We start from the raw sequence: 132195 nt of genomic DNA, 5'->3' as shown, positions 1-132195 counted from the left end.
ACAGTAGCCGCCCTCCATCTCCAATCATCCTCCCCATCTCCGTTCAACAAAGCGGCACTTAAGTCTTGTACTCTCCTCTTGTTTCTCTGGTCTTTGAACTTTGATGGTAGTAGTGAAGCAAATGAATCTGGTGTGATATTGGCGAGAACGGCTCAATCTCTATTTTATTTTATTCTTGTTTTTCTGTCTCTTGTAGCTAATGTGTACAGTGGAGATCCATATCTGGAACTCTCCCTCTTGTCTTGTGTTGGTTAATTAGTGGGAACCCATCCCCCTTCACAAGAACACATCTGGTTAAAAATATGTGTTTATCTCATTGTAAATAATAAGAAATGTAATGTTGAAAAAATGATTTAATGATAAGGTAATCAATTTGCTCATCTCATTTTCAGACTATCTACATTCATTTCTTATAGATTATTGATATTTTGGTATGTTAAATGATAATCTTGGAGATGTTATATAGCATATTATATTATTGTGTTTATTTTAGTTTATAAAATCATGATATTATTTTGTTTATTAGGTGATGAATGCATGTTATAAAATGAATATATGTCCATTTTTTTAAAAATATTATTATCGTCTATGTCGTATTATACCCGTATTAAATGCATACCATATTATTACTGTATGTGTTTTATGAAATCGAATTTTTGAAAAATATTATTATCGTCTAGTCCATTTAATTGCCGTACGTATCCGTTTCCGTTCAATTGCCGTTCCCCAAGTTACTAAGTAAGGTTGTGACAAGATCAAGATCCAAGATTCTAAAAAGGTAGGCGTATCTAGGTTCATTCTTGAATCTTGAATGGACAAATACACAAGCCATCGGAAAACGTAGCCTCGGCTTGCCAGCTAGGCGTGGATGAATCCGAACCTAGGTTTTGATCCCCAAATCAAGAGGCTCGGAAAAACACAGCTGGAGACAGCCTGTCAGCAACCAAGTCCCCTTCCCTTTTTCTCTTTCTCCAGTTTTGATTTGCACCTTTCTCTCTCTCCTCTGCTGAATCTTTCTCATCTCGTTCTTCTTTTCGTTAAGGTTTTGATCATCTTTTGCAAGTTTTGGAATTCTCTTTGGAGCTCATTGGATCGAGATTCGCCTCTCAGAGAGCTATCGTTTGGTAGTTTTTGCAACTTTTTTCGTCCAAAAATCCTTCAACTCAGAGTTTTTTTTTTGGTGTTCTCTGTAGCTGTAGTGGATCGATTTTTCGGACTGAAATGCTGGCGACAGTAGAGGCTTTGTCACAGGTATTTACCACTTTCTTTAGATTTCTGTTTGATTTGTATCGTGCGTTTGATTGGTAGAAGATGATCTTTTGGATAGGGTTTTATTTTTTATTTTTTTTTGGTTGTAGGATTAGAGTGATGTATATATTTTCTCCCCATTTTCTGTTTATTTTGTGGCTGAAAGTTAAGAGGTTACTTGAATAAAATCTGTTTTGTGTCAATTCTGCAATTTTTTTTTAGATTATGTGGTGTAAATGTGTAATGCAAGTGTTTGATTATTTTTCGGAAGGTGTCAAAGTTACATTGAAGCTTCTTTGAAGAATTTCCATTAATTAACAAGTAGAAGATGTTTATAATTAATTTTTTTTGTTAGGAGTATTAACGGTTTTTTTTATGCCTTTTGATAGAGATTCTAGACGGAATATTAATCGTTTTGCGGTTTTAGATTTTTGTTCTTGCTCTCATTTGAATTGAGACGTTCGTGTAGGTCAAGTGTGTTAGTATTTTTTATCGTGAAATTTTATTTGCTGGAAAACTGGGAGCACATTAATTGATGACCAGAGAGAGAGAGAGAGAGAGAGAGAGAGCATTTTCAATGGGGAAAAGGATAGGCTAGTGAAAATTTATGTTTGCCGAGATATTGTAGTTCTCTTTATATTGAGTTCCTTTTGTTTCAAGCCCTAATTGTTTCAATTTGGTGTATTAACGGTATTGCACTTTGATTCTCTGCCTTCTGGACTACCTGATAATATGTTTCCATAAAAAACATAGGTGGTTGAAAATGGATGGCTGACCTCAAACTCATAAGTGGAGTGCTTCAGACTCATAAAGGGACACCATTGTGATTGGACCTGAATCTTAATTACTTGCGGTTTCGTAGCATATAACATTTGTGCACTAGAAGAAAAGTTTTATTTGAGATAACTGGTGGTTATAGTAGGTGGTTAGAAGGGTCGAAAAGTTGCAGCCTAGTAAGCTGGAGGTACTCTGTTCTGGCTGTTTGATTGTGGGGAGGATATCTGCCATTGTTTCTGTTGAATCACATTGTATGTGGTTGTTCAGGGTGGCACATCAGGCTTCAGCATTACTTGGGGGGATCGTTGAGTTGTTCTTATTTATTTGAGGATACTTTGACATTATTGGTCGAACCTTTCTGTATCCATGCTGGTGGAGAGCATGCGTGGAATCTGTGCTTCGGGTAATGCCCCTGACCAGACTCGTCACCGAGGCATTCGGTGTGGTGACAATCTCTCTAGTATTTGTATTGGTACTTTTCGGTGTTGTCTGCATACTTTACTCAGTTTACTTTAGAACTTGGATCAGGGGGCAAGGCTTCGCCCGACTTCAATATTTTAACGGACCGTGGATTATCCGAATCGCCCTAATCTGTTTTGCAATTTGGTGGGGTTTTGGTGAGATTGTTCGGTTGAGTTTCTTGAGACAGGGAAGAGTGTTGCACTTCCTTACCTTAAAATGGCAGGAGATTGCCTGCAAATTCTACATTCTTTCAAATCTTGGGTTTTCAGAACCATGCTTGCTCCTCACCCTTATGTTTCTACTTCGGGCCTCCTTGCAGAAGAGGGATTCAGGAACTTTAAGCCAGCAATGGAATGGAAAGACAGCCAGTTATGTGCTTCTATATTGTCTTCCTCTGTTTGTCCTTCAGCTCATTGTCATATTGATTGGGCTTGGGTTCAACAGTGAAAACTTTGTGCAGAAGATACCCCATTCATTTTTAACAACAGTTGTGCACCATGACGATGTTGCCCTTTGCACATACCCTTTACTGAGTACTATTTTCCTTGGGCTTTTTGCCATTCTAGTAACTATCTATTTGTTGTGTCTTGGAAGGCAAATGGTATATCAGGTGATCAACAAGGGGTTGCGCAGGAGAGTTTATTGGTTGATCTTCTCTGTTTCCGGTTTCCTCCCATTAAGGGTTCTTTTGCTTGGTTTATCTGTTCTATCTCGGCCAGAGCATGTTTTGTTTGAAGCTCTAGTCTTTCTAGCTTTTCTTGTTCTTTTATCTTGTGCCGGGTTGGGTATCACCATGCTTGTCTACTGCCCAGTTGCGGATTCCTTAGCCTTGAGGGTCATGAGGGATTTGGAAGCCAGAGGAAGGTCAGATTACAACAATGAAATCAATCTTATTGCTAGCCAGAGCCTTCTTGAAACTAGTTCAGCTACTATTGTTGGGAGAAACTCAGATGCTTCAACGAAGCGTGGGTCAATATCCTTCAGGGCTATGGTGAAGGATGATGCTTCAATAGAGGTGTTTGAGGAATTGTGCCTCTACTCTCCTGATTCACAACGGCTTGTGCCCCCACCTGGCTCCCCACCGCCTGCTGGCTGACCCATGCTCCCCCTTAAACAAGTTTCTGAACAATAGGAATCAAGAGGGTGGGCCTGTTGTTGTTATATCGGTTTCGTGGTGAAGAAAGGTTGTATGTAAAGGTTTGTTCATAGGAAGTGGCAGTTGTATTCTCAAATTTTTTATTTTTATGAGAGAACGGTTCTACCTGGCAGGGTTTTTTCATCATTCACCTTTCATGACCCTTTTTACAGGTTCCTCAATTGAAGAAAACACTTTGATATTGCACAAGGACTTGTGGACATACTTGAGAGGGTGTGACATTACATCAAGGGTATATTATTGAATTTTAGTATGAAATGTTTCATTCATCTGGTCGATTCAGAATCTCAGATCATACTCTAGATGTAGGAAATCAGTGTTTTACCCATTAAGAAGGAGATTCCATCTTAAAAGCTCTTGCATGAAACTCTTGTATCCATTATTTCATGGCCAAATTTTGTAGAATAATATGGGAAAAGTAAAATATTTATCTAGTTATTGGCATGTTAACGACAACAAATGGAGCTTAAAGTGAAAAAGATCCCAAGTGAGGTTTGGGTGATGACCTTTCATCATAACGTTGCTAGATGGTTTTGTGCTCACCTTGGAAGGCCATCTGTTAATTTGGTTACAAGGTGTAACCATGTGGTCCATCTTGTTTGGATTTTTCCTCTTGTTTTTTATACAGTTCATTAATTTCATCTGGAGTTGAGAGGAACTAGGTTCTTAGGTGGGCAATCTGGGAAAGATTTCATGGGCGGACACTGCTTTAATGTTGTGAAGTTTGTGGATAAATAAACTCCATGAGGCGGGAGGGGGGGGGGGGATAGATATACATGGGAGGGTATATGGTTGAGTTTTAAGGCCGAAATTTGTATTGTGTCTAGTGTAGATCATTCTCCTAATATCTAAAGGTTGGAATTATCAAATCATTTTTTATTGTTGCAAAATTAAGGGTGCTTGAGAGTTTCTTCAGGCTCCAAGAGGGACCGGACCGACCTTTCCCGGTCAAGAGATGCCTCAATGACAAGCTTGATCCTAGGGTTGCTAGTTCAACACAATTTCTCTACTACCAGAGAGCAATGTATTATGAAAAAACAAAAAGAAAATAAAACACCCAAATGAAAGCTCTGGTTGCATAAACAAAGCCAAGAACCATTGTCAATGAACTAATATTTGCGGTTAAAAAAAGAAGATATGTTTGACATATAAAAAGAGTACTGTGAAGAATTGAAGAAGTGGGTAGGAGAAAAGAACACACAGAAGACAGACCTGAAAATCAGAGCTCCGGCCAGACGAGTTGGAGTGGGTGAGAGTCATAGAATCCATTTTGGATTGGAAATCTCTCTGATGATTATCGTTAAGGCTCTGCTTGATGTCGAGGAGAATTTGGATATGGCGATTTGATACCATGACGGTAATATGATGCTATGGTGGCGATTTTTTCTGATACAATACTCGTCACGACCATAACACTGTAGTGTCATAGCACCATGACGCTACCTCGTGATGATAACAATTTGACTAACATATAATTATTTTTATTTTTATTTTTATCGGTATAGATTGAGACTAAATAAAAAATAAATGTTGAATAAAAAATTAAATAAATAATAAAAAAATAAAAAATTGAAAAACCATGAGAGAGAGAGAAGGGAAGGGAAGGGAAGGGAAGGGGGGGGGGGGAAGTGGGGAAGGAAGAGGTAATCTGTTAAGTGAAGATTCGTTGGACTCATCTTAAATTTTAATTTACTTTGCATCAAAATCCCATAGGTTCCGTTTGGTTGCAAGGGGAATTAAAGGAAAGGGAAGGAAAAATTTTCAAATGTACAAAAAAAACTTTTATAATCATTATCCCATGCGATTGTATAAACTATTTAAATTTCTTATCATATTTAGTAATGATATATTTTACATGTAACATTTATTTTACATTTTAAACCAAAAGGAATTAGATGCAAAGTAAAATGAAATTTAATAACCAAATAAAGAATAATTTGGAGTTAGTGATATTGTCACATGGCCTAATGATTACATAATTTTTTTTTTTAAGTATGAAAATTTCATTTCCCTTCCCTTTAATTCTCCTTGCAATCAAACGGAGCCATAGATTTGAAAGTAAAATAAAAAACACATCTAACAAAATATCTTTTTTATTTTCTTTTAATTTCCCTTGTAAGAATGTTGCCAAACATGTTCTGGACATGTGTTCTCAGTAATTTTGTTCCAAAAACTTCAGAGAACATACCCAAAGGGCCACGAAGCTGGTGAAGAAACTCAGTTTGTTTATAAAACCTTAAGGGCAACAGGTCTACACGGCCCTGAATACCCACTGAAATGAATGTAAAAGCTTGTATAGCCATAAATTTTTTAGCTCTGGAGTTTCGACCTCGAAATTGCATAATTTAGAAAAACCTGAGCAATCATTTGTCAGATCTTATGCAATTTCGAAAAACCTGAGCAATCATTTGTCAGATCTTCAAATTATAATACCTGCTGCACCATCAAGCAACAATTCCCCATCAAATCATTAATCGTTAGTTCTTAATATTGTAAGTTAGCTGCTGCTTCCTGCAAAGGACATAAGAATTTGTTCCAGTGCTCAGGTTCAGATCTAAAGGATCATCCACTTTCGGCTCGGTGAAAGCCCCTATTACTCGGGATGTGGGTACGGAAATTCCAACTCCCACAGAGCACATTCTGGACCTGTTGCTTCCATTATTAGTTTAATCATCTCCTTCAGAAATTCTTGAAACCTTTTAATCTTTCCTTCCAGCTCTGGGTCCCAATCCTCATCATTGCTCGGATTGGAGAGCTCATCCGGGAAAAGAGTTTCTTCATTGACTTTTAGGAGATTCATAAAAGCTACTGCCAGTTTATTCATTGACTTATAGGAGATTCATTTACAAAGACAATAATACAATCTTATGGAAAAATCAGTAGTACATCAACTCCAAATCCAACTATACCCAGTTTCTTTCTTCACTTTCATATCCTTCATTCTCCTCCTCATCTCTGCCTTCTCCTCCATCTTTTCTACTGAAGCATAGATGTTGGAAAGGAGAATATAAGCAGATGTATCAAGTGGTTCCAACTGCATTATTTTCTCTGCAACTTCCTTCCCGAGCTGAATATTTTCATTGTTCCTACAAGCGCTGAGCAATGTCCGCCAAATTAATGAGCAAGGTCTGAATGGCATGCTTTCGATCAAATCTTTGGCCTCTCTTAAGTTCCCAGCCCGGCATAAAATGTCAACCATACACGCATAATGCTCCTCACATGGGACAATGCCATAGTCGCTGTACATAGATTTGAATATGGCCTCTGCTTCTGTTACAAGGCCGGCATGACTACACGCAGAAAGAACACCAATAAAGGTTACATAATTCGGTCTTTTGCCTGAGGTTTTCATGTCTGATAATGTATCCAGTGCTTCTCTTCCACACCCATGATATGCATAACCACAAATCATGGAGTTCCATGTGATCACATCTCTATAGTTTATGGTATTCTGGAAAATCCTGGACGAATCATTGATGTCTCCACACTTTGCATACAAGTTGATAAATGAATTAGAGACCAAAATATAAGATTCAAATCCTCTGATGATTACTTGGGCATGAAATTGCAACCCTACCTTCAGGTCTGTGCATGTGGCACAGGACTTGAAAATACTTGCAAATGTCATGTGGTTAGGTCTTAAGCCATTCTCATTCATTAACATGTAAAATCTGAGGGATTCTTCAGTGAAGCCATTCTGTGCATAGCCACAAACAATGGCATTCCATGAAACAGAGTCAGTCCAAGGGATCTCTTTGAAGATTTTGGATGCCTTATCCATCAATCCACAACTAGCATACATGGTCAGTAAAGAATTCATCAAGCTTGTATCAGAAAAAAGGCCCAACTTTTGGATCTGAGCTTGGATATGCTCTCCAGTCACTGAATCCTCAAGGTAGCCACATATATCTAGCATTGTGCAGTAAGAGAATTCATTTAACTCTATACTCAACTCTATCATCTTTTCCCAAATTTTGATTGCTTGGTCAAAACACCCAAAACAGGCATATCCCATAATCATTGTATTCCATGTGAAGATATCTGGTCCATCAATTTCACTGAATATTTTTTCCATGCTCTTTAACTTGCTACATTGTGAATACATCTCTAGGAGGGAGTTTCTAAGGAGCAAGACCTTCTCAAAACCAGTCTTGATGATACAACTATGAATCGGTTCTCCAATCTCTAAAGCAGCCAACTTTGAGCAGCTAGAAATGAGACTTGAATACATTAGTTCATCCATGTTGAATCCCTCCAACCGACACTGCCAGAAAAGTCTAATGGCTTCTCCATGCTGACCAAGATCTCGGAATAATCCGGTTAAAAGATTGAACGATATCATATCCCTCTCCATCACTTCAAATACTTTACTAGCATAGCTTAAACTTTTACATCTACAGTACATAGTAAGTATTATATTAATGATTACTTGATCTATAGATTCACTCAACTTCAGTATTAGAACGTGTGCCTTCTTTGCACTTTCAAGAACAGTTAATGTCGTAGAAGAAGAGAGAAAACTTGAGAAAGTAGATTCATTCATCCTCATTCCAGTAGATAAAAGCCTTCCAACAAGACCCATCCCTATGTCTCCTTCACTGTTCAATGCATAACCTGCAATAAGGGAGTTCCATGTAACAATATCACGACAGCTTAGCCCCTCAAACAAATATGTAGCTTCCTCTAAGAGGTATGATCTTGCATACATTGCAATAAGAGAATTCACTACAGAAACATCGGAGTCCAACCTGACCTTAACAATGTACCCATGAATTTGCATTCCATTATCAATAAGCTCACTGCTTCCACAGAAGCTTATAAGACTAGTGAGTGCAAAACAACTAACGGGTATTCCTACTAAATGAGAACTTCGGAATATATCAAAAGCATCACTGAAACTACCTAGTTGAAGATAACCTCTTAATAAGATTTCACATGAAGCTTCATCAAAAATTTTCATTCCATCAAACATGTCTCTTGCTCCCTTGATGTCACCACACTTGACATAAGCTGTCAAAAGGGCATTTCCCACAAGGAGATTAGAAAAAAACCCATACTTGAAACACTCTCCGTGTATTTGTCTGCAATTAACCAGACTACCCATCTCAGTCAAAGCAACTAGAACAGAAGCAAAACTCGACTGACTGGGAATGATTCCAACCCTTCTCATTTCACGGTAAATTGAAAACCCCTCATAAATAAAACCTGAACCAACAAGTCCCGAAATCATGGTATTCCAAGAGACAACATCTCTTTCAGGCATTTTGTAGAACAATTTCAGTGCTTCCAAAATAAGACCATCTGTGATATAAACATGAAGAAGATTGTTGAAAACCAACAAATCTGATTTGAACCCAGTTCGCAAAATGTACGCATGAACCATCTTCGCAACCTGAAAGGATCCAGAACTAGCAGAATTTCGTAGAATTGAGATGAGGAAGAAGGGTTTGGTGATATGGGTACCCTTTGGTTGGGGTCTTGCGACGACCATGGAACACATAAAGGGGCAGTTGCTTGTAGTTTTGCCATGGAGAAACAGATTGCTAGAAGAGAAAGCTCGTGTGGTTTCCCTCGGAATGACCAAAACTTTCAAAATGTTGCGACACCGTTTCATATATTTGTCCTGCAACAGCTATAGGCCCATTTGAAAATTGACATAACCGTTTCAGCTCAACTGCTACAGAATTACCGAATGGAAGATATACTAAATGCGATTACAAGGAAAAGCGTGTTCGCTTATTTCCATTAAGAAATGGGAAAAAATTCCCTGAGCCACTGGGGCTGGGAGCACTTATGTATGATCCCTCTCCCTTAAAAAACATAGGATCAGTTTTCCTCCACCCACGGTGAATGAGACTACATTAACCGTGGGGATCTTTATCACCTCCTGTTACTTACTGCACGGTGCAATACTGCATCGTGCGGCGCTGCAGAGACCATGTGGCACAGTGGGCCCGACATGGTGCACATGGCATCTGCAGCCGCCGCACGATGCATTATTGCACCGTGCAGTAATAGGAGAGGATAAAAACTTGGGTGTTGGATGGGCGGGAGGGGGCATTGTGAGGGTGTTTAAGGAAAATACAAAAAATCCTATAGGGGTTTGTAAACCCTAAGATGGTGGGGAACCATCCTCTACGGATGGAGGAAAACCTTGTCCTAAAAAATAAATGAAAAAGATTTTCTAGACATGGTTTGAGGTATCTGTATCGGATTGCTTGATAACCCATATTAGGTGATTTGTATCGATACCGCTATCCACCAATCCCGATACTATGTCTCTACCATATTGGAGAAATGGTACAGACTAGGGGTAAAACAGTCAAAACCTGATTTTTAAGGAAAACCATGGGCAAACTTGTCTGATACAGGCCAATCCATGTCGATCCGTATCGATATTCTATCAGTTTTGAAAGTGCCCGATACCTGATCCTATACCGTGCACTAAAACCATTATCGCAGCAAGGTATGCTAGTAATCTATCTCTCCCCTCCTCATATGAAATGACTTTGCTGCCCTCCTATATATGATATCATTTTGTTGCACCGCTCCCTACGTCGCTTGCTCAGAGAACCCTCTAATGTTTACCCACTCATCTAATCATCTAGATTATCCAATTAGCATGTAAGATTGAGTGGACTATAGGCTTAGCACAAATGGCCATTAGGCATTAGCCAAGCAGCTCTTTTTTCTACCCAAAAAAAAAACCAGCTCCATGTCACATGGGACCATGCAAAAAGGCTTCTTTTTGGTCACAACTAAAATCTTATTCACAACCACTCATTTCTTTAATCATTATCCTATCTTATAACTGATCCTTCTCCCATAGTCCCATGCTCATTGCTCAAAGAACAAACCAGAAGTCTAAATAGAAAAGCATTTTCCAGTGACTTGAAACTCTTGCAGTGGAAATTCATGACCCGACCCGACAACCCCCCCTAAAATATGGCTCATTTGACTGCAAGTACCTACAATTCCTTTCTTCTGAAAACATCTTCCAACTTCACTTACAGTAAGAGAAGTAGTAGATGTCATAAAGTAGAAGTTGAGAACTTGGGGGAAAATTGCAGGTATGTGATTTTTTCTGAGAGTAGTACTGAGCAGGGAAGAAATTCCAGGGAGAGACAAAGGGGAGCTGTGGTGTCCTTTTGTACTTCTTCAACCTCTGTGGGTTTGGAGGGGGAGGGCATGGATAGGAAATTTCTGGTTAGTAAGGAACAATTTGGTTATTTGGTTAGTGAGTTTGGATGGAAAGTTAGAAGATTGGTTGAGGAGGAAGATGAGATGAGAAGAGTAACCCAAGTACAGGCTGAAGCATTTCATGTTCCAGTTGTTCTCTTCAATGATTTGTTCTTTGAATTCTTCAAGGTCACCCTATCCTTTTGCCTTCTCTCTCTCCCATTACAATGGGAAGCTAATATGTTTTTCCTGTGTTATTATTTCTGTTTATTTATTTATTTATTTATTTTTCTATTTTTTGGGTTTGAAAATTTTGCTCTGTACTGCTTCCTGCAGATCATTTGCTCTTTTATGTCCTATTTCTTGTTCTGCTTGTAACGTATTTGCATCAATTTCTCTTCATAATACAGGCTGAAGTGTTCTCTGGCCTTGTCTACAAGTTAAGAAACTCACCACCAGATAGGTATGGTAGTTGTTCGTGTGTCCATGGTGAAAACAATATATATAGTAGCTTTGAAATTGTAGTGCTAGATTAGGAAGGAAAATGCAGCACCGTTATCAGTGAATCAACCATTTTTAAAGAATCGAAAGGTCCAGATTATTGAAAATTTGTCAGCAGTTTAACCATTTTCATAAGCAAGAAGAACAATGCCTGTTTGGGAGTGCAATTTTGGATTTATTGAAAACTTGCTTCTTGAGAACAGACACATCAATTACAAGAATCTGTTGTGCAGGTATGCTTGTTTGGTGGCCGTGCCAGCAGATGCTTTAAATACAAAGTTGGAATCTCCACAAGGGCTTGTGGGGGTTGCAGATGTAACAGTCTTGAGAGATGAAGTTGTCCTCAGGCATCTTGAAGGAGCAGGAGAATATCTTTATGTTTCTGGAATAGCAGTTTCAAAAGATTTCAGGTATGGACTTCACTCTGTCAATGGGAATATAGGATCAAATTGGTAGCAAATCATTTTATGTTATCCTGATATATTTGGTACCTCGTATGACAGAGGATCATGTTAAGATTATTGATTCCTCTATTTGCAACAAAATATATTTGGGTTGGCATTTCTTAATCTATTCTTTCTTGTCTAAATTTAGTTTATTGGTCCCTGGGGGTTGAGGGAGGTTGTTCTCTTAAATGTGCTTCGTGTTCTACCTTTCTCATAATTTTTTTTTTTGTGGATTTCATATGCTACATAATTAATACATGTTTCCACTTAAATATGTGAGAGAGCATTGTTTCATTGGATACCCAAAAGATATCTAGTAAGAATCCTTTTTCAAGTTTTGGACAGTTAATCTATAGCAGTGTCAGGCTCTAAAAAGGGCGTACCCAGTGCAGGAAGCTCCCACCACTACGGCTTCTGGGGAGGGTTAATGACAGTCTTACCCCTGCTTTCTCTGAGAGGCTGTTTACAGATTCAAACCTGTGACCTCTTGGTTACAATGGAGCAACCTTATTGTAGCACCAAGGCCCACCCTCTAATTTCACTGAAAATGCTGGCTCAAACAATTTTTGGTTCATGATCCTTCGAGTACCCCAGTGGGCAGGAGGGGGCGAGGGAATGAACCATTACTTGTGTGCGATAAGTAACAATAAGATTCATCTAATGTTTCATGGTTGTGTGTTTCTTCAGTGCTAGGGAAAAACTTGTTTTCAAGGAGGCAAAGATACTCTCCTCATTTGATAGGAAAGAAGATTTCTTTTCAAAATCCCAACACACAAGCTTCAAATCCAACTGATAATGGTGCTTGAGTTTGCATGTTATGTCTTCAATCAGGCTTGAACAGTTGCTCTATAGCAGTGTCAGGCTCTAATTTCAATGTAAATGCTGGCTCAAACAATTTCTGGTTCATAATACTTTGAGTCCCCCAGTGGGCAGGGGGAGGGGGAGGGGGGAGGGGATGAACAATTAATTGGTGTGTGATAACTAACAACAAGATTCATCTAATGGTTTATGGTTGTTATGTGTTTCTTCAGTGCTAGCGAAAAACTTGTTTTCAAGGAGGCAATGATACTCCTCATTTGATAGGAAAGAAGATTTCTTTTCAAAATCCCAACACACAAGCTTCAAATCCAACTGATAATGGTGCTTATTGATTTTACTTGTTATGTCTTCAATCAGGCATTCTTTTCAGCTATTCTTTATCTTGGGGGAGGGGGGGGGGGGTGGTGGTGTTTATGATTTCTCAGACTTTAATGTAAGACTGCATATAACTTACAGGAGGCGGAAGGTAGCATCTGTGTTGCTTAAAGCCTGCGACATGCTCTCACTTCTTTGGGGTTTTGACTACCTTTCTCTGTGGGCCTATGAAGATGACTTCGCAGCACAGAAATTGTATACTAATGCAGGTTACAGAGTTGTTTCAGGAGATTCACCATGGATAACTTCTTGGATAGGAAGGAAGCGAAGGGTTCTAATGATCAAAAGGTCAACCTCAGGTACGTCTGATAAATCTTCTTATAAAAAATTTCCTTGTCCTATACATTTAAACTTGAATCATATCCAATAGCTTAGCTGCAGGAAACTTAAACTTTGGTGACTCTTCTAATTGGTTAGATTTAGGACCTAAAGAGGGGAGGGTTCTCTAAGTAGGCGCCTGAATATTTGCCATATGGCAGTTCAGGTGGGACCAAAATTTGTAGACAGGTAGACCCCAAAGTCCCCTGCTCACATGCAAAGTTTCAGCCTGATCGGAATTTTTTAGATGGCCAAGTACAAGTTTTGAAAAATATAAAACTATGAGAGACTGCATGATGCAAATCCTAGCCTCCTCGAATTGAAGAAGCCACCCTAAGCCTAGAGTTTTTGTAGGAGCCTTAGTTTAGTTTATTTCTATACTTAGTTTTTATTTTGTGTTTTTAATTGAACCGGTTTAAATTGGTTGCATCCAATTGGTTCAATTGATCTAATTTAAGTGAAGTGATCCTATTGGCTAAGAGGTTCTTATATCCTATTGGTTAGTAGGTAATCTTCTTTTATTTAAGTTGTTTGAAGTTGTTTTTAAGTCATTAGGGGTAGATAAGTCCTTTCCTTTTGTAACCTTTGTTGGATTGGCCGAGAAGACACCTCCCACCTCTTCTTTGACTGCCCCTTCACCTCCACCATCTGGAAAAAAGCCTTGTCATCCATTTGGCCGCGAAACAGAAGGGCCCGGAGTTTTGACTTTGAATGGCTCTGGTTGCTCAAGACTTTCCAGGGGAACTCTATATGCGACACTATTGGGAAGCTAGTTTTTAGCGCTGCAATTCACCATATCTGGTTGGAAAGAAATATCAGGAGATGGACTTCCAAATCTAGATCCTTTGATGTGATTTGGAAAACCATCTCCTCTGATGTATCTTCCAAGATCAGTTGTATCCATCAGAGACACTGCCGTGACAATTGTCGAAACAGACATATTTTGACTTCTTGGGGCCTTGATATTGCCCTCTTGCGGCCTCCCAACTCTGCGTAGGCTGGCTGGCCGCTCCATCCCCCTTCCCCTCTCCTCCCCGTTTCTTTTCTTTATTGTAATTTGGTTCCCCTTTCCCTTCCCCCTCTTGGGGTTCGTTAATATATTCATTTACCAAAAAAAAAAAAGTCCTTTCCTTTTAAGTTTTTAAGTTATTTTTAAATTGGTCCACCTCTCCACGATTTAAGTGAGAGATTTGATTTGTAATAGATTTAGGAATAAGGCCTTTGGCCCCTTATTTAATAAGAAACCGTGGGAGAAAATCGTGCCTTTGTTACTGCTGCTTCTCTTTTCTGAGAATTGCCTTGTGAGTAATATTAAGGTGAGGGTTGGTGGACTCCGGCGACTCCTTGCATCTTGTAGATCGGGAGGTCCTTCTTATTCTTCAATCAAGTTTCTCCAAGCTGCCATTGAAGAACTTGCAATTCAGTAAGTTATTTTACTGTTTTAGTATTCCCCTCCTTCTTCTAACCTTCCAACCTAACCCTAATCGATCCCCCTTACACCTTAATTGTTTTAAACCCTAATTATCCTGTCCAGCCCCTTCCCTCCATCAGATCTATTCCAACTTTACACCATAGTTCCAGCAGGCCATCTCCTTCACTCGATCCCTATTCTGCCCCCATTCCAACAGCTAAACCCTAATCCCCCTCTTTCCCAATAAAACCTAAAACCTCTAAAAACTGCCTAGACCTAACCTCCCATCCAAACCACACCAAACTTCAACCGAACCACCCTCGCCATACCAGTGATACTCGGCCAGAACCCCTTGACCTAATTCCCCTTAAAAACCCTAAATCCCATCATCCCCTTCATTCCCAAAACCCTAAACCTAGAATTTCTGAAATTTAAAAAACTTATTCAACCCTAACCAAACCTAGTTTATTAAGACCTTTAAAACCTGCATATTAAAACCCTATAAACCCCATTACTATTAGTTAACCCTAACCCTAATTTCTGCCCTATGTAGCCTAAACTACCCCAATCGGCCAGCCTTGTTAGGTGAACCCATTACCCTGGCTCCTAGTGGGATTACCCCTACCTAGAACTACATCACTGCATATTAGTTACCAAAGTAACAATAGGTGTGCATGGAAAATTATGTGGATACATGTCAATACATGAGAGGATATTTGACTGAATTAGGTTTTGAAATTTGACACACGCCGGCCAATCAATCCATTCTCTGGATATTCAACGGTCAGAATGGTCGTATCATATTCATCCACGTGGTAGATATTTAGGTGCCTGCTTGAAGATGCCTTTCCATTGGACGGTGGTTAACGGTCAGGATTCCATGGCTTGGGATCATCTAGGCAGTAGAGGATCACTCGGTGTCAGAGATCTACTGGTTGAGATGGTCAAGAGGTTTGTATGACAGTCCCCAATTTAAAATACTAGCTCCGACTCAACATCAATTCAGTGAATTTGTGAGATTGTTTTGCTAATTCGTTGTTCAATAAGTTAATTTTCAGAAGGTTAATTTGATAAAGTGATATTTAATCGGTTTACCGGTTCACAACCAAATTGAACCGACTTAAGTAATTTCCCACAGTAGCCCAAACTGATATTTCATTCCCTTCAGTCTAATTTTCATCGATTGGTTCTGGTTCGGTTAAAAAATGACACCCCTAACAGACACCTTCAAATTTGATACTTATACAAGTAAATTTAAGATCAGATCTGACAGTTAAAAGACCAAATTAATGATTCAACCCAGTCCAGTAAATTGATCAAATTTTACAGTTATCAGAATTTTTTGTTGTAAGAAAAAGGAGAGTTTCCTTATTACTGCATTTAAGCTAGATCATGAATTCATGATTGTCTGTTGTTTGCAGGAGATTGGTGTTGACAACTTAATTGCCAAAAGAAGTTGGTGCAACAACAAGAAGGAGATTCCAGGCTTTCTTCCTACTCCAACAGCATAGGGCAAAAAGTGGACTATCCATAAATCCTATTTTTCCCCTCTTTATGATATATTTTAGCCCTCTAGATTTTGCCTTTGGAAAGAAATGTTTTGGCCCCAAATATGGAGCCTTGGAAGACATAAGCTTAACCCCTAACAAATCACTAAGATACTACCTATTATCCAACGAGACATTTTTGCTGAAATGAACCTCCCTTTTATTGAAATTTATGTACTGACCCGACAAATCAGAAAAAAGATCTAAAATGGGTACCTTTAGTACCTTCTTTAGTACCTCGATGGAAAGTAAAGGTGCTATGGTGCATTCCTTGCAATTTTGACTCCTTTAAATAGGTTTATGATCCCTATAAAACCTAGGAAACTAGATAAAACTCTCATAGCTACAATAAACAGAAAGAGGCTTAAAGAGAACCTTGTCTAATTGCTCTTGAAGCCTCTATATTCTCTAAGAAAATTCTCCTCTAATTTGATTAAGATACATAAGATGTTAACTGTCCAACAACATCACAGCATGTATTATTAAAACCCTCAAACTCAAACACTACCCGAATCAATTCCCATTTCAGCCTATCATAGGCTTTTGAAATATCTAATTTGATTGCCATATATCCACCTTTCCCTTTCTTCTTGAAAAAAATGAAAGATCTCTTGGGCAATAATGATATGATTTCCTTCTAAGAATGAAGGCAGCCTAAAAGGAAGAGATGAAAAGATTCAGGAAGCTCCTTAATCTCGCAATAATCTTATACGATAAGATACATACCTCAAAAGGAAGCACATGATTAAGGAAAAAATCCTCAACATAAAAACAAACATCATTCTTCAAAATGATCTAGCACCGATGATAGAAATAAGTTTGAAATCCATCAATCCCAAGGGCCTTATAAGCCCCAATACTTAAGATAACTTCTTTAATTTCATCCTTCGCAGGAAGACAACAAAGAGAAGGATTGAGATCCTTCGAAATAATTGGACAAAACAGAGACTCAACAAAAGAGGGATCTAGAGGGTTAGATGTAGAGAATATTCCCCTTAAATGTTTGGCAAAGGCTTTAGCTATTTCCGAGGGAGAAACCAATTTTTTATTGTCCTCATCGATAAGGTTAATTTTATGATGTTTACTGTTATGCTTAGTGATAGCATGGCAAAATCTAGTATTGTGATCCCTATATTTAATACAACTCTATCTTGATTTTTGCAACCAAAATAGTTCTTTAGCTTCCAAAATCCAGTGAAGCATTTTCTCATTTTCGACAATAAGCTCAAAAGAGGATTGATCATCTTCCATATTCTCCAAAGCAACATGATTTCGGAACATCAATTCTTTTGAGCTATTCATGTCTAAAAGTTGATATATTCCAACCCCTATGAAGTCTACTAAGAGCAAGAATTTTGATTATTAAATTGGAGTCTCCAATCAAGTTCTATTTTTCAGAGACCAAGTGAGAAAAGGAGGGATGACAAAACCAGTCTGATTGAAAGTGAAAAAGCTTCTTGTAAGAGACCAAACCGGTGATGGTACAAAGTTGAATTGGATTATGATAAGATCCTAAGGCTCCCAGCTTCAAGAGGGAAGATAAAGGATAAAGTTGCAATTAAAGACTAGAAGCAAAACACCAATCCAAACATTCCTTAATCAGGTTGGGTGGTTTTTGCTTATTACTCCAAGTGAATGGAGATCAGGAAAGTTTAATTTGCTCCAAGGAAAAATGAGAAATAATCTGTCTTAAGACCTTGGGCTGAAGAGGATTCCCGAGAAGCAGACTTTCCTCCAAAATTATTTGTAATATCCAAGATTTTATTAAAATCCCCAATCAAAACAAAAGGAACTAAGAGAGAAAGCAGGAAAGAAAACAGAAGATCCCAACAAGAGGTTCTATTTGGGATATGAGGGATGCATAGAGACGGATTAACACCCAGGTACTACCTGCTATCCAAACATTAAGAAAAATGGGAATAAAAAAAGCCCCAATTTCAATATAAGAAGACTTGATCTGCTTTGAGATCAAAAGGCATAAGAGAACCCTTAAACCTCTAGAACCCTCACTATTGATGTGAGCAACTAAAGCATAGTTTTGGCATATTTTAGGTAGGGTTAAAGATGCATGATCTGTCGATTTGGTTTCGCACTCGAAAAAGATGTCAGATTTAAGCTTGAAAACATGATTGGAAATATATCTTGGGTATGAGAAGACTTAATTCCTCTAATATTCCAACTGAAAATCAATATAATGCCAACTACGATAACAAACTCAGCCAAAAGCACAAAGCATTAATCCAACACAGAGCAACGAAAGACAATCAACCAAAAAAAGAAAAAAGAAAAAACCTAAGATCACCAAACAAGGAGCTATAAGAGGAAGGTAAAAATGATAAAATAAATACACAACAAAAGGAGATGAAGATTATTCATGTCACTACTAGGCTCCCTATTGACAAAACCTATTCCCATGCGCTGATTGGTGTGGCTTGGGGGGCAGCGTGGGAAAGTTTCTCAGCCAATTTATGTAATTTAGATTATCCATGTCACTACTGGCATTTAAAGTTGTAATAGCCTATTCCATCAAACCCCCCCCCCCCCAATAAAAGAAGAAAAAAAGTTGTATAGCCCCTTATGATGTTTTGTAGTAGACCAAGAAAACTCCCTCAGAAGGCTGCAGAGTGCAGATATCAACTAAACTGCTGTTTGAATTTCCTAAGGTGCAGATGACACTTGTTTATGGCTAATTTGCTTGAAGTTCTCCAGTTTTGGATTGTAGTGCTTTTACTTCATGGTATATCACCTCACAAAGCTTCCTCTTCCAGGAATGATACTGAACCATGTTGACCTGAATGTACAACTATCCACTTCCCAATGTCCAGTTTTTATTTTCTTCAATGTTGCTGTCAAATGCAATGTATTCATATTTCATCTCATCCATACTACATATGAAATGCTGAGGAACTATAACAAATATGGTATTTGATGATCCAGATAATTGTATGTCCAATACTTCCAATTTTTTTACAGGATCAGGTGTTAAAACCTTTAAAACCTTTACCCCAAAGAAAAAAAAATTACAACACATGGCCTTCTGGTTATTCCAAATATTTCACCAAGTATAAAGCATAAGGCGAAAGTTTTCCTTCACCATTGGAGTAGGAAGAATCCCCTCACCATTGGTGATGTGACCATGAGATGGAGAACTCTTGTCCCATCAAACTCCCACCCCCTATTGTTTGATGTCGAAACTAACCCCCTCCTCTTGGGCATCCAACGGTATCGATACCCATGTTAGAGGAATTCTTCCTTCACCATGACTGAAGGGAAACTCGGTCCTATAAGCATAAAAGCATTATTCCATACCTTAAAAACATAGATCCAGTTATTGAAACACCTCCAATTCTGATGTTCTGTTCTGAATCCCAATCCTCGTAGAGTACTTCTAGCATGCTGACATTCAAAGAAAGGATATACTGTGGTTTTGTTCTCAAATCCGCAATGGGGGCCTGGAGTGGTTTTACACAATGTAGACAACTTAAAGACAAAGAAGAATGAATAGAGGGAACTACAATATGTTTCTTGGTCTCTGCAGATAAAAAGAAAAGTAACTCCGCTAATTATTAGCATCTGGCTTAAGAAGAAAACCAAAGAGTGGCTCAAATTGCACTGGGGAATAAGGAGGTTCCCTGCTCAACCATGGTCGAGTTGGCTGTCTACCAGATGGTACCCTGTTACTTGTTGGCATCTGGCTTGAGAACAAAATCAAAAATAAGTAGCTCGAATCGTGCTGGAGAAGGAGGAGGAGACTCCCTGCACAACCATGAAGACTTTGGCAGTTCAGGTGATGGTATCAGCTTTGGAGACCTGGGAGGGCTATCAACACCAGCCTGCAACATACAACCGAAGTCGTATTTGTTATGCTTAATCCACAGGAAAAGTAAAACAGAAAGCAAAAAGATAATTAATAAACATTAGAAAACACACCTTTGATGTTTTGGAATTTGGAGATGCAACTGGAGATACCATCTCTGCACAAGAATCCATTCTTAAATGATAAAACACATGTTAAGAGAACAATACTATGTAAATAGAATAGGAGGAGCAGAGTCATTACCATGATCTAAAAGAAATCTATCCTGACGAGAACGATCCATAGCTGCTTTCTGTGCCTCCATGCACTTTCTGTGATCGTGCAAACACATTTCTTCAGCAATATTGAACTCCTTCAAATTATTCTTCTTCTTTGATGAGGCCTCTTGACGAAGACGAGATGCGTTGGTAATATCATTGAGGGCTTTCCGAAGGCCAAGCCCCCCTGCACCTTTCTTCTTAGTTTCTTTAGAACTCTTCACTTTTCCATCAACAGAAGTCCCTAAATATGAAAATCTCAACTTTTAACATTGAGGGTTCAACTTTCCAATGGCTCTGATGATTTTCCATCCTGTTCATAATAGGTCAGGTTTGTAGTTTGTACCTTTATGATGAATGCTCAAATTTTGATCTTGAAGGATAACCTGCCCATGTGCCCGAATGTTTGCCATTGCTGCTCTCTTTTATCATGGACCAACAAACTTCAATATTTTGTTCTGCAGAATATCATCGAGACCAATATATAACTACCCAAAAAAATCCACGCAAGGATATATTAAATTTAGAAGATGCACAAAAGAATATAGTTTCCTCTACCGGTGAAGTTGGAGATACCGTTTCACCCGACGATAGGGCTAAAACTTTAGTTAATGACAAATCAATCAACAAAGAACACTTAATAAAGAACCAGAATGCGAAAAAATGAGAAGAAAAGAAGGAAAAATAGAACTTGTGGATAAAGGGAAGACTGATAAAAACGATCAGAAACCCTCGACTTCGCTGAGAGGTCAAAGATTAAACCCAAACCAAACAATGAAGAGTAGTTAATGATTAAACTCATATAATCGCAAAAATGTGACTAAATCTCTTAGAGTTGCTAGAGTTACGAGGGTACAGGAGAAAAACTAATGCAAGAACCAAAATTCTAGGGTTCAGAAAAAAAAAAAAAAAACAAAAAAAGGTTAAAGGGGCTTACAGGGATTCTTCAGATTTAGATGATCGGATTCTAACCAATCTTCAGCTTTCGAGTGATCAACTGGTTTTTCAAGGAGAGACAGAGAGAGAGAGAGAGAGAGAGAGTTTAAACTTGGCACCTAAACTAAAGCCTCAAAAAGGCCTCTCGGTCTTATATATAGAAAACAATAAAAAATTAAAAAGGCCAAAAGATTTGAAAAAATAAAAATAAAAAAATCTATCGCGTAAAATTTACGAATTACATGAAAAGTTCGGATTTATAACGGAAAGGAGTCGGGGGTTCGGCTTAGGACTCGAGACTCGTTACTCTCCGGCCGCTGAAAGCATTTCCAGTATTCCTCTCCCCGGCATTTCAGCACTCCACTCCAACTTTCGACCGAAGACCATCTCTGGAAGTAGGCATTTAGGTAAGGCTCCTCCCTCCCTCTCTCTCTCTCTCTGAAAAAGGAAAATAGTAAAACATTGATTATTCAGGGTTGTTTCATCACTCTCTACAGTAAATATTTTCAGATGTGAAACTCATCTATGGTACGGAAGATCTTGTCCCTGCAAAATAAACAAATGAAGAAAAAAAACCTGTGTCTACCTTTCTGTTGGGTTTTGCTCTGTTGCACTATCAGTATTGCTAATTTTTTCCCTTTGTTTTTTCCTAATTTATTATTTTGTAAGATTCAAAGTTTTTTTTTAAAAAAAAAAATTTTATTTAAGATTTTAAGTTGTTGGTGCCAGAAGGAATTTTAGTTTCTGCCAATTCAATATGTTGTGATAGTGATTTTAGTGAACACACTGCCTATCTAAGATTTGATATATTTGTTACTTTCCAGGGACTGTAGAAGTTGGGTTTACCTGCTTACGCAATGTCTTCATCTCCTGTTTATCCTTGTACCCTGCATAAGGGTGCAGTTGGTTTTAGAGTAGCAGCTATTTCTGCAACAAAATGCCACCAACAGTTATGGCGATCTTTTTCTGGTCTCCCATGTAAACCATCACCTATTTCTATATACCCAACGCACTCAGGGTTCTTTCCTGAGAAGCGATTGCTGTGGGGACATACTGGAAGAAGCTTACCAATTGATGGAAACCAGTGTGAGGCAGTAAGCTTTGAAAAATCATGTTCATTTCAAGTAGGGGAAAAGTTTCAACTCGGTGATGTGATTGAGGCACAACAGTTTGACAGAGATATATTGAGTGCCATATTTGAAGTGGCGCGTGAGATGGAGAACATTGAGAAGAACTCTTCTAGAAGCAAGATTTTGAAGGGCTATCTAATGGCTACTCTTTTTTATGAACCTTCAACAAGAACTAGGCTTTCCTTTGAGTCTGCCATGAAGCGTTTGGGTGGTGAAGTTTTGACAACGGAAAATGCGCGTGAGTTTTCATCAGCAGCAAAAGGAGAAACCCTGGAAGGTACTTTTCTTGGTGGTTTTTAACTTCGTTTTTATTCCTGGTTCTTATCTTCAAAGCGTGATAAGCAGATACTATAAGAACCATTGAAGGGTACTCGGATATTATAGTGATGAGGCATTTTGAAAGTGGTGCTGCCAGAAGGGCAGCAGCTACAGCAAGCATTCCTGTTATTAATGCTGGGGATGGTCCAGGGCAGCATCCAACACAGGTATTTCTAGCAGTTTGCAACTAATTTAATGGGTAGACATTTGTCATTATAGACATATTTATTTGCTCTCTTTGGGTAAGTTTTTCATTTATACAGTATGGCTGACTCGTATAACAATTTTCCCATAGAAGGTGAAAGATAGATCTTTGTGGTTGGTAGGGTAGTCACAGAGTTAACTGAGGTCTAAGAAACACCCTCAATAGCTCCCTTCTAGTCTCACCCACTTGCCCATATCACCACCAACTCCCTACCCTTTCCTCATCACTGCACACTGATTAAGAGGGATAAGCATACATGTACCCCTCTTCTTGGCACCAACCGGACCTAATAATGTAAGGCTAGATCACGAAGGACCTAGTCCTAGACAGGATCTTCTTGAATAAAGTTTAATGCTGATTTGATCTTTGAAAAACTGGGCAACAATTGAAGAACTTGTAGCAGATCACACAATGAAATTGATTGAAATAGAAACAAAGAAGAAAATAGAAAAAAACGATAGGATTGAATCTACTATCCCACTCTCGGGTTTCTCACTCACTGCCTCGCACCATATTTTGGCTTCTCACCAATGGCATCTCACCATACTCTCTCACAGAGTAAAGCACAAAGCTATGTTTTTTTTTCTTTCTCAATTTCATTAAATCCAAATTCGTGTACAAGTCTGTAGCCCCTTGTAAATTTACATAGAAGACTCAAAAATAGACTAAAACAGTGACAAGGAAAGGCCTAACCCAATCCTTAACTAATAAGGTAACATAAATTGGCTAGGAAACTAAAATAATGAAAGAAACCAACTCAAAATAGGACTCTAACTAAACTAATGAAGTAAATCCCGTTTTCCTACTTTCTACCCATATTTTAGGCTCATGAAATTGGCCAATTACAAAGTAAACCTATGGGATCAAAAGCCCAACACCTACTTAACCCAACCGAAAGCTTATTTTCAATAAAATAAGCCCTTTAGGTGACTTATCTGCATCACCTAACCCGTCAGACCTGCAACAACAAGAGGTGTTAGCTCTATCACATCCATCCCATCTTATGTCTCTACTAGCTCCAACCCACTCCCTACTATATGCTTTCTCCCAATTCCCAGGAAAATGTGAAGTTACTAAATTTCTCTAGTATTCTCCACAGAAATCTTGCATCTTCTAAAGATAAGTTTATTGCTGGGGTCAAGAAGAATTCTCCCACAAGCTCCAATTCTTCCACTACTGGCCACCCTTACCTAGCATCTGTCCATTAACAATCCACTTACCACTGCGACCCATACCTAACATCTGTCCACTAGCAATCCCCTTACCACTGGCCACCCTTACCTAGCATCTGTCCACAAGCTCCAATTCTTAATTTCGAGATCTGAAGTTTTCTCTTAAATCTGATCACTTTTGGGCGTTGTGATCCTGTTATCTTGAACTGGCTGAAACTTATTAGAAGGTTAGACTAGACTTAATTATTTGGTATCAGAGCCATTGCTGAGGGTATCTTTTATACCTAAAATCAGACTTCTGAGTCCATTGCACAAGTGATTGACATGCTGAAATAGTTGACTGATCGTGTGAACAAATGGAAACAACGCTTTGATTTCATATCTCCACAAAGTGATGGACAGCCAGTCCAATCCACAGCCAACAACACCCCTCAGATCATGAACTGACCAGCTTTTAGAAACACTCCTCAGCAACGTTTGAAAAGCCACACCGTAGCGACACCAAGAATGACACTCACAAAGTAAAATTGGAGTTGAGTACAACTGTAAACACGACTCCCCGTGTATTCTATGCTCAGTTGCGTTGCTTAGATGACTACTTTGATTGGATTGAGCTTTCAAAGGCTAGAATGATGAAGCTGGTTTTATTGGTATCAAATCAGGTTTGACACTTATTTATGTTAAATATCATTTAAGTTATTTCATCTACTTAAAACATTATTCATAAATAAGCAAATACCCCCTATTTGAATCCAATAAAAATAGTTAAAAAGTCAAATTCCAAAAGGATAAAAAGTCAACCCCCTAGTTCAAGAACAAAAACTGGATTTCCGGCGATAGATGAGATTTCCAACTTTCAAATGCTGGGGTTTTTCTCAAGTCTAAAAATTCTGTAAATCTTATTATACCAAAATATCACTAAAAACCAAAAGAGCGGTAAAAGGTTTGGCTGGGACATAACTCCTTCAATATAAATCAGATTTAAGCAATGTTGGATTTGTTGGAAAGCTGGTTTTGTGCTCTACCTAAGACAGAAGTCTCATGTAGAAAATAAAATCATTTGACCAATCAAACTTGTTAGAAAATAAGAACATTTCGCTAAATTGAGAGCAGTTTAATTACTTATAGATAAGATCATATTTTCCAAGAACAATATAAACTAAATGTGAGACTAAGTATACCAGGACAATGATCATTTCCAAGAAGAGTATAAACCAAATTTATGTTTTGATTGTTTCAAACCGTCAATAGCTTGCTTCTTCAGTTCTGCTGTCTTCTAGTTCTATGTTGATTTTTTGATGACTTGATGTGGCTTAATGTTGATTTTTTATGATAAGGTATATATTGTAGCATACTAAATAATGTCAGAAAAGAGGGGAAATTAAAGATAACACTTGGTTGCCTAGGCAATACCTTGTTGGCTAAGTGCTTCGGCACCCCTCCACTGCCTTGGGTCACCTTGTCACCTTGACAACTATGGAATACACAGGGTTTGTTGAACAGGGCACACCCTTGTTAAAAGATAGAGGGTATTCTTGTCTGAAGAAAATAATACCTCTACGTACAACAACAACAATTCAGCTTTATCCCAACTAAATGGGGTCGGCTAAAATAATACCTCTATGTAATAATTTATTATTTATATAACAGGAGCAATCTTGTTTTTCTTAGTATGTCTGGCGGAGGGTTTCCCTTTGTCTATAAACAATGTAATGTGTGTGAAACATTGCTCATGTTTATCTTTACTGTGCAGGCACTTTTGGATGTATACACCATTGAAAGAGAGATAGGGAAATTAGATGGCATCAAAGTTGGACTTGTTGGGGATCTTGCTAATGGGAGGACTGTCCGATCGCTGGCTTATCTGCTAACCAAGTACCAAGATGTGAAAATCTACTTTGTCGCACCAGATGTAGTAAAGATGAAAGTAAGAAAGAAATGTCCCATTTTGAAGCAACTATAATCTCCTCCCCTCCCTTCCCCCCCCCCCCCCCCCCACATCTCACAAAAGAAAAAAAAAGGAAGCCGATATTTTCAACCTCAACTTGAGAGTCTGGATCCTCTACAGTATGTGGGAAGAAGCTTACACTCCATATATGGTATAAGCTTGGTATAAGCTTGACACCTGTCTTACCAATGATGGTGGGAAACTTCATTTAGTTCTGTTGACTCTTAATTCTATTTTTTTTCCCACTCGGTTTTAAGGAACTAGAAGAAATTTCTTTTGAATAGTTACTTCTTTTCTGCTGCAATCTTCTCTCCCTGATCTGCAGACTGAGGACAGATTGCCAGGGCATTCTCAATGCCTTCTTCCTCTCCCAACTCCAAAAGATCTACTGTCCATCAACCCTTTTCCAAATCTGCCCAGAAGGGTTTCAGCCACAGGAAGATGGCTTAAAAGGGTAGACAGCAAAAAATAAGAAGCGGAAATCTACCAAAATACCCTGAAATATATATTGGAATCAAGCTCATATATATATATATATATGAATGAATGAAAGTATTGGTATTGTCTTTGTCCTTTTAGATAGATGTCCAATGCACATGCCAACCCAAAGTTGAAATTTTTTTCCTTCTCTTTTTAAAAGATAAGCTAATTAGTTCTGCTTCTTACTCCTCAACTAAAAGGTAAGGTCTGTGATGTAGATCGAAGAAGGGAAGAAAGCCCAGCAAGCCCAGCTCAGTTTTGGCCCATGCGGTTTTTATTTTGTTCCAAGTTTTGGACCAGGTTTAGACTTAAGTCCAGACCAGTTTTGGTCTATGCATGGGGACAAGGCATAATTCCTTTGCCTGGTGAGATGCTAGGTTAGCTGGTGTGATACTAGTCAAGGCTTGAGTGGGTGTCTCTAGATACATCTCCCTTTATCCCTAATCTCTTCTTCTTCCATTCTGTCCCTGTGATATCAAGTAAATATTTGAAGTTTATTTCAGTTGATCGATCATTATTTTGAGGGTTAGTGGAATACATTCCTTGCTGCACATCAATTCATATCAGATCTGAAGTTTATTGTTGATTACTACTGTTATTTACTAACTTGCGGCACCCCTGTTTTGGCCTCTTTTTGCTGCAACATTCAAGGGCCATTATATCTACATCCAACCCTTGTTTACAGGAGACTCTTCCATCAATCAAACCTTGGGCTTGATCATATCTTGGTCTTGGTAGTTAATGGTAGTTACTAAATTTTAAATTCTTACTTTCTGTTTTGAATCACCTACCAATAACTAATCATCCAACCTTATGTTCACTATCAACTTTTGAGAATCAAGACTCCTATTGAACACTACGCTGAATCAGAATTTGGGACTGGTCTGGATCCTAGATAGGAAGTTATTAAAGTTCTCCAATTCTAGTCTATACTTGTGTCCTGCGATAGTACCTGTGGGGTTGGAATCTGGTACCTTCATAGAGGATTATTTGATTCCATCAGTCTGCCTCTTGGGATAACGTTGATGGCATTACTATGTTAAAAATGGGCATGTGCTATGGTGGTGTTGTCTGAGATTCTCTTGACTTTGTTTTTGGACATTCTGGAAATAGAACTTCAAGGGTTTTACTGAGTCGTGCTTTCTTGGCCTTTAGTTTCCCAACACACAATAGCTTTTGTTGCAAAGAAATCACCATTGCGGAGACTTCTGTTACCTGAAGGTCCGAGATTGATACTGAAGCTTTGGATCATGGAAGGATGGCTATGCTGCATCCAGAAAGCAAATTCCTTATATGTATTTAATTTGAAAGGAAGGGGGGGGGGGGAGGGGGAGCTAGATGTCTGATGCAGTACAGGGCTACCATAGGAGGAAGAATCCCATTTGAACCAGCTCACTTGAGCAAGCCGCGGACCGCGGTTCTGGTTCTGGTCCTTAACTGGGCCAGCCTCTAGAACAAGTTGTGTGGACCAGCTAAGGATCTCGTATGGCAAGTGTGGGCCCAATGGAAGGAAGGATGGGAATGCTCCAAATCTTTTTTTTTCCTCTGTTAATATAACCATCATCTTGGCTGAAATTATACTATGTTATTCCCCTCCCCTTCTACTTCCTTTGACCAAGTATGGTGTTCAAAGTATTTTAAGATCATGATTTATGCTAGTTTTCCTGACTTGCTATTTTCTGTCCTAGTATGTTTCTGCCTATCCAATCGTTAAATTCTCTTTGAGATATTTACCATGTAGTCACCCCCATATGATTCCTATGATATGTCAATTTCAGTTTCATCCAGCTTATAGTTTTCAAGTTCTATTTACTTCCAAATTTTCTGCCATATTCCTCAGATTTAGGTTCGCTGCAATTCTGGTTTCTCATAGGTTTGCTAGTGTTTGTTACTTCAGCCTAGCTTACCTCATCAATGTCTCCCATCAACATGGGTTAGGACATCTATCAAGCTTAGACAGTACGTGGAGAGTAAGCTACACTGAATGTATGCGTACAGTATCCAGACCCTGATTTGAAGCCCAGTAATCTATAACTTACTAGTAGTTAACTTTCCTATTAATAGAAATTACAAATGAGATAGGGTGACTGGTTACTTAAAGTTCTTGTTTTATGCAGGATGACATAAAAGACTATCTGACGTCAAAGGGGATTCAATGGGAAGAAAGTGATGATCTGATGGAAGTAGCTTCTAAGTGTGATGTGGTCTATCAGACACGTATTCAGCGAGAAAGATTTGGGGAGAGAATTGGCCTGTATGAAGAAGCCCGAGGGAAGTATATTGTTGATCGAGATGTGTTGCGCAGAATGCAAAAGCATGCTGTTGTCATGCATCCCCTCCCAAGGCTTGATGAGGTAGCCTATACATTGATAGTAGTGTATTATATCTGATGTCTCTATCATTTTCATCGTTGCATTTCTCTAGAAATATGGTGACTTTACCATGCTAGTTGTACTAGAAATGGGATTTCATTAAAATAATTGAGAAAAACACAGAAATAGGTTAAGGGTTATTAATGGAGTCAGTTTAGGAGATTTTATCTCTGTTTTTATAAATAGGCAATAGCATTGTAATGAACCCACCCCTCAACGATTTGTGTTGAAATGAAATCTGGATTTTCTGTTTGAAAACTGAGTGGATCCCCCTCTTCTCTTTCCTTCCCCACGTGGTGACTTTCGTCTCTTCCTCATCTTGCGATTTTCTTCCTCTTATAAACTTCTTATTTTGCTTCTAGTCTCTCTCCTCCATCGGTTGCAGATCTGAATTCATATCTCGCAATTGCACCTTGTGATTAATTGATTTCTGTTTTAAAAAAAATTCTTGTTACTGTTCGGAAGAGTTTTGACGCAGGTGTGTTCTTTGTTTTCTCTTACTTGTGGTCGATTTTGGGATTGTGTTACTGGTTGAAATTCTACTCTAATTGCTGAGTTCTAGTACTGGTTTGACCCACCTTTAATTTCTGATATGATCCCTTCTCATTCTGAGATCAATACCTTGTTTTGGTAACCTTATTCAAGAATCCTGTCTTCACTAGGGTATTACTAAATATCTTCAGATCCGACCATCAGATATGAACCAGATTTTGAGTTGTTCTCCTCTACATTACTGACCCTTGACTTGAGTCTTAACCAGATAATTGAATTCTCTTGAAATCTGGTCAATTACCTAATTACAATTGGAACCTAGAACTCCATTAAAAAGAAGCTGGAAATAACTGAATGGAGTTGGAGAAAAAGAAACTAGAAATATAACTACTACATTCGGTTATCTGTCCTCTTTACCATGCATCCACATGGCTGTGTACAAATAGACGAATCCTTTATCTAAAATATAAAATCCATCTAATGCTTAATGGGCCAGATTACATGCTTTTAGAGTTGCGAAAGTTCTTATTTCTACTCTCTTTGACTAACAAATTCCTACTCTGAATCAGAAAGACTAACAGAAATAGAAGAAGGAAACTGTAACTGAACCATATCACTGAATAACCAATAGCTAGGTTGAAAGAAGAAGATGAAGAAAGAGCTAGCCAATTGATAAAAAGGGTCTAATCTCAATCGGTAGCTATTATAACAAACTAAGTTCCAGGAATTACAAAATAGAACCTTGCTTTTGTGTATTTAGACATAAGTCCCTGATTAAGAAAGAACATTACAAAAACACCCCTGAAGTTCATAACTTATAACTCTTAAGACCCCCCCTTCAAGCTGGAGCATAATTTTCTCCCATGCTGCCATGCCCAATGTTGGAACAACCTTGAAGAAAAAGTAAAACATTCCAAAACAATACCTATATAAATATGTCACCAAGTTGGTTTGCAGAACTAAGAATAGGAGTAGAGATCAGCCTCAGCATCACAACATCTTGAACAAAATGGCAATCAACATGTACATGCTTGGTCCTCTCGTGGAAAACTAGATTACTAGCAATGTAAGTATCATCCTGATTGTCACAAAACATATCAATAGTAGGTTGATTAACTTAAAATCTAAGCCCCTGAATAAGAGATTTCAGTCACTTCAACTCGGTTGCAGTATGAGCCATGGATTTATACTTAGCCTCAACATTAGATCTAGCCATTGTAGTTTGTTTCTTACTTCTCCAAGTCTCTAGATTACCATCAACAAACGTACGATAACCAGTTGTAGACCTTTTATCACCTTTAGCTCCAGCCCAATCAACATTAGAATAACCATCAATATTAATATGATTGTGAAGTTTATAAATAAGACCACCGTTTCCTAAAGCACCCTTAAGATGTCTGAAGATACGACACAATTCCTCCCAATGATCAAGCTTAGGTTTCTTCATGAACTGACTTATAACACCAACTACAAAAGATATATGAGCTCTGATGGTTATTTTGTTTGCCATTCTAATTATACAGAAAGATTAATAATATTTGCACCCAAAAAAAGAGAGGTTAATATAGTTTTAGTGATGTGTTCTAGGCTTCTAACTAGTTGTTGACCTACTGCACTACAAACAGTACAGCCTCAGGAATAAGAAGAACCAGGCCCATACTTAGACCTACGGTTCTTCAATTGTACTTTGGTTCAGGCCAGACTAAGCCCATGGGTCTGGGTGTTTACTGGTTCACTCAAAACCAGATCGTGGGGGGTGTATTGGAGTTTCTATTTTTTTAAGTTAGTGGCTGCTACAAGTAACTAGTTTTTATTTTGGCTACTTAGTAGTAATAGGCTAGTTTATACTGAAGTTGTTTCTATCTTTTTAGTTGCTTAATGTACTAGGCTTCACTACTACATGTGTGAATTTCTTTTATTAGTTTCTATTTTATTGCTTTCCTTTCTTCGAGGTAGTACACTCTTATTGCAAGGGGCCTTAGAGCCTTCCCCAACGATTTTGATGATTAATGAATGTTGGTTTTTCGCCTTTGTTTGCTGTGAGAAACAGTTGTGTGGGTAAGATGCCCTATTGGTAGATACTAACCAAGGTCATTGGTGAGAAGCCTTGGTCATATCCCCTTCTCCCCCTCTTCTTCTACCATATTTTATTGCAACCCTAGTTTCTATTGAAGCTGTCCGAGACCTATTCCTAAGGCTGTGATCTATACCCTTCTTTGTTATTGTGGTGGAGTTTTTGTTGGTGATATCGAGCTCTGTTGGAGCCATTCCTGCCATCCACATACCCTGCAGCACCTTGTTCCTGAAGTTTTGCTGAAGCAACTCACTTGTGTATTCTCCAATCTGTCCAGCAGATCCTGGCAGTGTTTTGAAGAATTCATCTACCGTTGGAGGCCTTCCATCAATCAGAAATTAAGCTCTATCTAATTGTTAGTTCTGTAGCAAATTAGTTAGTTACTATATCTGGCCCTACTTATTAATTTCATACCTATGTTGTTTTCTCTCAATCTAACCATCAGTTCGATGAGAATTTTGGAGTGCATCCACCCATCTGACCTCACCTTCCATTCAAGTTAGGCATTGATCTATTTAGCAGTTCTCTACATTTTAACTGTTGCTAAATCTGTCACTTTAGTTTCTATTTTTGTTCCTTCTATTATAACTATTGATCCAACCATTGGATCCCCATCAAACTTGGGAGTACTGTTCCTCTACCCTTACTCCCCATTTTACCAGAATGTGGGCTTGATCTAAGCCTTGGTTCCTTAGCCATCGATCTCCTTTGTTGCTGGAATTCCTACCCTACACTTTTACTTAATCATATAGGTGGTCCCATTATTAATGAAATTATGGGTTTTTATCTTCTGAAAATGGTATAGTGCCACAAGTTATGGGTGCCTCTTATTCACCTTAGGATTCAGGGATCAGTATGGATTGGCTACAGGTGATAATGATCTGAATAGTTTGTGGATTGGACAACCCGAACAAAGGATCCGATCCTGGAAGGAAGGGGGGGGGGGGGTTGAGGAAAAAGGAAACATTATACACTTGAATCGTCCAATCCACAACATAATATATGATCAAATCAGTGTCATCTTATACCGATCTGATACCAAGTTTCAAATCCTTGGTCATAGATTTTACTTTTTCCTGTAACCCCCAAACTTTTACTTCTGCTAAATGGTTGGTCTCCCCTAAACATCTCCATTAAAGACAAACCTCAGTCGTCCCTGTGGTTCTGCTTCTACCTTCAAATAAGACTTTCATTTTTGATCACTTGAGCATTTATTATTTTGTCTTTGCAAGGATCTATGCAGCTGACCCCATCTATGCTTTCGATTATGTTTGGCATAATGTGATGGTATTTCACTATGTATTCCCCACTTCATCATGGGGTCATGTTAGTTTTAAGTTTGTAGTTTTGCTTGTCTACCAACCTTTTGCATCCGGTAATTGGTAACTGACTAAACACTTTTGGAACCTGCATTTCAGCCTCAAGTGTGAGAAATCCATTCTCCCCCCCCCCCCCCAATTATCATGCTTGGTTCATATATTTATTTGTTTTTACAATATGTAGATAACTGTTGATGTTGATGCGGATCCAAGGGCTGCATACTTTAGACAGGCCAAGAATGGTCTCTATATCCGGATGGCTCTTTTGAAGCTTCTGCTAGTTGGTTGGTGAGGATGGATGAGAAACATACTTACCCTCCCCCCTCCCCCCTCCCCCCTCCCCCTTTTACCTCTTTTTTTTTTTTTTTTTTAAATAAACAGCTAATGCTTCTCTACTTTATGGTAACACATGGACAAAACAAGATATATTTTTGATAAATAGAAATCCCAAAAAAAGGTTTGGGCTTCTAACAGTTTTGTGTTTGTTACTGAGCTTATTCCAGAAAATAAGCGGTTGAGACTTGATACAAAGATAAGACAGCTGCCATGCCTTTTGTTAACAGTGATCAAGTTGACCATAAAAAAATTTTAATACTAAGTGGACCAGGATCTCCTCCATAAAATGAAGTAAGAAATCTCATAAAATCAGCAGGATTAGACAATCAAGCTCAATTCCAATCTATTTGTTTAGTTTTCTTTTCGTTTTGTTACCAGGCCCAGATGGACCATAGCAGAATCTTTCAACTATTCTATCACTTCCTAAAAAATTCAATGTTTTCTGTCGTCACTGCAATAGCAGGATTCCTTATCTGTTTATGCAATGTCCAAGAGTACCTTAGCCTAATCGAAGGGTACCTTGAAACAATTAGAGGATTGCTCTCTCATTTGAGTGAAAGATTAAGGTTTGGTTCACTGATGGCTCATTGTCAATAGCTCATATTTCCTGAGCTTATTGTGCATTGCCAGTGTACTTTTTGTTCTGGTTTGTCTTATTCAGCTACCTTAGAAAAGAGAAAAAACGCATAGAAGTCAGTTTTTGAGTGATGGATTTGACGACTCTAGATCGGATGATATCGACTCAAAACAAAGGTGAAAAGCTATTTTGTGTGATGGTCATCTTGTCAATGCGCAAACAATTGCTTGGTTGGTCGGTTGGTGGCTTATTTGTTGGAATACATGCCTCCCCTGCTCCCCAGGAGGTCAAGGGATCGATTCTGTTAATTTACATAGTGTGCCAAAAAAATACACCCCTCCCCCCTTGGTAGTTGTAGGTTTCTGTTGGTTTGTCTTTCAATCCTTCACTTTGTAGCTTAGATTAGGATAGACCCAAAAAAAGAAAAAAAATCTTGTAAATGGCCATCGGGTGTTTTTCACTATTTTATTTGAGATCAAAACCATTTTAAAGTTATATAACAATGTCTGTAAGAAGAATTGATCTTACCGTATCTGCTAAACGTACTAGGCAGCAAACGTTTATGAGTGTTGATGTATTGCTTCTGGTTCTTTTAGTGACAATGTATGACACTACGTTTATCGTGGAGGAGCATGGCCCCTGCACCTGTGGTGGCCAATGGCAGTGTGCCGAAGCATCAGGTGGGCATCAGGTGGGTGGTTATTTCCACCTTTCATGGGGGGTGGGACGATCATTTCACCCCCTGTCCGGGAGTAGACGATACACCCCCACAGTGGACATTTCTCAATATTTTTTAGGCAAAAGATTTTATGCATTGCCAAGTATGTACATGGTCGTACTCTATACTCTATAGATCACACTGTTGACCCTTTTTTCGCTTTGGAATAAACCACGAAAAAGGGAAAATTTCCAGTAGCATTTATACCAGAAAACAGAGACACATGAAGACTTCTGCCATTATTCCTGTCGACAACCCACACAATGGTTTTGCCCCTTTGCTGAAGGAATCAATATATTGACCATGGTGGGCAGCCACGCATAAGAAAATTAAGCACGGTTCATTTAATTGATAAAAAGAGTATGGTGGTACATGGTGATCAACATAACAAAACTCATAGTACATGTATGTCTGCAACACAAGCAGAGAGCACAAAGGTTACGACGTCCTGACATTTAAACAAGAGCACGCCTGAATTTAACTCCAGAGATGTTCAAACAGTTTGAACAGAAATTGGAAAGACTCGAAATTGCTACAACTCATTGGGTTTTTAAAAACATCATACCAACTTCATTTGCATTACAAAATAAACAGGGAAATTGAAGAAGGAAAATTTGGGGGGGAGGGGCGGATAATTTATACACTTTTCCAATACCAGATGACATGGAAAGAGGTGATGAGTCCATCTGAGCTGCCTCACTGCCTATGTGTGCAATGCCATGAACAAGTTCTGCTTCCTTGCATGCTCTGGAATAAGGCGCCCAAGACTGTCTGATGGGATGCCAGATAGTTCTGCCCAAAAGAATATATAAGATATTCAATGGAGATAAGAATCCATCATGACATCATTTCCAAAAGAGGTCAAGAATAAAATTCTACATTTGACATGAAGATCAGTAACATTTCAGTTTTGTATATACAAAAAAATATAGCATTTGAAGTAGAAGAAAAGCATATTTCAAGGTACCCTTGATTAGGGCATTTTTCCACTTCAAACAAGAAATCACAGATATCTAGTTCCATGGTATGGATAAAAAGTTGACAGCACAAGACTGCCATTTTACAAGGTGCAGATATAATGAATAAGACATGGAAGAAATCTCAAGAGAATGCATGGTAGTGATAGGGCTATAAAGTGTGATGCTGTGCCCATATTATGAGTTGAAGTTCCACCATTTACTAGTCAACTATGTGGAAAGACTATGTCTTACACTTGCACATTGATGCATGGAACTGAATGTTGGGTGATCAAGAAACAATATAAAATCAAAACTAGTGTAGTAGATATGAGGATGTTGAGATGAACGAGTGGTAAAACTACAAAAGATAAGTAACGGCAAGTATAATTTAGGAGTAGCTCCGGTACATAATAAGATGAGACAAAGTAGTTTGAGATGGCTGGACATGTGGACGACCACCTTTGAATACACCACTAAAGAGTAGTGATATAATTAAAATGGTGAAATGTTCACTGCGTGGGACGCAGGGGCCACACCCAGACACATGGGGGGGTTGGAAATGACCAATGCGCCCCCATGAATGACGGAAATTAAGTCAGGAAACAGGGAATGGAATGTGGCAATTATTTTAATATTCAGGATGCTGATCATTATGTCCGGAAACTGGGTATGGAATGTGGCAATTAGTGAGAAAATAAGAATACTTTGATACAGCAGTGTACAGACGTATGTGATGGTGCTGTTAATTGGCACATAATTTTCGAAAGGAACCTTCAAGACTGGGAAATAGATGTTAATTTTTTACAACTCATTTCCTCTATGGACGTTCTTGCTGCTAACTATAGAATTTGGAACAATGGTGTTGGAGGGATATTCTCTGTGAGAGCATACCAGGATTTTTTATGCATTCCAGATCCTGAGTTCTGAGACAGCAACCATTTGGAAAACCAAAGCTCCACCCAGGGTTGCTGTTTTTGCTTGGGATCTTTCTTTTAACAAGAACTTGACCCTCGAAGTTTTACAGCAGAGAGGGTTTAGCTTGGCCAGCAGATGTTCTTTGTGCAAGTGCAACATGGAGATGGCAGACACCTTTTTCTAGACTCTGTATTTTGTCAGACTAATCTGGAATATTTTGTTGGTACTTGGTATTTTGGAATGGGTGACCTCCTCCACCTGAACTCAAGATATTTTTACCCACTAGCCTAATTTAGATCTAAATCTTATATATATATATATATATATATATATAGAGAGAGAGAGAGAGAGAGAGAGAGTCATTTTTTGTTTAAATGTAAACCTTTTTGTCCAGCAATTCTTTGAAAAAGAGGTCACCTGGACCGGCCATGGCTGACAGATGGACATATTATGCCCTTTTATGTACAGTTAGCCAAGGTCTCCTAGGAAAAACAAGAATCTATCCATGTAATGGTTGACGAACTGAAGTACAGATGACATAACCTGGATGAATGTGCATGAGGAGCTCGTGGGTTATACAAAAAAGGGGAGCCCTTGAAACATGAGATGTAGAAACAGTGAAAGAAGACATGATTTGAAAACCGAGACTGAAGTATGCAGAGAGGTGAAGTTAAATTTGATACAGCACTAGAATCTGAAGCATGAGCCAATGAACAACTACAATGGTTGGCAAACACATTGGAAGGGAAAAGGACATTACTTACAAGGCCACCAAGTAATAGAAACATGGCAAATATGTCAGGAAATGAAGATGATTGAAGTCTGATATAGCATACAAACTTGTGCTCAATAACTGGGAACAGCTGTTATAGCAGAGTATTCTGTATAAAGGAGAGTCGTTTCACAACAGAAGGGATTACCAAGGTCAAAGAGGGGGACACACTGGCATTTTACCTTGCCTTCTTTTTCTTTATTGTATTCCAAAGGAAGAGTTCTTTAAGGCCCCGTTTATTTACAGGGGACTTAGGTGGGATGGGAAAATGCTGATGTGGGCCATGTGGCACTTCAAAATCCCATCCCAACCTTGTTTGGTTATCCTGGGTGGTGAACTTACAAAAGCTCAGGGAACATCATTAAATGCTTTGTTGCTGATGTGGCACTTCAAAATCCCACCCCTAGCCTATCCAAAATAACTTTAGCTCAACATTTTCACCCCAATAAAATCCCACCAACATATGGGTCCCATCTTCCCAACAATCCTACCCCACCCAAGTCCCCTCTAAACAAACGGGGCCTAAGAGAAAGGGATTGACTTTGCATTCTATTTTTGAGTAAACCTATTATTTTCTTAGTATCACTAAATGCTATTCGAGACATGCTTTGCACATAAAAGTCCCACCAAAAGAAGCATTAGTCTTTTCTAGGCTTTTGTATCATAATTAAGGCAGACGCTTCTAGAGATCACCACCCACCCAACATTTATTTTCCTAGTTATCATGTTAGTAAGTTCAATATTGATATTAATGTGATTATACTAAGTTCTGAAGTGATCCAAGCTGACCTGTAATAAAACCCAAAACATTCCAGCAGATTCCAGCCCTTGGTTATACTTGGGTAGTACAAACTGTCTTACCAAACACACATATGAGCTTAAGAATAATAGGCAGTGAAATATTTTCTACCTTGTGGTTTGAAATTGAAAAGGGGAGGAAGAGGGCGGCCATTAGGCAGGCGAGTGTTCGGGTCTCTTAACTCATCAAAGAAAGGATGAGTGCATGCTTCTAACTGCCATATCACCACAAAGAAAGTTTATTATAACTTCATTCCATAAATAGATTCTACACCAAATGCGAAGGAAGAACATTGCGGAGTATTGAATTCAAATTAAACTCACAGCAGTGCATCGCAGATTAGGGGAGTACTGAAGGAACCTAGAGACCAGGTCAACAGCTTCTGGGGGTAAACGCTTTTGGAAAACCTGGAAACAAGAATAATAGGGAAAATATATCATGAAATGGAACTACTTCGGTAAAAATAAAAAGAAACATATAAGATGCAAGCATGTGTGCATCCATCGATGTGAATCACAAAAGACAGAATCCTTGACTATTCATTCTTTCGAATCTTAGAAGATGGACCATACTAATAGTCCCACCAAGAGTGCAAGTCATAGAGATTGACAAAATGTTCTCAAACTTCAATCCCATATGCATGGTGCTTTGGCATGATACATAGAATGGCTTTTCTATATTGCACCATGTTGTGGTGTCCGAAGTCTCACTCTTCGTGCCAACAACTTCGAGAATTTTCTTGCAAACGCATTAAAATTTTTTTTAAAAAAAAAGAGAGTACCTGAAGAGTGCCTACCAGTAAGATTTATATTGGCTGGTGGTGGGGCAAAAGGCCACCATCTACATAGAACTGGTCCTGGTATTACATTAGCCTATATCTAAATTGACTTCAAAGTAGTCAAGAATTAAAAATTAAAAAAAAAACTAAACAATGAGAAGCTTTGCACCAAAGAGTGGGTGTTACATATCCATACCTTGTGCCATGGATGAGCTTTTATTTGCGGGAACTTAAATTCTGTATAATTTGGGTTCATGCACTTTATCTCCTCCCTAGTAGGTGTCCCCAAAACCTACACAAAACAAAACCAAAGGATGAATATCCTGACCTGAAGGTTACTAAGAAAGCTAATCACTGAAAATAATATTACCTTGATGATCTCAACTAGTTGATCGACCCCACTTTCTCCAGGAAACAATGGCTGCATGAATAATTAGATAGATGAAAAACACGAAACAATTGTAAACAGTGGGAGTGATGACAGCCAAGAAAGATGGAAAATGTATAAAGCTTTTAAAAGAGTACAAGATCACCTGTCCAAGGAGTAATTCGGCCATTACACAACCTGTAGACCAGATATCTATTGCAGTTGTGTATTCGGTTGCCCCAAAGATGAGCTCAGGAGCACGATAATATCTTGAACAAATGTATGAAATATTAGGTTCTCCTTTAACCTGGATGAAATGAAATAAAATCAACCTTGACCAATCACAACAAATCATAATTAGTAGTTATCAAAACACTCTGCATCAAAGCCTTACCAATACTTTTGCACTTCCGAAATCACAAAGTTTCAGCTGATGTGTATGCGGATTGACCTGAAATAAAACAATTTGGCTTTTCATTTTAACGGAAGTAGCAACCATACATGGTCAAAAACAGTCTCAATGCAAATCTTACATCTTTAGCCTGAGAAATGGAAATTAACCTACTCCTGTACTTAATTCATGCAGAAGGGGGGGGGGGGGGATACTCTTCTGTCTAAACATGGTAAGCTCTAAAAATTACTCTTGCACATTATGGGTGAAGTTTGGAGGTGATTTGATTGGGGAAAAAATTGGAGAAAGATGGCTGGATGTGGACAGATTAAGAGCACAACGTAACTAAAGTAAAAGTATAAATAAATAAGGAAAAGAAGGAGAAGAATGTAAGAGGGATAACTAGATGAGCTGCAACTCAACTAGGGTTTATTTCAAGCACTAACTAGCACTAGAACTAAAGGGCACCAACCATAAGACCAGAAAAGTACAGTAACAATGCAACTTTAATTCATTAAAGAAATTAACAATTCAATTATAGAGCTTACCCATCTTCATCACCTTTATACAATGCAACAATACTCGAAAAAAATAAAACTTCCTGCCTAACTAATTCCCAAATAAAAGGTGGCTCAACTTTTGAACAAAAAAGAAACATAGACCTTTTAACTTCCTATCTAAATATATACAAAACCATATGACCACTTTCTAGTTCTCTAAACTGAGCTCCTATGTTTAACATGTGACTCCCAACTTACTGATTCCCAAACCATATTGCAAGAAATAAAAACAAACTTCTAACAAATGGACCACACAACCCCTAAATTTATTTTATTACAGAATATCCCTCCAACCTCTACATGAAAATTATCAAAATACCCTGAACTTCAAAATACCAAAATATCCCTAGCAATAGAAACTTCAATCTGGATCTTCACTTTTCCACAGTACAGATATGACTCTCCAAGAGAAAATACAACCGTGAAACATTAGAATATTCCCTCCTAATCACCTATGAGGAGGAACATACTTAATCTCCCATGTGAATAAGAATTGAACCCACCAAAAAATAGAAGACAGTTGAGCATTTGCAAAACTGGATGCTCCCATACAACCCAGTCGGAGGCCTCAATTTTATGGAGAAAAATTAAATAAGTATCTCAGGGTGTTCCCAAGAAGGTTTTTGTTGTGGCCAAGGGCCTTCAGACAGCCGGTTCTAGCCAATGCACTCCAACCCAAGACATTTTTCATCAAGGAGGTTTTAGTTGTGGGCAAGGGCATTCAGACAAGTCAATTCACTAATGTTGGTAGCTTTTTTCCAGCTTGATCAATCCCTAGGTGCTGGTCTCTACAAAGTCCACCACCTTTGGTGACGAGGTTTTTGATAGGATATCAAATGATTACACTATCAGTATCAGACAGAATTCTAGTAACACCAATGGTATGGTATTTTGCAGGAGAGAGGAACCAAGAAGCCCCTGCTCAATGCAAGTGATGCCTACCAGAACAATAGAGTAAAGAGGAACTGTAGGCCAAAGTTCTGCACTGAGGCCACGAACCCTTAAAGCATTCAATGGAGGAACTGATATCACACTGGGAATACCAGTAACATCCACTGTCATGCACCACCTAGCCAGAAAGTGATACTCTCGTGCAAGAACATTAGCTTTGAGGACAAGCTGCTTCTGTGGCTATCAAAACTAGAATAGTTTCAGGAACTTGCTCTTTCTTTTACTTATTCTCTAGTAACTTATCCTAGAAACTTCCTAAAGGAGTGCCACTTAATCTCTACCTGCCCATTCACCACTATCCCCACCAAGACTACGAAACACTTATATAACTTGAAAAGTTTGTACTGAGGTCTACCTAGCTTCGAGTAGTGATGGTTTACTACATACAAACACAGTTCACTGGTTCTTGTTTATAAATAGATGCTTGTAAAGGACAACCGAAAAATTAACCCAGAGCTTAGTGCTGAAAAAAGAAGAAACTTACAAGTAAGTTCTGAGGCTTAATATCGCGATGACAAATGCCAACACAATTATGTATATAAGCAAGCGCCCTGCAAATCTGCATCAAGAACAAAAAGGGTTAAGGATGCACCAAGATAACTGAAATTTCAAAATTGTAAATCAACAGGAAAGTCACAGTACTCTTCATAGTTGTCATGGCGTCGCCATGGCGCCATGGCGTCCTGGCGCTGGGAGAGGTGGCATATCAAGCTACGCCATAGTGGATGTAAATATATCGTTCGATATGGCTTCCATGGCGACGCCATACCACGATATGTTGGCATATCGGTCGATATTTGTACATATAAAAGTTAGATTTAAATTTATTTTTTTTAAACCATTTAATAGCTTAGATGCTTTGCTCCAAATCACACACACTGAAGAAAGACTATTGCTATCAAGCTTCAGTAAACAGGTTAGCCTATCATTTGATTTTTACTATTGCTTTCAATTATTTGACAGGTTAATCTATATTTTCAATTTTTCATACATTCATATACACTAATGGATATTAGTTACACTTTCATGAATTAAACCATAGTGGCATAGTATATTAGTAGTAGTGTAGTACACTTTCATGTTAATTTTTGATGTTATAGGACATATATTATAGCATACTAAATGACATTAAAAATACAGAAAATAAAAAATTAAACATGGTCGACATGCTCGCCATGGCAACGCCATGGCGGGCGACATGTCGATATATCGACGTGACACCCTTCCACCGACTTGGATCGCCGTGACGCCGTGACAACTATGGTACTCTTCTTGGATATGCAGACCGACATTTGATATGCTACTGTTATTGAACATTACATGTAGCGCATGAACATTTCACTAGTCTATGTAAGAAGGAAAACCTAATATTGAATTTGACAATGCCAGAAATGGCATATGAACATGTTTAATGCAGATCGATCAGCAAGGATAGGGAAGAAAGGTAATCGCAAAGATGAGGGGAAGAGAGACAGAGGAGAGAAAAGGGACAGAGAGAAAGGCAACAAACTTAATATTAACTAAATAAAACCATTATTCCATTCCAAAATTCCATAAATTCATGTAGGATTACAAACCTATTTATAAAGACCAAATAAATTGACTTTAGGACTCCTAAACCAAAAAAAAACTATCCCTTCATGTTCCCTAAACAAAAACTAACTTAAACTGATCAAATACTTGCTAAATAAGACTCCAAACAACATAAACTACTGAATAACAATAAGACATAAAATACTTAACTAAAAGGACTCTTTCTAGTAAACTAACTTACTTAACAGCACATGGGACCCACAAAATTTTATCTATATTCTTAATCCCACATACAGAATTAAGACCCCAAATATGGGCTTATAGAAGAGACTCATTACATCAATAAACTCAAAAATAAGAAGCCCGATGTCCATAGAACCCAACCATGGACCAAAACAAAGTCTTCCGAGCATAATGGTCAAGGTATCGCCTAGGCTCCTTGTTGGTGTCACCTTGACATTCAGGCCCCCTCCGACGCCTTGGGTTGCCTAGATGCCTTGACGACTATGCTTCCAAAGCTTGATTGGCCCAATTGGAGAATCTTAACTGCATCACTGTCAGTGCATGAGGACTCTACTACCCAGAAGAAACTCAAGGCTATTGCACTTTTTTTGAGGGGTTAAAAATATATTGCTTCAGAAGAAGTGCCTAGCGCACTTGGTAGAGTGTGGAGCATAAAAAGCCCATCCTACCAGGAGGTCTTGGGCTCAAGCCTCCTAATTCTCACCTTCCCTTCCCACCCACCCCCCACAGAATCGAATAGTTTAAGTACCCATAAAAAACATATATATATATATATTGCTTTATACAAGAGGAAATGCTAGCAATTCTCTTGTCAGTTAAGAGAACTTCCACATGAAGCCTCTTTTTTTTTTTTTTTTTTGGATAAATCAAAATTTCCCATGCAATATTTGTATTAATTTACTCAACCCCTTGTTGTGAATTGTGACAAAACCTAAAAAAGAAATCCAAAATCCACAACACAGTTGCGTAAATAAACAAAGTTGAAAGAAAACCCCTACCCACACCTGTACCAACGACCATCCAGATCCACCAAACATGACAAATCTTGATTCAACATCTAGATTAATAATTTTTCAGATTTCTTATCCTTTGGTGGTTGATGAAACAAGTTCATCAAACCTATGTTTCTGTAGTTGTTCCTTATATTTCCTGGTGAGGAGGATACACTGATCAATCAGGATTTCAGAAAGTTTGCAGAACTCAAGAAAAGAGGACTAGATTTTCTTTCCCTCTTAAAATTGAAAAATTAACAAGTAGCAAAAGGGAGTTTGAGAAGCTGGTTAGACAAGTCAAACTTATATACTATTTATGCTACATGTCATGAACACTACTTCAAGATGATTGACAAGCATCAACTTATTTGAATTACATTCATTTTACATTGCCCTCTCACATGAACTAACTCTCTAAAAGCATAACCCAAATATATGAAAAAACTGCATGGGCACAGCCACTATGACACCTTTTGTCTCCATTGGACACCAGCTTACAAACAACTTTCACCCTTGGGTGGAGCACATCATAGCCTCGTCACATAAGGGAAAAATTCATTGGTAATTAAATCTGTTAATGCAGAATTACTAATACCTGAACAAAGCTACCTCTACAAATGGGAGGCATGGAGTCCACCACGTGGCCACCAAAACTCATGTTCAAGTTTGTTTTACAGATCTATAGGCTGTGTCAATATTTCTTGTCATGGCCACACCAAAAAGATCCTGGGAAAAAATGATAGGAATTTTCTTGCACATGTTGGTTTACATAGTCAAAGAGTTTTAGAACGTGAATATAGGCCATCTAAAACCCAGCAAACACTGTAGTGGTAGAAGATCTGGGTCAGCTTCTTCAAAGGCTTTGACTGCTGGTCAAATCGTTTCTCATATTCAATTTGTGAACGGTTCTTTCATCAATGCTTTCAAAACCAGACCAAGCATCGGATCAGTTTCGCGTTACAGACTTACAGTTGAAGGTCCCATGGTTGAACCACCCAGTAAGATTGTTGCAAGAACAAAAGTAACACGAGTATTCCCCTCAAATTTCAGTGTGGTTTCTACTGTGTAAATACCCATTACCCAATCTAACACGCCACACACATGGTGATGTGACTAGTACCCTGTTATTCCAGTTCGGATCTTCATATCAAGTCTCTCCAGCTCTTTTCCCAATGAACTAGCTTAAGTTTCCTACCAGTGGCCCAACAGTCTATTAAGAACTGAACAGCCTTAATGGCCTCTAACCATCAAAAACTGGACCTTGTGCAGATTATTCCATGCTTCTCAATCAACAGTGTCAGGATCAACCACCCATTCCAATGGTCCATTAAACCACTGCCATCATTTGAAGTTGTACAGTGGAATTGTGGGTATAGCTACCAATGAAGACATATGGAAGGCGGTTTCTAAGTGGAATTTTTTCATTCAGTTATGGTTGCTAAGGAGTATATTGGTATGGGAATTTCTCCAAAGGTTTACTTCAGGTAAACCTTTGGAGAAATCCCCATACCATTATGCATATGTCATCTTCAGCAACATATGCTAAACCTTCTCTCTCATAGTTGTCATGGCGTCTAGGCGATCCTAGGCATTGGAGGAGGGGAAAAACTCAAGGCGTCAAGGGGTTGACTGAGCATCGACGCCATGAAAACTATGATCTCTCTGTTATTCATTTCTAAATGTACATGCCTAGTCACTGGCAGCTTGTTGTTTAACCATATATATTACATTCTTTTATTCCTCTTTTCTTAACTAAAATTCCTTTTCCTTTTCCTTTTCAAAACAAATTATGAAAATCTTAAAATTCTGAGACATCATCAATGAGAATCAGTTCCCACCCCCTAAGGAGTGTATTAAGAAAAATGTTGGCCTTAATTCTGTGGTTCTCAATCTTAACTGGCATCATTATCACATTGGCTTTAAAATGTGCTCCTTCTGTCAAAGTAATAGAAATCAAAATATTTAAAATAAAAAGGATGGTTCACCAATTGAAGTCCGATTGCTTACATTCTTAAGCACAACTGTGTAGGAGATTTGTTCTGTTCCTCTTCCTCTTGCTTTTAAAACCCTTGGTTTCTCAAGCTAGAACCAGGATCCCTTTTTTCCAATCCTTTATTGGATTCTGATCTTGAAAAACCACAGTACTTTTCGACTATAAAATTCAATCTTTCAGTCTCAGTATCAAATTTGAACCAAAAAATTCCCTTTATCATTCAAGAACCTGATTTCACACTTTCATAACACAAAACTAGAAGATCCTACATTGACTCTCCTTTATTATGAAGCAATTAGTGGGTCAAATACAGACACCAGAGCTAGTTGGCAATGGACAGAGATTTTCAATATGGCGGCTTGCAAGGTAAGGAAACTACTTTCCAACACCTAGAGATTGAAAAAAGAAAGTATAAGGGATTCCAAGACACAAGGTAATTCAACACAGAGATATTGTAGGGTGCCAACTGTTAATTCATCACTGTAATTGCGTGCGACCCATTTAAGAGCTTACCTAGGCCAAAGGACCACACACATAATGGAGAAGAAAGCAAACAAACAGATTCCTATCAAGCAAGCACACACATAATGACTCCCTTTCTCTTTTTAGTGTATTATTTAACATCAAATACTAAAAGAAATAGGGGGAAAAGTTTTTAAAAGTTTGAGACCATAGTGAAAATTAAAACCAAAACAGAAGAAAAGATCTCATTCATCATTTCATTATATTACAAATCCCATTTTCCATCCAATAGATTAATTTAGCGTTTCCTACAATCCAATGGTTAAGAACTTCAACAGTGGCAAAGAAAAATCAGCATCTCCACACAACCAAAGACCTCATGTTAATTAGAAATTTCACAATTATATTTTCAGTTTGGAGAGGCTGGTGAAGCAAGATTTATACAGCTTACCCCAAGCAGTTGGGGTAAAGCCTAGTGATCATTCTATATTAAGTTTGGACAATCAAGAAAGGACAAACCAACCTGGTAAGTGTAGAGTTTGACATATATCAAGGGCATTCTCTGGTTGATCCTATTGTAGTGCCTTGAAACACGATTAACAGTCTCAGGGACAAACTCAAGCACAAGATTTAGGTAAAGCTCTTCCCTATCTGTTGTTGAAAAGAAGCAATGCTTAAGGGCGACAATATTAGGGTGATCCAGCATTTGCATGATCTGTAACTCCCTATTCTTGTAGCGCTTGTCTTGGAGAACCTTCTTTATAGCAACGATTTCTCCAGTTTCTCTACATTTGGCCTACACCAATTAGCAATCAATTATCCCAAGAATAAAACATAACATAAACATGGTTAGCAACCAAATTAGAAATGATTAAAAATTCTGGTTACCTGGAAAACAACACCAAAGGAACCTGTTCCAACCACATGCTCTGCTATATAAGTGAATGTCTGTCAATCCAATAAAAAGAGTACCCCTTAAACATGTCAGGAATTGATCAAGAAAAATCTTAACAATATTCATCACACCGGAAGTCAATGACATTCACGATTAAAAAGCTGTCAACCTGTCTGGGTTGACCATTCCGACCACCAATAGTTGTTGCTATAACATGTCCTGTCTCAGCACCCATGCCATCAATTATATCTGGTTCACTATCCTGTAGGAGATATGATCCCAGTTACTAGGTGCAAGAAACATCTGTAATCACAGTTATAAATACTATAATTCTGATAAAATTCTTGCAAAACATTGTCATTACAACGTCAATATACCCTTATAAACAACGCAATCACCCACACCAAGCAATTATGATTACGTGCACAAAAGTATGGAAAATATGGTATTCCCAATCAAATTTAATGTGTAATCCCATATACCGTGCAGAAAAAGGCACAGTGCACTTTATGATTAAATTGTTCCACTCGGCCATGGAGATAGTAAGATGAGCCAAGATTTGATGGAGAAATTCCACTCTTTTTTATTGTGATTAGAGGGAAATTCCAATCTGAAAAGAATCATAAAAATTTACACCAGCATAACTCATGAACTCAATAATTTTCTGTAGATTCAGATGCTTACCCTATCATCATCCTGGTCCAACCTGCTGTCGCTTAACCTCATCTCAAGCATCTCTCTTCCTAACCAGTCAACTGAACTAGATGACCCCTTAAAGCTGTTAGTTGTCCTCGAGCTGCCTACACCACCATGTCCTAGACCAGCAGCAGATGCCATAAATACAACTGGTGAGCAATATCAACTCTAGTTCTTGCTAGCCTCTTTATGATTCATTGTAGATCTCCACTTCATCTCATCGAGGCACCAGTCCTCCTGAAGAAACAATAGCATAAAGTCAAAAGCAAGAGAGACAGAGGATATAGTCAATTAGGAAAATTCATATTTCTTTTTTCTTTTGCTCCCTGATAAGCAGAAGGTTAGATTTGTTCTAATGCAGGTTTAGACCTCTCAAAGGATGATGCCAAGGCCAAAAAGGGAGTGGCATGGTATTAAGAAATTGCGTGAAGACAAAAGATTCAACAATATTAGTGAAAGAAATAATTGGTTTCATTTGTCATGAGCAGTAAATCAATGTTCATTAAATACTAGTTGAATAAATAAGTTACGAACCCCTCAAATTACCAGAAACTACTAAAAACTGCCATCATCTCAAAAGAATATAGTAATAGAATGATGCATAAGAAGGATTGGATATCAAACATCTCCAAATGAAAGAATAAATTAGAACTCAAGAAAAAGGATAAGGAACGTTTGGCAAATAGAGTTGTCTGCTTAAGCTTATACTATCAAAATTAGTCAACGAATGCTTGAACATAAGATGTCAAGTAAGATTAAGGCAAGGATTAGAAAAAAGCAATGCTCCACATTACATGCCTAGAGAGAAGACCAAATGCCATAAAGATTTAATCCTATATATACAAAAAAAAAAAAAAAAACTCAGCCTTATCCCAACTAAATAGGATGGATTCTTGCCCTCCAATCAGCTCTATTTGAGGCCATACTTGATACAAGGCCTAAGCTATGCATCTCTTTCCTCACTTCTCCTAAGGTCATTTAGGTTTGCCCTAGCTCTTTTGATTCCTTCAATCTGAATCAAATCACTCCTCCATACTGGATCCAAAGGCCTCCATTGAACATGGCCATGCCACCTCAAACGATTTTCTCGTAGCTTATCATGTATTGGAGCTACTCCCAAATCAGCTCTACTATAGTCATCCCTTACTTTATCCTTCCTAGTTTTGCCACTCATCCATCTCAAAATCCTCATCTTCGCTACATGAGTTCATCTATATGATGCTTCTTAGATCTTAATTGCCCAACATTCCACACCATACATCATAACCGGTCATTTGTCTGTCCTATAAAATTTTCCTTTAAGTTTTAAAGGAATATCTCGATCACACAACATTCTGCACGCACCTCTCCACTTCTCCAAGGTTGGTCTCCATAACTCCAACTAGGAGTTAATACCTCATCCACCAAAACAATATCATTAGGAAAAAAGCATACACCAAAGAATCTCATCTTGAATGTCTCTGGTTAAATCATCCATGATAAGCGCAAACAAATAAGGGCTTAAAGTTGATCCTCGATGTAACCCAATTGTAATTGGGAATTCATTACCTTGACCCCCCTCCAATTCTTATACTAGTCACCACACCATCATGCATATCTTTAATTAGGTCCACATATTAAAGAAGAAATCTCCGCCCATCATCTAAAAGAAGAACACGATAAATTCCTACACTAGGATGATATCTGACGTGCAAAACCAGTCTCAGATGAAGCTCAAGTTTTTCCTTCAAAAAGGACCACATGTTCACACTGACGTCAACATAATACATCCTTGGCAAAAATAAACAAAAATATAAGCTGATGTGGCCTATTTTTCCACATCAGCATAAGGAGTGAGAAGATGATTACATAACCTTAGGATAACCACCTTGATGGGAGGTGGTTATCCACAAGACACTTAAGTGGACACAGGTCCCTGGTTTCAGTAACAGAGGCATTACTCTCCATCAGAACAGCCCTTAAGTAATATCTAGAAACCAGAAACACTTAGCTACTGTCACTACTGCCGCTACCTGGAGAAGCTGAATATGTAGTTGGACATCATGGCAGACCTTCACGGTCCTATTGGAGGCAAGTCCGCAACCTCCCTCACGCTTATCAAAATAAGCACCCCACTCCCTGACACTGCATGAAGTTTGCAACGATAGATGGGGGTGATATAAGCATAAAGATTGTCATCAAAGTAATAACTTATTTGGCATTACCTTCTTTATTTGCTTTTTAATTTTTTTTTCTCCCTAGAGAAGTACTTAAATGACCAAGTAATCTACTATAAAACTATGCCTAAACACTGATATCATAGACCCACATTTCTAACCATGACTAAGGTACTTGTTCAGTACTTAGATTTTAGATGATCTAACAGTAAGGGTAAACCAAGTTCACCAACTGCCTCAACTTATACTATACTTATCAATTCTTAAATCCTATACACTAGACACCAGACAACAAAATATGTTAGTTTTCAAAATTACGTTTTCAATTAAAATGGACTTCAGTTAATGTTTGTTGAAACATTCTGTCTTCTTGGTTTTCACCAGACCCGTCCTCCCAATTTACCAAAATTAACTGAAACTATTTTTAAAAAACCCAGATAACTAATTGAACAGCAACTATGCAAGGATCAGACAATTTTAAGACTATCAACAGCCAAAAACACATCTGTCAACAAAAAGCCTCACATTAGTAAAATATAACATTAGCTATAGAATACTGGAATCAGTACAGTAAAAGTAACATCTTCACCGGTTTCGCATCACCAAGACAGAAATCTCCATAATTTGATCTTCCCCTCTCTTCATCAATAGATCAAAACCAAAAGACAAAGAATCCAAAAAAGATTCATAAGAAGCTTCTCCCTTTTATTTTTTTTGACTCACTAACCTGGTAAGATTGGAGAATTTCCAGGCACAAATCGTAACAGAATCTATACATCATTAGCTTCACCCCCGGATAAAAAAAAGAGCTAGGAAAAACCCAATTGCAGAGAAACAGAAGCAGATAGAGAAGAAAGAAGAAGATCGAAACGAAACAATGAAATAGGGCGTGAAGAGGTGCTTGATTGCTATTTCGAGAATAATTTCAGAAGCATTTCGTCCTCTCTCGCTCTCTCCCTCTCTCCCTGTCTCTCTCTCACTGGTTAATTTCGTCTTTCGATATCTCTGACAAAGTAAATGTTTCCTCCCTTTCTAATATCTACTTTTCTCTCTCTTCTCTCTTTACGGCGTACGGTTTGTGAGATCGGTTTAACGTGAGAGAGAGTTTTTAGTCCGTCCAATTGGTACAGATAATTTGGTGGGTCCCACAAGTGAGTAGAATCCAACGGTCAATTAAGACGATGTTAAACGAAGTCGAGCTTTTATCCTTTTAAATTGCTTTCGGATATCTGACGCCCGATGACGCGGGATTGTTGTCGTGGTTTGACGCCACAGCAACTTTGACGGTTTGACTAGATTCGGCGTGATCTGAATTTTTTTTTTTTTTTTTTTAATGGAAGTGTGATCTCAATTTACCAATCAGGATACGGTCTTTTAGTTAAAAGACAATAATGACCACGTATTTTGATCAACGAGATCTAAAAATCGGGGAATCAGATCGGCTCATCCCAATTCCCACTGATCCGTAACGGACCAAAGTGGATCAGGCGGTTCAACCAATTCAACCAATAAAAGACGAATTTAGCTCGTCTCCAGGGAGCCCAGCACACCCAGGGTGCTGCCAGCCGTTGGGCTGTGCAGCACACATCCCTAGGCATGTGCCGAGATATATGCGACATAGCTCAGCCGATGGATGCCCCCTGGCAGCACCCTGATCGTTGGGCTCCCTGGAGACGATCTTGATCCATAAAAGACAACAATCAAGATGAACATGTGACCCTGTGCTTGCGATGGAGCTGTTTGGGAGAGGATTATTGAGAGGGATTTCCGGGCTGGTGCGTTTTGTAGAGTATGTGATAAAGGATCTAGGGATGGCTCTTGATGGAGTGGAAGAGAATGTGGTGGTGTTGCCTGGTGGTTGGTGCTACCTTGTCTAATAAGCAGTTCTACTTGAGTACGGTGGCTAATGGGGATGGCAAGCTTGGTCATTATGTTTTCAGGTCGCCAGATGCCATAGATAGTCAATTTCAGTTCAACAGCAAGAATGGTGGTCGCGTCGAAGGTGTAGTAGCTGTTAATGCTTTTCCTTTCGTTTTGTTCTTGCCCTACTATTGAAATAATGGAAGAAGAGGTTTAATTTAGCAAGGAAGGCAATTTGGTCAATATATGATATATTCTAATGTTTTTAGTCGTATAAGTTAACAGACAGAATGTACTTATTAATTATTTTTGGAAAGCAAGGGTGGTATGCAAAAATATCCAAAATTCGTGAGTGGATATGTGATTAAGCCTTATTTTAGGGGAGGAAAGTGCAAGTTTTTCATTTCTTTTTAAAAATTTCTGTTATGGGTTTCAGGAAAAAAAAAAATTAAAAAATTCAGTTCAAGATTAATAGTTTGAAAGCTCTCCTACCATAAAGATAACAATTAGATTTGATCTCTCAATATTCTGACATATAATTCCTATAAAGGCATCCATCACCAAAGAAGTGAAAAGATATGAAACCTATTATAATGAATTCTTGATGGATACTCAACTTTCATCTGAGCAGTTGCATGGAATATCGCAATAGCAACAAAAACTACCCATGAAAATATGGATCAAAGTTATATGTATAAGCGGCCATTTGAATTTGCACACAATAGTCTCACAAATATTATTCATAAAAGCTGAAGCATAAGTACAAATTATTGATTAGTTCCATGGATCTAAGCCGCCTTCTTGTTGTTGGCTCGTATCCGGGCTCTTCAAATGAAACAATTACGTCAAAGAATTAAAAATTACATGAAGAAGGATAATATACAAAATCACTGGATCCGAAACCAAATCCCCTCACTTGGTATATCTTGATGAACCATGAAAACAAGATAATATCCCGGAGGTGCCAGAACAAAAGAAGTTGGAGCCATCACAACCACTTCATACACTGAATTTGTCACCACCGCCGCATTCCCACCACCCAACACCAACAATCTTTGATTCATGGAGAATGCATGTGTAGTAAACGATGGAGCCACCATAGTTACCCACACCGCCTTTGTCGTCACTGCACCGGCCATCGAGAACCGTACTACCAGTCTTTGTCCATACTGTATATGAGTTTGTGATGCCGGAGCAATGATCCTTGGCCGGAACTTTGAAAACATATATTCCGGTGAAAATGCCTCTAAGGTCAAATCCGTCGGATATAAAACTCCGATGAATTTATAAACCACATGAGGATTGTTTCCTCCCACTAGAACTCGCCCATCACGTAGTAAGATTGCAGTGGAATGGTACAAACATGGAACGGTAGAAGGGTTTTGTACCTCAAAACGAGAACCCGGTGGAGCATCGGGTCGGTAAAGCACCGGTTTGAATACCGGATCTCGGCCAAGCTCCCACCCGGCAGTCCCCCTAGCTGCACCATTGATGATCAAGACATGACCGTTTGGGAGTAAAGTCATGTCTCCCATCACTCTTGGAAAGGGCATTATCTCCATGTACCAAGTCGGGTTTGGGTCAGTAATTCGGATCCTCCCACATGTACTCAAAGCTCCCATGAAATTCCCTGAATTGGCTTCAAGGTATGACCCACGTGGAGCTCCACCACAAATGAGTACCTCAGCTTGTTTTGTGTTCTTTAATGGGAGTAGAACTGAAGAACCAGAGCTTGGATAGCTTCAAGGATAGCCACCAGGCATCGTCGGAAAAGTTTTCACAATAGTATTTTTGGTGTAATCAAGTAAAATTGCTCGATTATTGGCGAAGATGAATAAGTTGCCATCAACATTGAGATGAACAAACGGGTAGAGATTATTTTCTTGGCCTAGGTCATTGGTTTGTACTAGAAAAGGTAAAGAGAATAACTCGTTAGTCGAGGAAGATTTTGGGTAGAACTCGTAATTGAATTCCTGACGACCACCAATCACAATGATCCGTCCATCCGGTAATATTTGATTGGTAGCGTACCAACGGCGTGCATTGAGTCCAAGATGAATTTCACTCCAATCACATGTACTACAAGGTTGGAAAATTCTGATGGCACGTTCCCCGTCGTTGAATCCACCGGTTTGGATTAGGTGGCCGTCTAGGGAGAGAGCGCCAGATGAGCACCATATATCGGTCAGAACTGTGAGGGGTCGTACAGAATTGGTCAGGACATCGTACTCAACAGAGTGAGCTGTGCAATCATGTTTGAGAGCTTGATCGTTGGGGTCGTTACGGCATTTGCCATTGGGCAAGTTGATATTGGAAGGGCCGAAGTCTGTGCGGTCGAAGATGATGACACGGTCGTTGTTGAGTAGTTGCATGTGCATAGCTGATATTCCAATGCTTGGCTTCAAGAGGTTCCATTCACCTCCTGGAGCTGCTTGGGTTATGGAATTTAGAAAAATGAATTGCCATGGAAAGAAGAAGAAGAAGAAGAAGGAAAGAGTGGTGGGTGATGGAGCCATCAAGGGTTGCTACTTTGGTTTTGTAATTTTTTTTCCAGTTGAATGTATTTGTTGCCCATTTATGTACTATTAGAAGTTGGGGCTGTCGATTTATATCTTTTGCTGGCTTCCTTTCATTATCAAGGGTCCTTTGCAAGTATTTATACGCTATAAATATGACAGATGTTGACCATAGAACGCACGTAAATGTTAGGACAGATGTTGGCAAAGTATATTCACGCCACCCGTATGTTCTTGTGAGCCAAATTATAAGTGACCTATCGATTTCACTAGTCATTGATCTCAATATTGTGTTGATATTGTATCGATGAAATGGTATAGCTAAGTGATCTTTATCCTCTCAATTTACTTGTTCGTACGTGACGTCAAGTACATTTAAGAGAGGGGCAAAAATGACTATCCTACCCTCTACCTGAACACGCTGCCCGGGGTGGGGTCCACCTCCCTCTAGATAGATGTACTTGACGTCAAGTACGAGCAGGCAAATTGAGAGGATAAAAATTCATAGATAAGGGGTGAAACGGATTTTTTTTTTTAAATCCAATTTTTATGAAAAATCAGGGGCAAATTTGTGCAATACGGCCAGCCTATACCATATAAGTATTGTATCAGTTTTGCAGGTGATCGATATTCAATCCAATACAGTTCACTGAAACCATGCTCTCTCTCTCTAAATTTCTCGAAGTGCTGTTTGAGGGCCGGTAGCCTTGTTCTTAAGTGCACACTATTTTCTTTCTCTTGACATAATGATTATGATAAGAAAATTAAATGAATTTATAAAAATAAAAGAAATTTTAAAATACCTCTTTAAAACCCTATTAATGGATATGGTTGCTTTTTTTTTTGGTAGGAATGGATATGGTTGCTTGATAGCAACAACGTTTGGAAAGATATCCTTTCTAACACGCATCTCACAGCTCATTGGAGAGGCTAACATGTGGAGGAGGATCCCGGTCCATGAAATTTATTATCTGCACCAAAACTTCAATCACAATACTCCCTTGGTAAAATTTTATTGTCACCCAAGTTGTAAGAACTTTTCTATTATCCAAGCTCGCAGCCAAAGAAATAGAATCTCAAAAGGTAGTTTAGAAAATACCTCATATAGAAGCAAATATTACACTGCACATAAAAAAAAAGAGTTTCAAATACTGTTTTACTGTTTTACCCCCTCCCCAAACAAAGACCACAGCACTTCGACGGAGACAGACCATCCTTCCTTTAGAGAGTTGGGCCTTATAATTTATATTGGTGGGATCCATTCCATTGAGAAATTATAAAGAGCAAGTTTACGTGACTTACTAGCTAGGTATTATAATTAACATTTAGGTCTTATAACCTCATGGAATAAATGTGGGGTTGCTGTAGTGTTAAATCAATTTAAAGCTTAATTAGGAAATTAAGAAGAAGAATGAAGGAAGGATAGATAACTGGGAAATATTAAACGTTATATAGCATAATTGTCACTTTATCAGGAATTAAAGATGGATAACTGGACAAAGACTCCCATGTTCGAATACCAAGTGAGCAAAGTTTCAGTCACTCATGGGTTGGGTTAAATAGATCTCTTACGCTATTGTTGCCGAGGGATAGAATCCTGTGCAGGGGAGAGATCAAAGGGACTCTTGAATAGAAGTTTGTGTTATGAATTTGGATAAAATTCATCATCAGAAGCTAGCTGTTAAGGAGAGGGTGTCTAAGTACCTATAAATTCTCCATATTCACATTTATATTTGATATGAAACTATTTTTTCCACCTTTTGCATGGAATCTCAACAATCTCCCCCTCCACGCAGGAGTTACTGAGATTTTCCGCATCTCTCCCTCCTCACGGGAGCATTTGAGATCACACCGGGGTCCCCATTGATATGCAAGTATCAACCTTCATAATGGAATGTGTTTTTTGTAGCAATGCCACCTCCATGAAGAAGTCGTTGTTTCTGTGGCTATGACGCGACCAACACAGAGCCAGCCAAACATCCCTTACGGAATCATGGAATGGAATACAAAAGGGTATGGTGATGGTTGTGGACCATGACCACACGAAGTATGACTACGGCCAATGTGATGAAACTTCACAACAATATACTACAACAATGGCTCACCTCCATTGTCAATGGTGGTGGTAGACGAGGTGAGGGAGTATAGGGAAGGGAAACTGTGTAGGTGGTGAATGGGAGAGGGGAGGAAGATGAAAGTGAGGTAAGGAGAAACATTGTTTTGTGTAGTTTTGTAAACCAAAACCTGATTTTGTATATTTTTGTTAGAAAAAAAGAACTCTATTCGGGAGAGTGGCATATGTCAGCACTCCTATGACTTTATTTCTCTCCTTCCTATATGAAAAGGCACCTCTGCCCCCTTTTTTGAAGACGATAAAGATAAACTCATGGGAATGTGGCTTACACTACTATTTTTTGTTGTTAATTGAGAACCTATTGGAGGGAATGCATCCACGACATCCACCCCATGTAACTGAGATTGTACTGTGTGCTGTCCTCTTTCCTTTTATTTTCATTTTTCATTTTTCATTTATCACTTTTTTTTTATCTCATTTCTTCATTCCTCTTAAAAAACATGGAATGGGATAGTTCTGTAAGGAAAACCTAGAAATAGGTAATCGTGTAATTTTACCATTTTCGTACGTTCTGGAGACTTTCCAGTAGCTTCAACCGGTTAACGGTTAAGCGTTTACTTTTTTCTTAAGTCAGTTAGAATTTCCTAAAACAACCAAACGTGCGTGGAGCAGCGAAGGTCCCAGAGAGAGAGAAAGAGAGAGAGAGAGAGAGAAATCCGAAAGGAGATGGCTTCTTCTATCCTCGCAGAGGTAGCAGCGAAGGTCGGCCCAGCCATACGACGACAAGCCCTCACCCTAACGGACACCGCAGCCTCTAGATTACGCCAGCTGCTACAACAGCGTCAGCGCCCATTCCTCAAGCTTGGTGTCAAGGCTCGTGGTTGCAACGGCTTATCCTACACCCTCAATTATGCAGGTTCCAATCTCTCTCAATCAATATCACGATCACAGACATAAGTTCTGTTTAATTTTGGGATTTTCAATTTTTTGGCATCAAATGTTTCATTCCCATCAAGCCAGCCAGATGGATGCACCGAGTTTATCTTAATTTATTTCCGGTATTTGTTTGAATATGTCGACTTCAAATTGTTTTTCTTTGTTGTACGAGAGTGTTTAGGGTTCTTTTGTTACCTTTAGATTCCTGGTTCTTGGGTTGTTAGCTTTATTTTGAATTGATTGTCTAGTTCTTATAGGTGGGATAGTTTTTGGGTTCAGATTCAAAGTTAGGGCACATGTGGTTTCCCGGGCTGCATATATGTTAATGTCGTGGAATGAAATGTTTTTTTTTTTTCAAATGTTTTGAATTTTTTAATTTTAAGCACATAGTTCATTATCATCTAAATGGGATCATGACCAAGATGTTAATTAAATTGGGCAAAAAAAGAATCATTTCTTCCTGTATCATAATTTGGGATAACTTCGTTTGGGGCCAGTACTTAATGCACAAACACTCACACTAGGCCAAAATGAAGTCATTTCATTCACTGTAGGTTGGAAATCTTGATAATAGTTGTGATTGCTTTAAGTACTTAAAATATTCAACTCAACTCAACAAATCCTTATCCCAACTAAAGAATGTAAGGTTATACCAAGGGAGAACCTAACTACACAACATAGATTAATGGTCATACATATGTGTTTTAAAATGCTGAATCGTAAGAAATGTGAGATTATTTGCCATGGGATAAGATGGTGGAACTTAAAGGAGAAAACCTGTAGTCATTTACTGATAAATTAGTAAAACAGGGAAGGTCAAACTTTGATGGAGACACTAATATGATATGGAACGAGATGACTACTTATTTTAAGAATATAACTAAAGAAGTTCTAGAGAATCTAAAGGAAAATGACATTCATTTAGGGAAACTTGGTGCTGGGATGATGAAGTTCAAGCAGCCATTAAGGGTAAGAAATCTAGTTTTAAACTTGGCATTGGACTAAGGATGAGAAGGATTTAAAAAGATATAAATTTGCTATAAATGAAGCTAAAAAGATAGTAGGGGAAGCAAGGACTAAGAAACATGAGGATCTCTATACAATTTGAGCTCAAAGGAAGGGGAAAAAGATATCTATAAACTAGCTAAAACGAGGGAAATGAAGAGTAGAGATTTCAAGCATATTAGGTGCATTAAAAGTGAAGATGATAAAGTATTAATAAGTGATGAGGATATTAAAGAGAGATGGAAATACTATTTCTACAACTTACTAAATGAAAACATTGCAAGTAATAATGCTTTATAAGGTTGTAATAACCATCAGGAAACCACAAATCTTAGATATATACGAAAAATTAGGGTGTCTAAACTTTAAAGTAAAGGAAGCTTTAAAGAACATGAGAATAGGTAAATCAATAGGTCCAAATGGTATTCAAATAGAGGTGTGGAAGACCTTATGAATTTGTGGAATAACTTAGCTGACTAAGTTGTTTAATAAGATTACAAGCACAAGAAAAAATGCTAGATGAATGGAGGAGAAGCATTGTAGTTCTGATTTATAAAAATAAAGATGATATTCAAAGCTATCCTGTAATTACTAAAGAGGAATGAAACTTATGAGTCATACTATGAAATTATGGGAGGGAGTAATTGAAAACCTGCTTGAGACAAGAAACTAATATTTCGGATAACTAATTTGTTTTTATGCCAAGAACAACCACATAAGCTATTTATTTGCTTAGGAGACTAATGGAAAGATTTAGAGAATGTAAGAAAGCTCTCCATAAGGTTTTTATCGACTTAGAAAAAGCTGATAGTAGAGTCCCTAGAGGGTTAATTTGGCATGTATTAGAGAAAAGTGTTTCTAGTAAAAATGTGGACATAGTTAAAGATATGTATAATGGTGTAGTGACTAGTGTAAGAACTGTGGGTATGGGGCAGGGTAGTGGATTCCCAATTACAATTGGATTACGTCATTGATCAGCTTTAAGCCTATATTTGTTTGCGCTAATCATAGATGAGCTCACTAGAGACATTCAAGATCAAGTCCCTTGTTGTATGCTTTTTGCTGATGATATTGTTTCGGTGGACGAAGCAAACGTAGGGATAATGCAAAGTTAGAATTATGGAAATCAACCTTGGAATCAAAAGATTTTATGATGAGTAGAACTAAAACAGAGTATATAGTGTGCAACTTTAGTAACAATAGGACTGAACAGGAGGTGGTGAAAATTGATGCCACGGAGATGCCACAAAGTGAAAATTTTAGGGACCTAGGTTCAATCATAAATAAAGAAGGAGATATAGAGGATGATGTTGCACAAAGAATTAGAATAGAGTGGATGAAGTGGAGGGGTGCGTCCAGAGTGTTATGTGATGACGTATTCCTTTAAAACTAAAGAGAATTTTATAGGACAGTTATATGACCAACAATGATGTATAGAGTTGAATGTTGGGTAGTGAAAAAACATATAAACAAACTTAGTGTAGCTGAAATGAGGATGCTGAGATGGTTGAATGGTAAAACTAAAAAAAGGTAAAAGGAGTAAACAAATTACAGCTAATTTAGGAGTAGCTCTGATGCATGATAAGTTGTGCGAAAATCGTTTGAGGTGGCATGGACATGTGCAACGGTGGCCTTTGAATGTTCCCGTAGGGAGGGGTGATTTGATTCCAGATTGAAAGAGGTGAAGAGCTATGGAGCTGAATGTTGGGTAGTGAAAATACATATAGACAAACTTAGTGGAGTTGAAATGAGGATGCTGAGATGGATGAATGGTAAAACTAAAAAAACTAAAAGGAGGAGTAAACAAATTATAGCTAATTTAGCAGTAGCTTTGATGCATGATAATTTGTGCGAAAGTCGTTTGAGGTGGCATGGACATGTGCAACGGTGACCTTTGAATGCTCCAGTACGGAGGGGTGATTTGATTCCAGATTGAAAGAGCTAAAAGAGCTAAAGAGCTGTTCTGGAAACAGCCTCTCCTGCGAAAGCAGGGTTAAGGCTGCGTACATTATGACCGTACCCAGACCCTGCAGTGGTGGAAGCCTCGTGCACTGGGTACACCCTTTATTGAAAGAGCTAAGAGAGCCAGGGGTAGGCCTAAATTGACTCTAGGAGAAGTGGTGAGGAAAGACATGCATAGTCGAGGAGTGGTAACAAATATGGCTTTGAATAGAGCTGATTGGATAAAAAGGATCCATGTAACTAACTGATTTAGTTGGGATAAGGCTGAGTTGAGCTGTATGCTCCTTAATAAATCCAGTTATTCTTGAAAAAAAAAAGATTGAAACCTAACCAATTATCAAACCAGGATCGAGTCAATAACAATAAGTACTTAATAAGTAAATAACAAATCAGCTAATACAAGTAGAGCTAGTACTTTATTCTAAGCAAGCAATAACTAAACCTTTTCATGTCATAATTACCAAATAAAATATCTATCAACAATTTCATTAAGTTATGGGAACAGAGCATGGTTCTGTTCGTTTGGGCAGAGCCTCCCTTGAAGTACTGGCGACAGAAACAGAGCATAGTTCTGTTCATTTGGACAGAGCCCCTGATGCAGGGAGGGAACAAAAGACTCAAAATAATCTGCGGGTATTTGGCCCAAGTAAAGTTGCTAGGGCCCTGGTTAATTAGGCAATGGAAAGTAGCATTGAATTCTGGAAATTTTAGAAATCACAATTAGGGCTACACAGAGAAATTTCTATACCTTGCAACCACTAATGCAGATTGGGCTAAAATTCTGGTGGAGACAACAACATGGTGAACTTTACCAACCGTTTCTGGTTTTTCTGATTTCTCGAGCCTGCATGTGCAGCCTACTGGTCCAGATTGAGTTGTGGTCAAGTATTTCAGAACAGAGATATTTGGAAGAGATAAAATAACAAAAGGGAAATTAAGACTGAAAAGAAAGGTGCTAAATCACCGAACTGACTATGGATTAAAGGCTAAAAGAAAGATAGGAGGAATGATAGTTGCAAAAACAGGGAATAGAAACCAGAAAGCAGAGTATGAGTGAGAGTGAAAGGAAGAAAAAGAAACAGGTTAGCAGTGGAAATTTAACAGGAAGTTGCACAGAAGAAGAACATGAGAATATAGGAAAGGCTAAGAAGAATTTGGTAGAGAATAGAGGAGATCAGGAGGATACCTGAAGACACAACTGAAATTTTCATAATAGCCACAAACCACTAAAAAAAAACTCAACTTTTATTCTATTTGCCAGAGGGCATGTATATATGAACTCATATAGAACTCTAAAATCTCAATCCCACTGTCTAGAACTTGCCTCATCCTAGTACAACTCAAAAACTACTTATTAATCATAGAGTGAAAAGAGCATAGCTGAAATCTAAATTGACTAGGAAAATCATAACTCTAATATCCTAATGAAACTATGACCAAACAACCAATTTGAGTTTCAAATTCCTGATGCTACTGAGGAAAAGACAAATCCATCCAGATACAATTTTTCTAACCTTCCAGGGACAGTTGCTACATAAGTACTGACGTGGACGCCATCTTTCCTGAAAAGATAAAGGGCCTCCAGTCTCTAAATACCTGACCAGCTGGAATATTTTTTAAGGATTTTTCCACCAGTGCCTAGTTTGTGACCCTGTTCTTGATTTTATTAATTTCCATGTGAACATCAGCAAATTGTTAATAGTTCACCATGTATGTCAAGGCATGCCTATGGTACTCTGATCACTACTGTGCAATCTCCCATAGCATGCCTATGGTACTCTGATCACTACTGTGCAATCTCCCATAGTCCTGGATTTTCAAAGCTCTACTTTGCCACTTGGAAAACTACATTTGGGCTGAAACTTGACATGTGAGTAGGAGACCCAGGGGTCTTACCTGTCCAAAAAATATGGCCCGTATCTGACATGCCACATGGGAGTGTTTTGGGGCAACCAGATATGCTTATATATATATATATATATATTCATTGTTTGTAAGGCCACTTAAATCATATTGACCTCATAAATATTATATTGTATGAACTACTTCGAATAACATGGCCATGCCACCTCAAACGACTTTCTCGTAGCTTATCATGTATCAGAGTTACTCCCAAATCAGCTCTAATATGATCATTCCTTACTTTATACTAAGAAGGATAAAATAAGGAATGATCATATTAGAGCAGATTTGGGAGTAGCTCCAATACATGATAAGCTATGAAGAAAGTCACCTGAGATGGCCACGTTCAACTGAGGCCTTTGGATGCCCTAGTACGGAGGAGTGATTTGATTCAAATTGAAAGAACTAAAAGAGTCAGGGGCAGACCTAAAATGACCTTACGAGAAGTGGTGAGGAAAGACGTGCATAGTTTAGGCCTTGTATCAAGTATGACCTTGAATAGAGCTGACTGGAGGGCAAGGATCCATGTAGCCGACCCCATTTAGTTGGGATAAGGCTGAGTTGTTTGTTGTAGTTGTTGTTGAACTACTTTGAACAACATGTTAAGGGGGGGGGGGGCATTCTTTAATATTGTCAACATCGTGGGGATAGTGGTGGCGATTCATTTTGTTCACCTTATCCTTAACTACATGCTATACCTTCCTTAATGAAATTTTTGTTTTTCAGTGAGAACAACTGGCCCCATTGCCTCCTGCCTATGGATTCATCCTCATTTCTTAGACACGAAAGAAGGGGGGGGGGGATTCACTTATGTGGCTGTCTTTATCATATTGTTGTAATTATTCCAAAGGAAATTTAGGAAATTTGTTTTTGATAATGTTTTCTTTATTACTCGTAATTTCATAAGCTGGTTCCAATCTAAGTGGTACATGATGCAGGGTCTCTGGGTATTTGGAACAGTTTTTCTCTCTCCCCCAGATTTTGATGTCTTGAAGTTTTGAGATTATATTTACTCCTTCAATAATGGGTTCTATATTTTGGTGTGCTTCCAGTTCCTTTAAATTATTTCTATCAATGAATGCCGAGACAAAAAGTTATATCTATACTGAAGGCAGAATTGGCATTGTTTGGATGATTAGGTCTATTACGTAAAACCTAACATTCCTCCCTGTAAGAAGCAGTAATCTAGTCTGTCTTCTCAGTAATGCCAAATTTGACCAAAAAGGATTGATATTTTGCCACCTTACCCTTTGATCTAATATAGTTCCGAATAACGAAAAAGTTGTCTAGCAGAGCTGACTGTGCATATAAGTATTAAATGTAAATAAATGCAGTATGGAGAGCAATTCAACCTTAATTATGCTACAGTTGATACAATTATAGAATGTTATTGGAAGTTAAAATAAGTAGAAGAGAGCAATGGACTTCCAGATTCATACTGCTGATTTTTGCAGTAGTCCTTTTACTAGTTTCCCTCTAGGTGATCCAACTGATGCTGCTGGTTTGGCTGTATGAATGTCAATCAGGGAATAGAAAGGCTACAATAGTTTGTGAGCAAGGCCTGTCATATATCTGATTGTTAATATCTCAATACCTTCAATTATGCAGATGAAAAAGGGAAGTTCGATGAATTGGTTGAGGAGAAAGGAGTCAAGATATTGATTGATCCAAAGGCACTCATGCATGTCATTGGGACCAAAATGGATTTTGTAGATGACAAAATCAAGTAAGCAGTCCATTACTTTTTTATCAGCCAATAGACTTTTTCTTCTGCAATGATTTTAATACATCACCTTTACAATAAACAGTAGACAGTTACATATGCCCATTTAGAGGATGCTATTTCGCAGAGGGCGGGCCTTGGTGCAACGGTAAAGGTTGCTCCATTGTGACCAAGTGGTCACAGGTTCGAGTCTGGAAACAGCCTCTCTGCGAAAGCAGGGGTAAGGCTGCGTACATTATGACCCCAGACCCCGCAGTGGTGGGAGCCTTGTGCACTGGGTACACCCTTTTTTTATTTTGCCTGTGTATACTTTTATAATTCCATGGACTCCTCCCAAAATTTTCCATTTTAAAATTTTTTTTTTGGTCACAGGTCTGAGTTTATATTTATCAATCCGAACTCTAAAGGGCAATGTGGGTGTGGAGAATCCTTTATGACTACTAACAGTACTGAAGCTACCAAGAGGGGTGGTGTTTAATGGCAGTTTAAGTTATGAAGCTCTGATTAAGTTTTGAGCACCATTGGTTCATCTAGTAAGAACTCTATGGGAGGGCCAAAAGGATCATGAGCTGAAGCATCATTGTGATTGGTTTTTGTGCACCTACTAAAGCTGAGTTCTACAATAATTCTTTATTCTTCTCATTGGTTAACAAAAAGAAAAATGTCCTTATAACATATCAAAAAGCTGTACTGAGTCGAGTAGTTGTGTTTTTTTATGCCTTTATCTTCCTCTTTCTAACATGTACAATTATTTTACAAATCTGTATGATTAATAGAATTGGAAAGATACTAGGAACCTAAATGATGGTTGCAGAGATGGATGTGGAATAGTAAAATGACTGGCCAAAGCTTGCAGTCCAAAACTGGATTCTTTTTTGTTCTAATCTCCTATGAGCCGAATAAGCTAGTGCATGTCTCCTTAAGTAGCATGCAATCAAACTTCGGCGGTCTCGTCTTACTTTTGTGTCTCTACTTTCTGTCCTTTGGCCTTTTGAATGTTTCTCCTGTTTGATTGGTTTCTCCATGGATTGTTTCTCTTCTGGCAATCTCCCTTCTCCATAGCTGCCTGTGGATGACGGCTCAGGTGGATCATCAATAAAAATGGAGGAACATGGTGGTCTGTCATGTGGTCCTCAACTAATCGAGATAGATAATTGTTCACGTCGTCCTGGTTGCTTCATTTGGTGCGGTGTAGCTTTAATGTGATGGTTTCTCAAGCTTCTGAGAGTGGTATTAGGTGTCTACTGGTTTGCAGTTCAAGCTTTCGTCTTCTACCTTTCAACTTTTCATGCTACGAATCTCAGTCGAGGGTTAAGTGCTAGTTTCCATGTCTATGTGATAGGGTTTCCAAAGCCAAATAAAGACGAGCTTAACAGATTCTTTTCAGCTATTTGGGAACCTTTGGAGGCAGTGTGCCTCTGTTGATATGATCATGGAAGTTTCCATTTTCAATCAAGGGAAGCTAGAGACAAAGTTCATACAGATTCTTCGTGGTGGTTTGAAATTTGTATACTTCATTTGTTTTTGGGAAAATTACACCCCTTCCCCTATGTTTTCAATAATTACACAAACCTCTCCTACAGTTTATAATATGTTACAAACAAACCCAGGCCCCAACTCCTTTAATCCCCAAAATATCCTTGTATGATGTAAGATTACTTTTTTACCCTGCCATGCCATTGAGGAGCCCCATTCCCCCCCCCCCCCCAACAGCCCCTTAATCCCTCATTTTCTCCCTTTGATTTAAATTTTAATGGTGATTAAGGGTTTATGTCCCTTTCTGGTTGGTCCTTTGGGGCTCCTGTGCCTCTTGCTAGCAACCAGGCGGAAGCTCATAGGTTCTAGAAGATGCCGAGGGTTTTGCTTTGCTTTGATTCTCTTCTTAATCATACTTTCGAAGTGTCTTTTTAAATGGAAAAAATTCGAAACTCCATGTGACTGGAGCCGTTCATGGCTTTGAATCTGGCATAATATTTCATGGTGACCACAATCTCTGCAACTAATTTGATTATAATACAGGATGATTAGCTGAAAGATTTCAAAATTTTGAATTTAATTAATCCAATCGGACAGGGTAATATATGAATATTTAAGTGTTTCCCACGTGATAGATGTTGATAGATGATGATATTTGTCTTTAGTTTATATAAATACACTTGGAATCACTCACATGGAAGAGTCATTTATGGAAACAAAAATCCACATGTCATCACTTAACTGTGCTTCAAGTAGGGGTCTCAGTGACCTTCTTGTGTTCTCTCTTCCGTTTTCCATTTCTTTTCTCTCTACTGTTCGCAACTCCTCGAATAGGAGCAGAAGAAGAAAAGTAAAAACCAGAGAGAAGTGGGAAGTAGAATAATAGTAGTAGTAGTGGAATGTAATGATGATGATGATGGTGGTGGAGAAGGGAGCAGCAGGTGGCGATGGCGGTGGGGTAGGAGATGATATGGGAGAAGGGATGCGATGCAACGACCATCCCTACAGAAACAACCCTGGTGGGATCTGTGCCTTTTGTCTGCAAGAAAAACTTGGTAAGCTTATCTCCTCTTCTAAATCCATCCCTTCCTTCCCTTCCTCTTCTTCTTCGTCGCCTTCGTACAGGTCTGAGGGTGGTGGTGGTCTCGGTAGTTCCTCTTCTGTCTCCTTCTTAGTTCCTCATTCATCATCTTTCACTACCACCACTACCATCAACAGCATCAACATCAACACCAACAACAACAATAATGATTACTCTGGTTCTCATCATTTGAGGCGAGCAAGGATGACTCCTTTTCTCCCACACCAGAATGATAAAGCCAAGAAGGTTGTGATGGCTAGCTCTGATGCAAATCTGGTACTCGAAAGAAGCAAATCATCCTCTGTTACGAGGCGGCAGTACTTTGATGCCAACGAATACAGTCCAAGGAAGAAAAAATTCTGGTCCTTCTTTAACCTGTCCACCAGAAGACGAAGCAACAGAGATGGTGAATCCACCACCACCACTACCACCCAATCAGCAACATCGGCAGTAGCAGTAGCAGCACCAGCAGGAAGGGACAAGGGGGTGGAGTCTTCGTCGACGATGAGAGGGGAATATGTGGACGATGACGAGAGCCCTAACAGCAGCCACACCTCGTCTTCATCGTTTGGCCGCAAGGTTGCCAGATCTAGATCCGTGGGGTGTGGTAGCAGGAGCTTCTCCGGTGACTTCCTGGAGAGAATCTCGACTGGATTCGGTGACTGTACTCTGAGGAGGGTGGAATCGCAGAGGGAAACCAAACCCAAAAGCGTCCTTCATCATCATCGAAGCACACCAGCTGCGAATGCTGCCGACGAAGCTCAGCGTATTAAGGAGAGAGTCAAATGCGGTGGTATCTTCGGAGGATTCTCAACTTCTTATTGGCAGCAATCTTCATCGGCAGCAGTGGTAGTAGCAGCAGCGACACCTCACAGTCGAAATAAGAGCTGGGGTTGGGCTTTTGCCAGCCCCATGAGAGCTTTCACCAGACCTTCTTCTTCTACTAAAGCCGACGACAAAGACGGTAGTAGAAGAGACGTGCAGGTTACGCCGAGCAAAGATTCCACAACCACCACCACCAGCGGCGCCACCAGTGAAACCACTCCAAACCTTGCCGCCATTCCTTCACTGTTGACTGTACGGGTCTAAACAAACCGGTTGTACACCATTCCTACCCTTTTTTTCCCATTTCATTTTCTCTGCAACAAATACAAATTCTTGTTTGTTTGATCGTTAGTTCATCTTCTTCTTCTTATCAAAATTTACTGAAAATTTACCAGATTTCGATCTTGATTAACCCCATTATTCATATACCGAGTTGGTTTTTGAGTTTTCCCATTAAATTAAAGTTTTTGTGCTTCATACGGTATGACACTTGTCAGTGTTGCCACAACGTACGCTGCCATAGTTCTGCTCTCTCTCTGCAAAGCCCCCACCAACCAGTGAGGTAGTGATGAGTCCTATCTCCCTCACGTTAGCCTCCATTTGTCCTTATCCTGTGAAGCATTGTGGAATCTCTCTCTCTCTCTCTGATATGTATTTAATAAAATTATAAATTTAATGCCGCTTTCGTTTGTGCTCTATGCTCTACTCTTTATTGCATTGACTGAATTGTCTGTATCTATCTGTATTTTATAGCTTGAAACTGCAGCACTAGTAACCCACCTATCCAGCTGTCCTTCTCGCTTCTTTTTAGATTTTTTCCTTGGAAAGATGATATTCTCTATAATAGAATAACTGTGTTAATGGTAGAGCAATGGGTGATTTAAAGATTGAAAATGTTTGTTAGTGTTTGATATAGTAATGGGTTTGAACGGACTATGAGCCATGTGCCTTACTGTGCCATGTTTCTTGGCGAGTTCTACCTACCAAACTACAAAGCATTAACATCCAAACACACAGGCATGAATGAATGAATGATCTCGTCGATTTCTCACCTGCACTACTGGTACAGCCAACCCAAGTTTGTGCAAGTGGCATTTTTTATTGTGCAATGGTGAATTAATTTCCCAGCCTCAGTTTTGGGAAACTGCACTAGTCTTCCTTTTTTCTTATTTTGTATGGGAGATAGGGTTCCCTTGAATATTAAAATCCTCTGCAGTACTGTGAAAGGAAGTGTAGCTTTTACGCCTAAGCCATTGCGAGGCCAATGGGAGTGTGTAGAAGCATCGATAGGGTCGGATTGATTTCGAGGAGGGATGTCCCTCATTTGTGGGATTAAACTAGTGGTTTTGGTATGGGAGAGGATTCCTTAGAAGGTGGAATGGCTCTTGCAGCAGTGTAGGGCCAATGGGAGTATATTAGGAAGCATCAATGGAGGTTGCATTTTTGCCTTTTATGGGGTTTTATGAGGGTAAAATAGTCATTTCATATCTCTTGTATTGAAAGATGTGATTTTTTTTCATCTTCATATAAAGACATTTTTACCCCTTATTTGTGTGAAGACCAGGGAGATATGAAAATGGAAGTCTAATGCTGGCCACGAAACCCACTTCTTTTATGGGAATTACATTTTTCTTATTAGAATAATGGTTTGAAGAGTTGATTCAATGGTTTAAATGTGTAAAGTGTTTTTGGGTTGGCATTCTTTGTGAGGGACGGTGACCCTTGCGTGTGCATGGGGTTAATGAGAGCACGTGCATTGGCATCATGGAGATGGGATCGCCATTTTGTCTTCTCGATATGTGGGTGTGGATAATACATGCCCCCATAGAGCTTTCTCCAATGTTTTTTATTTTTTTTGAAAATAAAATAAAAGAAAAAAGAATGGTATCTGGTCACATGGCCTGCATGGTTTCTATGTCTACACAAAGAAGCGTGCGAAGGTACTACACCGCACGAAAAGTTGAATACTGCCTAGAACGATGAATAGTACTGAAATTGGTTGGGAACACTTTTCACCGAAAAAAAAAAAAAAAAGAAATTGGTTGGGAACACGACAGAAAAATAAATTTTAATTATCTAACATTCTATGTCTAATCAAGTTAGATCTACGGTCGAGGCTAAAGTGGGTATAAGGAATCCTAAACTTCCATCTGGATAGGAAGAACAAGATGGGTGACCTTTGCACGAACGCTCTAGAACATTTGTACAATTAACAAAAGGAAAAAGATGAGAGAGAGAGAGACCATTGGGTAGAACAAAATTTCACATTGAGCACTATAGATAGGCCACTATCTAGGCTAGCCTTAAGACACACAATAAAAAGTGGAGAGCGACAAGAAATACTTTATAGTTTGTGGGACAAGTCCCTAGAAATATGGGAGACTTAAGTGGGCTCTTGACTCTTAAAGAGTAGTTCTAAGATGCATTATTGCCATCACATGTGAGTCTTCGTGATTGATTTCTCTCAATGATGTAAGGGGATGTTTAGAACCACACACTTTTGAGGATTTTCTTCTTATCATCCTAGGTGATGAAACTCTTTAAATTGTTGTGTTTTTTTTTTGGTAATGAGAATTTATTGTCGAAGGAACAAAATTCCTGCTGAGTCAACAAAGAGGAGAAAGGAAATACAAGGAGGAGGCTGGAAATGCCAAAAATTACAATCTTGTGTGGATGCTGCAAGACCAGCGAGGGATTCCCTGCTACTGCATTCCCTTCACGCAAGATGTGGTAGAAGTGAGTGGCATCGAACAAGAGCATAAGATTCCAGCAATCTGTTACAATATTGGCAATTCTCCAAGTAATAGAATTCGTTTTGCGGTTGAGAATGTCTACCATGAGTAGATTGTCGCTTTCAATGATCAAAAAGGTAAACCCATCTGTGAAGCCATATGTAGTGCCTGTCTAATGGCCAATGCTTCAGCTACTAGTGCAAAATTCCAGCCAATACCTATAGAGAAGCAACTCAAAAAGGATGTGGAAGATCTGTAGATGCCACCTATGCCAGCCTTACCCGGATTCCCATGGCTTGCTCCGTCTACATTAAATTTTACATAAGGATCATTGGGGGTGGGGGGGACTCCATCTAACCAACCTAAGCCTTTGATGAGTTGAATTCTTGGTTGGAGTAAGACAGTCCTTGAAGTTGGAGGTAGCTCTTAGGATGATGGAGTTAGGATTGAATGGAATACTCCTGAAGATGAGGTCCCAATAACTATTCCAAATCTGCCCGAGAATATTGCAGAAGAGCGCCACCTTGACCTTGTGATCCCTGTTGGGAGAACTCGATGGCTCCATAAAATTGATGATTCCCTCAACAATGCTGCAATCTTGTAATCTGTCCTCCAATCTCAGTCTACGCCAAATGCCTCGAATAAGAGGGCAATGAATAAAAAGATGGTTTGCAGTTTGAAGATTGGACTGGCAAATGAAACAAAGAGAGATTCAATCCTCTAGAATTAAGAACATCAGGAAGAGGGAGTTTTTGGTGCATAATTTTCCAGATGAGGAACTGGAGATTCAATCAAAGTGTTGTGTTGTTCATATATTTAGTCTTATGATTAAAGAGAACCTATTGCGTGCTGACATCACTTGTTACCACAGGTATGATATCAATGATGTTAGATCTTTCTCTAGTTCTTGTTCTTTCTATTGAAATTGAAAACAGGTCTCTAAGAAATCCGATTAATAGCTAATTAATCATATTTAATTAAAATACTTGTTTTTATGCCTTTTGTTCATGCATATCAAATTCTTGTGATTATCTTTACTAGTTATGATTTCCCAACTTTCTTCCATCAAACCTTTGACTGGGACAAATTTTGAGGATTGGTATGAATCACTTCTTCTCGCTCTCAGTATCATGAGATTGGATCTTGCTCTTAGAATCAATATGTGCACCTCCTAAACCTACTGGTAACAGTCTCATTGATACTAAGGCTCTTTATGAAAATTGAGAATGTCTATTCATTTATGTTTAATGATTATGCAACACAAAATAAATTTAAAAAAGGCTAAGAAAAATGTCCTTTCAATTGAAAATGCTAAAATTTTTCTTGTAGTTGTAAGCAATAAGATCACTATTTATGATAAGACGGAAAAGTTTACATCCCCTCGTTATGATTGTGTGAGTGGAGTTTGTGATCATATTATAAATGATCAATTATGCCAACTGAGTTGAATGAAAATGGAAGTGAAAATATACAATACTTTTCTTCTATAGCAAATCATGTAATCACATTCCATCTCAACTTGATCCCCTTAAGATCTCCTATAATGCTCAAAAGTTTAAAATGGGGAGTGAAAGAGATGATTTCCATAGTTGTGCAAGAAGAGGACATGATATGTGAAAGAAGAAAGTGAGATCTGTTCATTTTGTTGCTTATCATGGAAATAAGGGAAATTAGAGAGACAAGAAGTTTGGTAACAAAAAAATGGAAAATCATGGAAAGTTACTCCACAACCGAAACCTACTTAGCATCTGACACTCACAATTGGAGATTTTAAAGGAAAGTGTAACTTATGTACGAAGGTGGGACACAGAAGGGCAAATTGTTTTAGTTATAAGAATTGGTTTGAAAAGAAAGGTATCCCTCTCTTACCCCCCCCCCCAAAAAAAAGGGGGTACATTTGAATCAAATTCTGTTGATGTTTTCCCTGATTCTTGATGGTATGATATTGATGTAACTTGTAGAGCCCTTCAAATATTGGTAAAAGATAATGGTGTCAAAATCAAATCGAAATCGAACTGAACCGTTTAATAAATGGTTCGGTTATTCAAACCGTTTAACACTCTTAAATTTACATTAAATGTGTCAAAAGCAAATAAAAACCATTTACCGAATCGAACCATTTACAAGCAAAACTGTGAAACCATTTAATAAATGGTTCGATTATGGTTTCAAAGTTGAGATGCTTAGTTAAACGGTTTGAACCGAACTGAACCGATTACACCGAAACCAAAATGATTAACACCCTTAATAAAAGATATGGGTGTTGTTTCTCATAGGACGCTATGTGATAATGGGTGGTCTTCCATTTCTGTTACTTTCTATTTGCGAAAACTATAAATATATCATAGTCGAGCAATAACAGAGATTTATTAACATTTCATCATACATATATAACTAAATTGTTGTATCTACACCATCAACTCATCTATTACATCTTTGTTGGCACCTCTTTAATTACATTTCCAAACATTTGTCCAATTTACATAATGTCTCAAAAATCTATCAAAATCTCAAATGTTTCTACCACTCTGACCATCTACTCAAAGGGCCTTACGTCTTTTATGTGTGAATGCTCTGTATCAAAAAGGTAAGAACCCTACCTTATTTCAATTCCATCAGCAAAATCTTTTTTATTTCAAGAATATGCTGGCCCCAAATAGAAAGGGTGAATATGCTCATAAAGTTTTATTTTCTTGAAATTATTAATTACTTATTTTAATCCATGACCCCCACTGCCATTTAAGCTTCGAATCTAGTCACCAATATGTTTTTATTTATGCTATTGTAAAAACTTAATTTTATATGCATTTTATGCCACTGTGAGTAAAGAATGGTCCGAATCCCTTTTATACATCCCGAAATGTATGGTAAAAATTTTAGATATAATATTTCATATATTTGTTTAGATCAATTATTCTTTTACTAACTTGGGATTGAAGTATATTTATGTTTGTATCTAGGGGTGCAAGTTGGGCCCTCAGGGCCTAAGCCTGTCTTGACTCAACCTGAGCCCGAACAGGGCCTGGGTTGAGATATCTTGGCTCTTAGGGCAAGTTAGGATTGGAAATTTTTAGCCCTAAGTTCGGGCTGGGCCAGGGTTGAAGTCTCGGGCTGAGCCTGGCCCGGTCCAACCCAACCCAACCCAACCCAATCTTCTTCTTCATGTTCTTTCTTTTTTTCTTTCTTCTTCTTCCCAGCCTGGTCAGCTCATGCATCTCCCTTCCCTCCCATGATCAAGGCCAATCAGGGTTAGCTCCGCTCGACCATGAGGGCAGGTCAGGGTTGGATTTTCGGGCATTGAGTCAGGGCCGGGTTGGGCTTGGGCCTAGCTAAGGGGACTTAGGGTTAAGCTGGGATTTTAAAAGGCCCGGCCCAACCCAACCCAGTTGTAGTCCTATTCGTATCCCATGATCAATACAAATCAGTGGTATTGACCAAAAGTGATCTTTTTGTTTGTTTGTTTGTTGGGCTGATGTTCTTTGTGCCGCAGCATAGGCTGTCCCAGACACATGGGCTGGGTATTATGGGGGGCAGGGTGGTCATTTCGCCCACCCCCCTCCCTTGTGTTTGAGCGCAGCTTGCACCCCCCGGCATAGAGAACATTTGGCCTTGTTTGTTTTTTTTGTTTTTTTTTTTAATTTTAATATTTCATCTGTTATTGATTGATACCAGACCGATACAACTGTATCGATATTTTGTCACACAGTGATATGACCTCCAATGCCAATACCTATTTCCTTGTACATGTAAAATCTTAGCGGTCCGGATTGAACCTGATGGTAGTCCAATTATAAACCGAATACAAAAAAAATGATAAGAACATGGATTGGAATAAACCAAAACCATCAAAAATGAAAATTTTCTTAACGGTTTGTTTTGGATTGGTCTAATAATATTAATTGGAAGCGATTCAACCAGAGCGAAAACCAGACCGAGCCTACTCATTGGCACCTTAGACCTTTGGATAGATAAAAGATTGCGGACCAAGTTTTCCTTCAGCTACAGTGAATGGATTCATGCACAGGTATCAGAGGGTATCTTGAAGAAAATCCAAGAGTTCACAAACCCCTCTAGGGTTTTGTATATTCCAAAAAACCCTCCCAATACCCATTCCTGCCCTCTCACGCCCCTCAGTGAATAGGCGTGGATGGAAGGAAACTTGGTCGAATACTAAAACTTAGGGGAATCTATTCACGGGGTGGCGGAGGGAAACTCACTCCAAAGATGACTTTTGAAACCTTCTCCATTCCTATTTCCTAAATTACTCTCTCTCTCTCTCTTTTGTGGGCTTTGCGGCATAGAAATCTCTCGCACGCAAAGTCGAGTGAGAGCAATTTTAAGCTCCATAGCTAATCATGGCAGCTGCGACAGCCTCAGCTGCTCCATCGAACCGTACTGGCCGGCGAAACGGACAGGGACCCGGTGTAGACGACGATAACCTAGTGTTCGAAACAAGTCCTGGCGTGGAGGCTATCTCGTCATTCGATCAGATGGGTATCAAAGACGATCTTCTCCGAGGGATTTACCAGTACGGGTTCGAAAAGCCATCGGCAATACAGCAGAGAGCGGTTTTGCCTATCATCAAAGGTCGTGATGTGATTGCTCAGGCACAATCTGGTACTGGGAAGACCTCCATGATTGCCCTCACGGTCTGCCAGATGGTCGATACCTCCACCAGAGAGTACGTTCCTTCCCCTCCCCTTTTGGGTTTTTGTTTTCCTTTCTATATTAGTACTGGGAAGACCAGAGAGAGAGAGAGAGTCCTCTGTTGTTTTAACTTTGCGCTTTGTTAAGATTATTGGGTGTTCCATGGGTTACATACATATTGGTGAATGAGTTGACTTGCAAAAAGCACACATCGATGTTGCGTAGCCAGAGTTCAGGCCTTGTAATAATCTACGTGCCTAAATGAGCCTGAATTCTGGCTACTGCAAAAATTTCAAATGTGCTTGCCTCTTTTTCCTTTTACTTTCTTGCTTTCCTTTCCTGGTTAATTAGGTGTCTCTGTTGAACAATAGGATTTGTATTTGAGGATGTCATATAACGTTGGAAGTATGTCCATTAAATCCATATTTATATGGTTTAAACTTAACTAATTGTTATAGTTTTATGTGTGATTGTTGTCCTTAGGTTTTAACCTTATAATTGTTCATGGCTAGGGACAGAATTGGGAATTATGTTCACATGGTCATCAAACTGTGTTCTTAATTATTGATTCCAAGACACAAGAGTGAGTCTGCATTTATGTGTGCATTGGACTGGATCACATGAGAATCTTGAATGGACTATTATCAGTTGATTAAGGAACAAGATTCTCATTAGTAGTTTATGATTGGTCCCTAGACTTGATGTAGATATTCTTTTTGTCACCCCGGAAGAATGCACAATCATGACGATTAATCTTCTGAGGTGGTGGGGATAAGCTTAATTATAGTCAGAAGAAGGTCTTGAGTAATCTCGGCCACATTCGAAACCACTTAGGTAGAAATGACTGAAATACATTTTACTGGTTTTTTGGGTCATTATGTGAACCCTTTCATTTTTCCAAATAAGCTGGGTTTATTGTTAAAATCTTTATACCAAGGCATGGGTTGAAAATGGTTTAGTTTTAATTTGAAAAAGATTACTTTTTGGTTCGGTGAACTGCGCTGGAAAATGAATTTCCCTGACTGAAATGGCTTTTTGAATTTAATTTCATGTCAAAATATTTGGAAAATGTTTCAAAATGACTTTTGAATCACCCAATTCAGAGTTGTTGTTTAAAAGTTATGATTTTTTGTAGATTTTGGGACATTTAAGTGATTTAAACCAAGTTGGGTCAAACCGGTTCAGTTTCGGACCATATCAGATAAGGGTGCGGATATTTGGCCTGCGTCGACAAACAAAAGGCCTGCCATCTGGCTACTGCTAAATTTCGAATATGCTTGCCTCTTTGCAATCATCCTTTGTCGACGTGCAAAATCATGGCTCATTTAGCGGTAGCCAGAGTTCAGGCCTTGTAATAATCTACTAGATTTTCTGTTTAGTCTAAATTTAATTATAATAAATTGATGAGCTTGTAATTGTAGTGTGTTAGAGATGAATATTCTATTATATTCTTAACCGAGGGACAAAGATTTAAGAAAAATGATTTTGGTCAATAAGACAAAAGAATTTAACTGTGTCCCAGATTGTTTGGACCATGTGAATGCAGGATCCCCTTTAGGTCCTTACCATCTGCTTGCAGTGACATGTGTCCTGAAATAATCCAAGCAACGAATTTCATTGATTTTCTTAATCATCTTTCCTATTTTATCCTTCATTTTGTAACATAATGCAGCCATGTCTCTTCTCTGGCGACTAACACTCGAATATTAAGCTTTGCCTTTATGAACAGGTTTCTCACCCAAAAGCTAATCTGAATGGATTAATATTTTGGAGTAGGCAACTTTTGATTCCTGATGATTAATGCTTCATCAGCCAATGCTGTGAGCTATCCCAAATACAGATGCAATAGACCTGTCCCTAATGCATGTTTAGTTGGGGGAATCAGGTGATGAATAGTTTGGAAGTCAAGGTTTTAATTGCAATTTCCCTAGCTGGTTCCTTTTGTACTTTGCCAGGATTTCAAGAGGAAGAAGGGGAGTAAGTGGTAAGAAGAGTTAGGGGAAGAATGAAAGGAACACACACACGCACACACATACACATGGAGGTAATAGGCATTTTTATGTATGGGTTTGCTGGGAGGGGAAAATTTATAGAAAATGAGAGTTGCAAGGGCGCAAAAGACATTTACAGGAATGAGTGTATACGATCATGGAAACCATAACCTTCATCTCTCTAGTAGGTAACCCCTTGCAGGATAGGAAAGAGTTGAGAAAAAGAGAGAAGAGCGATGTACTAGAGAACATCACAAAAAGATCTAGGTGTTATTTGTGAAAAAGACTTCCATGCAATGAATTGTTTTTATCATCTGATTAGATTGATTACTAGGTGTTGCTTACTTCTTTTGGAAATGGTGGTGTAAGCACTAACTTTGCATGTACAATTCATAGTGTTCAATCAGTGGTGAATTGGTGATCTTGCTGTGTCTACTGTTACATGGACTTCTTTTTGGTAGTATAAGTGATGCGGCAGCATCCTCCAAGGTGGCTCCTTGTTAGCCTCCACATAAGGGGAATTAGAGGAAGAATCAAAGGAACATAGGCATGGCCTGGTTGAGTCGCTTCCTTTGCTGGTTTGGTTTTCCCGTTTGTTTGCTGCTTTCTAATTATTCTTCTTTGCTGCTGGTGCTGCTACTCTTCTTTTTTCATCAAATACTTTGAGCAACTTCTGTTTTAGGGTTTCTCTATTGAATTCCCTTGGGCCCATTGTCAACAAGTTTGGTTGAGAATCCTTTAAACCCTCCGTGTATCAATGAGTTGAAGCACATGCCACATATAGATCTTCACTTCTGGTCTTTCTGCAGTGGCTGAATATAACATGGGTCATCATGTCTGTTTTCAGGGTCCAAGCTTTGATCTTGTCACCAACCAGAGAACTTGCTTCACAGACTGAGAAAGTAATATTAGCAGTTGGTGATTTCATAAACATACAAGCCCATGCTTGTATTGGCGGCAAAAGTGTAGGTGAAGATATAAGGAAACTTGAGTATGGAGTCCATGTAGTGTCTGGAACTCCAGGCAGAGTCTGTGACATGATCAAGAGAAGAACATTGCGTACAAGGGCCATCAAATTATTAATCCTGGTAAGTTATCAACAAATAGTCCTTTTGAGTTATTTTTGTTTCTTTTAGATAGCTTTGCTTTATAAGTTTTGCTAGAGAGCATAATTTTTATTCCATGATATTGACACAGGATGAATCTGATGAGATGTTGAGCAGAGGGTTTAAGGATCAAATTTATGATGTTTACAGATATCTTCCGCCAGAGCTTCAGGTATGTCATTTGGTAAAGTTTTACCACTAATTGCTGGTTTGAGCTAGTTGAGAGTAGGCATTCTAGTTCTCATGTGGTAGTTTTCTTTAGTCCTATCGAATCTGACCTCACCTAGCTAAATCTAGGGTAGCTGGTGCCGTTCCCTGCACTGATGGTCATGGAAGCTGCTTATTCATGTGGTTAGTTTTAGCCGGAATGCATTATGCTACGTTGGAAAACATGCTTTGAGCAAAGGTGTCATAGTCAATAATATTGAAAAAAATGGTCTGATGGCTGAAATTGGGTGCACATGTACTGGGCCTGGGTCTAGCGTTTGTCTACTTGAATCCTGTTCTGCTTTTCAATAATATAACATCTTAGATATAACTTCTAATGTGTCTAAAATGTTACCGCATATTATTTATGTTGTGTGTATAGTGAAATTATAAAATGTTAGGGGAAGAAATGTAATGGCAAGTTAAAAGGTGAAGAACGTAATTGATGTGGAACCTGGATCACAAAACCCTATTCGATTTCTCTTATGGGCCCACCCAATCAAGAGAAAATCAAATAAGATAATTAATGGCAGTTTCGGGTTTAGTAGAAGTTCAAATATAAGAAAGAGACACAAGAAAAAGAAGTGTAACGAATAAGTGGGAGGGGTAAACTGGGAATGGAAAATAAAATAAGAGCAAAGGGTAATAATTTTAAGAAGGAAGGGTATTTTATGAAGTTAAGATAAGAAATATGATTCTAAAGAAAAGAGGAACAATGTTGTCTTCCTCATATGACTAAACAATCCAGCAGCAGGAGGAATTCGATTCAAGTGATAGATCTCACCTATTTGGGCTCCAATTGAAGTGAAATTTCAGGAGGGAGTTCTCAGCTCTAAGGTATCTCATAAATGAACAACAGCGGGTCAAATCGTCAATACTCAAATAGTTGAGTATTGAACCTCTGAAATCAGATCAGTCGGGCTTCACTGTTGCAGGTTCCTTCAACAAGTCGAGCTTGTCACTACCTGCGTGGATGATGGTTCCAAATCGCTCAGTTTGGATTGCCCTTAGGTAAGGAATGTATGCACCGAATTTAAGAATGAAACAAAGGGATTGGGTACGGATCGAACAAACCTATGTGGACTGGTGATACCTCTGGAAACAGAACAACAACAACAACAACAAACAAAGCCTTATCCCATCTAAATGTGGCAGTCGGCTACATGGATCCTTGCAAGAGATGAGAAGTGTGAAAAGAGAAATGAAAGTAAGTGGAAATAGGCCCAGCACAGGAAGTCAAGGAAATTTCAGCTATATGGGGTTGGCAACATGGATCCTTGCCCTCCAAAAGACTCTATCCGAGGTCATACTTGGTACAAGACCCAGAACAAGGTAAATAAAGTAAATAATTACTGAATACAGAAATTAAAAATAAAAAATCCTTGTTTTCTAAATAAAAAAAAAAGGAATCTGCATCTTAACAAAACAGCAGAGGGCAGCAGTGGAAGAGAGGAGAAACAATATCTGATGGTTTTTTTTTCTTTTTCTTCTTCATCACTCTGACACCATGTGACAAAATCAAATATAACAAACCAGAATCTCTGAAGAAGGAAGAAGTAGAAAACATACAGCAATTGAATGTTAGTAGGAAACCTACTAAGAGTATAAGTCTAATTACAAGGAAAGTAAATAACTAATGGAAAGTAAACTACAACAACTCATAGCTTAACAATTACAACTTTACAAGGAATCTCCTCCTCATGGTAACAATGATTTCTATCACCCACGGTAGCAGTCTTTAACAATCTTAAAATCAGAACCACATTAATACGCTTTGACAAATTCTGGTTCCCTGTCACCATATTTTGCTTTTCTTCAGTTTTTTGATATGTGATTTATTCTTTTTCTTTAGGTTGTACTGATTTCTGCGACCCTTCCTCATGACATATTGGAAATTACAAGCAAATTTATGACAGATCCTGTTAGGATCCTTGTGAAACGTGATGAGTTGACTTTAGAGGTATGTAGCTCATGTTTGCTTTATTTTTGTTTGGCAGAGTAGGATCAACAGATGAGCTGTCAACTGATCAATGTATTTACTCTTTTTTTGTTCTTATATCTTTGACAGGGCATCAAACAATTCTTTGTTGCTGTTGAAAGAGAAGAGTGGAAGTTTGATACTTTATGCGATCTTTATGATACACTTACCATCACCCAGGCTGTCATTTTCTGCAATACAAAGCGCAAGGTAATGAAATATTTATATTTTTTAGTTAGGGGGTAAATGGGAGATAGAGAAGGTGAGATTGTGGGTCCATCTGATTACCGGACATGGCATGTGTGACATTATGGAGGGCCAGGTAGTCTGAGAACTACTGCCATGTACGTACTTAGATCTTCTAGATTTGGTATGGTAGGCAATATTATGTTTCATATCCAGTGGTGTTGGTATAAGGCTGAATTTAGTATATATTGTTAAATGGGCTCAACATCTCATTGGGGGGGGGGGGGGGTTTCATTGAGTCCATTTGTTTGCTTGCATTTTGATGATCATCGTCCATGAGGTTTGGGTTTTGAAATTGAGTACAAGAGCCTTCTATTAGAAGCAGCTTTTGTAGGGAGGTACAATTTGTAATTCCACATATATCTCATGTTAGGCTTACAGTTTTTTATTTTGGGGAGCAATGTTCCCAATAAAATCTTGTTAATTCATAAAGCAGATGATTGTTTCATTATTTGCTTACATTCAGGCTATCAACCACATTTATAATTTTGACATGTCTTGTGCATAGGTGGATTGGCTAACAGAGAAGATGCGTAGCAATAATTTCACAGTCTCTTCAATGCATGGAGATATGCCTCAAAAGGAACGGGATGCTATAATGGCAGAGTTCAGGTCGGGAACAACCCGTGTCCTCATCACTACAGATGTTTGGGCTCGGGGGCTCGATGTTCAACAGGCATGTGTTTCAGCTCCCCTCCAGAATATAGTTAACCATCCCCAAACACTTAATAGTATGGCTGAGAAATGAGAAAAAAAAAACTACTTGGCATAAGAAACGAAAATTTATTAATTATTGTTAATTTCTCAAAAAAGTTAATAAAATGACATTTAGTTGTATTGAAAATGGACATTGTAATTGAGAAAATAAAATTAGGTTTAGCCCATGGATCCTCATTCACTGTCTGAAATTAAGCGCAGAATAGAAGTAATTAACAATCTGGACTGTCAAATGAATGTTAGGGAGATACTGCAAAGTGAAAATTTTAGGTACATATAATCAATTATAAATAAAGGAGAAATAGAGGATGATGTTGCATAAAGAATTAAAATAGGTGGATGAAGTGGAGGGGTGCATCCGGAGTGATGTGTGATCGACGTATCCCTTTAAAACTCAAAGGAAAATTTTATTGGACAGTTATACAACAAACAAAGATGTATGGAGTTGAATGTTGGGCAGTGAAGAAACAACATATAAATAGACTTAATGTAGTTGAAATGACGATGTTGAGATGGATGAGTGGTAAAACTAGAAAGGATAAAATAAGGAATGAACAAATTAGAGCTAATTTAGTAGCTCCGATGCATGATAAGTTAGTTGTTAGAAAGTCGCTTGAGGTGGCATGGACATGTGCGACGGAGGCCTTTAAATGCTCCAGTACGGAGGGGTGATTTGATTCAGATCGAAGGAGCTAAAAGAGTCAAAGGCTAACCTGATAGGACAGATTTAGGAAGCTAACCCATAGGACGGGATTGCAGTGACCCAGATTTAGAGATCAATAGGGCAGAAATAGAGAAGTTAATAACTAATGAACCAGCCAACCGATTAAGCTGGAAAACTGGTCAAAGGCTGACCTATAACTTGCTGTACTTGTGGCTAAAATATCATAGAAAACCAACGGTTAGATTTTTTATTTATTTTGGTCAAAAACAGAGAACTTTATTAGCTAAAAAGCCCCGATTGGACAGAACTCCTAAGGGCAGAGGGAACAACAGAAATAACATGAGGTGCAGGCATGGACCACCAAATAAATGCCAAAGAACTAGGAAAAGCAAAATGAGCTAAACTATCAGCCTCACAATTATAACGCCGAGGCACAAATCTAAACAAGATAGAACTAAAAGTAGAAGCAAGCTTGCGTATATCATCAATTAAGAGGCTAGAAGCCCAATCAGCAGAGTCAGAGGCTCCATTAATGCCAGCAATAACGCCTTTGCAATCTGAAGAAACCACAAGATGTTGTAAACATAAGCTGTGAGCCAAAAGGAGCCCATCACGAATGGCTTCTGCTTCTTAGGAAGAAACAGAGAGGGAAGGGCCATGTCGACAGGAAGCAATAATAAAACCACCTTGAGAGTTGCGAATTATGGCGTTTCTACCAGCAAAGTTGCAACGAGATTTTCTTGCAGCGTCATAGAAAATATAACCAAAATGCAGTCCTAAAGGAGGTGGGATTGCTGAATCCAGCAGAGGGTCGAGCCTGAAGGGCGGCTCAGCTTGCTCAATGGCCAGGCGGCCTTCTAAAACTGCAACGCCAAAGGATCTCATTGTAGTGGTGAGATCCAGAACAGAATGCTGAAACACAGCAGAATTGCGCTGTTTCCAAATAACCCACAGGAGGGATGCCCATTGTATAATTGCATCTGAAGGGTCAGGTGAGTCCTTGATAGACCCATTCTCTAATGGTAGCTCCATGAAAACAAGCCACGTCAAGTTGGAAGGGGGAAGCTTTTTAGAAACTGGCAGCGAACGAACACTGCACCAAAAGCATGGAAAATAGATTTATTATTATAATGGCATATGGGGCATTCTGGATTGGAAGAGATGTGATGCCTAACCATAACCTAGAGATCATTTACTGCTAAAGCATTGGTGCGGTACCGCCAAAGAAAAAGTTTGATCTTTGGAATTAATCTAAAATGCCAAAGTTTAGACCAAAACGGGTCACGGGTAGATGGACTTCTCTGATGCTGCCCAGAAATTTTAAGATGTAACGAGGCATAATAAGCTGACTAAACCATAAATTTTCCAGTGGTGAAATATCCCCAAAAATGATGGGGATTGGGTGCTAATCAGTGTAGACTTGAGAAAATGGGAAAATAGTAACTTTTCAAAACAAGAATAATTTCTGAGTTCCAAATATGATGAACCTGCAATTCAGGAAAAGTCTAGACCCAATAGAGGGAGGCATCTTATCAGAAATTGGGTTTGAATCAACAGTTCAATTGACTGGAATCTTTAATGGAAGTCTGAGATCAAAGAGATCAGAAACTGCTATTGCAAGGATTGAAACTGAGACTGGAAATAATAACTGAACTAAACCAATGAGAATGGAAATAATAAGGGTAGAATCGATCCCACAAAGTTTGAGTTTCAGTCTTCCAGATTCCTTTGGATATCACCCACACACACAAACACTATGTATGCTGTTGAAACTGAGATAAAGATGGAGAGAAGAAAGAGGGAAGAAGGGATATGACCTGGCATCGCCACCACCCAACCTAGAGGGGAAAGAAAAGGGATATGACTTGGCTACTCCACTATTGGAGGCTTCACCACCACCCAACCTAGACTTCATCACCTAGGGTTGCTGCTGATTCACTACAGTGGCATACATCTCACATAGAGAACACTAGTTCTTTCAATAGCCAAATCCTTAGAGGGCTGCTCCTTGCTTATGTTTATAAAAGACCTACTTAGAATATTCCGTTTCCGTCAAGCAATCTTCAATCAATCTTCAAGATAGGCTAGATCTTTATCCATGCAAACGTGTACATGGGGGCCCACACAATCCATGCGCAATCTCCGAATAATCTCCAATATCTTCTAGATATCCTCTCCATGCAAAGCACAGCAACCATGCTCCACTCTAAAGTACAATATGGGGCCCAAGCAATCTGCCAAGAATCTCCTGGCTATATGCTGTGCTGGTCATATCTCCGAAGAGGGCCCATGCAATATTCTAGAAACTGCATGTTGCAAGCCAGAATATTGGGCAGAATATGGGCTGGTTTTAACTTACCTGTGAAGGATAATATGGGTCTCGTTGGGCTGGTTCTTCAGCTTGAAGAAACTTGTCCTCGAGTTTTATTAAGTCAAGGGATAAGCTTGGTGTGGTGCGTGTTCTACTTTAGCCTAAAATAGTATTCTTGCCACTTACGTTAGCTAGGAATGAAATCCTCAAGGTATAGCTCTCTCTCATCGAAGAACTTGGGTGGAATCACAAATTCGATGTGTTCCACATCCAGGCTTAGTTTCAGTGGTAAAAGGTTCTTCTTAAAGTCCTTTGGAACTTTTCTTTCAATTTCCACCTCGACGTCTGTTGTAGTGCCAAGTTCCTTAATCACAACCCATCGTCCACTGTTTCAACCTTGTCTGCTTCAACCTCATCAATGTAGGCCTCTACAGTAGAATCTTCAAGCACTGTCTCTTCCTTTTCATTGCCAATTGCTGGATTCTCTTCTACTTTAACCTCGACTTCAGTTTCTTGTTCTTTGATTGGTGGTCTCTTCTCTTCTTGTGGAGGTGCAAAGTTGAGATCGGTATGTAAAGTAGAGGGTGATTCTGGTATGCCTTTTTTCTGAATTAGAGCCAATTGTTTATTCAGTTGTCTCAACTCCCCAAGAACATGGTTAATAAAGTTTTGGATCTAGGCCATCTCAGAGGGACTTAATTCACTACTGGCTGTAGCTCTGAAAAACCAAAATAATGGATTCATTCTAACCGCATGGTAGATTTCAGAATCCTACCCACAGTAGAATCACAGGAGCGCCCAACCAGCAGTACAAGGTCTGCAATTTCTCCCAAATAGAATCCTGATCAGCCCCAAACTAGTATCACAATTAGGCCTCTCTAGGTCCTTCAAGTTCTCAAAGTTTGGTTCCAATGCAATGGTTGGATATGTAGCTATGATCAGTGAATCCAAATTAGTATTTAGGTACAAAAATAGAAACAAAGCTGTAACTTAGCAACCTCACATCAGAACAGCACCACAATTGGGTCGATTCATCCATTCATTAGGTAGAACATAGTAGATGAAACACAAGTTAATCCTATGGGCAGGACTATAGTCCAGCAACTAGACATCAGATTTAATAACTACCCTTATATTCCTATCTGCAGAACAGATTAAGTTCATAGTGGGGTCAAAGGCACAGCTTGAATACCACTTATTAACTTTAGAAAATCTCAACAATCCAAAGGCTAGATGTAGAGTTATCAGTACCTCAATGTGCAGTCCAATAATGGCACGAAACAGAAACCGTAGGTGTGTATCTGGTCAACAGAAACTTAAGGTGTAATATGAACAAGTTGCACCGCAGAATACCTTTTCAGCAGCCTTCAAACAATATTAAATCAAAAGGAACAAACACTCTACTTACTTGGATGCACAGGATTTGATTTTAAAGGATGGAACAGCCACCACTAGTCTCTCACTAAGTTTTTTTTCTGCATCTCACAGAAGTTCTTGCTTCACACAAGAGGAAAACAGCATAATAGCCAGAGTTTTGTCAATATCGTTGATGGGGAATATGATCCCTTCTCTTTATTTATTACTTCTTAGAAAACAGCCAAAATAGAAACCTCCTAGGCGTGGAACGGAGGAATCCTTACAACCTAAGATTCTTAAAAAGAAACCTCTCCAAATTAGAAACTAACATTCTAGAACTTAGTCAATTAGAAACTAACTAAATCCCGTATAGGACTTAAATACCTAATATTTGGGCTTATGGAATTGGTCTATTGCAATAGTAAACCCAAAAACATTAAGCCTATGCTCATATAATCCCTTGGGCACTCAAATCAAGCCTAACTTAAACCAAACTTGAACCATATGTTCGGTTGGGCCCAATAAGTTAAACCAAATCCAAGACATTAAGCCCATCTTTCTTCTTGCTGAAATTTTACATCCCATGGTTAGGCCCAAAATGACTTCAGGAGAAGCAGTGAGGAAAGACATGCATAGCTTAGGACTGGTAACAAGTATGGCTTTGAATAGAGCTGGTTGGACAAAAAGGATCCATGTAGCCGGCCCTATTTAGTTGTATAAGGCTGAGTTGAGTTTTAGTTGAGTACTGTCAAATGAATGGTCATTAGGATCTCTTATTTTAAATTTAGCCCAATTATAAGTTTATAACACATTTGATTAATGGCATCCTTTTGGATAGCATGGCAATGAAGGATAGTTGTTTGTCTAACCAGATAATTGCTGAACTTTGATACGTTGAATTCTGGCGAGGCCCACTAATTGGCTAGTGTGGGAATCTCTTATGTCCTGTTATAAACCGATATGTTGGACTTTTGGATTGCATGTCATCCTTCATTTGTGGATTAAAAAGAGATGGCATAAATCCCGATAGCATGTCTTCATAAGGTCCATTATGTCTTGGTTGAAACAATAAATCAAACAAGGATACATTCTCCCTCTGTATATTTTTTAGATTTAACTCCCTAGTTGACTTTTTAAATATTTTAAATGTTTGCTTTATGTCTATTCAGGTGTCTTTGGTGATCAATTATGACTTGCCCAACAACCGTGAGCTTTACATTCACAGGATAGGTCGATCTGGCCGTTTTGGACGAAAGGTAACTTCTTTCTGTTCTGGTTATGTGATAGCATTTAATTAATTCGAAACTGTTGAGCTGGGTACTAGAAGTGTTTCTACTTGTCTTCAATAGGTTATTCATATTTATTTTACTGTTTTATGTTCAAGCCTTTTTCTACATATTTTTTGGGTTCTGAGTCCAAGTATCCTCTTGTGTTTGAAATTGCTATGTATATAATAGCTTTTTAGGTCATTAATTGGGTTTTGAGAGTAGATTGTCCAGACCTTAATATTTATGCAGTGATGGATGTTTCTGAATGTTTCATAGATGAGCCCCTTTGGATCATTGCCTGAATCTTCAAAACTAGGGATGGGCTGGTTACTGCTGTTCTCTTGGCTGAATCTTTCTGAATGCTCTTTTGTGGAATGGATTCTGTGCATGAAATTCACATGCTTCAACAGCCATAAACAGTGCAGAGCTTAGGTTGCTCAGTGCAAGTTTTTCTCTGTATTTGGTTCAGTTGCTCTGCATTCAATTTCTGTATCATGTATTTGCAGAGTCGTGTTGGGGAGAGGGGGGGGGGTGTAATGCGAGGTGTGTTGTTAAACATTGTTGTAGTCCTTAATAGCTCGAGTTTTTGGGATAAGCGGCCATAGCATGGTATCAGAGCTAGGAGGTCGGGTGTTCGATCCCTGGTATGTACGAGGGGTTTGTGTTGTGTTGCTGTGCCCCTACACTTTGTACCCTCGGTGCCGTGTGATGGCATCACGTGCAGAGCCGTGTGTGGGGGGGGGTCTGCACGTGCATGGGTGTTGATTTACATTGTTGTTGTCCCTTAAAGATAACTTGAGCTTTTAGGATAAGCGGTTGTAACAATGTTTAATAAATCCATCTGCAAGTCATAAGTAACTCTCATACAGTTGGCATCCAGCATCTGTGATAGATGTGTTCTTTAAATTGATCAAATTTAGGACTGTTCAATTTGTAAAATTTTAGGATATTTGGTAAATCTGAAATGTCTTTCATTAATGATGGTTTCTTGTGTCCGTGGCTCCAGATAATGTGGCTTTAACGTGGGATGTGAAACATGGAATGCTATGCTGCCTTGGATGGCAAATACATTAGGTTTCTGGGGCTGTAACACAAACGTAGGTGGTGGTTACCATAAAATCAGTAGATATTTCTGCTTATTTTTTCTCGTGACGTGCCAGATGACCATCACATTAGATGCTCTCTGAGTAAAATTTCCAAGATAGGTTGCAATTTCAGTTGCAATCATGTTGATCTTCAATCCCTGACTTAAGTCCATCTGTCTGGTTGGTTATTGTTAGATTTGACCTTAGAGTAATGCTTTTCTCTTCCTCTGTGAGCTGTCTATTGCCAGCATGTATGCGACTTACAATAATGGTGTCATTGGTTTCAGGGTGTTGCAATAAACTTTGTCCGCAGTGATGACATAAGGATTCTCAGGGATATAGAACAATATTACAGTACACAGATTGATGAGATGCCAATGAATGTGGCTGATCTGATTTAAGGTCAAGCTGGATGATTGTTTAATACGAAGAGTTATGGGATGAAGCAAATGTTTCATGAACAAGATTTCTTGGTGATTTCTTTGACTTGGTGCAGTGTTCCTCCACATGATTGGCTGTATAGTTGAAGATTTGCTGATTTTCTGTTCTGAAAAGGAAAAGCTGACAGGATGTGGGTTTTATGTGCTGGAGATTTTGGGTAAGATCTTTTTCTATTAACAGTGGCTTTCAGGAATGTATTCACTGTGGCCTTTAAACATGCTTATGTTTCACTTTTTGGTCATTACACATCAGGCATGGTAGTTAGGACCATGGTGTTTCCCTTTGTATTTTATGTTGGAGTTTGCTCTGGGTTCTGAGGCCACAAAGAACAAAATTTGTTTATTAGACTGAAGTCTCTTTGGTCTTGTGAAATGTTTGGAATATACATATGATAACTGGCTGCATTTCCTTTGATCCCTTCCCATTAGCTTGTTAGCATGGTTGCACAATATAGGCCCATTTTGGAGCTGTGGTGCAGATTCCTCTGCTGGTTCTTTGGTATACCTTAGGATTTGTGTGCTTCTAATTTTCTGTAGGAGTTCATAATTTTTTCTCTCCTGTCAAAAGTTTCAGTGTTCTTCCAGTACTTGCTTACTAAACCGAATTAGCAATTTTTCAAATCTACCAGCATTTCAGTTTTTACTGTGTTGGAATAGCCTTGGTAAATGTATTGGTGGACTAATTTGAGTGTAATATGAGCAAACATGTTTTTGTTTTTTAGATCTTAGATACAATTGATGGCTTCAGGTGAGCAGATGGAGGGCCAATTGTCCACATTCTAATTAATTGTCTGTGATACAAACCTGTAAGTTTACTTCTCGAGAGATTGAAGATAAAAAGTGCTTCAAATATAACCGCTGCTGCTGAAAAATCCAAGCTGGGGATGGTTTGATTTTGAACACAAATAACTAGTGCACTTGAATGGTTTTCAATCCAAAGATGATTAATTCCTTTCTCCTTATCCAACTTCAAGCTGATAAATAGAGCTTCAAATTCTGCATAGAAATTTCTGTGAATACCCAGGCAGATACTTGGAAAATCATCTCTCAGGAACACCATCCAAGTATATTAGAATTCCTCTTGTACTTGCATGACCAGGATTCTCCAGAGAGCACCCATCTATATTTAAGCTTAAAAAGATCTAAATAGAGCTGCCAAACCTTACAGTGCATTCCAAAAATAAGTGAGTGAAGCTTTCAGCTGCTCATAAGCACAAATAGTACCTCAAATCCATGGGGATGCCTTTTTGAGAAATCAAAGCATCAAGTGGTTTATGTTCGAATGCCTTAATGACTATGAAGAACGGGTCATTTTGATTGGCATTGCCGCCACCAATACACCACAACCTCCGTGCTATTTCTCGAGACGAAATTGAGAGCTCAAAAAATTCCAAGGCCTAATTCTAGAGGAAAAAATCCTCTGCAGTGGCTTAATCTTGTGGTGCCTTGCAGTTCGGGCCTGAGACCTTGACACGTGGAAGATACGACATCTAACGGTGTCGAGCGTGAGAAGAAAGAGAGAAAAAAAAAAAACTAAAAATTGGGTCAATCGAGCTTGCACATTTGGATGAATCATCTTCCACGTGTCGAGCTATCAGACCTTGAACTACAAGGCACCACAAGGAATTGCTGAGGATTTTAATCCTAATTCTAGCAGGTGTACATGTTGGATTGGGCAATACATCCATAAATCCTGAAGGCTAACAAGAATCCTGTATGACTGGACAACCAAGCAGCTGAGCACCACCATTCTATGCATACTAGATTCCACGTCCGGCCGTGGATTTGGTTATGGTGCTACACGCTCCAAAGGAGTGTAGCTCAAAGTGTGGGCAAATATCAAGCCGGATGGGGTTCGGTTGACTTCTCTGGGTTGCCTGTCGGTAAAATTAGATTCTAACAATAATCATGAAACTGATTGGAGTTATTCTAGTTTGATCATTCAGCCAAGTTCTCTCATGTGTTATTTTTTTGGGCCGGAGCAGAATGAGGATAATGCATGGGCAAGAATGTTAAGACCATATAGAAGCGCTGTCAAATCCTATTTTAAGTTGGGTCAGCCTCTTTCTCGGGTTCCATACTTTGGGATTTTATGTTCATAACGACGCCATGCTCGTTTTTGGTACTCTAAAAAAAAATCTTGATCGAACCCATATTTGCGCCATATGCAATAATCACAATGTACAGTGTAGGGATCGAGATCCTCTCCAGCGCCCTTGTGCGCGGGACGGTGTCCAGCGCACATCATGCGGCTGGGGGGCTTCGATCCATACCACCACACACATCCCGGTGCAATGGCAAGTGGATCAAGGCCTCCCCAGCCAGACGATGTGCGCTGGACATCATCCCGCGCGGGAGAGGTTCTCAAGTGGCTATAATTTAGTGATAAAAGTGTTATTCGTGCCATTACTGAAATAATAAAGACTGTTTGATTCCGATCAAAAACTTTTTTTGTCTTAAAATAATTACATCATTCACCTCTCTTGATATATTTGAGGAAGAATATAAATTCTCGATACTTCCAATAGCCCCCCCCCCCCCCTTCTTGCCTCATTAGCCCATGCTGCTCCCGAAAGAATTCCTTTGGTTAAAAACATAAACCTAGACTATCTTCACAATTTATTTACCTACATACTCTTGACAAATTGTGGCTTCTCTAAGATTTCTTATAATTTGGATATGTTATTTTTGGTCCAATTTTACTTATCTATTCAATCCAACAGCTCAATGGTTACTTTAACTACAGTTACAAGAGATTTTTCAGTCAGGAGAGATGTGCCTTATTGCACAAATGTAAAACAAGAGAGTTGATCCCGTCACCTACTGGGAGCATGCACTCTACTATCAAGCCACCGACCAACTAATCAAGCAGTTGTTCACCAATCCCCAAATTTACTCGGCCAATATTTGATCCTCGTGGGGAGAATCCAGGAGATTGAGGATTATCATATAATATAGTCTAGGTCAACCCCAGCTGATCTCATGTTAACTCAGAGCTAGCTGATATGACCCGATCATCCATGCTCCTTCAAAGATAATTTTAAATTGACAATATAATTGTAGGGAAAAAAAACTGTCCGGGAGTGTGCCCAACAGCAGCACTCCCATGAGTGTATCTCTCTCCAAACCCGTATGAAAAGACTGCTGTTGCCCCTATGTTTTAAGGAGGAAAGAGATAGACACAGGGAGCGCTGGCATAGACCATTCTCCCGGACAGAAAACTACGTCCCATAATTATAATAGAAAAGCTCCACTAGATGGTATAATACAATGACAATGGACTACGATCACTGGCATTGAGGGTGACTTAAATCTCTGGATATGAAGCGGGATCCGATAAACATTGGTTGACACAATGGATTTTGGTCGAGTTTGGAAGGCGTATTAATACCTGGACAATGGTTGCTATATAGATTGGCTGATTCACCCAATCTGATCCCAACCCATATCGCATTCCTGGGTTTTCTATTTGAAAAGCTTAGCCAGCATGAGCCATGAGAGGAAAAGAATGTATTCTGCATAAAAAAGCATGGCAAGTTTGATAGTTCTATTTTACCATACAAGTAAATAAAGAAAAGATTGATTAAAGAATGATCTTTGTTTTAAGATAGATACAAGTATGCTTAATGGGCTAAGGTGTAGGTAGCTAGTTACTTAACCAATTAGATAAAAATCTGAATGAGTGATTTTTCCCCTTCTGGCTTCACTTTCTGTTGAGGGAGTCCCAAAACTTGCCCATGTCCAAGCTGTACAAATAAAAAACTAAGGCAGCCATGCAACTAATAGATTGCCTCATCTGTTGGGGGGTGGGGGGAGAGAAAAACCATCAGGAACTGGCTAGTTGACAATGATTGAAAGCTCAATTAGAAACAGGATTAAAAATATCTTGCAATAGCATACTAATTTGCTACAAGAATGGCAAAACAACCACACTTTAATCTCAGGCTAGAATCCCTTACCATCATTGCCGTCATCCATGTTAAAATCATCCTCATCATCATCAAAATCAACATTCTGCACAAATTTTGCGACACATTAAGGGCGAGTTGTTGCAAAAGAACAGAGAACACCAATCAATAGACGTTAAATGGGTTACCAGGAAATTGCCAGCACAACATCCCTTTTAAGGAGTGTGCTGAGATACACAGGCAGGATCCAACTGTTCGAATAGGCCCCAACAATAAACAGATGTGGGGCCTAGTCACATTAGCGATCTCCCTCGTACAAAACCAGAGTGACAATAACAGTGAGATAGAGAGACAGAATAACAAACCAGGTTGGTAAAAAGAAATAGAAGTAGACTGCAGTGATCATGTCCAGGTAGTGCTGTCAGGCGAAGAATTTTTGAAATCCTTCCTCTAATCCTATCCAAAATCCTACAAACTCATCCCCACCCTATTTATTCTTGCACAAGACAATGAGGCTGAGCAGGTCCACCACTACCCCATCCAAGCGTAGCTTTAAAACAGGTAAAGTCAATGACAAAAAGAAATAGTTTGCTGGGAAGATCAACAGGTTTCTATTTCGCTCTCTAATTTTATAATGCTTCAAATAACCAACCAAGTTCAACTCTCGTCTCCCCTTCCCTAACCCCCCCCCCCCTTTTTCTACCCTCTTTTTAGATGACATAGTGCCAATAAAAATAACACCTGTATACTCAGATTAATCCAAAAATCTTAGGTTATCATTTCTAATCCAGCTTCCACCTCAACCAACCTTGGTACAGGAAAATTTTGAAGGACAATCAATTTAACCTGCTTAGCAACCCCCCCTCCGAACATTTCTAGACAGATGCTTTTATGGAATCTAGAATCTAGATCCTGAGAGGAATGGCTCAGATGGGGCCACAGGCTCCTGAAAATATAAATCTTCTACAACTAGAACAAAATCCCAAGGCTTCAGAGAAAACAAAGACCAACTGCGCATTCAGTAACCAGATGATGAAAAAATGTGGCCTCCTTTAAAGTACACAACAGTGGAAGAATTTGAACCATGCCCCTTTATTTAGCTAGTATTTGGCTTGCAAGGGGAGACTAAAAGCCCATTTGAATCAGCAAAAATGAAGGCATGGTGAAAAGACAAGGAGAAGAGAGTAAACAAAATGCAAGGAGCTACAACATAAAGTAGGGCTTAATCCTATATGTATCAGTACTTATCCGAGTCCATGCATCACAGGGACGCATCATATTATATAACCAAACATAAGAGCAACATTTAATACATTTCACTACACAACCAGAACAGATAAATTATTGGCTCAAAACCCAAAAAAAAAAAGGTGTACCCAGTACATGAGGCTCCTGCCATGTGGGGTCTGGGGAAAGTCATACTGTACGCAGCCTTACCCCCGCTTCACGGAGAGACTGTTTCCAGAGACTCAAAACCAAATAAACCAAAAAACCACAAAATTTCAACTTTTTACCTGTTCATAGTCGTCAGGATCACTAAAATCTTCATCTTCCTCTTCTATTCGTTCATCTTCATCCTCATTTTCGTCTTCATTCTTTTCCTTCCCACCTTTCTCATCTTTATCCTGAAGATTTTTAAAAGATTATAATTCTCAGCTAAACATAGCCCTTTATGAGAAGCAACAAAAGCATGAACACATTATGGGAACTTCAGAACTGAGAAGAAAAAAAAAATGACTCTGCAAAAGACATGTAAAGAATGTAATAGAGATAAGATACATATAACTAAAAACAGTGAGGAGAAGAAAAGCTATCCTGTAAGTTCAATGAATAGTAAAGCATACGATATACCTTATTAACACTCCCTCCTCAAGCTGGAGCATAAATATCAGTCATGCCCAAGCTTGGAACACCCTTGAAGAAAAACAATTTGAAACAAACCCTTGGTAAACATGTCATCAAGTTGACTAGTATATCAAACAAATGGAGTAGAGAACAATTTCTGTATCACATGACAGTCACCTCCTTTTATCTAGGGTGTAATTACAATAAACACACCACCACTTAAGTGAAAGTTAAGTGCACTACATAACTAGAGTGTACTACATAAAACAAGAACCAATAAGTCTAAAATAACTAGAGTGTACTACATAAAACAAGAACCAATAAGTCTAAAATACCCCTAGCCATATGGTACACCTTGTTAACACTCCCCCTTAAGCTGCAGCATAAATATCAAAGAACGAGTCTACAATGTTGTAATATAAACAAAATTTGTGCTTCAAAACGTTCTGATAAGTAATAGCAACCTAGATTTTTAAAAGCCAAGAGTAAGAGAACAGTTGACAATGTTAGCCATTAAATACCTGGAATTTCTGCTCTAGCTTCTCAAAGATATCTAACTTCTGTGAGTCTGCCACACAAAGTATGCCCTTTTAGTTTGAAGTCAGACGATCTTATTTCCTAGAACACTCAGAGTAAAAATGCTCATAATTGTAATCACAGGCATAGATATTGAACAAATCCACCAGTATGTAGACGATCAAAATTGTAAATTATTCTCAATAGTTAGATCTAATGCTCAGTTAAAATTCAAATTACAATTAAGGATAAGAAACTAGGATAGTTTTAGGAATAAAAAAACTCAAAACTTTAAAGTGTCCTTGAAAGTAAAAGGCCACAGATTGTTATCCATGAATTTTTTTGGAATGGTAGTTTGCAGTGCACCAAATTGGATCAAACCCTGATTGGAAGCAGGAAAGCAGAGCAAAGGCCAAACTATAATTTCAGAGTTCTAATTTTGTTACTTTTCCATTTTCCCCTTTTTTGGTAGAACCATTTTAAGTACGTAATTGAAATGGACATTCATAAGGAGCCACAATAGTCAAAACATTAGAATGTCCTTGGGATGTATAACTCTGTAAGATGCACAGTTTATCCATAATCTTTTCTTCTTTTCTGCCCTTTCTTTTAATGAACTGTTGTTTAGAGTGCTGGACATGCCTGATTTAATTGATTGTTATCAAATACCATGAAGGTTGAGTATCACAACCTTTACAACTGCAGATCTAGGAACCCTTAGGAGGTAAAAGAAAAAAGGGGGAAAAGAAAAACACCTGACTACCAACTGAGCAGCAATTAAAATATTTTTGTGATTCCAGATTTCAGAACAGACTAGCCTCAATCAATTTAAATTCAAAGGAATGTTAAAAAGCAACCACACTGACATGTGAATAGCCATTCTTTAATTACAATCAAACAAAAGACCTGATCCAATTCCGATAGTTCTTTTAAACAGATTATTAGACTGAAACTACAGTTCTAAAGTCATAACAACATAAGATCACCTCGAGGGAAACAATAATGAGCAAACTTTAATCAAGGAAACTTGGTGTACTTAAATATCACAAAGGTCTGCAGTCAGCTACATAGTTAATGGTTCAGCCCAAGAAGCAAAAGTGTAGGTAGGGTTTCTGGGTTAGCTTGCCTTTCTGTTTTGTACAGGAAACACAATTAGAACCTTATAGAATCCAATAAACAAATTAGGTAGACAAATTTATCCATAGCAGTTGTGTTTTCCCATCCAAGGGACAACTATGATAGGTTGTATTTTCTAACATACCACCAACCACATCTTTGATATTAATAGAACTGGTGCAGATTTAAGTAGCAAACAGAATCTATATGGGTCAAAGAGGAGCATAAAAGGCATGCAGGAGTACACCATACCACAAACCACATCTTTGTAACCAATAAGAGCAATGACGGGTTGGTAGCAAAGGAACTAGATGAATCAAAATTAAGCTCATAAGGCACAGATGGGTATAGGACAACAGTGGTTGGAAGACCCAGACTACAGGATCAGGTACGGTAACCTTTCTTTTCTCTACTTTCAGTTGTGGAGCACTCAACAACAGCAACTGCAGGGAAAAAGAAAGATCTGAAGCTCATTCCTCAACTTTACAAAACTAGAGGATGAGTTTTTCAAGCCGGAGAGAATTGATGCGGTTCGCAGTAAGAAGGAAGAGAAAGATAGAGTCCTTGCGGTTTGGTCTGGTTCATCATTGAACCAAATTTTGACCCAAACCAACACATGATATTGGAGATTACTGGCTTCCTTAAAACCAGGATCAAGGGGGATCTAGATAGGATATTAGTTTATTTATTGTTAATTTATTTCCGTATCTTGTTGGTTTACTTTATTAGAGTCCAATTTGTAACAGGTAACTTCCATTACAGCATACCTATGGAGGGTTTCCTTAGTTGAGTTGAATTAGTTTTCTTAGTTGAGTTAATTTCTGTTTTAGGGTGAGATTATGAGTCTTTATTTTCTTTTTTATATGGATGTAACTCAATCAAGATTTTCAGATTTGATGATAATGAAAGATTGAATGTTGAGGTTGGAACTCATGGTGTGAGTGTTGCGTGCTCCCTTCTTTCTCTCTCCCTTCCCCTTGCATGTGATTTTACTTTCCTCATTATTTCTTCTGTTTTTTTCCTTTCCCTCCCTTTGTTCTGCTCTTTTCTTCTTCTTTGTTTTCTATTATCGTTCCGATACTGGTGTACGCTGTTTCTGGCGGTAAACATAGTCAAAAATAGGTTGGGCCGATCCGTATCAACTTATCTTCTTTCCTCCTGAAATTGTGCATGAGTGTTCCTTACCTAAGGGCGATTCTGCCTGCAGAGTTTGGAGTTAATACGTTGCAAAGTCCATGAGATATCTGGCCCAATTTAGATCAAATTTACAGTTTTCCACCTGAAACAAATTCAGTAATTTAACATTATGTTCAATTTACTATTTCCGGTGTCCATTGGTTGGATTCAAGAGTGCTGGTGAGGATTATTAACCTGAAATCTCAGTTTGATTGGAACTCGTGTGAGAGAGTTCTCTCACCCGCAAGCTACCAAACTCCTGCTGGTTTTTCTAGTTTTTTTACGAAAGGAAGAAGACCGTGGTGACAGGATGTTAAAAATGTCACCCTACGCAAGCTACCAAACTCTTGCTGATTTTTCTAGTTTTTTCACGAAAGGAAGAAGACCGTGGTGACAGGATGTTAAAAATGTCACCCTATCGCTTCCTTTTCCAAAAAAATCCCCCTCATAATTACTCTAATTCTGTTCTATCCTTTACTTTGTGTTAATTCCAATATGGTACATCTCCTTTAATTAGCAATTCCCCGTCTATCCTTTCCTTCTTGTCATCCCAAGTAGGGCTATAAAAGTCTGGTTATTTACCAAATTGCAATTACCTTTACCTTTTAAAATTCTGATACTCGGTGGGCCCATAAGCAATCTAAACCAGGGTTTTCGAAGCCCAGATTGTATCATAATTTACAGTCTGTAATCTGGTGTATTCGTACTGTTCCAACTCAGGTGATAGTAAAAATTGTTAAAAACAACGTTATACAATGTGTTCTTTCCTCCTCCTGAGTTTAACTAGGTCTTTTGAACATTAGAAGGGCATAATTTTTTTTGGTTTATGGGAAGGCTATGCTTGTTTATTCTCTTTGCGTAGCTGGTCTGTCTGTTCCTCGCAGCTTATCTAATCTAATCAAATAAAAAACCAAAAAGGATCAATTTTTCATCCAGCTCAGTTAGATGTATAAATCTTGAGATCATATCACAACTAACTAACCAAAACTATAGTTTGCAAATACATTGTTCATGCTATTTCTAGCTTCCAAAGTACCAAAGAAAAAAACTATATACTACAGATCTCTGACTTGACAAAATAATCCTGGGGATAAATTATGGAAGATACAAAATTAATGGCAGGGAAGTTTCAATGCCAAGAAACTAATTATGGATACTTTTTTTTTAAAAAAAAGGTCAGTGCCAATCCTCAATTAATCCTGGGGATAAATTATGGAAGATACAAAATTAATGGCAGGGAAGTTTCAATGCCAAGAAACTAATTATGGATACTTTTTTTTTTTAAAAAAAAAGGTCAGTGCCAATCCTCAATTGGGGGGGGGATGTGTCAGTCATGTCAGTTCTGATGGAAAAACATGAATATAACACAAATGGCTAGACCTGAACAGAGCCTGAAAATTAAACGGGTCATGTGGGGTCATCCAAAGTACCTCCAAACCCAAACACAAAATGACACACCAAGAGATTACCACAAAAAAAAAAATACACGAAAAGATTAAATGAATGTTTGTGTTCAGGATGACATGAAACAACATGAAATGACACCAAATAATATAAACATGATACAAGGAGAAAATTTCTAAATAAAATGATTAGACAGGTCACTTTCCGGGTAGTGGATTTGACATGAAAGACTATGGTGACCTGTTATTGTCATGTCGACCCGAAATTGACCCAAACCCAAAACCACCAGCCATAACACGAATTTAACAGGTCATGTTTGTGCCTGGTATTGCCACTCCTACTCAGTGGAGAGTTTCAAAACTAAATAATAAAACATCAGCCACAAAGAGTAACATTTGACATGAATACAAGATTGTTTGTGTTTGCATGCACATGATTTGGGTGTATAGGAAGAGCTCATGATGCCTGTATATAGGCCACAGCTAACACTAGCCAAAGAAATAGTGAGCCCAAAATAAATATATACCCTATATGAGGAAAAGATTAAGAGAACCAGTTCTCATCAAACCTGCTTCTGGATTCCATCGCACTTTCTTATGGTCATGCTGCGCTCGACTTTTACCTGACAAGTGACCAATCTCAAGAATAATTGATCAAGGAAATGAGAACCAATAGTTACTCAAAGTAAAATGCATCCTTTTCAATATCACCTCACCTAACTAAATTCCTTTAGGCTACAAACCTTGGATAAGTTCCAGAGGGAAATAAGCAGAACTAAGCTTTAAATGCTGTGATAGAGGAGGACGCCTCATTGTTTTAGTAAGCTTGCCCCTGTCAGAATACCGTTCTATGTCTGCTTCTTGGCTTCCTAACACCAAAATTCAAGGAGTCATCATCACTATTATGTCATCATGAAAATTAAAACATGGTATAAAATTAAACCTGACATGATTCTTCATGCTTCTTTAGTTCAGCAACTCAGTTTGAAATTCAAACTACATTTTAAGTTCATTTAACAAATTGATTAGAATTGCTGTGCTATGTTCAGCCATCTAAAGTAACATTCATAAAGAGTAACCCATGATTTCAAGGATGTATACTTGAAAATAAATTTAAGCAGAGAAAATGTGAGAATGCAATGGAATTATTTAGTGATAGATCAGATGTTTACTTGAAATATCATTCAGGAGAAGGAAGGAGGTTTGGGTATAAAGTAGAATCAAAGAAGTAAAGTTGGATTTGAACAAAAATCAAGTACTCATTCTAAACAGCAGAACTGACTCCAAAATATTATAGAAATAAAATGGTTGGATGAGGTGTACTGGTGTTTCAAAAATACCAGGTTAATCAAAACCAAATTTTAATCAAGAAACCACAATCACAAGCCACAACTTTAATCAGCAGCAATAAAGAGGATGTAATATATAAACCAGAGTCCTCGGAAAAAAAAACTAGGGCAGAACCATAGTTCTAAAACTCGCTGAGAAAACTAGAGAATCTCGACCTGGTCGAGACGAGTTCTCTTACGAGACCCAAATTTGCATGGTTTCGGTAAACTCAACTGAAATCTCAGCGAAGTCTCGAAAATCTCAGATATCTCAACCTGCTTGAGAAGAAACTACTCTAGTTTCTTCTCGAACACTATGATGTGGCATTCATATGTCATGCAAAAGGAAGACAATGCACATCGGTTCCATTGGACCATGAGTGGACTTGATCCAGCATGTCATAGTTCATATCAATAGATAGTCACAGACTCACAATATTGTATTCTTGGGACATGGAAGACTATGGTGTCTATGACATATGTATTGTTCACTGTACTTGGGTGTCTATTTGATATGCATTGTTCACTCATCACTGTACTTTGTAGTTTTTACTTTTAAGTCCTTAACTATTTCTTAAATAATTATTCAATATCATGTGTCTTCATCCGTTATTGCATAATTTCCTTGTTTTATTTGCCCATTACGTCTCATAGCACTTAAACAATGTGTATAGGCAAATATTACATAAGGATTCGACGTTTACTACCAACCAAGGGTGCAAATCCAAAGCACAAAATTGGGTGCTTTTTTTTTTTTTTTTTACATTTTGAAGATTTAAATGTGTTTATTAAGCCTAAAATAAGCTTCTCGTAAAGTATCAGAGTCAACTATGGACATTTGTCCACCGAAACATCAAACCAAAACCCAAAAAAAATATGCACTGTCTCACCAAGATCTCGAGAATCTTGACCTGGTCGAGACACCACCTCGAGACGAGTTTTTGAACCTTGGGCAGAACACATAAGCAGAAGCAAGAAGAAGCCAGGCTGCATGGAGACAAATCACCAAAAATCGCAGAGAAAGCATCTAAAAATTATTTGTGACAAATTCTTAGAAAATGGAATATTATCCTAAGCTCTAAAAAATTGAAGTAGAAAAAACTACAATTGATTTTCTTGAAGTAGTTTTAGATCAGACAGGTCTTAAATTACAGGAGCATATAATTTCAAACTAAGAGATTTTCTTGAAACTCTTTGATGCAGCATCCGTAGGAAGAAGAAGAACCAGCCCCACTCCCATGTGCGGCCCATTGAGTAGTTAGTTAGGGTTGGCCCTTGGCCCCCATAGTTAGTTTGCTTAGTATTTGTTTACATTTTCTATATTTCCTTTTATTTTTATGCTTTTAATTGAACCGGTTCAAATTGGTTCCATCCAATTGGTTCAATTTAAGTGAAATGATCCTATTGGCTGCTAGGGTCTTAAATCTTATTGGCTACTTAGGAATCTTTTTAATTACTGGTTTTAAATCGGAATTCCTCCCCCTTCCACGATTTTAGAAGGGAGATTACTTTGTAATTTTATTCAGCCAAGGAATTCTATTCCAAGGCTGAATTGAACTTGGCCTTTTGGCCCTATTATTTATATTAATAAAAAATCAGAAGAGGATTAGCCTCCCAAAAAGAAATCGTGTGATGAATGCTGTCATTGTTGCTGCTATTTACTCTTCAGAGAGTGTTGCATCCTTGTGGTTCTATCAAGGTGGAAAGGGTAGGTGGATCTCCTACGACTCCTTGCGTCAAGACGGCCAGGAGGATTTCCATTCAAGGTCGTTCTATCCTTCTCCATTGCTCAAGCTTGCTGCCAGAGGAGTCTGCTGCAGATTGACATCCAACTTCTGTTTCTAATCCTCTAATCCCTTCCCCAATCGATTCCCCTTTATTTTTATTTGAGTTTCATAAACCCTAAACACCCTTAACTCTGTCCAACATCAATCCTTCATCAGAACTCCCTCATATTTGGATCACAGCTTCCCCTTAGCACCCCCTCCATTCAATCCTAGGTTCTGCCCCCATTCCTACTTCAAAACCCTAAATCCCCTCATCTCTAATAAAACCCTAAGAACCCTAAAGTCTTCCTAGACCTAACCAGCCATCAGAAATCCTTAAAACTACAGTCGAACCTTCCCCTTAGTACCTCTAACACTCGGCTAGAACCCCTAGGCCAAATCCTCACTCTAAACCCTAAAACCCATATTTCTTATCTTTCCCAAAACCCAAAAACTGAACCCTAAATTTTCTGGAATTTCAAACTTCATCAAATCTTGTATAACCTACATCAATACACTCCTACATACCTGCTCAACTTTACTGTTTATCACAATTACACATCACCTTCATCCTAACCCTAGATTTAACCTAGACTACCCAATTCTGCCCCAATCGGCTAGCAGATTCAGAGGTCCTGTTTGATTGGCTTCTACTAGCACTTTACCCTATTTGCTCTAGATATGCAAAGGACCTACTGGAGGCCAAATATCCAGGATCTAATGATAAAGGAACTAAGGGGCTGCTGGTTCTGCAGTTGCAATAGGGCAGAATTGAAGTTTAGGTCATTTTCTAGGGTTTAGGTTAAGATAATAGGTGAGTATGATAGATGATAAAGCTAGGCAGGTCTAAGGGAAACTAATGGTATTGGTTTGATGTTGTTTGAGTGAGAAAACAAAAATCAGAAAATTAGGGTTAGGGTTTTGGGTTTTGGGAATTAGGAAAAGAGTTGGATTTAGGGTTTGGAGTGGGAGTTTGGGCTAGGGCTTCTCGCCGAGTGTTAGAAGCAGTGGGATGAAGGTTCGGCTGTAGTAGGGAGGGAATCTGATGGTTAGATTGGTCTAGACAGAAATTTAGGGCTTTCGGGGTTTTACAGAGACAATGAGGATTAGGATTTGAGTGGGAGAATGGGGCTGCAAGTTGGATCGAGTATTCAAGGCAGTGAGAGGGTGACTCGAGTGTAGTTGGTTAGGTTTTGATGGTTGGAAGTAGGGGTGTCAATCGGTCGGTTCAGTCCGGGTTTGGGCCAGTTTTTCCAGTTTCGGTGGGGCTTTTAGGGAAACTAAAACCGAACCAATAAGGACTTTTCGGTTTCGGCTCAGTTTCGGTTTCATGTCGGTTTCGGTTTATGATAACGGTTTGGATTCGGTTCGGTACCGGGTTTTTTAAACTGGTTAGGTTCGGTTTGTGCCTATTTTCTTCTCTTCTTCTTTTCAACTACATTAAATATTTCATTAGCCCCATACTTAAAAAGGAGATCAATGGAAGAAGCATTGTTACAAATCAATTTCCCTATTTTCACAACCTCATATTCATTGATTTGTAACAATTCCCCTTACAACCATAAATTTGCTCACTAATATTGAAATCAATTCAATTATTCGTAACTTTATACTCAATTTTTTTTTATCGGTTTCATTCGGTTCGGTTCGGTTTTCGGTTTGTTATTGGTCGGTCCGGTGCGGTTCAGTTTTCAGCCGGTCCCGTCATACCCCAGCCCAAAACCAATCCAATAAGGCTCGGTTTGGGTTTTTTCGGTCGGTCTTAACGGTTCGGGCTAGGTTTTGACACCCTTAGCTGGGAGTATAGCATCTGTGATTTAGGGTTTGGGTCTTAATGGGATTCAAATAAAATAAAAGGGGATCGATTGGGGGAGTGATTGGAGGGTTGAAACAGAAATTGAAGCTCAATCTTACAGTAGATTCCAAAGGCAGCAAGCTTGAACAAGGAGAATGATAGAAGTCATAGAATCATCTTCAGTTGGAGATCCTCCCGATCGTCTCAATGCAAGGAGTCGTAGGAGATCCACCTACCCTTTCCACCTTGATAGAACCACAAGGATGCAACACTCTCTGAAGAACAAAACAGCAGCAACAATGGCAGCAAACTTCAGTCAAGATTTTGGGAGGCTAATCTTCTTCTGATTTTTTTATTAATATATATAATAGGGCCAAAAGGGCAAGCTCGATTCAGCCTTGGAATAGAATTCCTTGGCTGAATAAAATTACAAAGTAATCTCCCTTCTAAAATCGTGTAAGGGGGAGGAATTCTAATTTAAAACAACTAATTAAAAAGATTCCTAAGTAACCAAAACGATTTAAGACCCTATCAGCCAATAGGATCATTTCACTTAAATTGAACAAATTGGATGCAACCAATTTGAACCAATTCAATTAAAAACATAAAAATAAAACTAAGTATAGAAAATTTAAACAAACTACTAAGTAAACTAAGGATGGGGCCAAGGGCCAACCCTAATTAACTACTTAATGGGCCCCACGTGGGAGTGGGGCTGGTTCTTCTTCTTCCTACGGATGTGGCTCTTTGATGTTGCATCAGTTGGCTTCTAGTAGGACTTTACCCTATCTAGAACTAGATTACTCTTACTAACAAAAGACAATTGCAAAGTTTCTTAGGAATTCTTAATTATTGGAGAAACTATATTACTGATCCTTCTTTAAAAGAAACACCTTTTTTTTTTTGGAAAAGTTAAAGAAAAATAGAAAATTTAAATGGAGAAAAGAAGATGCAGACCTAATATGGAATATTAAGGCAGCGTTTGGTATGCATTCTTAGAATGCATTCTAGGTCGCTTTCGCATTTTCAGATGATAAAAATAGTTAATAACTATTTTTATCATCCGAGAATGCGAAATCGACCTAGAATGCATTCCAAAAATGCATACCAAACACAGCAAATATTGAATATTAAGAAACTCGGCTACTTCAAGAAAAATATTTTTGAAAATGTTTCTGTCCAACAGAATGTTTAGCTAACTTTTCAGCAAGTTGATCCATATGTTGTCTGAAAAGTTTTCTTTTCAGAAGACAATGAGCTTTCCATGCTCCATTAATCTCAGAGTAAAATTTTAAAGGAATATTTGCATTATAGAAATCAGATACTTGGCTAGCATTTGACTGGAGACCCAATTTTTTTGCAAAGCTTGTGTACATGATTTCCTCAGTTTCCTGAGATTGACTACTTGAAACTGAGGAACCAAAATGAAGACTAGCCAAGTGAAAACAAAGAAAGTGATTTTTCCTCTCCCTCTAAGACAAATACCTCAAGGAAGAAATAAATCAAGAACAATAGCTATCCTACCTGTATATTTCATGAAATAAGTGATAATTTGATACCCAAACATGAGGAGTGGAATGTTGTTTTTTCTAGGAGTGAACATTATTACTTTTCTTTCCTTTGAAACAAATTTCTAAAAGAAAAATTCAATTCCAAGAACATATTTGTAAGGTACAAAAAAATAGTCATATCAGTAATATATATTATCAACATACAAAGTGAAAGATATTTTTAAAAAAAATAAATGGAGTTACTAAGTTCCTATTGCTTACTTGAATGGGCTGCCTCTTCAATATAATAAGGAGACGATTTCCAATAATTAAGCAACCTCATATTCCAATAGACCAAGGTCTTCTCCTCTATCACACCATTAACATCAGGTAATTCAACATTTTCCTGCAATTTCACAGATAAGAAAAACCTATCTAAATTACTAAGATAATAATTCATTAGTCTTTTCGAAGAATGAAGGTTTTTTTTTCTCAGTTTGAGTTAATTAAAAAAAAAGCTTTTTTTTCCACTTAACTGTTATCATTTATAGTTACTATTATTGTACCTATTTATTTGTTCACAACAACTTCAAGAATAATTGAACTCACTTCTATTGGGATAGTCAGGAGGCATAATGATGAGGAACCCTCATGGATGTCCAAAGTTACCGATCAGGCTGCCAGCCAAGATGAGAACTTTACTGTACATACCTCCACGTAGAAAGTCACGTAGCCTGCCCAAGAAAGCAAAAAGGACCCATGGTCGTCTAATCAAAAGAGGTCCCAAATGAAGTAGAGGGGTTTTAAGTTTGTTTAGTGGGGTTGGTAGTTTTTATTTTAAAATTAGTCGGACCAGTCATGTGGGAGTCTAAGGAAGTTCAGTTTAGGTTCACTGCTAAATTGGGCAGAATACATTTGCCTATTCTCTTTCGGTTTATGTTAATTAAGTCTATCAGAATGGAGGAATAAATATTTGTCTAGGGGTTTGAATTCTTGATGTAGTATCACTTTTGCGGAATGGACCGAACCCATTTAAAAGCCCAGACCGAGAACCGGGTCAGAATTTGGTTGTGATTCAGTAGGATATATAAGATTTTATTTATTTCTATATTGGGATAATCAAGCAATCTTTTTTTTTTTTTGGGTGAATATGTAATCTTTTTTCTTCTTTTTTTATTTTAAAAAAACAAAAAAAAAGAGGCTGTCCATAACAGTAAGGTTGCTCCATTGTGACCAAGTGGGCACATATTAAAGTCTCTGGAAAAAGCCTCTCCTCAAAGCAGGGGTAAGGCTGTGTACATTATGACCCTCTCCAGACCCCACAGTGACGGGAGCCTCGTGTACTGGGTACGCCCTTTTATTAATCTTTTATTTTATTTGGGTAGAAACAAGGTTTTAAGTATCCTTTTGTATCCGCTGATACTAACCGATACAATATCTTTAACACCCCGCATGCACGTCATGATTATGTTATTGATATTTAGATGGTATAGAATTATTTTTATACTTCTATGAATACTTTATCAATATTTGTATTATTGGGAATGCCCTACTGTTCTTTGGTATTATTTATATGATGATGTTATATTATTTTAATGAGTCTTAGGGCTGCTAGAACAGTGAATTGAAAGAAAATTAAGAAGAAACAGAGAAGTTGAGTCAAAGGTGAGGGATCCATGACTGTACTATAATGCAGTGTATGTAAGTGTGTGAGAGAAGCATGATATGAATTTGCATGATGTAATGTGATTAGCCAAATAGACTTCTTCCTCACAAGAAGGGCAGACAGAAGGAGGTGTAAGGACTATGTGCCTCAGTATACAGAAGGGCAGGAGGAGGGAACCTATACACCCTAAGATAAGGTGGTTGAGATTAAAAGGAGAATCCTTCAAAACATTTACTGATAACGTGGTCAAACAAGGAAAGTGGGACTTTGAGGGAGATACCAATGTGATGTGGAACGAGATGATGACTTGTATTAATAGGGTTGCCAAAAATGTGCTAGGGGAAGCGAAGAGTAGTCGTCAAGCCCCTAGAGAGACTTAGTGGTGGAGCAAAAGGTCCAAGCAGCCATTAAAACCAAGAAAGAAAGTTTTAAGACATGACAAAGGACTAAAGAAAAAGAGGATAAAAAGAGCTATTATGATGCCAAAAATGAAGCTAGGAAGATTGAGGGGATGGTTAGGGAGAAGAAATACGAAGATCTCTATATCAACCTAAACACAACGGAAGCGGAAAAAGTTATATATATATATATAATAGCAAAGATGAGAGAAAGGAAGAGTAGAGATCTCGACTAGGTGAGGTGTATCAAGGGTGATGACGGAAGAATGTTAGTAAGAGAGGAGGACATTGCGAAGACATGGAATGAGAGAAACACAGCCCACTACAATCACACTTTGTTGTCACCCACTCTGTGACTATAGATGTTTCTGCGACCCCATGGAACATTCTATCTCTCTGGTGGCTATGACTCTCTACCAATAAGGTGCAGTCTATTTAACTTCAAACACTCTCTCCAATTTCACTCTTTAAGCACACATGTATTAAATAAAACATGCCAACACTCATGCCAAGGCATCCAAGCAATAATCACTAGCCCTTAGGTATCACTTCCACAACTATACATCATACAAAACAAGATTTAAGATCACTATTTCACTAAACATTACTCACCCACATACCACTCATGATCACAATTTCAAATCACCATACATTAACATATTTCAACAATAACAAGCAAACCAAACAAAATTTAAGTCAACCATACCACACAACTGTGGTGTACGCCTACTAGACTCCACTTCCCTCGATTTGTGAACGAGTTAATTGGACCCTCCAAACTCCAAGTACTTGAATTAGTCACAATGCCCAATTTGGATATTGGGCACCACAATCTGCACAAATACGATTATTACTTTTACGCAATAGTTCTTTTAGCTTTCTGATATTACCATTGGAAACCCTAATCTGGATGGGAGAACGACTCAATTTCAGGGTTAAACCAGGAGAACAATGGGCAAAAAAACCATATGGGAAAACCAAGAAAACAATGGGCAAGAAATCACATGGGAAAATCAAGAGAACAATGGGCAAGAAATCATATGGGAAAATCAAGAACATGAATACAGGTTAAAACAAATCTGTCCTTCAATCTCAATTAGAGATCAAAATAGGTCTTTATAACCCCAAAATCGATTAGAGTTTTTAATATCAACCACGTGGATTGGGGAAAGAAAACAAAAATTTCTGCAGTAAAGAATGGCTAGTCCATTGGTACTTACTTGCAATACCAAAAAAAAATTGCAAATAGAACGTCTACAATAGAAAACCGAGAGAAGAGAGAAACAAGAAATCATGGAGAAGAGAGAGAGAGAGTTGCAGCCATAGATTCAAATCAATCATGCAGTACTAAAATGATTGGTTTCTCTTGCAATCTAAGGGGATCAATTAGGCCATGTTGAAATTCTGGTCAGTTTTCAGGTATAGACCTGATGACTCTAATAGAACAATCACTTGGCTAGTATAATTGAAGAGATTTAGCAGAATAATATGATAGGCAATAATGCAACTAGGAGTTGAAGAACCACACTGAAATTATAAGTTATAAGTAAATTGAGAATTTGGATTGATTACAGATATAAAATTTACAGAACTCAAAACCATAACAACAGAAATATTTGTTCTGACTGAGATAATACTAGGGTGTGTTTGGGTTGTGGATTTCAGGGGTTGAATTCTTGCATCCGGAGTGTTGAGTGATCGACGTATTTCTTTAAAGCTTAAAAAAAAATTCTATAGGACTGTCATATGACTGGCTGGCTATGATGTATGGTGTGGAATGTTGGGCAGTTAAGAAGCATCATATAGACAAACTAAGTGTAGCAGATGAGGATGTTGAGATGGAAGTATAGCAAAACTATGAAGGATAAAGTAAGAAATGATCATATTAGAGCTGGGTTGGGAGTAGCTCCTATTCATGATAAGATACGAGAGAGTCGTTTGAGGTAGCATGACCATTTTCAACGGAGGCCTTGAGATGCTCCAGTACGGAGGAGTGATTTGCTTCAGATTGAAGGAACTAAAAGAGCCAAGGGAAGGCCTAAGAGAAGTGGTGAGGAAAGGCATACTTATCTTAAGCTCGTATCATGTATGACATCGAATAGAGCTCATTGGAGAGAAAGGATCCATGTGGCTGACCCATTTAGTTGGGATAAGGCTATGTTGTTTTTTAACCTATATAGCCCCCTGATGGATCCAGATGGGGCATCAATCTATTAAGATCCAAACAACCAAACCCAACATCCAATCCAAATTATAAATTGGATTCAATCTCAAAATCAAAATCCTTAGTAATTGTCTTCTCCAACTAAATTCTTATTTTAAGCCAAACAGAAAATTTATAAATTCAGGATTTCAAAACATGTAATTCTAAAATCCAGGATTTAAGAATTCTGTGGCCAAATCCAAAGCCACAATAGTCCTGGGTACAATGCTTTCAATAGACTTTGAAAAATAAAACTTCTAAACTAACAAAAACAAATATACTTCAATTGGGAATCTACATATCTAAACAACAATCATCAGGAAATCAGAAAACAACTCATCTTTAAGATCCTACTAGACCATAGGATTGACTAAAAAACCGAAATTAAAAAAAGGGATTCTACTAGGACTAAGAATTAAATGATAAAACGAATTAACTAAAAGGACTTGAAGTAGCCCAGCAGGAATTCAACAACCAGAAAACTCCTCCAACCGTTGGCCTGTGCTGGTTCTGGCCATCCTCTATTGCCTCAAGCTGCTACAACTAAGATGCCCCTAGGACAGATATTAATGGCCGTGTAGATAAGCTTAGCAATTGCACTTTGACACTCCTTTCTATTTGTGTCTGGACACAGATTCTGTGAATTGTTTTACCACATAAATGGTTTCAAATCCCACCCTGAATCAACTGAACATCAAATAATATTTCAAGAAATGGGCTTCCCTTTATCAAACAAACAAGGGCACCTACTGTCCTTCCTTCAGACTGTAGAACCATATGATAACTTAACATGCATATTTGCGAAGAACTGAAATAGCTGAAGATTTGCAATATAAGATAATCAAGGAGAAAGCAATACAGCAATATCAAGACTCACAGGGAAAAGGATGTGAGGCTCTTGAACTGCAAAAGAAGCAGCTCCACCTCCACCTCCATAGCCACCACGTCCACGTCCACGTCCTCTAAATGCCATTTCTGTGAAGCAAAGCTAATTAAAAACAAATAAACTCCATATAAAAATTCCAAGCAAAGAAAGATCATAGAACAGATTCACAAATCATAATAAGTTTGGTAAGAGAAATTGCGGTATAATTGGACGAACACTCTCTGGAGCCTAAGTAGCCGGAAGAAGCCTATCGGAGCCCAAATAGTGAGATAATGCCGCCGGTGAGCAGTGCGGTTGAACGGTCGAGGGTTTTGGAAATAGGGATGTAGAATCTTTAAGAAATAAAAAAATGGTAGAATTACGAGATTAACCACAAGTGAGTTTTACTTCAACGAATGTAACCCCAAATTTTCAGCGACACCCCCTTCCATGCACCGTGAAATTAATGCCACCCCATTAAGGCCAATATATCACTTTGAGCCCAAAAACTAACGGAAATAGCTTTGTAACAGTTAAGTAGTGATGTCACCATGGTAGTAATTTTGTAAAGCCAATTTTGCCCTTGTTTTTATTTTTTTATTCCCATTTCTTTCCTTCTTCTCCTTCTTCTTCTCCTTCTGCTATTATTTCCTCGCTGCCGCTGCCGCTGCCGCCCCCACCACCACCTCCCTTGCAACCCCGCCACCACCCTCTCCAGTCTTCCCTGCCTCACCATGCTCTTAGCAGTCCAACCTTTCTAAAAGTAGGTTGCAGGTAAGAAAATTTTATGGGTTCAAAATTCACAGGAAAAAACAGAAAGATTGGGAAAAGAATGGATCAGACTCTTGCCTTGGATTCTCCTAAGGAAAAAAATAGCTTAATATAATCAGAGTCTAGAAGTTGGGGAAAGAATCATCCATTCCATACAAATCTCAATTTTCATCCCAAATTAAAACCCTAATCACATAAAAAACAGAAATTCAGAAAGAGATAAAATGAGAAGATAAAAAAGAGAAATAGAATTTCTCCAGATCTGCAAGGGTGCCTTCACTGCCCTCATTGCACCATCATGAATTCTCTCTCTCTCTCTCTCGCTTCGTTTTTTCCCTCTGTGTCCAATTTGGGGTTTTTTTCCCCCAAATACCAACCATGGAATTGGAACAGATTTTTCCTGGAATTGGGAGATGGGGACTTTGGAATTGGAAGAAGAAATGGAAGTGGAAAATTTCCATTATGGGGACTTTCGTCTCTTCACTCCCCAGATTCTCATTTCACACAGTTATCTCTGCTAACCATGGATCAATTTGAGAGAATTAAAAGAGAGCTTTAATCTGAAACTTACTCGATTGGTAGAGTGAGTTCAAGCAATTGGAACAACCAGAGAGACTAGAGAAGCCCTTGTTGCTGCTCAAGCAATCCTTCTCAAGGCGATTCACATTCTCACCACTGAAAAGCTTCTCCTCTTTCGACACCGAGAACAAATCAGGACAGCTCAAGGGTTGGAGCCTTATACCACAATAGCAATAGATGAGATCGCAAGTCTGAGTATGCAGAGTAGAGCCAAGCGGCAAGCACAGAGCAGCAGCGGCTTCGTTTCAGCCGTGTGTGTGCATTTGGGTTATTTCCATTGGAAGCACCGCAAGCGTTGTTGAGGGCGTGGAAGAGCTCGTTAGGAAGGTCGATAGGGCAGCCTTGGAGATTGGATTGTTCGGAGAAGGCTGGGATCCTGGCTGGATGAGATGGGGTTGGGAAGAATGGTTGGATCAGAGCTGAATGAGAAGGTTGGGAAGAAAGTCCCCATTTTCCATTTCCATTTTTTGCTCCTTTGTTCAATTGAGGGTAGTTTAGACATTTTACTCTCACTCAGTTAATTCTCAGTTATTTCTGTTAATTTTTGGATCCAAATTGATATATTAGCCCTTAGTGGTATGGCATTAATTCCACGGTCCAACAGAGGGGGTGTTGCTGAAAATTTCCCTATACGTTATTAGTAGGTTACCCTTTATAATTGGACAATTTTACCCCTACAAACACATCTTCAGAGTCTTTGCTGCCACGGCTGTTGGTCTCACTAAGCGCCACAACGCCACCACCGTCACCATGATGTCCCCTCTCGCTGCATCTCTCACTCTCTCCCCTCTGCCCTATCCCCCCGCTCCCTCTCTGCATCTCTCTCTTTCTCCCCCGGTCAACTCCGACCTACTCGCTTCCGATCCCAACTCCTCAACCTTGACCAACCTGGGCCGGAAGCTCTACACCGGGACCTGTTTTCTCCCACTCTTAATCAGCATTCCACCCACGGTGTACGGCCAGCCCCCAACAGGAGAAGAGAAGAGGGAGGTGAATTTTCTCCGTTGGAACTCTAGTCGGAAGGGAGTGAGAGAAGTTCGGGGGTAAAAACGTAAAAAAATATATATAAGTGAAGGAAAGGTACTGTTTTGGTTAGTTTTGTAATACCTTCTCAATTTTGAGTAATTTTGTTAAACGAAAATTGAATGGATACTTTTGTAAAAAAAAAAATTATAGCCTTGATCCCTTGTATCTTCGGGTAGATACTTCATATACACCTTCAAATGAAAATCAAGGAAGCAGAATATATGCTAATACATGAAAAATTATTTTTAAAAAAAATGTACACATAAATGTTGGACAGGTCCGGGCTCAGCCTGAGGCCTCAACCCAGGCCCACCCGGCACTGTTTGGACTCAGGGCAGGCTCAGGCTGATCGGGCTTTTTTGACACCCCTAAGTTCAGCAGTGTGCCTATCACTCTCCTAAAAAATAAATCATACACCCCTCTTCATTACTTTAATTTGGAAAAAGGGGAAGAGGTCTCTACTTGGTGGTGTTTCCTATGCCCTCTCACAAGGCACCTTGAAATGATGCCTTCGCCCTTGGGTAGATACCCAAGCGTGCTCCCCCATTGGCCTAGACGCTTATATAGAGACCACGCAACCAAGTAGAGATCTCTTGCCCATTAAGGGAAAAAGAAATCTAAAAGACAGCATGGCCGCTACGCCCAGACACCAAGGGGCGGAATGATCACCCTGTTGATATCATCGTGCACGCTCCCAATGGCCCCCACATCGGCTTGGGGCCACGCTGCCTTTTGGAGAACCCTCTCCCATATATTAAATATGGGAGACGCTGCCTCTTGGAGAACCCTCTCCATATATTTAATATGGGAGAGATTTCCCTAAAAGGCAGTGTAACCCTTGCATTAGTGCAAGGGCCATTCGGAGCATGCATGGAAACATCAATTGGATAGGATTTCCACCTTTCATGGGGCAGAGCGATCATTTTACGTCCCTTTGTGTCTAGGCATAGGGGCCTCACTGCCTTTCAAGATTCTTTTTTTCATTAAGTGCAAGAGAAAAAGAACATTGTCTGGCAGCATGGTTTCCATGCCCAAACACAGAATCCAAGGTAAAATGACCGTTGTGCCCCTCATGAAATGCAAAAAGCATACCCGTGCTGATGCTTCCTACGGTGGCGCAGTGACCACGCTGCTAGACAAAGAACCATCTCCCTAGATATACATAGGATTAGAAATCATTCCAAAAACCTACAAAAACAAAAATGTGTCTTATAAACATAAGTATAAACCATACCAAAGAGAGCAATAGTTACATAAAGAAAACATTTTGTTTCGTTCCCCTTCAAAATACACTTTAGGTTCCGTTTGGTTGCAAGGGGAATTAAACAGAAGGGAATGGAAAATTTTCAAACCTAAAAAAAAAATTTGTAATCATTATCCCATATGATTGTATAGACTACTTAAATTTCTTACCATATCTAATAAAGATACATTTTACATGTAATATTTATTTTACATTTTAAACCAAAGGGAAATTGATGCAAAGTAAAGTGAAATTTAATAACCAAATATGGAATGATTTGGAGTTAGATATATTGTCACATGGTGTCACATGGGGTAATGAGTAAAAAATTTCCTTTATTAAGTATGAAAATTTCACTTTCTTTCCCTTTAATACCCCTTGCAACCAAACGGAGCTTTAGGAAAATTGCTCTTCTTCAATGAGAGAGAGAGAGAGAGAGAGAGGGCATTTACAAGTCAAACCTTGTGTTGAACCCCTTCTAACCATATATTGGGAGCATTCACTTAGGAAGCCTTACAAAAACTGCCTTGAAAATCTGCCACATCGCAGATCAGATAGAAAAGATATTATGCAATGGTCACCATCTGAATGATCATAAAAGAGAATGAATGACGCAAAGGGTACAATTGAAAAAGAAATATATCCATTCTACGTAAAAGAATCAGTAAATTAATTAAAGGAAAAAGAACTTTGTGGGGGAGTGTGCACGCTGCACCCAGGTACACTGGGGGTGAAATAATTGCCCCTCCCCCATGAAATTCAGAAATGATGCATAGGGGGCATGCTCCCCCACAGAAAACACTTCCCCATTAATAAATTACGCCAGTTTAATTAAGTAGACTATTTATATATGGATGTGTCTGAATGACACCTCTAGAGGTGTATTTCGAACTTGATACGTTCTTTCATTTGCTCCTAGTTTTATTATCAAAAGGTGTTTAAGATTAGGGTATAAAAGGGTTTTAAATTTTTTTTTAAAAGTGACGTATCATTATGTAATTATTAAAATATATCATTGTCATGCACATTATTCAAATACACATGTTAAATGATTTTATCAACCTAATTGGAAAAAAATTTGTGTCGTACTACAAGGACAAAAAAATAAGGTTACAGATTATTTGACACCATGAGGGGTATCATTAAGAGAATCCCTTTATATAATGCCTATCTACATATTAAATTGCCATTATACCCTCAACATGAAAATCACCACATTTAACTCTCCAACCCTTCTCATAGACTATCTTACTCCTACAACTATCTCCAATTAACACCCCCTCCATCTATCCAACTTGAATGAATAGACCATAGGTGACTTTGCATCTTCAATTATACAACAGCAGCCTTGCTCTTCTGGTGTATGCAAACAACCACCTAGTCATCTGTCAAAGGATAATTCTGTGGCATTCAGTGATTTCAGCTATGGAATTTGTGCAATTTCGAGCAAGATTTTGTGCAGTGACTGTGGCTTTGAGAAGAATGGGCAGTGATCGCTGCCTTTGATCTTGAAGACTCCTTCAGGTGGGTTTTCCCTAACAAGCTTTTCCTGTACGTCCGGTGACAATGCATGATCCTCGAGTGTTTGTATGTAAAACCGCCTTGAACAGCCATAATTCTCGGGTGACAATGAGAGCTTCTCCATGATTGGTCCTAGAGGAATAGGTCTCATTGACACTGTAGCCAATGCTATATCCTAGCAATCACCAGTTTCACAAACATTTTATTACACATTCAATAAGGATGCCAAACAGGGTAGCTAATTAATTAAATCATACACTACCACATAGGAGAACTGGTTCCATAACAAGAAATGCACAAAGCACAGTTGAACTGTCACAATAGAACTTCAAATGTATTGGATATTTCGAGAAACTTAAAAGGAATCTGGGATCGTTTATGTTCTAAGCAACAATATCAATTAGTGGGTAAATCAAAGCTACCAAACCAGTACTAATTAAACTGTTTGTCTCTAAGGTATGTATAAGGTAATTAGATTTGTTTGTATCGTAAATATCAGCAAATCATAATATTTGGTTTCACTGGAACTTTCCAACACAGAGATTGCAATACATTTATAATCACCATAAAACTGCAGATCAGATTGTCATAGTTATTTTGTTGTGTTGGGCTCAAGCATACGAGAATTCTTATATTGAACCCATCACATGAAAGGAATAACTCCAGGCATGTCACCACAGATTTCTCCTCTCAACAAATGCTTACAATCTCATATTACCAATCTCTACTGATCCAACCCCAATAGGGTAGCTCAGTTGGCAAGGATCAATACTTCACAATTAAGAGGTCAAGTATTCAACTCTCCTTGGGGCCTACCTATCCCCCCCAAAAAAAAAAAAATTCTTCACATATCCAGTGACATAAAAGCCATAGAAAAGTTTTAAAAGGAGACCTGTCAAATAGGAAATCTTAGCTTCATTTATCACCTCTTATGCACAAGGGGCTCAAAATTTCTATGCAATGAATTCATGATTCAACATCAAAATTTTGAAGCTCTTCCTGGGCTGATATTTTAGGGAGTACTTTATATGATGTTCATATGAAGACTCTTAATTTCCTTGACACTTGTAACACAGGATCATGGCAGTGCCCCCTCCCCTTGAAAAAAAGAAGAGAGAAGGATATGGAGTGGGCATTAGCCAATCTCCACAATGAGAAAGGCATGTCTCAAAGGATTCAATTGGCACCTAACTGTGTAGAGCTTATGAGCCAACATCCTGTAGAAAGAAAATATGGAGTTTGAGGAGGATTTTATTGTCAAGGATGGAATCATATATGGCTAGAAACAGGATATGGAGTAAGTGTATAGGGCTTGAATAAAATAAAACTTTGACATTTCAACTTAGTGAGAAAAATTGAATTAGATTTATTCTACAATTATCGATGGATGATAAGAGATAACAAGTGAAACTACAAGATCAATTATACATGCATATGTTTTGATTAATGGCAAACCCACATCATAAGGTAGAACTCAGCGGAGAGAGAGAGAGCATTTTTTGTGCTAAGTTAATTAATAAGAGGGCAGCAGGACAAATATGAGCAGTTATTAAATTTGAAGTTGAAACATACCTTATCAGGACTCTGGTTGAAATACAATCCCTTCATTTGCTGTTTCTCAAGCATGAGACTGGTAGGAGGTTTATCATTCCCATTACCATACCTCAAAAGTTGTGATTCTTGCATAAAACTCTCGACAGACCCTAACTGCAAACACAGATTTACACAGTAAGAATACACAAATAAGGGCAAACGCCATAATAAAACAGGCACCAAACAGAAAAATAGTATGTGCACTACAATTCAAGAGTCAGAGGTTCATTCAGCTTGCAAAAACCTCATTATGGTTTCTGTAGTACTAGCCATCATTTTCAGAAATTATTCTTTGAGAAACCGTGGGGTTAGGGCTGAACCAACCAGTTAATCTGAGACTTGCCTGGTTTATTGTTTCACATGAACCTCTAGGTGGCATTTTCCATTCACACCGGATTATTTTCAATGGAAATGATTGGTTTTGTGAAGATTTGATCAATATGCAAGCTGCCCATACACTCGGCTGATACACAGTGACCTCAGTGGACCAATTACATATGGAAAGTATACTTTAACCACCAAAGAATGAAATTTCTATCTTCCCTTGAAGGAGATATGGAAAACCACAATTTGAATCCGGTGACCTATTCGATCAGTTTGGTCAAATCAAGGATTAGTCCAAAAGTTTATACCAAAGGGAGAGTTGCTCGGTTTCCCCTTTTTTTTTTCTGCCATGGGTTGCTTTTAGGCATGAATCAAGACATGAATTACTACAGGTATGATCTGCTACCACAATGACATTACTCAGCTGGTTAGCAATTCGGGCCTATGACAGGTAAGTTATGCAAACTGGTGAGCTCGAATAATCCTTCATCTTGGCCAAGAATACTGAGAATTTTGTTCTCTTTTACAAACATAGTACCACTGAGTAGCTATGAACTACTTTCTCTGATAATTATGCAATTAGCATGACATGCTGGTTCATTTGACTTGGGCAATTCCTCAAATTAAATGTCTGGGTTGAACAATTTTTTTCTAATACCTTAAAAATTAAATTTTATTCTCCCATTAGAACCATACGACTAGGACTTACTCAGCAAGTAAATTGTAGGCTCATGATCACTCAGCATATCTTAGTCTCAGCCAACACCACTAGTCATGAAATTTTAAGTTAAACACAACTATGCTCCAACACCTTATGAGAAAATAAATTTGATTCTTTGAGCATTGAAGGATCAGGGGAAAATAAGCCATAACTAGATATGATTTAACCAACCTAAGTGACTTGATGAAATCTTCATGGTTAGTATGTAGAATGTACCAATCCTTATAGTGCAGAACAAAACAGTCAACCCATTGCCAGTTTTAGTTTTTTATTTTGAGAAGCATTACTTAGGGTTCCTCAACACACATGTTTTGGACTCAATAGAACTTAGGTTGACTTGTACTGTATTTGGCCAAATCTTACTATGCAGTCAAATTGAAAAGCTTGAGTACCAAAGAAAAAATGATTTTTGGCACACTATGAACATGAATTATGCACCTCTTCAGCAAAAATATCAAAAGGCTTCTGGCCATCTGCCACCATTGTACCACATAGAAAAATGGCTTTTGAAATTTTCTTTGGGTAACACTCCAAAACGTAAGAGATGCTTGCACCTCCACAACTATGACCCACCAAAATAACCTGTATAAAAACTACACACATCACAATATTCTCCACAATGATTGTAAGGACATTGCTTAGAAGAGACATACAAATCATGGAAATCACAAGTGTCCCCCACCTGTTCATCCTCAGGAAGGTTATGTAGATAATCAACTAAGGGCTTCACATAGTCTACCAAAGTTGTTATACTGTTGGGATCCGTCTGATCAATTCCCGATCCCGTTAGATCTAAGGCAATGGGAAGCAATCCTACTTCTTCCAACAAAGCGATAGTCTTGTACCAACACCATGCTCCAAATCCTGCTCCATGAACTAGAACAACTTTCTTTGTTTTGAGATTCTCCAGAAATTCTGGGACCTGCACAGGATATCAAATAGTTACAATTTTTTTTTCTTTTAAACGAAGAGAAAAAAATATTGAGATACTGAATTATTGATATAATGGTAGGGTCCCCACCCTTCCTTTTTGGAATGAACTTCAAACAAGTTTTCATGGATCATTGGATCCAACCTCGAGTAGGATCAGGCCTGTCTGATCCAATTTTATACGGGAGATTGTGCTGCTTTATCGCAAAAAATTTAAGGAATAAGAAGTTTTATTTGAAGAAGAAAATATGGCATCACTGAGTTGAGTTATTGATTTGTTAAATACAATCTTTGCATTTTGGTAATGACACAGAAAGTTTTGAAGAAACTTAAATTTATTTCCTTTTCCCCTTTTGATTAAGCTGCAAAATTGGTCTAGGCAATAGACTCATTCAAGAATGAATAATATAAATAAGTTAATGGAATGTGTGGCAGACGTCTCGTCCCCCATGCACTTAATAGGACCATAGGAGATAATTTTCTACAAACACTAAGAGCATCTGGTCCCGCATCAGGAATCATGATTCCTGGATTGCTTGTGGACATTAAATAGCTAAACTTATGTTTCTGCTTTCTACAAATGTTTCTATAGTACTTTCTGGAAGTTCATTACAACTAAAATCAGAAATTAACAATAGACACAATGCAAAAACAACCGCAGTCATCTATCTCTATTACTCACTCCAACTACTGATCGGTCTCCGATCAGAACATTAAACGAATTTCTCTCTCAAGTTCATCATTCCATTGAACCAAAATTGAGAACCTAACTCAAATTCTCAAATGTAGCTTGAATTGGTTAACTGGATCTTCAACATAATGTTGACAATAGCTCAAATTCTAAAATCTATGAGAGCTAAGATAAAGTACAATTCAAATATGGAAAGAAAGGACACAAGACAGTGAATAGCCTTAAAAAGTCAAAGGCAAGTTTCTGATGCAGCATCCAAGGACAAGAAGAGAAGCACTTCTAAAGGCCGAAAAGAGTCACGACATCTTATAGATGGAACTACATGATTGCACCCTTGAAAGCTCTTACACCGTAGGATTTCTCTTGATGAGATCAACTTACTTGGCTAACAATGATGCTAATCCTAAAGCTTCAAAATTATGTTTTTTTCGAATGTTTGGCAGGAAAGAGTTGGCAGACAGGTCCAAGACCATGATAACGAAGCAAAAAAGCAGAATTCTTTCTCAGTGATCTTGCAGATGCCCTTTTGAGCTTTCACACAAACAGTGAAAGTTCTTCTTTTTCTGTTCATCTTTACGAAATTTTTTCCACTCGCACACAATTTTAGATTTGATAAAATAATTCGTTTCCCATTTTTCTACTGATTAATATGCTTCCATATTTAGCTAAGAGCTTCAATATTGAAGTTTGCTAAATTTGTTCATTTCAATAGAATTTATCATTAATGACCACAGTTAGCCAAAAGAGCAAAACTTGTTTCCAGTTTTCCAAACAAACTGAAGAACAGAGAAGAGATTTTGGTTTCAATCAAACCAACCTGTTTTCCATTGGAGAAGGAATCAGAAAGCGTCCTCCTGCGAGAGCTTGTGGACCCAAAACCGGGCGCTTGTAGAGTCAATTCTCCTCGACATGGATCCATCGAACCTCTGCGACATCTGGTGCTGATGAAGTGCAATCGCCAAGGCTTGTCTGTGTACGAGCTCCTCTTCTGCCGGCATTTTCCGCTGCGATCGTCCATGCCTCATACTCTTCGAACCTACTTCCATCCCATCCTTCTTCTTCATGCACATAAACTTGTTACCCATTTTAGAACAGTTGAAGCCCAATAAAACCACGAACCACTAGGCCTACCTCGCCGGAAAAATTGCCGAAATTAAGAAAAATTACTGCAGGAGAGCAGTAGGGAACGAAGTTCTAAAGAAGACCCAGATGGGATTTCGCAATCCTTAGTCGAAAAATAGAAATTATGAATACAACTACTAACCAGTCGGTCTACTTTACTGGAAAAACTGCAGGAATTAGGAAATTTTGCAGCAGGGGAGCAGGGGAGCAGGGGAAACGACGTTCTGAAGATAACCCATATGGAATTTCGTATTCTTTAGTATGAAGGAATGAAATTCGGGTGAGAGTGACCGTCAAAAAAAGATATTTCTGGTTGAAGAAAGGAACAAAGTTGAAAGCTGAATCTGGTATTGTGACTGAAAGCGATCTAAAACAAACCCATCTGAAATGGGTGCAAATTAAAAGCTCTTACTTCAATGGTACATTACAGAGCTTTTGATCTAGTTGTGTGACTTTCTGTCTCCTTATGACTCTTCTGTCCCTTCAACTTCGTCTTGTCTGGTTTTAGAGATTTCAGGATTTTACTGCTGCTTTGGTTCTTCTGTTTGCTGCAACTGTGGAGCTTCTTTCTTCATGAGTTTGCTGAAGTGCGCAGGGAGAACGGTATATTTTAGAATTTCTATTTGGGATTTGCTAACTTGTTTTCCAAAGTTTGGCTATCTTGTGCCGCCATAACTGTCAAACATGTCACGTTCAAGAGACTTGTTAACTGTTCGGTACTTCTTCTGTTGGGGAAGGATCTGTTTGGTAAACAGCTTAAAGTTGAATTTTTATCCTCGCCTACAGACGGTGCTGTAACGCATTGTGCGGCAGGTGCACAGGCCATGTGCATCATGTGGGGCCCATTATGCCACATGGCCTGTGCAGCGCCGCATGATGCGTTACAGCACCATGCTGTAACAGGAGATGATAACGATAGCGGCAAAGAAAAGTTTGCATGCAAGTGGCATTTTGATAAATGTGGAGAAAAATGAGGGCATTATAATAATTAAATAAATGGGAAGTACAGGGGCCACGTGCGCAGCAGTTAATGAGAGAGCCACTAGCATCTCGGGGGATTGGATTTTCATGAGTTCGGTTCCTCTGCACGTACCAACAGATGAACGTACATGTGAGAGTCAACCACCTATCTTATTTTTTCTATTTACAAGGGGAGAAGGGTTTTTATGGAAATAAAATTAAAATATGATTGGCTCTGAGATGTACGATCACTTGTTGTTAGTTGTTACATGCAGATGATCCATTTTCAATTTTCACTTTTCATGAGGGTGGGGCGGTCATTTCGCCCCTTGCTATGGGCGTGGCCTATGCCCGAGAACATCTTCCCTTAAAATAAAATTGCAAAAGCCATTAATATCCTCCTATTGTTTTTTTTTAACCTCTTGTTTTTTAAATAACATTATTACAAGCTTATTATATTTGATTGCATTTACCAAGTTGGTTAGTTCACATGATTCATAAAATTCAAAATATCCTTATCTCTTTTTAATTCAAGTTTAGTGGACAAAAGTATTATTTCGCTTCATATTAATGCTTCAAGGTTATGTTTGGTATACATTCCTATTGTGATAACGGTCATTCCCATTCTAAGAATGTGGAATGTGTATTCTTAACTGAGAATGAGAATATTATTTGGATACATATTTGATTAAAATTGTATTTTTTATTATAAAAGATTAGTTATTTCACCGAACACTTTATGGACAAAAAACTAAGCAAAATATGGTTGTTTCTAAACTCTACTTGTGGCATGAACCAGATTGGTTCTAGACTACAAGTAGCCGACCGGGTTGGTTGAATTCTAGTTTTTGCTATAGCAAGATGAAAATCGAAGACCATGGATTGGTCCAAATGGGTTGTTTTAATTGCTAGCATTGGTTTTCTCCGGTTTAGACTACTTTGACTGGTTTCGGTTCAATTGACCACGCCAGTCTATTCCTATGACAACTGATCGGATATTGGGCTCGACCCGGTCCATTTTATGCCCAATTTGAAAAACCACACCGACCGTTCGGTAATTTGCCACTGCGTTGCCTAGATTCATTTTGGAGAGGACTGCTAACATGCGCACAAATTCGACCAGGGCTAACGTAAGCCGAGAGTGCATGAAAGCTTACGTTTTGCTCTTGGGTGAAGAAAACCCTAAAAACCCGACACTTCACCAATTTCTACGGATTCGGGATATTAAAAAACAAAATTAAATGGACGTAAGGCACAGAAGGTGACAGTTCATCAGATTTGTCTGTGATCCTCTTCTGTCTATTTTCATAAATAATTCCACAAAACATGGCTATAATTAGGATTTGCAGGTAGGTTGTGGAGTTTTCACCAAAAAAAAATTAAAAACTTAGGTTTTGGATTCTTAGTTTATTAACTGATTAAAACCCAAAAAAAAAAGCAGCCCTATTTCGAGTTATTTTATCTAATAAATAATTTTCACGAAATAAATGGGTTGATCCAAATAGGGTGAAGAAAAACCTAACAGCCCGAATTTGTTGGATCCGACTAGTATGCACCACCGGTGAGTGGTGACTACATTAAGCCTAGAGATGTAAACGGATAGTCGAAAATCCGTATTCGATTTGGGTTCGTATTCGTTTATGATGATTTGTATTTGGAAATTCACTATTCAGAAACTATTCGAATCCGTCCGAAACTAATCAAATACAAATATGGTAATCCATGTTTCTGACCGATTATTATCCGATTCGTTTAGCTATCCGATGGTATTAAAATATCCGAAATAAAATATCCGTATCCGTCTATCCGATTAAGTTGCCTTCTTGAATTTTGTGTTTTATTTATATTTATAACTTAGTAACTAGTAAATTAGAAAATATGATTGTTTTATATATATTACTATTTGACTAGGATAGATGTTATCATATACCTATTAGAAAAACATACAAAAACAAAACAAAAAGTAGAAATACATAAAAAATGTAAATAAGACCAGAAAAAGGAATTAGGAAAGCCAAAAGTTTAGATGGAAAGCCAAAAGTCTCGATGGAAAGGTACAAGTAAAAATGTAAATAAGACAAAAAAAGATAGGAAAGCCAAAAGTCTCAATGGAAACTTGGAAAGCCAAAAACCTCTTTGAAAACTGAAATCTCGGATTCTCGGTCTCTCAACTCTCAACTCTCAACTCTCAACTCTCAACTCTCATGACTCTCCAAGTATAACCCTAAAGCTCAACGTTCTCTTTGCCTTCCATTCGTTGTGACTACAAATCTACAATCCCTCTCTCTGGTTTCATATACATATCGTTTCATGCCTTCCTGGCTCCTGCGCACATCTTCGTTGTTACAAGAGACGTCGTTCTGCATGCGCAATCACCAGTAGCATCTGTCAAAGGTAACTCTCTCTCTCTATTGTTTCATATGCATCATTTCCTTCTTTATAGCATTACCCCTTATGCCATTTCTACCATTCTAATTTCTAGCTAATCCATCTCTTGGATCGTCCTCTAAAGTCCCAGAACTCATTGTTCAGGTTGTCGATCTCAAGTCTGTCGGCAACAGATTTACATGAGTTTCTATCTTTCAGATTTTTTTTTATTTTTTTTTTTAACCGTATGAAACTGGTTGTTGTATGTTGGATTTGTTATTAGTCTTATCTACAGTATCACCTATTGCTTTATATTTGTTGGGTTGTTCCATATTCGGATACTGCAGGTTTGGTTGGGTTTTAGATCAGGCTTTTCTGTTTTATTATATTCCTTGCATTTTATGTATTATGTGATACAAAATTTCAATTCGGTTTGAAAAACGGAGTGTAATGAAGTCATTTTTAAGAAGAAATAAAGCTCAATAAATAGAAAACAGTAAACGGACAATCGGATGGTAATCGGATAGAAACATTCGGATATTTGGTATCCGTTGCTAAACCAATCGAACCGGATAATATCCGGAATCCGTTTAACAAGTCGAATTCGAATTTGATATTGTGTTATTATATTCGGCGGATATTCGGATTGAATTCGGATAGCGGAATTGTAAACAAATTCGAATTCGGATAGTACCCAATCCGATTCGAATTCGATCCGTTTACATCTCTAATTAAGCCTTACCCAATGTGGTACCTCTAGTCGCAAGATTCACCTAAGACGAGGCTGAATTGGGTTGGCAATCTTTGGTATGATTTATGTTTCTCTTTATTCCCCAAATTTCTATTTTTACAAGGGTTTGGTATGATTTATAGTCCTAATTTCTATTTAATGTAGAATAAAAATTCATTAGAATGATATCATCCCCAACTAATACCGATATGAATTGTTCGATTCAAGTGATGCCCTATAAAAAATCGATATTAGGTTGGTATCGTCCCCAGCTGAATCTCCATATCACTATGGCACCAAATCCCCGCCATGGTGCCATATCACCAAATCATTCCCATAGCGCCAAATCCTCTCCATGACGTAAAATTGCCATATCGCCAAATTGTTAAATCGTCATATTATGCTATGTTGATTGTCATGTATCCGTATCAGATCGTTTGGGGAAGATATCAATTTTATTAATATATATATATCTTTTTTTTAATCTTTATTAGTATCAATTGAGACCGATACGAAAAATCATTGTGTCAAAACATGATCGTCCCATGCTCTCTCTCTCTCTCTCTTTACTCTTCCATTTTAGTTTCAGGTTCGAGGAGAGCATCATCTACTAGAAATAACACATGTACAAATAAGATATGGAGATACGATTAGCATGCAAATTCTAATAATGGAGAGAGGTTGTGGCATACCCGAATCCATGGACAAAGAACAATCAATACATGAACTTTGACGCTCCACAACAATGGTGGCCGTCAGTCTTGTCTACCCTCTCAGTTATTCACTTTAGGAATTGGATGTTGTACACTTAATGGTAGGACTGCAACATGTTCATGTTGGGCCGGGCTTTTAAAAACCTCAATCCAACCCTGAGTCTCCTTAGTTGGGCCCAGGCCCGACCCTAATTCTAGGCCAAAAAAATTAGGGTTGGGCCTAATTGACCCTAATTGGCCCTAACTATGGGGAGGAGGAAGGGATGTGTAGGGGATGGGCCAAGCTAGGGAGAAGGAGAAGAAGAAGGAATAGGGAGAAGAGGAAGATATGGTCGGGTTAGGCAAGGCCGGCCTCAGCGTGAGGCCTCAACCCTAGCCCAGCCCTAACTCAAGGCCCTAAATTCCCAGTCTTGACCCGCCCAGGGCCAAGATATCTCAACTTAGGCCCTATTCAGGCTTGGATCGTCATGGCCAAACTTAAACTCTTACTTAATGGGTCAATGACGACTATTTGTAGACTAAGGATAGGGACCAACCCTGCAAAAAAAATTTGTAAAGTTTCAATTCCTTTCCCATTAAAGACCAATTTATATTCTTATATCAATTAAGGTGGGCCAAATCTCTTTACGAAAAAATAGGTGGACCAAGTCTTAGTGTAATATTTCATATATGATCACTTCCCACATATAGATTGATAGTTGTGAGTCTCTCCCTCTCTCTCCTCTATTTGTACGATGTTGGGTTCTCTCCCACACACTCTTTTTAATGCCATGGGCTCTCTCTCTTGCTCTCTTTTTAAAGGGCCTATTGTCCCAAAAAAGAGAATTCACCATTCTTTCTATTTTAATAGGAAACAAATAGCATACAAGATCAAAAGACAATTCTGGGACTCACTCAATCCAAGGGTGAGTACGGACTCACTAGCTCTCCAATTACAATATGATCGATTTTAAGTTCCATTTCAAAATAATCATACGGTTCATACCCATATATATTTTTTGTGTTGGGTAAATAATGACACCCACATTTAAAGGGGATGGGGAAAGAGAAGTTAGAGGGAGGAGTTACTAGACTCTGATGTCATTTACACATGATAGGGCGAAATGATTGACCTGCCCCCATGAAAAGCGAAAATCCTACTCTTGCTGATGCTTTTGCATGTGTATATTCTTATTGGCCCGTGCTGGTGCATGGGCCATGCTCTTGAACAGAATACTATTCCCTAATATAGTATTTTGTTATTATTAGTAAGGAAACTCCAGGATTTGGAGCTAATACTAGCTTGACTTTTCATTGAATGGACGAGGTAATATATATACAATGTACAAGGATCAATCAATGCTAATCTATAGCGATACAAAATCAATCAATCTTAATCTATAGCTTAGTTAGTAAGTTCGCGTATAATACATATATTATACATGTATCCAAATGTTTAATTAAAAAAAACTTATTTTATTGTATATTTTCGTATATATGGTAAAATACTCATTTTTTAAGTGCACCCGTACCATACACGTATTAAACACAAATTAAACGCATCTAATACTTTTTAATTTAAGTTTAGTTTGGTTTAAAAAAAAACAGAACTTAAAGAAGAAAAAATGCAAAAACAAAACCCACGCATAATACGATTTTGGTTTTCTTCTCTTAGAACCCTAGCCGTCGACTGCCCCCATTCCATTCCTTTCATCTTCTTCATCTCCGTTCTCATTTCAGTTCAGGTGGCCGGTAAATTGCAGCTGGGTGAATTGGCAATTGTAGAGGCAAATGAACTTCCATTGGTGATGTTAGTTCATCTTAGAGATGAGTTCATTGATGTGAGCTCATCTTAGAGATGAGTTCTAGAACATAGTATGTCTTGTTTTTTTTTCTTATGTCGGATGAGATACTTTAATTGATATTTTGATTTGTTAAATGATAATCTTATGAGATGCAATAGGGGATATTATATTGTGTTTATTTTAGTTGTGAGGTTTCTTTTTGATAAAATCATTGTCTATATGCTATTATTTTGTTTATTAGGTGGTGCATTTCTATTACATAGTGAATATATGCCCGTATTTTTGTTTATAGAGCGACCGTATTAAACATGTATTGAATTATTACCATATGCGTTTTATTATACCAAATTTTTGAAAAGTATTATTACCGTCTAGTCTGTTTAATTGCCGAACGTATCCGTTCCCATTCAATTCCCGTTCCCGAACTCACTAACTAAGATCTATAGCTATACAAAATCAATCTTAACAAATATAGTTACATGGGTGAAAATGGAAAGTCAGTGGCTGAAAAGTTGGTGAGAAAGTTGGTGAAATGGATGAGGTGGAATGTGAATGAAAAGAGTTACATTACAGTGCATATTTCAATAAATGAATTTGTCAGTAATTAAATATCTAGATTATAAGTTATATATTTTGAACTCTTGGCTAACAAATAGAAAAAACCCATAACCATAACCTTCAACAACCATGGCATCAGCAACAAAAATGGTTCTTGTAGCTGCTATAGTATTGGTTCTACTCTCTTTGTTTCAGTTTCCTTCAGTTTTAGCTGTCTATTGGAAGGTAGTAGAGGTGCATGTGATAAACGATCTGGGAATCAATAAGACATTGACTCTCCATTGCAATGCCTATGATGATTTGGGAGTGAAATCCATAGTCTACAATGGACAGTTTTCTTGGTCGTTTAGGGTGAAAACTGAAGTTATTTATCCAACTTGTTATTGTGAAATGGCGTGGGAGAGATCACCTGGTGTCCAAATATCTGGTAAATTTATTATGTATTTGTTTGAAAGGGATGATCCTTTGTGTGATAAGGAATGCTGGCGTGTTGCCTCTGCTAATGGTATATTTGCTTTAGATACCAACGGTAAAGGCCTTACAAAGATGTATGATTGGCCAAATTGAGAGAGAAAGAGAGAGATTTTGAATAATGTATGAACAAAATGAAGCTAATGGAACATTTGGGATGTTAAGCATCATAGCTAGGGGTTTGTGAATTTGTCTCCTTTTTTGCGATGTTAACTTCAATCTCTTCATTGATATCGATCCGATACCGATACGGATCAGCCCATACCCCATATCAGCTTAGATCGGTCAGTTTTACTCCTAATTTTTATTAAAAAATGATTTTATCTTTGATCTGATACCGATTTTTTATCCTGCCAATCCGATATCAATTCCCTAGGAGACGAGAGTGTAGAGAGCCTTCTTTCCATGGGGTCCTTATTAGGGCTGCAATAGGGTTGGGTTGGGCCGGGCTTTATAGAACCCTAGTCCAACTCTTAGTTCCCTTAGCTTGGCCCAGGCCCGATCCGACCCTGACTCAAGGCCTGGAATATCCAACCTTGACCTGCCTTTAGGGTCGGGTCAGACTGACCCTGCTTGGCCCTAATCATGGGGAGGGAGAAGGAAATGCATGGGCTGGAATGGGCCGGGGAGAAATTATCAATTTGATGTAAAATTACACTATAATAAAATGTATTATATCACTTATTATCTTTATATATAATATGTTATATAATAAAATATGGTTTGACGTTTAAAGTTTATAATATATATATTAAAGCATAACTTAAAACAGGACCGGGCCGGGTATAGCCCGTAGTCTCAACCCGACCCCGACTCAGGGCCATAAATTTCCAACCCTAACCCGCCCTCAGGACCAAATATCTCAACCCAAACCCTATTCGGGCTCAGGCCGTGTTTGGGTCGACAGGGCCAAACTTGCACCCCTAGTCCTTATCTTCATAGTTCCCATTTTATCAAATACGCGATAAGCCTTACTTCACACTCTTCCATATATAATGTAGGATTAAAAATTTCCCAGAATTTTCCTTTGCAAGAATCAAGATGGAGAAAGAATCAAGTTTGAAACTTGTGGGAGACAAGTAAACCAAAAAATTATTTTATGTTTTTTTAAAACAAATAAATACTAATAACAATTGGATTATGTCTCTTTATATAATTTTCCTCCAAAAACCAAAAACCACCAAATAAGAAAAGAAACTATTAACCAAGGGAAGGCAAGTAAAAAGTCTGACCAAACAAAACTAGCATCCCCATATTGTGAAATAGTTGGTTTGGTCTTATCTTCAACTACTCATTGTCTCATTTGTTTAGCATCCAAGACAATCTCAGATTCAAGAAGTGGATTGATAGGGAAAAAATCCTCTGGAGTACACCTATCTTGCGATGCACTGCAGTTCGAGTTTGAGAACTTGACACGTGAAAGATGTGACATCCAACTGTGCTGAGCTAAAGAAAAAAAAAAATAAAAAAAATCTGGATCAATCAAACTCGCACCGTATCCAACGCATCTTCCAGGTGTTGAACTCTCAATGGCAAACTACAGATTATTTTAATTCTGTATTAACGCTTTAATGTTCGATCGAACTGCATAAAGGGTAGAGTTCAGGTGCTAACACCTGTCACATTTTTTTTTTTTGCCATTTAAAGGATGAAAGTGATACTTACGGAAATAAAAGGGACAGGTGTTGACACCTGACCTATATGTGCAGGTGAAAGTACAGTGGAACTCACCTCTATAGAGTGATATGGCTTCACCCACATCCCCCCTCCCCTCTCATTTTTTTAATATTTCCATCATGACCTTTTCCATAAAAATAGAAAAAAACAAAAAAAAAAATCCTTCATCACCTGGCCTCATCTCAACCACTCAATTCAACCTAAACCACCATAGAAGTGCCTCTAAATTTAGCTCTCTGATGCATTTCTTCAAGCACCCTCTAGACTCTAGACCACAGTGAAAGAGAAAGAAGTGGAAAATGAATGGGTACTCAAAGATCAAAGTGTACAGCACCAACAAATCAAGATCTATAGATTTTTCAGATCTGTTTTCTCTTCCTGAAAGCCTCAAACCCATTACAGTTCCTTCCTCTAAAGAAACCAAACAAACAAGTGACCTGATCAAAACCAAGAATCCCAATACTCTTAAGCCATTTCCAGAGCAAGAAGAACATGAAGATGGAGCTGGAGCTGGAGCTGGAGTTGGAGATGGAGAGAGATTCGGAGTGATCTTGAAAAGAAGCTATTCTGTTTCTGCAGTTCCTCGGAGATTCAAAGCAGAGAAAAGCAACATAAGCTCACTTCAATCTGGAGTGAAAAGGGCATTCTCTATGAGGAAATCTTCTTCAATTGCAGATGGGTACTTCAAGATCCATGACCAAAATAGCCCACTTTGTTCTCCCACTGATAATGATGATGGTATGACCACCATGAAAACAAGATCCAAGAAGAAGAAGGGCAAGATCCTAAAAGCTTGTAAGAGACTTTTTGGACTTTAACTTTTTTTTTTTTCTTTTTCTTCTTCTTGTAATTGGTTACCTTGTTATCTTCTCTTTAGTTTCAGAGAGGACTTGGAGAAGAGTTGTTACAGTCTTTTTTGTTCTTGCCCTTTCAGTTTGATATATGGAAATAATCATCATTAATTACAATTCTTGTTTTTTTTTCTTTTACTTTCAAGGGACCTACATTATAAACCAATCAAGTAATCATCTTTTTTGCTTTAAATCTCTTCTCTCCCTCTCTCTCTCTCTCTGTGTCAGATTGGATTCTACTTTTTTTGTTCTGAAGCCAGTCCCAATGTTACTTGGCATATAGGCAAAGTGTGATCTGATGAAGTGAATGATAGGCCAGAAATATAATAGTAGGGAAAGGGGCTCCAAAAGTCAAACTTAGGAATTTAAATAGCTTTGGAGTAAGGCCATCTGGTTAAAAGATGTGGACCACCATGGCTGTGTTGATAAAGGTGTGGAGACTTGGGAGAAGAGAGTGGGAAGAAGTGTTTGAATCAGACAATTTTACTAATAACTACTTCATAGCATGTGTTTTCTGCACAAAACATGTGAATATGTGATGGAGCTGAGCAGAGTAGTGAGGTTGTTGCTTTTGTGTTCACATTAGAGTCTACATTGTGTTGAACGGTCAACTGGTCAAACCCAACACGAGGATTGGTAGAAACTTATGTATTTAATGGATTAGTAGAGGCGTATGTATTTAATTCCTGTTATTTATTTATTTAGTTAATAGATTCCTAGTGAAATTACTTCTTATTAAATTTCCTATCTAATAACACTCTAATACTTGTTTATGATTCTGGGGAAGGAAAAAAAGAGGGGTGGGGATTCAAAGACGCCACCCCAACTCGGTCCACAATTCATCAAATAGGAGGGTCCTTTTGGTATTTCGATGGGGAAGTTATGGGAAAATTATCTCCTTCAGTTCCCTGCCCGGCTTGGCCCAGTTCTAGTGTCTCTAATAAGGGGGGTGGACCCCACCCAAGTAGAGTGTTCGGCAGGGGTAGGGTGGTCATTGCACCTACCACCCTTGTTAGGGGCACTGGGGAACTAGGCCGGGTAGGAAACTAGAGGGTATAAAGATCTGACTTTGGTCTTGTGCGGATTAAAATCCTCTCCAATTCTTGACATGTGCAGTACGGTGCAGTTTGGGGGTGGGATGTCACTACCTGGCAGGTGGGCATCCAAAGGTCCGAGCTCAATTCAGCCATTTTTTTTTCTTTCTTTCTTTTCGATGTCCTGCCTGCTAGGTGGCAACATCCCAACCTCGAACTGCACCGCACTGCACTTTTAAGGAATTGGAGAGGATTTTTTTTTGTCTTGTGCATGGTCGTGCGACTCGTGCACAAGACCTTTTTCCAAATTAAAAAAAAAAAAAACTTCTCTATCGACTTGAACATGAAGGTTGTGTTTGGTATGCACTCTTGGAATGCATTCTAGGTCGATTTTGCATTCTCAAGACCATAGAAACAACTATTGTTATCATCCGAGAATGCGAAATCGACCTAGAATGCATTCTAAGAATGCATACTAAACTAAGATATCGAAAATTGCTTGTATTCTAGAACTTTATTTTTTTGGGTAGACTTGTATTCTATAAGTACCCTTTAAAAGTATAAGAGAGACATTTCTCATTTTATATAGGGATTGAGTTCTTCGTCCAGGACTAGGGGTGTCAATGGGTCGGGTTGGGCCGGGCCTGCACTAAACCCTAACCCAACCCTAGAGGCCTTAACCTAAACCCTAACCCAACCCAACCCTGGCAGGGTCAAGAAACCCTCAACCCAGACCCGATCCTGCAAGGGTTTTCCTAACTCGACCCGACCCTGATTGATCCTACCTTGACCCTGTCTTGACCCTGATAGGGTCGGGCCATTTCATCTTTTACTCTATAGCCAACCGTTATTAGATCATTGATAATAGTAGCAGCAAAAAAAAAAAAAACCAATCAAGAAAGCTCAAATATTTCTGATGATCAAGAAACCTCAAATATTTCCGCTGTTACAAGTTTATGAGACTGTCATCTTTCAACAACTGATCAAGGATTTCCGATGATCAAGAAAGCTCAAATATTTTCTCATGTATGATTGTATGAACTATTACTCCTTTCTATTCACCAAACAAAAAAAAACCAAAAAAGAACTGTTACCCTTTACTCTTTTGGAACGGATCCCTATTAATCAATCCATGGTTGAATCAATCAAGAATCGGGGGGGGGGAAAGAGGTAAACTCTGTAGCAAGTACTAGCGGCAGTTTTGTTGCAAGGATGGGGAAGAAAGGCCCAAATCAAAGTTAAAATTCAGGATTCAGCGAAGACCGAAGAGGTCTAAAATGTTCAAAATTTTGGGCCTTCCTTGATCTACAGGA

At 38.5% G+C, this 132195-nt stretch overlaps 11 protein-coding genes, 1 non-coding gene and 2 pseudogenes across 21 annotated transcripts; 7 read left to right on the top strand and 7 right to left on the bottom strand.

Annotated features, from left to right (window-relative positions):
• The first annotated feature begins 1200 nt into the window (after positions 1-1200).
• Positions 1201-3752, top strand: LOC122656253. The gene is made up of 2 exons (XM_043850736.1): positions 1201-1251; positions 2002-3752. The coding sequence occupies exon 2, from the start codon at positions 2432-2434 to the stop codon at positions 3581-3583; it is 1152 nt and encodes a 383-aa protein (XP_043706671.1). The 5' UTR covers positions 1201-1251; positions 2002-2431; the 3' UTR covers positions 3584-3752.
• A 2778-nt stretch (positions 3753-6530) lies between these two features.
• On the bottom strand, positions 6531-9026 carry LOC122654935 (pentatricopeptide repeat-containing protein At4g13650-like). Its single transcript, XM_043849191.1, has one exon. It carries the CDS (start codon positions 9024-9026, stop codon positions 6531-6533), a length of 2496 nt encoding a protein of 831 aa, XP_043705126.1.
• Positions 9027-10563: 1537 nt separating this feature from the next.
• LOC122653520 lies at positions 10564-16139 on the top strand. Of its 4 annotated transcripts, XM_043847373.1 has the most exons (5): positions 10661-11011; positions 11233-11285; positions 11557-11733; positions 13045-13262; positions 16114-16139. In XM_043847373.1, exons 1-5 carry the CDS (start codon positions 10832-10834, stop codon positions 16125-16127), a joined length of 642 nt encoding a protein of 213 aa, XP_043703308.1. In that variant the 5' UTR covers positions 10661-10831; the 3' UTR covers positions 16128-16139. The 4 variants fall into 4 exon arrangements, with proteins under 4 accessions (XP_043703309.1, XP_043703310.1, XP_043703308.1 ...); XM_043847374.1 differs by lacking the exons at positions 10661-11011; positions 16114-16139 and adding an exon at positions 10564-10603 and having other exon boundaries at positions 13045-13356; XM_043847375.1 differs by lacking the exons at positions 13045-13262; positions 16114-16139 and adding an exon at positions 12457-12584 and having other exon boundaries at positions 10652-11011.
• Positions 16140-19815: 3676 nt separating this feature from the next.
• On the bottom strand, positions 19816-21374 carry LOC122656176 (protein PATRONUS 2-like). 3 transcript variants are annotated; one of them, XM_043850636.1, is made up of 5 exons: positions 21251-21374; positions 20660-20735; positions 20300-20557; positions 20170-20213; positions 19816-20072 (listed from the first exon to the last, which is right to left on the bottom strand). In XM_043850636.1, exons 2-5 carry the CDS (start codon positions 20724-20726, stop codon positions 19917-19919), a joined length of 525 nt encoding a protein of 174 aa, XP_043706571.1. In that variant the 5' UTR covers positions 20727-20735; positions 21251-21374; the 3' UTR covers positions 19816-19916. The 3 variants fall into 3 exon arrangements, with proteins under 3 accessions (XP_043706571.1, XP_043706569.1, XP_043706570.1); XM_043850634.1 differs by having other exon boundaries at positions 20660-20801; positions 21251-21335; XM_043850635.1 differs by having other exon boundaries at positions 20660-20756; positions 21251-21335.
• A 666-nt stretch (positions 21375-22040) lies between these two features.
• LOC122656198 (aspartate carbamoyltransferase, chloroplastic) lies at positions 22041-33262 on the top strand. Of its 2 annotated transcripts, XM_043850668.1 has the most exons (6): positions 22044-22656; positions 22725-22864; positions 25828-26001; positions 28620-28856; positions 32944-33089; positions 33126-33262. In XM_043850668.1, exons 1-5 carry the CDS (start codon positions 22107-22109, stop codon positions 33049-33051), a joined length of 1209 nt encoding a protein of 402 aa, XP_043706603.1. In that variant the 5' UTR covers positions 22044-22106; the 3' UTR covers positions 33052-33089; positions 33126-33262. The 2 variants fall into 2 exon arrangements, with proteins under 2 accessions (XP_043706604.1, XP_043706603.1); XM_043850669.1 differs by lacking the exon at positions 25828-26001 and having other exon boundaries at positions 22041-22656.
• Positions 33263-34718: 1456 nt separating this feature from the next.
• LOC122655810 (shaggy-related protein kinase kappa) lies at positions 34719-50622 on the bottom strand. Of its 3 annotated transcripts, none has more exons than XM_043850155.1 (13): positions 50361-50622; positions 47466-47714; positions 46951-47043; positions 46775-46834; positions 46410-46682; positions 41367-41441; positions 39375-39431; positions 39147-39287; positions 38984-39034; positions 38810-38905; positions 38159-38242; positions 37947-38049; positions 34719-35182 (listed from the first exon to the last, which is right to left on the bottom strand). In XM_043850155.1, the coding sequence occupies exons 2-13, from the start codon at positions 47616-47618 to the stop codon at positions 35094-35096; spliced, it is 1275 nt and encodes a 424-aa protein (XP_043706090.1). In that variant the 5' UTR covers positions 47619-47714; positions 50361-50622; the 3' UTR covers positions 34719-35093. The 3 variants fall into 3 exon arrangements, with proteins under 3 accessions (XP_043706090.1, XP_043706092.1, XP_043706091.1); XM_043850157.1 differs by having other exon boundaries at positions 47466-47721; positions 50368-50622; XM_043850156.1 differs by having other exon boundaries at positions 50410-50622.
• Positions 50623-52276: 1654 nt separating this feature from the next.
• LOC122653838 lies at positions 52277-54013 on the bottom strand (annotated as a pseudogene).
• Positions 54014-56753: 2740 nt separating this feature from the next.
• Positions 56754-64468, top strand: LOC122653732 (iron-sulfur assembly protein IscA-like 1, mitochondrial). Its single transcript, XM_043847671.1, has 3 exons — positions 56754-56999; positions 63497-63614; positions 63984-64468. Exons 1-3 carry the CDS (start codon positions 56810-56812, stop codon positions 64087-64089), a joined length of 414 nt encoding a protein of 137 aa, XP_043703606.1. The 5' UTR covers positions 56754-56809; the 3' UTR covers positions 64090-64468.
• Positions 64469-65986: 1518 nt separating this feature from the next.
• Positions 65987-67257, top strand: LOC122654934 (uncharacterized serine-rich protein C215.13-like). The gene has a single exon (XM_043849190.1). The coding sequence runs from the start codon at positions 65992-65994 to the stop codon at positions 67255-67257; it is 1266 nt and encodes a 421-aa protein (XP_043705125.1). The 5' UTR covers positions 65987-65991.
• Positions 67258-74057: 6800 nt separating this feature from the next.
• On the top strand, positions 74058-104906 carry LOC122656045 (eukaryotic initiation factor 4A-3-like). Of its 2 annotated transcripts, XM_043850473.1 has the most exons (9): positions 74058-74406; positions 77211-77451; positions 77561-77641; positions 79529-79636; positions 79745-79864; positions 80409-80576; positions 86118-86204; positions 87589-87719; positions 104893-104906. In XM_043850473.1, exons 1-8 carry the CDS (start codon positions 74081-74083, stop codon positions 87700-87702), a joined length of 1245 nt encoding a protein of 414 aa, XP_043706408.1. In that variant the 5' UTR covers positions 74058-74080; the 3' UTR covers positions 87703-87719; positions 104893-104906. The 2 variants fall into 2 exon arrangements, with proteins under 2 accessions (XP_043706408.1, XP_043706409.1); XM_043850474.1 differs by lacking the exon at positions 80409-80576.
• Positions 91434-109355, bottom strand: LOC122656046 (DNA-directed RNA polymerase III subunit RPC7-like). Its single transcript, XM_043850475.1, has 8 exons — positions 109229-109355; positions 104367-104490; positions 98449-98574; positions 98275-98328; positions 94016-94062; positions 93164-93274; positions 91701-91755; positions 91434-91537 (listed from the first exon to the last, which is right to left on the bottom strand). The coding sequence occupies exons 1-8, from the start codon at positions 109322-109324 to the stop codon at positions 91521-91523; spliced, it is 630 nt and encodes a 209-aa protein (XP_043706410.1). The 5' UTR covers positions 109325-109355; the 3' UTR covers positions 91434-91520.
• Positions 109356-110048: 693 nt separating this feature from the next.
• LOC122657151 lies at positions 110049-110141 on the bottom strand. Its single transcript, XR_006332227.1, has one exon. It is a non-coding gene; the product is annotated as a small nucleolar RNA Z103 (small nucleolar RNA).
• A 3964-nt stretch (positions 110142-114105) lies between these two features.
• On the bottom strand, positions 114106-119840 carry LOC122653510 (annotated as a pseudogene).
• Positions 119841-126978: 7138 nt separating this feature from the next.
• Positions 126979-127416, top strand: LOC122654933. The gene has a single exon (XM_043849189.1). It carries the CDS (start codon positions 126979-126981, stop codon positions 127414-127416), a length of 438 nt encoding a protein of 145 aa, XP_043705124.1.
• The last annotated feature ends 4779 nt before the right edge of the window (positions 127417-132195 follow it).

This window comes from Telopea speciosissima, chromosome 3 (assembly GCF_018873765.1).
Source record: "Telopea speciosissima isolate NSW1024214 ecotype Mountain lineage chromosome 3, Tspe_v1, whole genome shotgun sequence".
NCBI lineage: Eukaryota > Viridiplantae > Streptophyta > Magnoliopsida > Proteales > Proteaceae > Telopea > Telopea speciosissima.
The sequence above is the reverse complement of the archived record's forward strand: the minus strand, read 5'-3'. Positions and strand labels throughout refer to the sequence as shown.

Excerpts from the sequence above, each read along its gene's own strand:
- LOC122656253 (XM_043850736.1), top strand. The coding sequence starts at position 2,432 with ATGCCCCTGACCAGACTCGTCACCGAGGCATTCGGTGTGGTGACAATC.
- LOC122654935 (XM_043849191.1), bottom strand. The coding sequence starts at position 9,026 with ATGGTTCATGCGTACATTTTGCGAACTGGGTTCAAATCAGATTTGTTG.
- LOC122653520 (XM_043847372.1), top strand. The coding sequence starts at position 10,832 with ATGGATAGGAAATTTCTGGTTAGTAAGGAACAATTTGGTTATTTGGTT. Across the intron at positions 11,012-11,232 it reads TGTTCTTTGAATTCTTCAAG|GCTGAAGTGTTCTCTGGCCT; the intron begins GTCACCCTATCC and ends TTCATAATACAG. Across the intron at positions 11,734-13,044 it reads GCAGTTTCAAAAGATTTCAG|GAGGCGGAAGGTAGCATCTG; the intron begins GTATGGACTTCA and ends TATAACTTACAG.
- LOC122656176 (XM_043850636.1), bottom strand. The coding sequence starts at position 20,726 with ATGGCAAACATTCGGGCACATGGGCAGGTTATCCTTCAAGATCAAAAT. Across the intron at positions 20,558-20,659 it reads TTTGAGCATTCATCATAAAG|GGACTTCTGTTGATGGAAAA; the intron begins GTACAAACTACA and ends TTTCATATTTAG. Across the intron at positions 20,214-20,299 it reads TAGATTTCTTTTAGATCATG|AGATGGTATCTCCAGTTGCA; the intron begins GTAATGACTCTG and ends ATTCTTGTGCAG.
- LOC122656198 (XM_043850668.1), top strand. The coding sequence starts at position 22,107 with ATGTCTTCATCTCCTGTTTATCCTTGTACCCTGCATAAGGGTGCAGTT. Across the intron at positions 26,002-28,619 it reads CAGATGTAGTAAAGATGAAA|GATGACATAAAAGACTATCT; the intron begins GTAAGAAAGAAA and ends TGTTTTATGCAG. Across the intron at positions 28,857-32,943 it reads CCCTCCCAAGGCTTGATGAG|ATAACTGTTGATGTTGATGC; the intron begins GTAGCCTATACA and ends TACAATATGTAG.
- LOC122655810 (XM_043850155.1), bottom strand. The coding sequence starts at position 47,618 with ATGGCATCTGCTGCTGGTCTAGGACATGGTGGTGTAGGCAGCTCGAGG. Across the intron at positions 46,835-46,950 it reads GGAATGGTCAACCCAGACAG|ACATTCACTTATATAGCAGA; the intron begins GTTGACAGCTTT and ends TTGGATTGACAG. Across the intron at positions 38,050-38,158 it reads CTAATCTGCGATGCACTGCT|TTAGAAGCATGCACTCATCC; the intron begins GTGAGTTTAATT and ends GTGATATGGCAG.
- LOC122653732 (XM_043847671.1), top strand. The coding sequence starts at position 56,810 with ATGGCTTCTTCTATCCTCGCAGAGGTAGCAGCGAAGGTCGGCCCAGCC. Across the intron at positions 57,000-63,496 it reads CTACACCCTCAATTATGCAG|ATGAAAAAGGGAAGTTCGAT; the intron begins GTTCCAATCTCT and ends TCAATTATGCAG. Across the intron at positions 63,615-63,983 it reads TTTGTAGATGACAAAATCAA|GTCTGAGTTTATATTTATCA; the intron begins GTAAGCAGTCCA and ends TTTTGGTCACAG.
- LOC122654934 (XM_043849190.1), top strand. The coding sequence starts at position 65,992 with ATGATGATGATGATGGTGGTGGAGAAGGGAGCAGCAGGTGGCGATGGC.
- LOC122656045 (XM_043850473.1), top strand. The coding sequence starts at position 74,081 with ATGGCAGCTGCGACAGCCTCAGCTGCTCCATCGAACCGTACTGGCCGG. Across the intron at positions 77,452-77,560 it reads CCATCAAATTATTAATCCTG|GATGAATCTGATGAGATGTT; the intron begins GTAAGTTATCAA and ends ATATTGACACAG. Across the intron at positions 86,205-87,588 it reads CTGGCCGTTTTGGACGAAAG|GGTGTTGCAATAAACTTTGT; the intron begins GTAACTTCTTTC and ends CATTGGTTTCAG.
- LOC122656046 (XM_043850475.1), bottom strand. The coding sequence starts at position 109,324 with ATGGCATTTAGAGGACGTGGACGTGGACGTGGTGGCTATGGAGGTGGA. Across the intron at positions 104,491-109,228 it reads AGCCTCACATCCTTTTCCCT|GAAAATGTTGAATTACCTGA; the intron begins GTGAGTCTTGAT and ends GTGAAATTGCAG. Across the intron at positions 98,329-98,448 it reads CCCTCTGGAACTTATCCAAG|GTAAAAGTCGAGCGCAGCAT; the intron begins GTTTGTAGCCTA and ends GTCACTTGTCAG.
- LOC122654933 (XM_043849189.1), top strand. The coding sequence starts at position 126,979 with ATGGCATCAGCAACAAAAATGGTTCTTGTAGCTGCTATAGTATTGGTT.